General features: G+C 37.9%; 2 protein-coding genes across 5 annotated transcripts; one reads left to right on the top strand and one right to left on the bottom strand.

Annotated features, from left to right (window-relative positions):
- The first annotated feature begins 10659 nt into the window (after positions 1 to 10659).
- On the top strand, positions 10660 to 37020 carry CHMP4C (charged multivesicular body protein 4C). The gene is made up of 5 exons (XM_030304391.1): positions 10660 to 11013; positions 30083 to 30260; positions 33088 to 33202; positions 36111 to 36276; positions 36463 to 37020. The coding sequence occupies exons 1-5, from the start codon at positions 10824 to 10826 to the stop codon at positions 36525 to 36527; spliced, it is 714 nt and encodes a 237-aa protein (XP_030160251.1). The 5' UTR covers positions 10660 to 10823; the 3' UTR covers positions 36528 to 37020.
- An 18655-nt stretch (positions 37021 to 55675) lies between these two features.
- Positions 55676 to 98277, bottom strand: SNX16 (sorting nexin 16). 4 transcript variants are annotated; one of them, XM_032591909.1, is made up of 9 exons: positions 98098 to 98276; positions 96109 to 96356; positions 95882 to 96021; positions 87157 to 87243; positions 83607 to 83755; positions 69261 to 69330; positions 58393 to 58529; positions 57524 to 57643; positions 55676 to 56822 (listed from the first exon to the last, which is right to left on the bottom strand). In XM_032591909.1, exons 2-9 carry the CDS (start codon positions 96254 to 96256, stop codon positions 56726 to 56728), a joined length of 948 nt encoding a protein of 315 aa, XP_032447800.1. In that variant the 5' UTR covers positions 96257 to 96356; positions 98098 to 98276; the 3' UTR covers positions 55676 to 56725. The 4 variants fall into 4 exon arrangements, with proteins under 4 accessions (XP_032447800.1, XP_030159911.1, XP_030159913.1 ...); XM_030304051.1 differs by having other exon boundaries at positions 95882 to 96356; positions 98098 to 98277; XM_030304053.2 differs by lacking the exon at positions 98098 to 98276 and adding an exon at positions 97628 to 98042 and having other exon boundaries at positions 95882 to 96356.
- Positions 98278 to 101915: the final 3638 nt, after the last annotated feature.

The following is a 101915-nucleotide window of genomic DNA, read 5'->3' as shown; positions in this document are numbered from 1 at the left end:
GGATATAAAGTAAATGCCTCTTGCAAGGGAGTCATGAGGCTTTTTAAAGTTTTTTTCCCCCAATCTTTTTTTTTTTAAGTCTGTAGCTCTTGAGGTCCCAAGTGTATACTAAACTGCACTGAGACCCTCAGTTTAGAGAGTCCCATCTCCCAACTCCCTGAAGTAAGCTTGTGATTCCATTGGGGAAAAGGGGAGTTTCAGACTTGATGAGCCACTTTAAAAGGTACCAAGGAAGTAGAGGTTCTTCTAGGTGGGGTACAAATGGATACCATTCCACTGAGGTGACATCAGACACGACTCAGAGTAGGATGAGTGACAATCAAAAATGTACTCATGACAGGAACTAGAAAAGTATTCAATGCTTCGTATATAACTGGGTATATCCAAATCAATATTCATTAAGGATGGGGGAAGGGTGAGATTGGGAAACAATTATCATTACTTCAAGATTTGCTCTTGAATAAATCTGTTTAAGATCTCCATCTCAGATTGGCTTGTGTCTCTGGAAAAACTTCAGATTTTACAGCTGGAAGCAACCTAAGACATCAGTTATCCCAGTGTCTTTGTTTGTTTAAGATGGGGAAATGGATTTATAGCATTTAAGTGATTTGCCCAGGGGCACCTAGGTGGCTCAGTTGATTAAGCATCCAACTCTGGATTTTTGCTCAGGGCATGATCTCAAGGTTTGTGGGATGGAGGCCTGAGTCAGGGTCTGGGCTGACAGCATGGCATCTGCATGGGATGCTCTTTCTCCACCCCTCCCCCTCTCTTTCTCTCTCTCTCCCCCCATTCCCCTACTCATGTGGCCTCTCTCTCAATATAAATAGCCATTTAAAAATAAATGAATGATTTGCCCAAATTAGTGGAAAAGCCAGGACTAAAATTCAAGTATCAATGACTTCTGGTATTCTTGAATCTAAGAATCAGCAACTTAACTTGATTTTGTATGTTTCTTTTAGCTGCTTGGGTCAATCAATAGCAGATTTTCTAGAATTTTACTAAGTGTTTAGAATGTTCTAGATAGGTGGCAAATATTTTATCAGTCCAACCAAAAAATTAAAATATTCTTACTTTTTCAGCTCACTTCCTCTGGAATTGTAGGGAGCATTAGATGATTAGACTAATCAAGATTGCAGTTGCTAGCTTTTTCATCTCTGTTCTCCTTTGTGGATTTCTCCTCTAGGTGTTACTTCAATATGTCAGTTTCCCTTAATTTTGTGTGTAGTCCATTTATCAGTTTACATCCTCATACAAGTGAGATTCTCCTGGTTCGAAATGACTCCCATAACCATATTCTCTATTCTGAGAACTTTTTCCCCAAGCTGAAAGTCTCTATTTCGATCTGTTGGCATATTCACTTGGTGTCATCTGTCATATAAAACTTGAGCCAAAATGGGATGCTTTCTTACCATATCATTCCCTCTCTAACAAAGGCAGTCTATCACATTAGAAACCTTGAGTTGGCTCTTTACCACTCCTTTCTTATTTCTCCCATGGAAGTCGCCATTAAGCTCTATCAATTATGCCTCAGAAGTGTTGCAAACCTGTACTCTTCAATTTCTCAGGTTGCTTCCTCTCAAATGACTCCCTTCCTTACCTAAGATACTCCAATGATTCTCCATTATTCACAAGATTTATTAACTTAATGAGGAATCTCCAGCCTCAGCAATAACTACTTCCCCTCAAGCGCCCCACTCTCCAATAATTTCCTAAATACATCTTCTGTCTCTTTCATAGGCTCATACTTTTACACATGCCTTTCCTTTTCCCTTGAATTTTCTCTATGCCAGGGTTTTCCAAACTTTGAAAATAAGAATCAGGTGGGGTGCTTGTTAGTAAACACCGTTGTCCATATCCCTCCCTGGGTCTAATTTGGAAGGTCTGGAATGGGTCCTGGGAAGCTAGATCTTTAACAAGTCCTCTCACATTCATTCTTGTTGGATCAGTTTAAAACACAGGTTTCTCTTTTACTCCACCTTCAGAATATTATTCGGTTATCCTTTTGACTGAGAAAGCTGAGTACACAGGCAAAATTCAGTCCTCCAGGATATCAGGCACATGCTGTGGTAGCAGCCACTACATACTCTCCTTACTAGCACTAACCAGGCAGTATTATAATTTACCTGATCCAAAAAACACTTTCAGTGGCTTCCAGTAGCTACAAAATAAAATCTGCACCCAAGTCAATTTAACAAACCCATTCTAGATTTGATACAACATTGAGTACGACACAATCTCTGACCTCAAGGAGCTCACAAAGTCTAGGAAGGAATATCCCAACCTCCCTTTCTTATCGCTCAAAGACCTTTCTACAGGCTGTGCTTGCTGTAGCCTCAGACCCTTTCCAGGTGTTGTTCCTTTTACTAGGAATGCTCCTTACCCTCCACCTGGTTTCTGCTTTTTCTTTAGCAGTCACCTCAAATATCTTTTCCTTAGGAAACTCTTCTTTGTTCTCCCGACTAGGACAAGTCCTGCTGTTATTACATTCACTTTGTATCTTCTTCAGAGCATTTTTCCCAGACTTGATTTTGTATTTGTATGATTATTTGATTAATGTTGGTCTCCCCCTCCAAGCTGTAAGCTCCATGAGGACAGGGGCCTGATTTTGTGGTTATATAGACATTCACTGTAGAATTTGGTTAATCTGTCTTCATGTCTATGCACTCGTCTATAGATTTGTTATATCTCCGAAGAAATTTATCTTACATATTCTGCATCAAGTCTTTGAACACCAGAAGTTCAAACGTTAACAGTTATAACAACTAAACTCTCTGATTACTTTATTACATACCAGGCACTTAAATGGATCATTTTATCTTCACAAAAACACTTTTAAGATGGGGTGCCTGGGTGGCTCAGTTAGTTAAGCTTAAGTGCCTGACTCTGGATTTCAGCTCAGGTCATGATCTCTCACCATTCGTAGCCCCATGTTGGGCTCCCAGCTGACAGGACAGAACCTCTTGGGATTCCCTCTCTCTGCCCTTCTTCCATGCATACACACGCTCTTTCTCTCTCAAAATAAATAAACATTAAAAAAAAATGCTTTAAGATCAATATTATTGCTCTCCTTTCATCGAATGGCCTATAAGAATAATTCAACTCCTACCTCCTTGTCCCCAGTATCAGAAACTGCTCTCCCTCTTCATCGCCTGACTTAATTGTACTTACCACCTGTCTTCCTGGTGAACCTCATGAAGTAATCTCTTCGTCTGGAATTCCTTCTCCTTTCCCCAAATTTACCTAGCCATCTCCTCCTCATCTTTCAGCTCTCAAAAAAAGGCTTTTAGGACCTTTTCCCTGGTTTCCTATTGTTACTGTGACAAATTACCACTCATTTAGTAGCTTTAAACAACACAAAATTTTTTACCTTACTGTACTGGAGGTCAGAAGTCATAAAGCCCATGTGTTGGCATGGCTGTGTTCCTTCTCAAGGTTCAAAGGGAGAATCCAACTCCTTGTGTTTTTCACCTTCTAAAGACTACCTGTGTTCCTTGGCTCACGACAACCCCTTCCTCCGTCTTCAAGGACAGCAAAATGGCATCCTCAAATATCTCTTTTCCTGTCCTTCCACCAATCACCTTCTCTTGCTCTGACCCATCTGCCTTCCTCTTTTAAGAAGGCTTGTGGGTACATTGAGCCCACCTGATATTTCAGGATACTCTCCCTATCTCAAGAGCCTTAACTCAATCACACCTGTAAAATCCCTTTTGCCATATAAAGAAACAGTTCCAGGTTTCAGGGATTAGAATGTGGACAATTTTGGGGGATCATTATATTAACTACTCCAATATATGTTCTCATACTTCCCAGAACTGACACATGGTAAGGCCTCAAAAAATACCTATCTACTGAATCAGGGAATGAACAAATAAACATTGACAGACATCCCCTCCAAGAGCATTCTTAATCTTAATCAGCATTAATAAAAATGGAATCTTCACAACAAGGAACATCAACATAATAGCTTGTTTCACTCTGCTTGACAGGTCAAAAAACACCTGGAATATTGTGCTCGGTTCTATACTTCAAGTGTGGAAGAGGTAGATTGGGGCAGGTTTAAAGGAAGGCAACAGGATGGTGGAGAATGAGAAACAGTATTATGTAAAAGAGCACTTATAACGTTTGGGGCTTAATCAGCAGAATTGAAGAAAGGTGTGAAGTGAAGACCCCCCCCCCCCTTCAAGACCTACCATCACACCACTATTATGGCAGCCAGTGTGCACGTGTGTGGGTACAATGCATGTGTGCATTTTGGAAAGCAAGCCTTTTTAGCAACAGTTTGTTCCAGAAGGAGACTTTGTAACATTTTCATAAATAATTACTCTTTAGGAGGTAATTTAGTTGTCCTCATAAGCATACATAAAATTATTTTGAAATGACTTAAATTTTGTTTGGCACAAATTGGATACTCACATGTTATTAATTCACTGTATGTTTGTTTGTTTGTATATTCATGAAGCTTTATTTTCCTCCAAAACAAGTCCAAACTTCCAAGCCTGGCCCACCAGCAGGTCCCTTCAGGTCCCTTCAGACCCAGATGGGGAAGCATTTCTCTCTCTCTTTCTTTCTTTCTTTCTTTCTTTCTTTCTTTCTTTCTTTCTTTCTTTCTTTCTTTCTTTCTTTTTAATGTTTATTTTTGAAAGAGAGAGAAAGAGATGGATAGAGACAGAGGGAGAAAGACAGAGGGAGAGCATGAGAGCACAAGGGGTAGAGAGAGAAGGAGATACAGACTCTGAAGTAGGCTCCAGGCTCTGAGCAGTCAGCACAGAGCCTGACACAGGGCTTGAACTCACGAACTGTGAGATCATGACCTGAGCTGAAGTTGGACACTTAACAGACTGAGCCACCCAGGTGCCCTGGGAATCATTTCTTAATAGACACCCGTACCTCTCAGGCAGAGCTGGAAGGGAAGGGCCCCTCTATGTTGGCTTGCAGGGTGCTAACTATAAGATTTTTTTTTAAGTGTAATAGCAGCTACTATTAACTTTACTCCTTGAAATTCCCACCAACAAAAAAGGAAACAAATATTTTAAAATATGAATTAGTTTCTAGAGTATATTTTTAAAATATGAGAAAGTGGTTACCTCCTTCTCAGACGCTAGATGCAACATCTGTCCAAAGTTTTTCCGTTGCCCTGATTAATATGGGCAGAAATTTTTTTGCATACTGGTCTCAGAGATTTGAAGCTTCAAAGTATACTTTCTCTTCTGTATCAGAATGATGATGACACAGATTAGTGCATGTAGAGAATGTGCTTCCCAATAGTTTCATATTTTATACCACTGTTTGAATATTTTATCACTTATATTTCTTCATTCATTTATTCAGCAAATAATGATATAGAGCCTTTGATGTGCCAGGATCTGTTCTAGGAACTGGGAATACACTGGTAAACAAAACAAATAAAGATCCCTGCCCTCATGGGGAGCATTCTAGTAGGGAGAGGCGTGGAAAATAAACAGAATAACAAAATCAAAACAGCATATGATAGACAGTGGTAAGTGCTATGGAGAAAAGTAAAGCTGGGAAAGTGGATAGGAGTCCTGTAGGAGTAGGAGGGTGAGGATAGGAGTCCTGTAGGAGTAGGAGAGGCCTGCAATTTTAAATCGGGTGGATTGAGTAGGGGAGACTTAAATGGAGAGCTACAGAACGTGAAGGAGTGAACACCAATGTCTGGGCAGGTTTCTGGGCCAGAAGAGCAGTGCCCAGGCTCTGAAGGGAGAGTGCGCCTGGTTAAAGTCCAGCCAGAGGGAGGAGGCCAGTGTGGCTGGAGGCCAGTGGAGGAGGATATGTGGACAGGGAGGTACTGGTGATGTGACGGTGGGGGTAGGTAGCACTCCCTGTAGGGACTTAAAGACATTTGCGAAGGGCTTGGCTTTTTACTGAAGGGAGATGGGAAGTCAGTTTGGGGTGGGGAAGTCTGACCCAGGCTCACTCTGGCTGCAATGTAGGGAAGTAGCAGCAAGGTCAAGATGATCACAGGGAGGTGAGTTAGAAGTCTGTGATAGATAGCTGAGAGGTGAGAGTGGCTCGGAGCAGTGTTGGTGGTGGCGGGTGACCGGGTTTTTGTAGGAGTTAGAGCACATGGGGCTTGCAGATGGATTGCATGGAGGTGAGAGAAAGGGAGGTGTGAAGGATGACCAGGGTTTTTGATCTGAACAAACGGAAGGCTATAGGTATTGTTAATTAAGAAGAGAAGGAAACCATTTGTGTGTTCCTCGATGAAGCACAAAATCTCTTGTGATTGCACTCAGGTATAACCAAATTCTGGAGATAAAGGGAGGTGTAAGAATCACCTTTGGGTAGATTATGTAATAAGGGTGATCTTGAGGCAGAGGGCTGCGTCTCATTTTATATTCATTAAGTGGTTGGTATCGAAAACATTCTATAGCCAAATCTGATAACGCTTAGATTCTTTAACTTCTTTCTGATCAGGGATAGACAGAGATATGGGAAAACATGGGTAAAGAGCTATGCAGGCAAAACTCAACCACAGGCACCATATATCTTCATTATGAATTAGGGGAATAAAAGTTATTTTTGCAAAATTATTATTTTTTCATAAGGGCTAGTTTTGTACTCATTATTGTGATTATTATGTCCAATGAATATTTGGTTCTAAGAAACAAAAAGAACTGCTGATGAAAAGAATGTGTACATGCTTGTTGGGCTGCCTAATAAATAACTATTTGATGATGATTCTGCAGTATGTTTAAAGGGTAATTCTTCTTCTGTTGCTTTAGAGAATTCATTTGGCATTCTAAAAATGGATGTAATTTCAAGCAGTGGCCAAAATGTATCAATTAGCCTGACATGTAGGTCTTTTTAACAGATCTATAAATTTCCAATTTCCTTTGCCATCTTAACCATGGTAAATCATCCTGAACAAGATCATTCTTTTGAACAACAGCCTCCTTATTAACTGAGATCAATTGAGATTAGAAAATGAAAAATACACTAGATGCTGAGAACTCTTTATGAAACCACATTTGTAGGGTGAGGATTGAATGAAGATAAATGGGTTATTTTCAGCTCCCACATCATTGATTTAAAAATTTATTCTCTATATCCCACTGCTGGATTAAACACTAATATATATTTGGACGGTTTACTTGCTTGCAAGAATTATCTTTTCCCCATTGAGGTTCTGTATTAATGGAAGGGAATGCTTTTTAATTTCAGTGTATCTTGCTTTGCATACCACATACATTTCTACACATTAAATTGCATAAAATTGATTTTTTTAATTGAATGATAAATTAATGACTAAGTCCTTTGTTTTAATTTCTGATTGATTTTCGTTTGCTCTTTGCATAAAATACAAGATGCTTAGCACATCATGTGGACCCTTAAGTGATCTGCTTTCTGCCTACCTTTAAAGGTAATCCCCAGCTACCCTGGTCTTCTTTCAAATCCTACTATTTTACATTCAAGATTTTTGCACATATTGTCTAAAATTTTAGTTCTTTAACACTGCCTGCTTTATTTTTCCTGCGTAACACAAATAGTACATTACTTACTTACTCAATTGCCTATCTTCCCCTAACTAGAAAGTAGGCTGCAAAAAATACATGGATTTTCATCTTTCTTTCTTCACTGCTGAATCTCTAGCATCTAGAATTGTGTTGGGTATATAGTATGCACTCAGAAAAAGATGATGAATGAATGAATGATTCCTTATCCTGGTATACCAATTTCCCTTCTCTAAACCTAGGTAACTTGTATTCATCATCCTAATTCCAGCTTAAATATCACCTTTTCAGGCTACCTTTTTTTGACCCTCCTAAGACAAGATCAGCTTTCTCTATTATTTGTTCTTACAATTCTCTATATTTCTAAGTTCTCCATAGAACTTCCTAGGATTTTAGCTTATAAACTCTACTTTTTGTGAGATAATTTGCTTAACTCCTGTCTTCTCCCCTAAACTGTAAAATATCTCCTTTTCTTGTTTTTTAAAAAAAAAATTAAATGTTTATTTATTTTTGAGAGAGAGGGAGAGAGACAGCACGTGCACGTGAGTGGGTGAGGGGCACACAGAGAGAGGGAGACACAGAATCCAAAGCAGGCTCCCGGCTCTGAGCTGTCGGCACAGAGCCGGACATGGGGAGAACCCACGAACCATGAGATGTTGACCTGAGCCAAAGTTGGACACTTAACCAACTGAGCCACCAAGTGTGCTTCTATCTTGTTCTTAATGGTCTCTCCGACATCTAGCATAATGCCTGGGACAAAGGGATGCTCTATAAATATCTGTTAAATGAAACATGGATGGAAGAATGATTAAGCAATACCTCATTATAACTTTCAGTCCTCTGTTCCACTTGTTGAATGCTCTCCCAACAAAAACTAGTTGTTAGTGAACCACAAAGGAATGTTTTGCTATACCGGAACAGATCTTATTTAAATATACCCCTCAATGAATTCATTAATGCTTGTAGGATCCCTTAAAGTTAATGCATCATACCAGCCTCTTCACCCCCCACTTTATTTAATTAAATAAATATTTAATGTGTTTCTCCTCTAGACCAAATCATATAGAGGGAAAGAAGGTCATGTAAATAATGCGAAGACCATAAGCTTTAAAATATAAAGCTCTCGTACCCTCTAACTGCCTGTGTGAGCTTGGCAAAGTTACCAGTTAAGCTTTTGGTTCTCTATCTGTCAAACAGAAATAGCAATACGTATTTTGTGTGGTTTATGTAGTGGTTATTAATGATGCATGTAGTATGCATGTCACATAGTAAGTGCTCAAAAGATAGCAGTTGTTACTACTATCACTAGAAGGTAAGCTCCTAGAGGGCAGATTACACTTGCATTTCTAGTATCTTACATACCGAATACTCTTAATAAAGATTGGTTAAACTGACCAACAATGGGAACTGTGGCAGAATATATGCTCCTTCTCAACTCTCATCGGGCTTAGAGTCTAAGCAAGAAAGTAAGTTCCAAGACATATTCATGAAATATTTACATAATAATGAAATATAATACTTCCTATAGCTTATAATTCATATGAAATTATAGTAACATATGTGTTACAACCATAAGTGCTTTGCATGGCCAGGCAGGAAAAGATAAGGGGTGGCTGGCTGGAGTTATTGGAAAATGATATGTTCACATGTTGGTGTGTGTGAGATCTGTACGAGTGAGCCTCCTGTGAAAATGTATTTCTTTGTCAAAATTTGATGCTGGCTACACCAATGTTGGATAAAATGGATTAACCTGCCGCTTCTGTGTTACTATAATGGCGGGCAAAATTGGGTTATTGATCCTGGGTATCAAGGTGTCTTTGTTATAGTAATGGATGCTTTTTTTCCCCTGCTTTAACAATCAGTGGTTAGCTAACATCACAAATAGGTTCTGATGATGTTGGGTAATGTGTCTCAAATAGGGGTGTATTACATGGGAGTATATACTAGCTCTTAAAAACTAGAGGGGTGCCTGGGTGGCTCAGTGGGTTAAGCGGCCGACTTCGGCTCAGGTCATGATCTCGCGGCCCGTGAGTTCGAGCCCCGCGTCGGGCTCTGTGCTGACAGCTCAGAGCCTGGAGCCTGTTTCGGATTCTGTGTCTCCCTCTCTCTGACCCTCCCCCGTTCATGCTCTGTCTCTCTCTGTCTCAAAAATAAATAAACGTTAAAAAAAAATTAAAAAAAAAAAAACTAGAACAGAGACTCCATTCCATATTCCACTTCTTTGCAGCATGCTCAGCACAGGTGTTGACATCATCCATAATCAATACCTACTGCTGTCCTTTCATCTCACCACTCTCTGCTTATAGCTCTAATGAATGGGACTGAGATCGGTGAGCATGAACAGAAGAGCGTTTCTTTTCTCTAGGACCCTCTCTCCTTTTTGTTACTTGGGTGTCTTCATAAAGATGTTTGACTTAGATCCAAACACAATGGCACTCCATTAAAGGTTTTGATATGCCAGCATCCACACTGAAAGCTTCAGATGCCTGATTACAGAATTGAATGAAACAAACACACTGTGTCCTGACCTTAGATAGGAAAAGAGATGAATACCACCTTTCAGCCACTTCAAGCCATGTGAGGATGATCCAGAACCGACCCATGCCAACCGGCATCCAGGCACATATCAACCTGGCCAGAGTCTACATCTGCAGGGGAAAGCCCAGTCAGCCTCGTGGCTTCTAGAAGAAGCCGCTTGGCCACACACCTGCCTCCGAGTGGCAGAAAAACGTCCTGGAAGCCCGTGCCTCTGCACCCTCACACCCACACGGTATACACTTGGACGAACACATCTGAATAGTCAGAGATCTGAATACAGAAACACTGTGCTCACAGCAGTCACAAACAAAAACACATGCGTGGAATAAAGTACTTTTCAAAAATCTGGGTCGGTAAAGCGCTCTTATCACACACTTCGAGGCCCCGCTGGAGTCCCCTGGAAAAGGGCTTTTCTCGGAGCCATTCACAAACGAGGCAGTCCTTCCCCCCGAGGTGTGTCCTCAGCGTGGATCAAACGGCAACTTTGTTGCAGTCTCGGCAATCTTTTCAACTCTTTGCTCTGCTCTTCCTTAACCCCCAGACGGCCGGGCGGCGCCGGACCGGACAGCCACCTCCTACTCCAGTGGCCTCCCCGCCCTAACCGCGCGGAGGGGCGGGGCCCAGCCGGCTGCCAGGAAATGCCCAGGAGTGTGTGTCACCTGCCCCCGACGGCTTGTTGACTCCTTGGGAGCGCTGCCTTTCAGTTTCTGGGCCCCCGAGACCAGAGGACGATCTCGCTCACCTGTTCCCCGGGCGCGGCCCCGGGCGCTCCCGAGACTCTCCCGGGACCCCTCGCCCCTCAGATCCACAGCCATGAGCAAGTTGGGCAAATTCTTTAAAGGGGGAGGCTCTTCTAAGAGCCGAGCTGCTCCCAGCCCCCAGGAGGCCCTGGCCCGACTTCGGGAGACAGAGGAGATGCTGAGCAAGAAACAAGAGTACCTGGAAAATCGAATCCAGAGAGAACTCGCCCTGGCCAAGAAGCACGGCACGCAGAATAAGCGAGGTAGGCTTGGGATCTGGCCGCAGACGTGAGCTGTCCCCCTTCTGTCCCCAGCCCTTTCCTTGGGGGAAAATCTGCCCACAGCACCTGTATCCCAGGAGGCCAGATTTGCTCCCACAGCCTTTCTAGGAACTGGTATTGACCCCCCCAGGGCCAAAACTGGAGTGAGCTGAGCCAGGCATAATCCTAGATAGCAAAATGTTAGATAGTTCCAATCAAGATGAACAGTATTTTAATGCAATATTTTAAAAGTTCAGAATTAATGCAAAAACCTCATGATGAACAAAATATCAAAAATTTTAAATAAAGACAATTGGTATTGTTGATTTCTTTTTCTTTTTGCCTCTGGCTCTTATGTCGTCCTATAAAGCACTTTTTTATTTAACATTCTTTTTTTAGAAATGTAATGTTTTGTCCATCATGAATTTTTTGTATTGATTTTGATTTTTAAAAACATTGCATTAAAATATTATTTATCTTGATTACTAACTTTTGGTACCCTTTAAATTTTACTCCTGTTCTGACTTACCCTAGTCCAGCCCTGCAGACTTCAAATATCAGGTTTTCTGCTGTGTGTTTATAAATATCAAATCATACATTTTAAGTTGCATGGAAATCTCTAGTGGAGTATTTTCTGGTATGTTCTGGTTTACCTGGCTCCTCAGCCATTGAAAAGTTTAGTTGGCTGCTGTGCAGTTGAGACATTACTTTAAAAAAAAAAAAAGCAGGGAATTAAATATTATATTTCTTATTACTGGTTTTTACCACACAAGGGACTTTGAACCAGTAATGATTCTTGGTGCTCCTGTCACACCTTGAACCCTTGTTATTGTCCAGAGTTAATTGGTTTCTTCAGTGTACTGCTCTCTTTACAGAGAATAGACCTAAACAGCACATATATAAAAGCCCAGGGAGAAGCTGAAGTGATTTGGTGTGGTAACACTAGAAATGGAAGTGGTCTTGTAATGGCCACCTCAGAAACAGAAGCGGTAATACAGAACTGTGTCCACCACCTAACCCTGAACTTGTATCCGCAAGTCAGGCTTCTTTAGTCATAACAAAGCCTTGGGAAGATTTACTTAGCCCTGAATGATGCTGCCATTGTTTAATGCAGGAAAGGAATAATGTCTTCTGGAGTTGACCTTGAAAAACTCTGCTGCTTCCCATAAAAATGTGCCTGATACATTTGTGTCCACTTATTACCAACGATAAAACGGCCAAGTTTCATTTTTCTCTGCTACTGCATATAACTTTCGTCTACATTATAGCCTGTTTTAGAGTTAAATGCTGGTTTCTATTTTTACTTTATGTCTGAAAATACTTTGGGAAGCTATTAAATGGCAATTTCTAAAGAGAATACCATGCCATTATGGCTTGCTAAAAAGTCATTGGTAGTTCTGTTTCTCTGCTCTTCCTCTTCAGTTTGACGTGCACTCTGAAATTTGCATAACGTCTGTCAAGGGATGTCTTTCTGTCTGTCATCCTTTTGGGTCTGTATATCGCTTTATCTACAGTGGTTGCTCAGTAAATACTGGTTTAAAAAATCTTAAAAATCGAACATCTGTTCTTAAGAAGTGGTGAAAATGTAGGTTTTGCTTTCAGAAGATAAAAAATGTAAGATAATATAGGTTTTATTGATTTTTTTTTTTCAGAAATCGTCTCCAATTGGTAATGCACTAAAGTGCGTTACAGGTTGACTATATAAAGACCCGCCCCCAAAATTAAAGACAACATTAATTAAGAGCATCAATCTAACTTTCTTAAATCAGAAAAGTTACAGATGCAAGTATTATGTGCAAATAATCAATTGGGGTTTGAAAATTCACTTATTCTTTGTCATTTATCCTTGGAAACTTCACTGGTGTTAGCCCACACCTGATTTTATAGTGATTCTGAGAGTAGAAACAGGGGAGTTAGCATGAGTTCTTCTGTACTCTAAACTATGGAAAGAATTCACGGGCCTCTGCATCAGAAACCCTGTCAATATCAGCATCTTCCAAATAAACCAGATAGCTTCATATACACAATAGTTTCTGTTTTCCATTAGCTACCAAGAAATATTTTCACACACATAGTGTAATCAGGCCCAATATAATTAGTACAAAATGGACCTTGTGCTATACAAGGCTGTATATAATACAGGGCCGTATATTGTGGTATAAGAGCTGTAGTTTACATTATAACCTGAGTGATATAATGTATGTGCAGTAAAGTTTTACTTCTAGACATGGCTGGTCAGCTAGCATTGTATCAGAAAGAACCACACTCCTAGCGACTACAAATTCTTCAGTAATCTATTTCTCTACAACAGAAACTTTGCCAGCATTCTGAATGTCAAAAGTGGGTTTTATGGGTAAAATGAGTAACTTTTAAATTAGCGCAATGAATGTTAGAAATGAGATCTCATTGGGGAAATTATAGATATCCTAAATATGTGGATTGAATAAAATAGTTTGAGACACTTCCTTGCTTCCCATTGTAAGAACAGGTGATAAGAATCTACTAGAGGTATAACTAACTTAGAATGCTACCTGAGGCTTGATCTCAGATCAGTGCCATGTCAAGTCCTTGGATCACGTGTTGGGGCGCCTGGGTGGCTCAGTCGGTTAAGCGTCCGGCTTCGGCTCAGGTCATGATCTCACAGTCCGTGGGTTCCAGCCCCGCGTGGGGCTCTGTGCTGTGGGGCTCTGTGCTGACAGTGTGGAGCCTGGAGCCTGCTTTGGATTCTGTGCCTCCCTCTCTCTCTGCCCCTCCCCTGCTCATGCTCTGCCTCTCTCTGTCTCAAAAATAAAAATAAATAAATAAATAAAAAACATAAAAAAAAAAAAAGTCCTTGGATCACGTGTATTTCTGCCTGAGCGCACCTCCCACAGGGCACAGCACCTTACTAGGGGATGTTACTGCCTTCAGGGAGCCTTTCATACAAGGTATATTGGAGGCCCTGAAGAGACATACACTTGGGACTTCATTGAACTCATGGAATCCTGAGTTTTTGCCTGCTTGCGGTGTATGTTTGTTTATGCAGCATTTAGTCTGAAACTTGCTCTCACTGTATCTTATGCCAAGGTTGTGCAGGCATAGCTAATTCTTCTCACCTCAAACTTCTTTGGTAGTTACCATAATCTACCAAAAAGAACCTGAATGTGCACCACCAAATTGTTTTCGCAACACCCATGACATTCAAGGCCCTGTTGATCTTTAAGATTAACACTTGGAGCAAGATTTATAATTTGGTTGAAATTTTAGGTCTGAGGGGTGCTTGGGTGGCTCAGATGGTTAAGCATCCAACCCTTTATTTCGACTCAGGTCATGCTCTCACAGTTTGTGAGTTTGAGCCCCACATCGGGCTCTGTGCTATGTCAGTACAGAGCCTGCTTGGAATCCTTTCTACCTCTCTCTCTGCCCCTATCCCTCTCATTCTCTCTCTCCCCCACCCCTCTCTCAAAATAAATAAATAAACTTAAAAAAATAAAAATAAAAATAAATTTTAGGAGGTCTGAGATTACTTGATGTAGCTTATGTAGATTACCCCTGCTTCATAGCTGGTAATCTCCTTTACGGAAAAGCAAACTTTTTACATACCACTAACTTTTATTCTTTTTTATTTTCTTTCTTTAAAGTTTATTTATGTATTTTGAGAGAGAGAGAGAGAGAGAGAGCGAGAGCGCGTGAGAGCTTGAGCAGGGGAGGGGCAGAGCGAGAGGGAGAGAGAGAATCCCAAGCAGTCTCCATGCTATCAGCACAGAGCCCCACTTAGGGCTGGATCCCACCAACCAAAAGATCAAGAGTTGTACGCTCACCCAGCTGAGCCACCCAGGTGCCTCAATTTTTCTGTTTTGAGCCCTATCATCTGGAGCAGTTTTTATTTATTTTTTTTTTTTAATGAAATTTATTGTCAAATTGGTTTCCATACAAAACCCAGTGCTCAACCCCAAAGGTGCCCTCTTCAACGCCCATCACCCACCCTCCCCTCCCTCCCACCCCCCATCAACCCTCAGTTTGTTCTCAGCTTTTAAGAGTCTCTTATGCTTTGGCTCTCTCCCACTCTAACCTCTTTTTTTTTTTTTTTTTTTTTTTTTTTATGAAATTTATTGACAAATTGGTTTCCATACAACACCCAGTGCTCATCCCAAAAGGTGCCCTCCTCAATACCCATCACCCACCCTCCCCTCCCTCCCACCCCCCATCAACCCTCAGTTTGTTCTCAGCTTTTAAGAGTCTCTTATGCTTTGGCTCTCTCCCACTCTAACCTCTTTTTTTTTTTTTTCCCTTCCCCTCCCCCATGGGTTTCTGTTAAGTTTCTCAGGATCCACATAAGAGTGAAAACATATGGTATCTGTCTTTCTCTGTATGGCTTATTTCACTTAGCATCACACTCTCCAGTTGGAGCAGTTTTTAATGTTAAGTCACCCTGATGCCCAGGTCCCACACCCATAGATTCTGATATAATTGAATAGAGCGGGGCTCAGTCATCAATATTTTTAAAAGTGCCTGGCTTAAGGATGAGTAACTTAAATCTATAGTAATGTTAATGAGTTAGAAATACAAGGTCCTTTCGTCTTGAATGCTTCCTGTTTTCACATGATGGCATCTATATGGGCATCTATGACACTGATAGTATTTGTGTGCTTCACTGGGATAACCAGGGGCTAACAGCTTGGGGACTCTTGACGCCCCAGGCTATGGCCTCTGTAGCTGAAGGAATCCGTATCTCAGCATACTGCAACCGCCTTCCTGCCACACTGGTCTGGTGGAACACTTTAGGGGTCGATATTCTTTTTTTTTTTTTTTTTTAATGTTTATTTATTGTTTTTATTTTGGGAGGTACAGAGAGAGAGAATCCCAAGCAGGCTCTGTGCTGTCAGCATAGAGCCTGATGCAGGGCTCCATCCCATGAGGGGTCACTACTCTAACCTCCCTTATGAGGTCTCTTAGAAAATAATATTCCTAAGAGATGGCCATAGTTATAATGTGCTTAAATGTAAGGTCATGATCCATTTTTTACACATTTGATAGAGAGTAACTTAGTGTCTTAGTTAGCAGTTCGGCTTCAAAGCAGACAAACCTGGGTTTGATTCCTAGCTCTGCCTTGCCACTTAGACACTGTGTGACCTTACACCATTTACGAGGCCTGTCTATCGATGGCAAGGATAAGATTGATGTTCACGGTTGTGAGGATAAATGACATTATTGTGTAAAGTCCTTAATTCAATGCTCTATAAGTATCAGTCATTGTGATAACAGTAGCATTTTTTTTTTTTTTTAAAGCTGAAATTGGCTTCCTGCTAAGTTCTACTTACTGCCTCAAATTTTGTCTTCTGGAATAACTTCGAATAAATCTACTCCATCTGCCATGTGAAGACCTTTCATGTATTTGAGGACATTAGCCACTTCTCTGTGTCTCCTGTTCCTCAACTTCACCTTCCTCAGTCACTTCCTCAGTCACCCCTTACTGTGCTGAGGTTTGCTAACCAGGGCCAGGTCTACGGTGACCTTGAGAGTGAGTGCCCCCTTAAATTTGTACCCTAAGTGCCTCTCATTCCTCTCCCCCCAGCCTGGCTCTGTTGCTCACCTTGTCCCAAGCTGAGCAGGAACTTCAAATATATAATTATGTGGAGAGATACGGATCCAGTCTTGGATTATCCCCAGGCCTCAGGCTGTGGGAAGTGGGCAGCTAGAGATGAAAGGTGGAGACTAGGAAGGAGCAAATTTGGCCACAATCCCTCCTCAGTATCATTACACATGATTCCAGGGAAACTTGGCTCTGAGGCCATTCTACCTCTTCATCTGGTATCTGTTTGGTGAATGAGACCCTAGGGCAGAGAGTCTTTTATTTGAGTGAGCCAGCACACTTTGAAGCCTGTACTGTTTTTTGCCAAGGATGAATTTGCTTCCAGAGTCATGACTGAGACTTGGTCTTCCTTGGAGTTGGGGTGCATGCACGATCCCACTGGTTTGGCCCAGTGTATGAACCTCCTGGGGCTCTTGAGTTTGCTTTTTATTATATAGTTGTCATGGAGCTGAATTCTGCAATCTCAGACACGAGGGACTAGAAGGACTTCTGTATGAAAAGAATCACATCTGTGTCAGCTGTGTGTCAGCTTTTTTTTTGCCAAAGTAGTGAGGGCAAGAGCATGCATGGCTCACGTAATACGAGACTGATACAGAATGCAGGGCCCTGATGGATGGGAGCTCCCTTGGGAGATATTACTTACCTTGTGACCTCCTTTCTTAAGAGAGTTTCTCAAAATGTGGCCCTCAGATCAACCATGTGAGGATTCTTTGAGGATGTTTATTAAAATGTAGACTCACAAGGACCCCCTCAAAATTCACATTTAGTACGTCGAGTGTAGTGTCCAGAAAGCTGAACTTTGAACAGATAACTCAATGATTCTGATGCCGACTACAGCTTGGGAACATAGGACGTGTTTATTGTTTGATGAGCTGCTAAGCTGGAAGCCTCTATTCTCTACTCTGTTTTCTTCCCTCACCATTCCTCCTGTTTCTTCCTTCCTCCTCCATCACTGTGAGACCCAGATGAGAAATTTCTCCCCACCTCCCTCCTGTTGACTGCTGAAGAAACATTTCCAAAGCTTTGACAGATCCTCGCCATCTGAATTCGTTTTCTTTAGGGAAGTGCATACTACTCCATAATCCTTTTGAAGGGTCTCAGAGTTCTCTAATATTCAAATTACAACCGAGCATCATCATAAAGTGTTCTGCATTTCTCTGATTATTTGATATTTTGTACCATACCCTGTGTATTCTGGCACCAGAGAAAAGAAAGAGTTTTATTCCTGGGGCATTCAGCACCCACATGGGGGTCAGGTCTTCTTCTCCAGTCACTGCTCTTCTCTCTTCTGGCAAACATAGATCAATGGAAATGTGACCCTTCCTCCATTTTCACCCCCAGTTTCTCTCCCACCTCAGGAGCTCCTCCTGGGCTTTCATTCCATGGTGGAGGAAACTAAAACATCTGAACCAGCCCTGGGAACCTATTCACTGAAGCTGTGGTGTTAAAACTTCTCACTTTCTCGTACTACCTGCCTTCCCCCCTCTGAGCCCTGGCAGGGATCCTAGTGGACCTACACCCTTATTCACACACTTAGGTACCGAGTGGCAGAATGCCCTGGGCTTTTTATCTCCTTTGTTCTGTTAATACTGCCTCAGTTTGCATATGCTTTTTCACAGGTAGATCAGTTGCTTCTCCCCAGTGGATTCGGAGTTAAAAGTCCTAGCCAGATTTACCCTTTCCCCATTTAAATCAATGTGTTAAGCTTGCATTCAGTATTTTACATTTATTTGTTACATATCATCTTATTTTCAATTAAGTCTTAAAATTCTAATTTTATTGTCTTATATGTGAGCTATTTCTTTTAGTTGAACTGGTTGCAAATTTGATCAGTAGGCTTTTTTTTTTTCCTCTCTGACAAAGACTTTGTTAAAATATATTGAATAAGACAGAACCCAAGGACAGAGCCTCATGGCATGTCTCTAAAGATTTCATTCCAGGATACCTCTGCATTACAGTAACAATGTTTCATCTAAGATTGGGCTAAGGCATGATTACCAATTTGACAGATCAACGCTCAATGAATTCGGTTATTTATCTAGCTACAAATATACCTGATCTACATTTTTAGCCCATATCATCTTTTTTCTCCATTTTTTTCTCTTTCCCCTAAGAATGCTTCAGTATACCTTGTGGGTTCTATTCCCAAAACCAAACTATATGCATATACCCTGCTTCACAAATGCCCATTTATGAACTGATAGCTTCATCAGATTTACCTGGAGAGCTTTTTAAAATGCCACATCAGGAGATTCTGTTTCAAGAAATCTGGGATAAGTTTAGGATTGTGATATTCAAGGCTTTCTGGTTGATTTTGATGTGCATAATGTTAGAAGGCTAGTGGGTAGTCTATGGTTTTTCCTTGAGTCAGCATCTAGTCACCCAAAGAAAACAAGCCAATTGAGATTACTTTGGTATTTTTCATCTTTGGGAGCTCATATTGGCTTCTAGTTATCATTGTCTTCTTTTCTAATCTCTCAGAAACTGGAGTGTAGGGTGTTTCTCTTCTAGAATCATTCTTTCAAGGATCCATGGCACAGATGTTGACAGTTTGGTGATGTCAACATCACCAGTTTGTAGCTACTTCTGGTAGGGTAATTGGTACCATTTCTTGTGTTATGTAACTACATCTATTTTTCCCCCTTTGTGAACTTGGAGCAGCATTATATATTATGGAGTAGTCATTTTTATTATTATTCTCCAGGCACAGAGCCTGTTTGGATTCTCTCTCTCTCTCTCTCTCTCTCTCTCTCTCTCTCTCTGCCCTTCCCCCACTGTCAGGTATGCATTCTCTCTCTCTCAAAATAAATAACTAAATAAATAATATTAAAAATAATAAAATAAATAAAAACTTAAAAAAATAAAATTGAATGTTAGCCATCTGGCTTAAATGAAATAAAATTTATACTTTTATGTTTGTCTTTCATATAAATTTAGAGGAATATAATTATGCAACCAAATACTGAACACTTTTGATATTTCATTCTCTATTTAAACATGAATTTCTGTTGAATCTCTTTGATTATTTCATGTAGTGCGATATGCTACATATCTGTTACAGGTGTGTCTTATTTGCTTTAGCAGTTACATTGTTCAAAAGGCCTTTCTCAGTGAGCAGTGCTAATTCCATGACCAATTTCTTTTAATTTGAAGGTCTTTTGTTTTTAAAATTTTTAAGTGTTTATTCATTTTTGAGAGAGAGAAAGAGACAGAGTGTGAGCAGGGGAGGGGCAGAGAGAGGCAGACACAGAATCCGAAGCAGGCTCCAGGCTCTGAGCTGTCAGCACGGGGCTTGAACTAACAAACCACGAGATCGTGACCTGAGTCGAAGGCAGCTGCTTAACTGACTGAGCCACCCAGGCGTGCCCCCCATGACCATTTGTTGCCATATATTTAGTACATGTAAGTGAAAGTGAATATAGCCTTGGAGTTCGAACAAAGATATTATCCTAATTAAAATTTATACTTTGCTCACCGCAGCAAGAAAAAATGCTATTATTATGTTAAACCAATTTATACATATTAAAGATCACATATGTAAGAGCCTTTGGTTTATCTTTTTGTAAGCAATTTGAAAAATTGTATTTATGTAAACTATCTTCCTTTGCTGAGCATCGTTCTCCCACTTACACTTGAAAAGTTAAAGAATAGTGCAGCTCATCACAATTGCAAGGTAAACCTATTCATAAAGAATTTCAAATAGAAATAGTGATCTTAAGGATAGGAGCTATATGTTTTTCAAGATGTGTTGATCTTAGGATCCCAAGGGAATAATCATAGAATCCTAGACAGTGAGAGCTGAAAGGCACTATACAGATATAGTTTGTTGGTCCTCAGGAGCACCTGCAAATCACGGACACAGTAGTAGGAAATACTGGCACATCATGTGAGCAAGGAATATGCTACAAGTAAACTATGTTATACATATACATACACACATATTCATACACAAATACATACATGTAAATATAAACACCTGTGCACACATGTACACATGTATATACAGATATATGCACATCTGTATACATGTATACATATATACACATGCAATATAGAATTTTATCTATCGGTACATGTGCTTATCCTGTAGAATTAATCATAATCAGCTATTTCTGAGTTTTTCTGTTTAATATTTGCTGGTTTCATATTCATACTGTTTTCCCTACATTCAAGGCAATAGCAAGCTCATAGAGGTTACCAGTGTGTGAGGTTACTAATAATACTAGTGGCAGGTAGAAAACTCATCCACTCAATTAGTTATATATTCTGCCTGGTCAAACAGTAACTGGGTTTTTACAAGGAATATCAAGTACATTTTAATTACTACATTGGTATGTTGTTCCAATAGCAGGTTAATTCGACTTGCTTGGCAGTTGACCTCTGAAGCAATTAATTATAAGAAATAAGAATTTCAGTGGATATTCAAAATGAGTCTTCTGCAAGCATTTCTTCCTTTTTTTTGGCAACTCAAGGCTGATAGCACTTTTTGGACATGACCTTTCACTCTCAGATTTAAGAATCTCTTGTGTAACGTCCTGGCGGTAAGAACAGCTTCATCTAAAAGCTGTGAGCTTTTTAGAAAGAGGAGAGTAGCATCATTTCTGTTGGAAAATACCTTTAATATCCTTTGCCCATTTCCTATCTTTCTGGAGATGGAAGAGGGCACTAATTATCCACTTTCTAATCTTTTATACTTTATAATATTAATCACGATTTCTCTTTTTTTTTATATATAAAATTCATTCCAACATTACTGGCTTGCTTACAGCAGTATCCCACTTCCAAGTGTCCTTTCGTCAGCTTATGTCCTGATGACATTTACTATTGGTGAGACCTCTGAAAATATGGAGGTTGCTTATAAGACCCAGCCAATGTGGCAAGCCGGTGTGATTTGCTCTATTTTGGGGTTTATAGATTCTGGCTTCTAATATATCTCTGCCAGAAACTTCACATGGTTTAGTAGGAGATTTGCATCAGGAAGAAGGTTGGGGGCTAGGAGGAATCCTTTGTGTGACACTTTATCATTCATGTGCCTTTCTGACTAGTGTGGGTGATTATAAGTGTAGACTGTTACCCTGGCTTCATCTGCATCGCCTCCTTTCTGATGTCTGACCTCACCCTCCAGGGAGAGTGTGTACATTTCTCTGCGCATCTACTGTACCTTGTACATGTCTCTTGTCATTCTCCCTCTATGTCTCCTCTGCTACTTGAAATGTAACTTACACATGTTAGTATCTGTGGTCACAATTTCTGTAAGATAGTGGGTGTTTAATAAATGCTTGTTCACTGATGAATAGGTGTTTGAATGCCCACTTCATATCTGCATCCTCTGAGATTATAGCCTCATTTCTTTTCCCTGCAGTGTGGTAGATCTACAGTATATACTTGTGGAGCGGCTGAAATGAGTGGACAAAGAATATTTTTTTTAAACTGAAGAAGGCCAGGGAAATTCATAATGGGGCGGTACTGGCCAAACGAACCTTGGAATTTTCTAGTATTCCCCCAGCTACTTTCTATCTAACCTGTGACTTTGAACAGAAACATTTTGCTTTTATTCCATTTGTACTTATCAGGATGCTTATTCAGACTGTGTTTTTCAAGAACTAAAACAAGGTGACATAAATAGAAAGTATTATTTAATTAATGAAATGATTTGTATGTGAGTAAGAACAGGGCTTACTTTAAAGTTTCTCAAATAAAACAACATGATTATGATACTTCCTAGTTAAAAACAAAAGAGGACATGACCAATTATGTGTGACATGTATCTCTTTTTTTTCTTTCCAAGATTTTATTTACATTCAAGTTAGTTAACATATAGTGTGGTATTGGTTGCAGGAGTAGAGTTTAGTGATTCATCACTTACATACAACACCCAGTGCTCATCACAACAAGTGCCCTCCTTAATGCCCATCACCCATTCAGCCCATTCCCCCACCCACCCCACCCCCCAGCAATCCTGTTTGTTCTCTATACTTAAGAGTCTCTTATGGTTTGCTTCCATCTCTGTTATTTTTCCTTCCCTTCCCCTTTGTTCATATACTTTGTTTCTTAAATTCCATATATGAGTGAAATCATATGGTATTTGTCTTCCTCTGATGGAGCCTTTCTCTGATTTGTCTTTCTCTGAGTGCATTGCAACACTCCGCATTGTTGCAAATGGCAAGATTTCATTCTTTTTGATTGCCGAGCAATATTCCATTGTATATATATTCCACATCCTCTTTATCCATTCATCAGTTGATGGATATTTGGGCTTTTCCCATAGTTTGGCTAGTGTCGATAGCACTGCGGTAAACATTGGGGTGTGTGCCCTCTGACACACGCACTATTAGCACAGTTGCTGGTTCTATCTTTAACTTTTGGAGGAACCTCCACACTGTTCTCCAGAGTGGCCGCACCAGTTTGCATTCCTACCAGCAGTGTAAGAAGGTTCCCCTTTCTCTACATCCTCGCCAACACCTGTTGTTTCCTGAGTTATTAATTTTAGGTAGCCATTCTGACAGGTGTGAGGCAGTATTTCTTTGTGGTTTTGATTTCTATTTCCCTGATGATGAGTGATGCTGAGCAGTTTTTCATGTGTCTGTTAGCCATTTTGTATGTTTTCTTTGGAGAAGTGTCTGATCATGTCTTCTGCCCATTTCTTAACTGGATTATTTATTTTTTGGGTGTTGAGTTTGATAAGTTCTTAATAGATTTTGGATATTAGCCTTTCATCTGATAGGACATGTGTATCTTCAGCACTCTCTGGGATTTCTCTTCCAAGCCCCGTCTTTTAGGCCTTCTCTAAAGACCATCCATTCCTGGTAGAGAGAAGAGCTGTCATAATGCAGCTTCATATTTCACAAACAGTTTTGTCTATAGTCACTGGATATGATGGTTTCTATAACGTTCTTCCTTTTTTGCAAACTAGTGGATTAGCGATGCACACATTTGTGCACTCCGAATGAGTGAAGAACAGACTGACCTTTACAACCACGATGCCCTGTACATTATACGAACAATGAAACTGTAACTTTTTTCTGTTTTTAGTTGCTTTTCATAGATGACTGGAAGCCTTCCTCCTCTGGCAAAGTAGTAGTTGAGTAAAGTTGCTTAAGGCTAGTGGAATTTTGGTTCAAGTGAGCAATTCTTAAATTTCAGCCGCAGTCCTGAATGGGCTGTAGTAACTCTTGCTGTGTCTCCTAGCAGCAGAATATACATGTCACGGTTCTGTATTTCCATTGCTGAAGGAATGTCACTGTTAAGTGAAGAGACAAAACTCCTGGCTGTCTCTCCACTGCAAAGGAATATAGTAGATCCCTTTGTTTTAGAAAGAATGTTATACAGGTTTCACCAGCTGCTTAAAAGCACATACAGGAGTTGGAAGATTGAATTGCACCTTCTATACCGGTTAAATTACATGGCTCTAAAAACGTCCTTCTTTGCCAAATCAGGAGCAGAGTTTAATTTGCAGTATTTGTTCCATGTCTTTAAAAATATGCAGCTGTTTTTTCCCCCAAATCATGTGTTAAAAAACAAAATCAAAGCCTGTCTAACTCATGGTGGGTCTGAGGCATCATCATTTCCCGTGCAAGCTCACGGGGAGACTCCTCACATACACTTCTTGACTTTTGGAACATAAGCCTCTGGTCTTAGTGTTTGGGAGAAGCGTACTGTGCCAGGCAGAAGTCACAGCAAGTGTCAGGCGTCCTGGGGCCAGATCCAGCCATGCAGAAATCACTGGGTTTGCTCACACAAGGTGTTTGGAAAAATGTGAATCAGCTTTTAAATTTGGAGGATTTTGCATGCAAATCCAGATTTCTTGCTTCTTTTGAGTTTGTGGAAGGCCGGGCATGGTCACGGTGGACTGGAGCTCAGCAATGTGGCTTCCAGTAAGGTTTATGCTCTGCTGGTCACCAGAGTCCCTGCTTCTTGCTGTTGACTCCCTGATGCAGGGGCCAGGGTCCACTGCCATTTATTATCGCTCTTGTACTATTTCTTATCATATAGACTAATATTCCTCTATCTTTTTCTCTCTCACAGGTGAGAAAACAAAAAAGGCCTTTCTCCCTAACCTCTCTCTGCTTCACTTAACTTTCATTACCTGCTTGGGTCCCTCTGAGATTAGAACACTGGTGTAGGCCAATCTGTAGTGTGTGGTATGGGAATTAAAGTATAGGTTGAGATCTGAACTCTTAGTGAATTTTCAAATTTTTTCCCGAGTATTTTGAAGGTCAGAAGCCATATGTTAACATAGGCATTTAAAATTGTGTCCAAGCCAGAACTCATTATTATTAACAACAACCATTTGCAAAGTTGGGCATTATACCATGTGGCTCCCACCATATGGTTCTGACAATCCTGTGAAGGAGATGACGATTATGAAGCTCCCTTGTATTTAGTAATCACTCATGATGTGTCAGGCACTGCACTAAATACTCTGTATATGTTATTTCATTTAATCCTTCACCACTGAATGAGTTATATCTTCATTTTCCAATAAGCAACTTATGTTGCACATAGGTCACATTGGTATGGATAGATGGAGCCTAGGTTTGAAAGTAGGCAACTTGACTCCAGTGCACAATGTTCTATTGTCATCTACATATTATTGTTGTTACTATTATTATTACCCAAGTAGGGAACATCACTTAAGAGTTAAGTCACACACCAAGGTTATTATGCACAGTTATTAATTGGTAGAGTAGTATTAAAATGTAACTCTAGTGACTCCAAAGTCTCATCCTTTATATCAAATTGCATTTTTTTTTATTTTCAGAAAGTATTCTAAAATTAATTCTAACTAGGAAACACAGTGCATTTTTTAATAGAGAACTTTAAATTTTTTCTTAAAAAAAAAAAAAAAAGGAAAATGCTTTTGGGCCGATGGATACCATTTATATTCCAAATAAGTATAGACAATGAACCAGCCCAACAAGATAGGGAGGAGACATACTTGGAACATTCCATTTCTGGGTATGTTGGGTGGAGATGTGTATTTGAAGTTTAGCTTCCTAAGATTTTCTGATATTTCTAAGATTTTTAAATGTATTCTAGTATTATGTTCTGGTTATGGTGAGTTATGGCAAAAAAGCCAGGGAACTTCTTGCTCACTGGTCTCAGAAATAAGATACACAATTGCATAAATTAATGAATGTTATATATTGCTATTAGTAATGATAATATGTAATTTCTAAGTGTCTACCTTGCATAGGCACTATATGAGGTGTTTTCCATAAATTATCCCTAATTCTTAAGACAATCACCTAGCATCATGGGGATTATATCCCCATTTGCAGAACAGCAAACTGAAGCTCAAAGAAAGCAAGTGTGTTACCCAGACGTATGTATCTATGGAAGAAGAAGTCACACTCTGGCCTTGAAGGCCATACTTTTTCTATTATGCCATGCTGTCATTATACCGTGTGCACAAAATTGTCAAGTTTATTTATTTAATATTCATTCATTTTATCTACTGTAAAGTAGGTCAATAATAGTACCTACTCTTGGAGTTTTTGTGAGTTAATGGCATAATTCACACAAAGCACTTAGCAGCAGTTTGGCATGTAACAAATAGTTAGTTTTTGTTATGTATTTTATTGGCCATGGGCCAGGAACTGGGCCAGGTACTGGGGAAACAGGAGAATAGGATGCTACATCTTTCTTCAAAGGGCTTATGACTGGTGTAATGGAAGTGGGGTAGAAAAGATTTTACAAATAATTATAATGCAGTGTGATAAATGTAGAAGTAGAAATGGATCCACACGCAGTGTTAGTACGGAGCACCAACTGGTAATTCTCCCCATGTTGGGGGGAAAATTTTCACACAGCTCTGGTCATTAATGTGATGAGCCTCTGTACAGGGTGATATTGCGTAATATCATAGAAAGGTCTGTATGCCAGGTAATTTTTTAAAAATTGTTTTAGTTCTTTCCTAAAGGACAGGTTAAACAAATAAAAACTCTTTCATGAATGACGTGTAAGCGCTGTTCAGCAGGGACTTGAATTGTGATGTTGCACCTGGAGAGGGAAGCAGAGCAGAGCCTGATAACCCTGGACCTCCACGGTGGGCAGGGAGGCGTGGGGGAAGAAAATTACCACTTACCAGGGAAATATAGAACAATGTTCCACACCTAAAATAAAGCCTTTCTTTGTCAAGCCTGTCTACTTGCTCCCTCCCGTGGAAGGAAACCTGCCTGATGGCATACCACACCCACTTCTTTTGCAGAGCTTTGGGCAGCCTTGCCTTTCAAGAGAGAGGCCTCACGGGAAAACACACTTATGTAACTCCAAGAGGCCCAGCTATTTATACTAACTATTCTAGTCTTTCATTTATAAATATGAGCTTTTAACACAGACTCAGAAGAAATTCAGTGAAAGATAATTGCAAGAAAGAGAAGGGTTAAGATAAGCAAAGCAAACAACCGAACTCAAGAGAAAAGAGATGATGTAGGAAATAAGATATGTTAACACAAAACTTGTTTTGGTATCTTCAGGGAGATTCAAGAGGCTATTGAATTATAAGGCAAGAATGGGCTGCTATAAAAATGAGTAGCTACAAGAAAAAAATTCTTACAAGTTAAAAAGCATAACTAAAAATAAATAAACAAAAGGGTAAAATGTAGAATAAATCTAGCTGAAGACCAATTGGTAATCCAGAATATAAAGTTAAGTAATTCTCCTAGAACATAGAACAAAAAGAGATAAACTAATAGATTGAAGGATAGAGCCAAGGAATCCCACATCCATCATATAGAGATTTCAAAAGAGAGAAAACAGAGAATGGTTTGGTGAAAGAAGTATTAAAAAAAAATTTAAAGCATATAGTTTCCCCAACTGAAGGAAGACTTAATTCTTCAGAATAAAAAAAACCCCACTGAATGCTTTGTTGGGAGAAGCAAAAAATAAAAGGCACACACCTAGGCTGGTGAAATTTCATAACTCTAAGGTACGAAAGTAAATCTTAAACATTTCCAAAGAGGAAATAAGCTAACAAATTTTCTACAAAGGGATACAAATAATATTGTCATCTAACTTTTCAAATATTGATTACCTAATGACAATGGAATAGTCAGAATTTTTGAAATATTTTGAACTGAGAGTTCTATAAAAAATCCAAACTATTATTCAAGTTTGAAACAAAATGAAGACGGTTTCAAGCCTATAGGTATTTAGAGAATTCATATCTATGCACCTTTCTGGAAAAAAAAACCTTTAAGATTTATTCTAGTAAAGTACAAATACTCCATGAAAGGATGATGTAGGATACAAGAGGCAATAGTAAGGAATTAAACCAGCAAATTCTATAGTTTATTGTAAACTGTTGAAATTGTGTCTGTCAAACTTAATGCAATTGTTAAGAATTAAGTTTCCTTCAAAATTGAAAGGATAGTAAAACAACCAGTAATCATCTGTAACTAATAAAACTGAAGATTATTTCAATCAAACATTGGAAGGTCTGGGGTGAGCAATGAATCTTATTTGGGAACAATAAATTATAAATTTTGATTAATTTTCAACATAGAAAACTTAATTGTATGTGTATAGTTTAATTTTTTAAAATTTTTAAAATTTTATTTATTTTTGAGAGAGAGAGAGAGAGAGAGAGAGAGAGAAAGAATATGAGTGGGGGAGGGGCAGAGAGAGAGGGAGACAGAGGATCTGAAGCAGGCTCCAAGCTGTCAGCACAGAGACAGATGTGGGGCTTGAACCCATGAACCTCGAGATCATGACCTGAGTTGAAGTCAAACAGTCAATTGACTGAGCCACCGAGGTGCCCTGTATGTGTATATTTTAAATATAAGAGCATACTTAGGGGAATACATTTAGTATATATAATGGTCTAACAAATTAAAGGAGGGAAATGAACAAAAAAAATTGATCAATATACATAAAGAAAAGACAGCAAAAAGTAAACAAAAATATAACAGAAAACACAAAAAAGATGATAATAGAAAGACCATATTAGATACCAGTTATCACAATAAATAAACATGAGTTAAAATCTTATATTAAAAGAGACTATATGAATGGTTGAAAACAGTCACACAAACTACGTATCCAAGTATATGCTATTTGTAATAGGTATACCAAAAAAGAGCAAATAGAAAACAATTATGAAATATAGGTCCCCATAAAATTATTACAGGCAAATTGTAACAAAAGGAAAGCTGAAACATTAATATAAAGCAAAATGGAATTTAGAGCAAAGAGGTTTAAATGGGACAGACAGTAATATTTTACACTGATAGCCAGTAAAATCTAGCAAACTATAATGACTATGAGTCTTTGTGTACCAAACAAAAAGCATAGAGTAAGCAAACTAAATCTGTTGGGATTACAAGAATGAATTGACGAAAACAAAGTTAGAAGAGAGCCTTCTCTTAAAAATCTCTGTGGCAATAACTTACATGCTTCACTCTGAAACCATAAAGCTACTTGAGTTCTTTTGTCAATTCCATTTAATTATATTAACATCCTTCTGCTTCTCTTTTCCTGCACGTTCCCTAAATGGCTTATCAAAGCTCATATTTTAGGGTCTTATTTTGGGGAGGGTGCCATAGTCAAAACTTCATTAAGTTTTGTGATTTTGTGATTTTCAAATGAAGTGGGTATTTTGTTTAAGAGCTGATGGGAGGGTGTTTGGATATTTTTCTGAAGGCAACATTTCTTTCTCTCATCAGCTTGCTACTAATTCTTGAATTTGACTCTAGCAGTGTTGATTTCATGGGTGCTCATGGTTAGATGTAACCTTGCTGACAGCTCATAATTATTTTAGACCAAGACATGAAGCTCATCAACCTAGGTTTGGGTTCCAGCTGCCACTCACCATCTACCTTCAAGAAAGTCACATAACTTCTCTGGATCTCAATTAGTTTGTCTTTAAAATAAGGAAATCAGGCTAGAATAGACAGTTATTAAGATTCTTTTCTTCCTCTAAAGTTTTGTTTTTTTATTGCATGATTTTTATTCATTTTTTTCCGTACTAGCAAAATACTTTTATTATTTTATAATGATAAAAGGAAAGTAAAAATTTCTTTTTGGTGTGTGCCAGAGTTAAGGGAAGTAGAAGAATAAGGGAATTAATAGGATTTTTACTTACTTTGATGACAATAAAAAGCTAACAATTCCAACTGTTTGCCATGAAACTTATCATAGCTCCCCAAAACATATAAAGGATCATACTTTCAAAATCCATAAAAGATATTTTTATCCATCTTTTCCCTAAAACTCTATACTGATAGAAACACTGCTGTGATATATTTTATGAAATATGAAAACTGACTTTTCAGCCTCTTACACTTGCCAAATCTTTGGAAGAAAAGAATAACAAGATGTTTGATGAGTAGTTGTTGCAGGTGATTGAAAGGGCAGATGTTAGTGTTTCTCAGCTTTATTTGGCACCCTCATTGTCTGTAGGGATTGACAATGCTGAGTCTATGGTTGGTGTTGGGCAGATGTCTCTTGAGTTTGTGGCTTGGGCTTTCTGCTGATAAACGTGGCTTCTCCCTTATTTAGCTGCATTACAGGCACTAAAGAGAAAGAAGAGGTTTGAGAAGCAGCTCACTCAGATTGATGGCACACTTTCCACCATTGAGTTCCAGAGAGAAGCCCTGGAAAACTCACACACCAACACCGAGGTGTTAAGAAACATGGGCTTTGCGGCAAAAGCGATGAAAGCAGTTCATGAAAACATGTGAGTGAATTTGGTCTCCCTCCAAGTCATAAATTCCCTCAATGTTGGGAAGAGCCTTTGGAATTATGTGATGATTTTGGCAGGAATGGAGTTACTCATTTCAGGCTTTTTGACATGTTGGAATGGAACGCCCCCTTGGAGAAAGATTAGAAGTTAGAGTAGGGGAAAAAAAAAAAAAAAGACCATGAAAAAATGAAGACGTTCACTTTGCTCTTAATGTTTCCCAGTTGCCTCAATATCGTCTGACACTCCACATGTAAATGCTTTCACACAGCAGTTTTTTTTTTGTTTGTTTATTTATTTATTTTGAAAGAGACAGAAAGTGTGTGAGGGAGGGAGAGGCAGAAAGAGAGGGAGACAGAATTCTAAGCAGGCTCCACGCACAGAGCCCGATGGGGAGCTTGGACCCACCAAACCTTAAGATCATGACTTGAGCCAAAACCAAGAGTCAGACGCTTAACCAACTGAGCCACCCAGGCACCCCCATGCTGTTGTTTTAAAAAGGCCTAAATGTCAACACCTGTGAGAGTGTTAGAATTACTGAACAGTGGTTGTCAAACCCAGAAAACTACAAAAGAGAACACAGATGGCCAGGATCCTTGAAGAAGGGTAAGGATTGAGCCTTTTTGTTTTTAACCACATTCTCCAGGTGATTCTGATACTAACCAGTGTTTGAGAAACATTGACCTAGAATAATAGCTTTGAGCATGAATTTGAGGTTAGATTTGCTGACCTCAGTTTCATTGCCAACTGTCCTTGAGTAAATTACTTTGCTTCTCCCTGATTCAATTTCTTTAGCTGTAAATTGGAGATCATAATAGTACTTACCTCATGTAGTTATTGTGAGATTCAATGAGATACTAGATACAATGCACTTAGCATAGTTTCTGGCACAAAGTAAGCACTCAGTACCAATATTCATAGTGGTAGTGGGGCTGGTGATAATTTGCTTTACATTCACGCTGGGAAATCAGTGACTGAGACCTGATTCTTTCCTGAGATTAGATATGACAGTGAGGTCTAGGTCAAAGATGTATAAGAGCAAAAATGCCTGAAGGATGTAGAGAAGTGTCTGTGGATGGGAAAAATGGGAGAGGGGGAGGCTGGGGTCAGTGAAGACATCTTTGCTAACATTTTCTTGCCTTGATAATTCATTGATAATCAGCTGTCATTTTGATAGCTTCAGAAAGATCACTAGAGTCACTGTCAGAGTCAAAAATCTATCATTGCTGTAAACCTGGGTGCTAAACTGTAGTACAGAATCACGGCCTCTCTCTCCAGGTAGCTGAGCAGCAGTATGCCACTGTATTCCTTTGGAGTAAAGTTCAACCTCAGGCCCAAACTTCAGTTGTGCCTTTCTCATACTCCTTTTTATAAATAGGCTCACTGTATATTTGTTATAATGATAATAATTGGAAATGAGAGGTGATAGGAGGATGCTAAAAGAAAACTTTTTAATGTAAAAATACTTGTCTTCCCATATGTAGAGTCTGGAAAACTTGCACAATATTTATTCCACTGGGAGTCAAAATTTCAGTGTTTAGTTTGCTTAATAGTGAGGTAAATTGTCACTTCTCTGGTATTCAATCAGTTTGCCCTAGTTTCAGAGTTGGAGGAATGATTCAGAGACAGAATGGTAGTGAAGCAGTTCAGATCCTGGCCTTCAGACACTGCCTGCTTAGGCTGGTGGTTAGAGGCCGGTGGGGTTCAAGTGCCGGAAGCTGTCTTCAAAGCAGCTGTCCATTGTGGGCCTGTGGCTACCTGGGTTCCTGTGCTGAGATTGAGGATTCTTCTGAGAGCTTCGGAGGCCTCATCCTGCTCTCATTAGTATTCTCCCTGGGCATCAGCAGCCATGGGAAAGCTCTCAGGGAGTCAGGATCTCAGAGCTACTAAGCATTCTAGAAGATCTCTAGTTCCAGAGTTTAGCTTTTCTAAAAGGCTGCTGTCGGATAGTTACTGGTGAGAGTTGCCACAGCTTATCTTGGTCATGGTGGTCCTTGGTGGTCCATGGGACCATTTCCTGCTGAACTGATACATGGCAGCATATATTAAATTCTACATATGTTCTACCAGACAAAATTTCAAAATGCATCGACAAATGTTGTTATAGTCTCTAGTGAGTCCCAAATGTAATGGCCATTTATCAAATATTTAAAATATATGCGTGTATGCAGGTTTATTAATTTTCACGAAATGCAAGTTGTTTTTAAAGTTGATAAATGCTATCACCAGAAATTTTTATTATCTTACTGAATAACTAAGAGTTCACATTAAATTGACTCATTTTTCATATGGGATTATAGCTGAATTCATTTTACTATTATTTTTATTTTAGAGAGAGAGAGAGTGTGTGTGTATAAGTGGGGGAGAGGGGCAGAGAGAGAGAGAGAGAGAGAGAGAGAGAGAGAGAGAACCTTAAGCAGCCTCCACACTCAGTGTGGGCCCAATGCGGAGCTTGATCTCACAAACCTGGGATCACGACCTGAGCCAAAATCAAGAGTCGGATGCTCAACTGACTGAGCCACCCAGGTGCCCCCGAATTCATAATTTTAAAGTAAAATTCTGAAATATTTAGAGGTGCCTGGGTGACTTATTTGGTTAAACATCTGACTCTTGATTTCATCTCAGATCATGATCTTATGGCTCGTGCGTTTGAGGCCCACATCGGCCCCTGCCCTGACAGCAGAGAGCCTGCTTGGGATTCCCTCTCTTCCTCTCTCTCTCTGCCCTTCCCTGGCTCGCATCTTCTCTCTCTCTCTCTCTCTCTCTCAAAATAAACAAACATTTGAAAGAAAAGGAAATATTTCAACAACATATTATTTCCCAGGGATCTGAACAAAATAGATGATTTGATGCAAGAAATCACAGAGCAGCAGGATATTGCCCAAGAAATCTCAGAAGCCTTTTCTCAACGGGCTGGATTTGGTGATGACTTTGATGAGGTAGGTAACACAGTGTAAAGAATGGAGTATTGTGGGTACTAAAAAGGATAGCTTCCTCTCATATATAGCAGGTGGGGTTTCATAAATATTTTCTTAAACATCACTAAAGAATAAGTGATATTTGTTAGTGATGTGCTTCTCACAAGGGGGGAATGAAAGTGTTGGTAGCTCCGATTTAAAAGAAAGATTAATATAGTCTAGCAAACCACCCCCTAATTAAGTTTTCAGCTATTAAGGAAAGGCAGTATGTGATTATGTAAAGTTAGTGACTTTTAATGGTTGAAGCCTAAATAGCACCATTACAAGGAATCAAGTGCTCGCACATGTGGGCAAAGCAAAGCAGACTGTGTCGCTCTGCAAGGAACAGACGTATCGTGCTCTGTAGTTGTTAAATTAGAGGTTAGTCTGCCTCTGTTTATTACTCAGGCCATGAAACAAAATAAGTGTGGAGTGGCATTATTAACACACACATTCCATTTAGATTAATCAGTCCAATAATAGAGACTATAATTATAATGGTGGTGTCTGCACTGTGAATTTCAATTGTTCTACTCAAAGCACACGTAAGTAGGACTAGTATATGTTTTGAAATGTTTCCAGTTGTCTGATTAGTATGAGAAAGAATCTGACTTCCTGACTTTCTACTAAGTAAGATGTGGTTCCATGGAGGCCTAGGAAATGAGAACTGAGTGTTATCAACTTTTAAAAATAGCGTAGACCACCCTATGTGGAATTTATGAAACAAAACAAACAAAATAAAAAAAGAGACCAAAAAAGTCAGGCTCTTAAATATAGAAAACAAACTGGTGGTTGCCATAGGGGAGGTAGATGAGAGGATGCGTGAAACAGTGATGGAGATTGAAGAGTACTCTTATCATGGTGAGCACTGGGTAATGTATAGAATTGTTGAATCACTATATTGTACACCTGATATTAATATAATACTGTGGGTTAATTATACTGGAGTTAAAATAAAAAATATGCCTCCCCCCACCAAAATGGTGTAGATGAGTGGTTAGAAACTTCGGCTTTCAGGCCAAATCGTTCCCATAGTCTTTTTGTATGGCACGTGAGCTAAGGATATCACATGTTTGAAGCACTGCAGAAAATAACAGTAGTAACAATAGAAACAAAGAAGACTATGCAACAGAGACTGTATGTGGCCAGCAAACCTAAAATACTGCTATCTGGCCCGTTAAAGAAAGGTTGCCTACCCCTGGTTAGCCCAATAAGCACCTATTGAGTGCATTATGATATGGTGGAAAGGACTCTGGGCTCATAAGGACATCTGCGTTCTGCCATTTGTTACTAAACTTTGTGTAAGCCCCTTCACTTTTCTGACCCTTAGTTTTTTCATCTATAAAATGAAAATTACTAGATTGCTAGATTATTTCTGAAGTTTCTTAATTCTAAAATTATTTTATCAGTGGATGAGTGTTTGGTATTCAAAGGCTGTAAACGATGGAGGAGATGATTATTCTGTCATCATACTTATTAAAGAAAATATCAATATCTTCTTTGTACTGTTGATAGCTCTCAAGCGCTATTGACAATTCTGGGCACACCTTCAATGTGGAATAGTGTGTTCTGCCATTACTATGTTTACTATATTTGTTCCTAATTGTTTTGTGAGCAAAAATAGGCCTCAGAGTATTCAATCTGTAAGCCCTTTATTCATATAGCTTGTGGGAAACCAGAAAGCTCACAAGTACACTGACCATACTATTTCACATGGCCTGTTGACATACACTTTCATGATTTATTTCCTTTTCATGAGGTAGATTTACCAGTGGTTAATCATTAGGCTTGCTGCATATCTGATATACATTGACTTGGTCAAATGTTGTGGTTGGCTTAAGTACCTCCTGTCTTGGCCCGTAGTATTGTTACTCTCATTTTAATACGAGATGGTGATTTATTTATGTATCTTTCTCCCACATTCAATAATGAACTTCTTAAATGTAGGGACTGTTGATTCAACTTTGCATCCCCAGCATTGAGTTCAATACCTGACCATGAGTGAGCTCTCAATAAATTTGTTCAATGATGAATGAATGAATAAATGAAGACTCTCTTTGGTCAAATAAACATGAGTGTCTTAGGTCATTTCTGATGGTGACAACCTCAGAATTCAAATGATGACAAATTTAGTTTTGACTCTCAAGCTCTCTGAGTGGGGATTGGACTCTACCTGAGTATTCATGGAGCCAGTTACATCTGAACTACCATAGTCATATCTGCTATAAGGTGACTTATGCTGTTAAAGTCTCAAACTAGTCTTGCCTCTCTAAGCTTCTTAGGACAGAGAATAGTTTAGGATTAAGCCAGATTCTCTGAGACTATAGCTAAAAGAAAGAAGTACAGTGTACCTACCTTGAGGGGCAGTTTTCTTTACCCAAACACACAGCATGATTTATATTGGCTTTGGTAATTTAACAAAGACACCATAGTATCTTTGATTCTTTTTACTTTCTGTACATTATGGCTCTGCTATACCTGTTGTTATGTTTTCAAAAGCATTAGCCCAGATGGAAGTACTTATTTGCTCCAATTAAAGTTTTACAGATTCTTACTTTTTTACAATAGGAAAGATACAGTGGAAAAAATGACAGGCAAGGTGCAAATTTCCTAGAAACTGTGGAAGTTATAAATTCAGTTAACACAAATTACTTGAATAACTGTTTACTGAAGTATTATAAGATTAACTACAACAAATTTGCACAAACCAAAATATTCATTTTTTAATCATTGCTCAGTGTTGCAAAAAAAGACTTAGTCTTAAAATAAATATTCCGTTTCACTGGGTTCTCACATATCAATTGGGTAGCAGATGTTCTTATTATTGTGTTTGAGGAAACCCACTTCTTGAAACGTTAACTTCATAATTCTTTCTTTCTCCTATGTTCAGGATGAGTTGATGGCAGAACTTGAAGAACTGGAGCAGGAAGAATTAAATAAGAAGATGACAAATATCCACCTTCCAAATGTGCCTTCTTCCTCCCTCCCTGCACAGCCGGCTAGAATGCCGAGTCGAACGTCAGGCATGTCTTCTGCTGCACATCGATCCCGAGCAGGTCTGTTGCACACCTCAACACCTACAGTCAGATACTTGCCTAAAATAATTACCCAGGTCCATCCCTTTTAACACTTACTTTTTACTTCATAGATGTATAACTTTTAATACCTGTATTCATACCTGTTTTCTCTGGTGAAAGTGGGAATGTCGCCGCTTACTGATTTTTATCTATTTTATGTTCCAGCATCTTCCAGGAGGGCAGAAGAAGAGGACGATGATATCAAACAATTGGCAGCTTGGGCTACTTAAATTACAGTGGAATTTGTTGACATCTAAATTAATGAACTGTACATTAGACACACAAAAAACATGTTTTTGCAATGTTTAGAAGTTAACAAAGATCTTGTTTTATATTTACACTGGATGAGTAATTGTCTTTTAAGGCTTGTAGGTAAAAGTTGCAAAGAATCGCATGTAGACATAGAATGAGGGATGGGAAGAGGCTTCCTGGTAGCATCTCAGAGGATCTTTCCATGCTGATGGGAGGGGGCATTCTATCTTGTTCACTCCTGTATTTCTAGTCCTGGCACATACTTGGTGCCCTCTATACACTTGTTGAAAGAAAACGGAATTCTATGTACGCGTAAAAATGTATAACAGTTTATAGGCCATGTAAGAGTGATGCGTTGAGGATAATAGCTAGAGAAAGTATCTTTCTTTTCTACATGAAGCAAGTTTGCTATGTGTATCCATGTTAGAACGTATCTACCCCATGGTAAATGCAAATACACCATGCCTCTTGTGGGAGAGACTTCACGTAGAGAAGTCTTATGTGAGTCTATACATAGTTTCACTTCAGTTTCACAGTTTAAATCTTAAAAGAGCTTTAATTGACATTTATTATGCCAATTAAGCTTGGAATGGAGCAATGGATGCATTTCCCAAAATGTTTGAAAGCACTAACAGCTTACACTGCTGAGCGAGAATCTCCGGGGTGTAATTTAGCCACTTAGGAAGCCACGTTAACACTCCCAGGCCATTATGACGCTGTTGTGGCTTCTGCGTGCGAAATGTGTGAATGTTCATTCTTTCCTATTTTGTGCTCTCTTGTATGTTTATTTACAATTTATGGCACATTCCTTGTATATACATAAACATAAAGGCAATTAAAAGTATATCATGAATAAAATTTTGGCTATAATTATTTTTAAATGAAAATAAATTACAAAATGATGGATTGCCCATAATATGTCATGGGCCATAAAATGACAAATGTCATTATATAAAATGTTCTAGTATTCCCTCTATTTGCTAGGCTACATAGTGGAATTTGAAGAACACTAAACCTGGAGGTAAGAGTCCTGGATTCTAGCCTCTGCTCTGCCATTAATGTAGTATGACCAGGCATGTCATAAACTCTGAACCTTTGTTTCCTCATTGGGAACTCGAAGGGTTGGACTTGATCTCTAATGGGTCTGTCTTGCCACAGGCCTTTTGCAATGCTGTTCCTCTTAGCAGTCTTCCCACCATCCACACACACAGATACCAAATCTTACTTTTTCCTTAAATCTTAGTTAAAATGTTCTTTGTTTTGGGAAACTTTTCTTGATTGCAAAGACTAAATCAAGTCTCCTTGTTATATGTTTTCATATACTCTCTCTCTAATCACCTACCAGGATTTATATTTCTTGAATTATTACTTAATTATTATTGTTCTTCTCTACTGGGCTGGATAACCATGAAGGCATGGACCGTACGTCTTCCAGTTCCATAGTGTATCCCCAGGACTCTGCACAGTTCCTTACATACAGAAATGTTTGATAAATATTTACTAAATGAATGACTATGAATTTTTTTTAAAAAGTCTATTTATTTTGAGAGAGCAGGGGCAGAGAGAGAGAGAGAGAGAGAGAGAGAGGGAATCCCAGGCAGGTTCCACACTGTCAGCACAGAGCCTGATGCAGGGCTTGAACTCATTAATCATGAGATCATGACTTTAGCCGAAACCAAGAGTTGGACATTTCACCAACGGAGCCACCCAGGCACCCTGACTTTTGTACTTTTTACATCTTTTGGGTCATGATAGAATAACAGGAACTGGATTTACCTTCCATGCTCAAACAACTAGAAAACTGGGCAAAATATGCACAATAGTAGTTTACAGGGCTTGAACAACAGGCAGCACTGGACTGTGATTCTTGAGAGGGAAACAAAGGAAGTGAGTACTTCCAGTGCCCCCACTCACTGCCTTCACAGGGATGGGGAACCCAAACATAGTCTGGTACCTTACTGGTTACAGGAAATGCATGGAGAAGATTCTGGCGTGTTTATGCACACACACACAGAATTTAATAAAATATGGTCTTGTCATCAAGTATATTTCTTGCCATGAGTTCTATCCCAAGCTCCAGTCAAGTAGAAGTTAGAGGTTTCTTTTGGTTTCCCTGCCATCTCTTCAATATCAACATCATTGTCTTAAAGCTTATTTTGTTTGATATTGGTATAGCCACTCCAGCTCTCTTTTGGTTACTATTTACATGGAATATCTTTTTCCATCCTTTTATTCTCAGTCTATATCTGTGCTTGAATCTAAAGTGAGTCTTTTAGGGGCTTCTGGGTGGCACAATTGGTTAAGTGCCTGACTCCTGAATTTGGCTCAGGTCATGATCTCACAGTCATGGGATTAAGCTCCACACTGGACTCCACACTGAGCATGGAGCTTGCTTGGGATTCATTCTCTCTCTCTCTCTCTCTCTCTCTCTCTCTCTCTCGGTCCTTCCCTAGTTCGTGCTCTCTCTAATAAGTAAACATTAAAAAAACAAAATAAAATTAGTCTTTTGTAAACAGCATGTAATTGGATATTGCTTTTAAGAATCCATTTACAAATCTCTGCCTTTTAATTAAAGAGTTTAATCATTTCCTTTGGTACTTTAGAAATTGTTTTAGCTCTTTGAACATATTTATAATAGCCAATGTAAAGTCTTTGTCTAGTAAGTTTAACATATGAGCTTTTTTAAAGAACAGTTTCTATTCAATAGTATTGTGGGGTTTTTCCCCCCGTGTGTGGATCATACTTTTTTGGTTCCTTTTGTGTCTCATATTTTTTGTTGAAAACAGGACATTTTGAATATTATATATTTGAATAGTATAACCCACTTTTAGTGTTTGTTGTTGTTGATTCTTATACCTGTTTGTTTAGTTACTTTATTGAACTAATTTTATGAAATCTGTATTATTTTTGTGTGCCCCCTGAAGTCTCTATTCCATTAGTGGTCAGCTAATAATTGGAAACAGATTTCCTTAAGCACCTGGAACCAAAATATATTGTATAGACCAAAATATTCAGCCTAAAGTAGTATGTAATGCTCTGTACCTTTTATGAATCCATAACAATCTACATGATCTCTTAATATTTCTGTAAGACTTATTTCCTTGAATGTGACATATGCATAGTCTGCACCACATGGAAAATAAGGCTTAGATTTCATTTCTGCAATGCCCAGTCCATTCGTTCATTTGTTCTTCTTTCATTCACCAGACCACTTGATAGATATTGTGAATTTAAACAAGACACAGATCCTGTTCTTACGTAGGTCCCAGTCTAGCAGTGTGACCTTGGGAAAGTTTCTTAATCTTTCTGAGGTTGAAATTCTTTAATTATTTAATGATATAATTGGAATACTATCATTAATCTCATTGGGTTGTCATGAGAATTAAATGGAATATGTTTGTAAAGCTAGTGCAGTACTTGGTGCAAAGTTAATGCTTAATAAATGCTTTCTTCATGCTCTTGTCAATTTTCAGAGCAACTGAGGTACCATAAATAACAATTATCACCATCTGTCATATGCTATTTATATGCCAACCAAGTGCAAAGGGTCTTATTTAATATTTCATTTAGTTTATAAAACATGGCTATGAAATAGGTATTATAGTAGGTATTAATATAAGTAGCCATTAATAGTAAAATTGAAAGTGGCTCAAAGACATTAAGCAACTTCGTGAGGCCACACACAGTTGCTAAATTAAGATTAAGAATTTGAATGCAGGAGGGCACCTCGGTGGCTCAGTCAGTTAAGTGTCCGACTTGGGCTCAGGTCATGATCTCATGGTACGAGAGTTTGAGCTGTGCTTTGGGCTCTGTGCAGACAGCTCAGAGCCTGGAGCCTACTTCATACTCTTTGTCTCCTCTTTTTCCACACCTCCCCTGCTCATGCTCTGTCTCTCAAAAATAAACAAACATGAAATAAATTTAAAAAAATTTTTGAATGCAGGTTTCCTTTAGTTTAATACCTATCTCCTTAACCTCTTTCCTACATCTCTGCTGATAGTAGTGCTTTCCTCACAAGATGACACAGGCATAAAATCTTTACGGAATTAGTTCTAGGCCAGTAGAACTGAAGAAAGGACCATTTCTTGCCTTCCTTGGCTGTAGAGGGCAGCAAAGAGCCAGACTGAAAGGGGGGAGAACTTCATAATATAACATTAGACTCTTCTCTACTGGTATTTCTAAAAGGTTATTTTAATTTAGACAATAAAAAAAAATCACAGAGGTCTAAAACTGTGTAATGACTAGGAAAGTGAGCCAGATAGCTTTCTGAAATTTTATTTATCTATCTAATCTATCTATTTACTTTTCTGATAGTTTTTAAAAAAATAACATTCCTCTTTTTTGCAGAGAAAGAAAGCAAACCTCAGCCAGAAAAAGATAAGCCAATAATAGTTCAAATACTTGTAAAGAGTGCTCCCCTAAGTCCCTATTTGAAACGTTAGCCCTTCTGTAGCTTAGCTCTTAGTCAAGATTGAAGAGTTCAAGATCCTATCTTAAAACTAAAATTTAAAGGAATTTGAGCTGTCTTTACTCTGGTCTCTTTCCTGAAAATGTTGGCAGGATCTAGAGCATTCTGCCATAACCAAAGAGTTCTGATGGCTGCAGTGCTTGAAGTCATCCACTGTAGATTTTAAAGTGCAGGGAAGCTAAATGTATGACATGGACACTGCCTGTAGACCCAGGATGACTTTTTAAGCCCACTTGCTTTTAGTAATCTCTACACTCAACATGGGGCTCGAACTCATGACCCTGAGATCAAGAGTCGCATGCTCTTCCGACTGAGAAGTAGACTTCATGGCAGTAGACTAGATTGTGAAGTTATTGAGGGCAAGAACTACAAACAGATGACCCACACTAACCAACCCTGCCCCCCAGAGTCAGATGAAAAATTGAACTGACAAATATTTATTGAGTACCTACGCTTAGTACCAGGGATATAAAGGTAAGTATCACAGGAGGTGGTATGGCCTAGTGGGTTCAGAGCACAGCTGCTGATTGTCTATCTGTGTGACTGGTACCAGCCAGGTTCCCCGGGAGGCTGACTCTGAGATGGAGAGTAAACTACAAGAGGTTAATTTGGGAATGCTTGTGGCATCAACACCCAAGGAAAGAAGGGAGAGAAAGAAGGAATGAGTAGAAGTTGAGCTGCAGTGCAGTCTCAAAGGAGGCCTTCGCTGACCCCATGAGACAATCTGAAGTGATGCCCGAGTGGAGGCGATCCCCCATGGGGATGGATAAATGCGGTTGCCTTGAAAAGACTGCATAGTCTTGGGTGAGCAGTGCCATAGACAACTCCTTAAGCAATGAGGGAGTAAGTCCTTTCCTAAAGGGGGATTTGGAAGGTACACTGCACCTTCCATACAGTGACCTTAGATAATTTTTTTTTAACTTTGTTGACCCTCATTTTCTTCATTTGTAAAACAAGTATTTAAGAAATATCTTTATGGAGCCAATATGAAGATTAAATACAACAGTACATGTAACATCCACGTCATGCCTGGCCGCACATGGTAAGAAGTCACAAAGTTTCCCCATTATTATCTTGTTCACAATTTTTCCAATATAATGATTATTCTGTAGGGCATTAGGTTTTCAAAAATGGATAACAACTGTTCCTGTCCTCAAGAAGTCTAGCTGGGGAGGGTCAGCACATGAAAAGACAGTGCAATGCAATGTGATAAGTGTTTCAGTGTTGCATGGATGCCTTAGGACATCCTGTTCTGGCCTTCTGGACAACCTGTTCCCTGAATTGAGTACTGAGTACTTCTCTGAGGAGGCAGTGAGCAGTATAGCTAAGGCAGGAAGGTAGGAAAGGGTAAGCTGGCATCTAGGATGGCTGGAGCATTGGGTGTAAGATAGTGAGGCTGCTAGGAACCAAATGATGAAGGTTTTAAGTACCCTTGTGTAGGACTTTGGATTTATGCTGAAAGTATTGGGGAGCAATGGAGGATTCTTATATGTCTATCAATTTTCATATTACAAAGTTTAATCTATCAAAATAACAGAGAACAGACTGGAGAAGGACAAAGCGAACACGGGGACATCTACTGAGAGGCTGGCATGAGCTGAGGGCATGGTGATGGGGTTTTGATGTGGAGGGAAATCAAAGGGGACAAAGGAATCATTGATACTCCCTGATTGCTTGTTTGAGTGACTTGGCACAGAGTTGTGCCATTTTCTATGAGATAAGGGATATCAGGAGCAGGAGCAGATGTGGGATGTGGATTGGGGAAGAAAAGGATCATCTTGGCTTTGGACATCAAGGTTGAGGTGTTGAGAGCCACTTCATCATTATAGTGCAGTAGAACAAAGGATAATGTGTAGAAGAATCAGAGTTTGGAGTAAAAAAATTGCAGCTGTGGAGAGAAGTGGGAGGCTAACTTCCAGTTAGTGGAAATTCAACTGAAGAAGGAGTGGGATAAATAGGAGAAAATCTAGGAGGTTTTCTGGCTTCTGTGATATGTTTTGACAGTATGGAAAAATATCCAATTTCTATCCAGTCAAGCAGCAACTTTCCATCTTTTAATTATTTGAATAAAACCACTTCTCTCAGATTGTCAAACTCCTCAAAAGGAAGATATGGAGTAAGAGAAAAAATTCATTTTTTCAAAATTAGATGGCAAAAAATCAGACATGCCACTTTTAGAAAACTAGCTGAAGTAAAAAAAAAAAAAAGAAAGAAAGAACAAGAAAAAGGTTTTGTGAAGGAATAAAGAGAATGTGAGAAAATGAAAAGGGTAATGTAGAGAGTAGTTCTGGTACAGAACTATTGAGAACTTAAAGAAATAGGAACCTTTCAGTGTTGTATAGCTGGTATACCAGGGATAAATAGGTAAAATAATAGAAATGAATAAATTAAAAAGTTTATTGAAATTCAAAAACAGTTGATAATGCCTTTTTCGAATTTCAGATATAAAAATGGGAAAGGCGAGGGTTAATTTCATGTTCCTGTTTTATGAAGTTAAACAAACACTCATGAAAGAATTCTGCGGTAAATGTGGAGGGAAATGGAATACACTCCTCTTTATGCTAGTTGACATCTAATGGGATGAATACCCTCATTCGGGTAGTACACTTTCTTAGATGACATAGTCAGTTGAGATAAAGCTTCGAACGTATCTACTTTAGGTCTGACAAATCGGTAAAACAGCAGCCAAATACCAAGACCGTTGGTATTTTCAATTAGTTGCCTTCCTGACATCTCCCCTGGTAGTTTTTTCCTCTACAGGAATATTATCAAGTGCTACTTCACATTCTTCTCACTAGGCGACACTCTAAGCTCATGGGAAAGGCAAAGACGAGGCGCCTGCTGAAATCTGCCGCAGGCTGCTCCGTTTGTGGGAAATTGATAGCAGTTTGGATTTTATTAATTGAAACTTTAGAATTGAAAATGGTTTCTTATAAATGAGACAACAGGATAGGCCATATGGTTTAACTGAAAGTAAGCAGTCTTTGGAATCCCTGCTCTTGCCTCCTCTCACACTCCAGTGCGTCTTGCGGACCAGTAAGGCAAAGATTGCCAGGGATAATATTGGGGTTGCAGTGATGCCTGGGGTGGCCCTCAGGAGATGCTTTGGTCTACTCAAGGAATTTAGAGGACCCAACAACCTTGCTCAGCCATATGCACAACAGAGGTAACTTGTCTAACAAGCAGCCTCAGAGGGAAGTGTTTTTACTGCTCACTGGCAGAAAGGAAGACTGCATGATTGTAGCAGTGACTGAGGGGGCTCACATTTCCATTAATTCGAAGAAGCAGTTCTCTCTTTACTTATGAGGTTCCAGGCATTGGAATGGGCAGCGATTTTTGACGACTTTTGGGAGGTTGTTATAATGCATGCAGCTACACTCATGCCAGAAGTCGTTCATCGTGGCTGTTGGTTTTAAAGTGTGACTCGTGAGCCTTCTTCCCTAACCTCCTTTGTCAACCTAAGCCCAAGAGGTACAGCTGGAACCTGGGATCAGGGATAAAAATTGAGAACTCTTCCTTCACTGGCTGTGGAGAAGAAAAATTCACAGACAATGGCTATGATCCATCATTCATGGAGGCTTTGTGGATGTAACCAAACACAGGAAAGAGAAGCACTAGACTGGGAGCCAAAGAGGCTTGTTTTCCATGATGCCCCAACACTTGCTCGGTGTATTCATATAATCTTTCTGGTTTGAGGTTTTGTCTGCAAAATGAGAGGTTTGGAGCAGACGACTTGATGAGCTCACAGGCATAGACATTCTAGGATTTGTATCTAGGTAAGTAGAGGCAGTCTACAAACTGCCACCCAACAACCACTGCAGGAGAGCTTTCCTAATCCCAGTTGCTTCTGTGGGCATGGCAGACTTTCTATGAAGGGGATTTGTGTCTGAGGCTCTTTGGACCAGCTAATTTCTAAAGTACTTCTAGTTAGAATAGATAGATCCCCTGGGTCCATATTACTTGTGAGTAGTTTATAAAGTATTAATTGCCTGGGGGCTAAGAGTTCCAAATACCTTATTTTGAAATGTTATATCCAAAGTTGGTCACAATGCATTCCTGTGCAACAAATACATTGAGCCCTTGATGTGTATATGTCAGCACTATGACATAGACAGTCAAGGGCTGCTTAGGGTCTATGTGGTGGGTGGACTTAAAGTACAACCCAAAGTACTGAGTACTCTGCTAGAGGAATGCACCAGATGCTGTGGGTCTAAATTCCTGGGCACCCCAGGAGGAATGTCACATAAAGAGCTGGGTTATGAGAGCCTAGTTCATTGCAGCATGTCGAGCACATGCCCTACCACGCAGTGGATGGCTGACAATGTTTGCTGATTAATGCCTGAATGTATACACATTACAACGTGTCGGGTAATTGAGTGCAATGCCTGAAATGTTTCTGAGCACCTGACACATGCTTACGCGTGTACTCCTCTCAGCATATCAGATCGGTGAACACTATCATTATCTCCCTTTTAAATGAGCACCAAGGCTCAGAGAGGCAAAGTAATTCTCCCACTTGGTAAGAAGCAGAACCAAAACTAAAACTTAAGTCTGTTCAATTTTAAAGTATATTCTTAACTAGCACTGGAGAAAATTATGAAATGTTTTATAGATGTGGAATGCTCAGAAAAGCAAAACCCAACAGATTTTTAAAAAATATTTTGAGGAAGGCATTGTAAATATATATCCAGGTAAGCTACATCAACTCTTAGTGAGGCATTCATGTATTATCTAGCTTAAAAATGAAAGATGTTTCTAAATGTATTTCTCTTCCAGCACATACGGTAAAAGTCTTATTTTGAACATAAAGTTGCTTGCATATTATAAAACCAATTTCTCTGAGACCCAATTAAATAAATCATTGACTGAGTATTTGAGGGGTAGATGTCTGCAACATACCGGATAATGGAGCTTCCAGACTGCCTGGCTGCTTTCCTGCGGTCCGGCTTCATCCACCACACTCCTCTGGTCACCTTTCTTCACCTTCAGGGGCTTGAGTCCATGTGCTGTTGTCGCTTCATCTTCTTTTACCAGGTAAACTTTAATTAATCCGAATGTGGGCCAACTCTCATTTCTTCCTCTGTCTTCTAATTCCTGTCCAGTTACCACAGGAAAATCATTATACCGTTTTAAGCAAAAACACAGACCTTATTTTGATTCATAAGCATAAGATGACAGCCTAATGTCAAACGAAAAAATCCAGTGCCAGCCACCTTCTTACGAGCTCGTTTGTGGCGGGTCAGGACTTGGCCCATTGCATGCAAGAAGACACTTAAAAAAAATAGAATTGTCAGGTATTTCGGAATGGCAAGGAATTTCTTCATGTGGCATTAGTTAGGCCTTCAGGGCTTGCCATGGTCCCACTCCAGCCTAGCGGCACAGAAGGCCAGGAGGAAGCCAGTGCTTTCTCTGCTCTTGTGACCTGGTGCACTTAATCGTCCCATGTGTGTGCATGAACTACCACATGGGAGACTGGCCTTCCTGAGGAACTGGGGAGGCCTGGGGGGGGGGGCGATCTCCCCGCTCACTTATATCCTAATGGCATACATCTTTTGCACTGCTTTTTGGCCTGTTTAGTTGAGGTGGTCAGAGCTGACATTTTTTAGCACACTTCAAAACTGCATCATCTCTTTGTGTTTGGCCCGGCTCACTTTGAAATCTCTGACTATATTCTTTACAAAAGTCTCCACTTACATCACTGGTTAAATTGCTTCCCTCAAGCCCTGTGTCCAGGTAAATATCTGTTACTATGTTGTTTCATTACAAGCTCAAAACCATTTTGTCCTATTGCAAACATTATACAAATTTCTAGTGTATTATAGATTAAAAAGGAATTTTTAATGTTTTACTTTTAAAAGTTTACTTTTTTTTAAGACAGAGAGAATCCCAGCAGGCCCCACACTTATGTCAGCACAGAGCCTGACAAGGGGCTTGAACCCACAAACCGTGAGATCATGATACGAGCTGAAACCAAGAGTTAGACTCTTAATTGAATGAGCCACCCAGGCACTCCGGATTAAAAAGGAATTTTAAGTTTAGTTTGATAAACCACCATTTATTTGATGCACCACTTGGAAATATAGTTAGAACAAAAACCATTTGTAAATTGGATAAAGCCCATTCAAGCCTTTGAGATTTAAAATAAAGGGTAGTTGGGGCGCCTGGGTGGCGCAGTCGGTTAAGCGTCCGACTTCAGCCAGGTCACGATCTTGCGGTCTGTGAGTTCGAGCCCCGCGTCAGGCTCTGGGCTGATGGCTCGGAGCCTGGAGCCTGTTTCCGATGCTGTGTCTCCCTCTCTCTCTGCCCCTCCCCCGTTCATGCTCTGTTTCTCTCTGTCCCCAAAAAAAATAAATAAAAAAAATAAAATAAAATAAAATAAAATAAAATAAAATAAAGGGTAGATGATGGAATAACGTGGTTAATGAATTCAGTCTGTCCACCAAAGTCATTTTTTAAAAATGTTTGTTTATTTTTGAGACAGCATGAGTGGGGGAGGGGTAGAGAGGGGACAGAGGATCTGAAGCAGGCTCTGCACTGACAGCAGCAAGTCTGATGTGGGGCTCGAACACAGACTGTGAGATCATGATCTGAGCCAAAGTTGTATGATCAACCGAGTTACCAAGGCTCCCCCAAAGTCCATTTTTTTTTAAGTTTATATTTATAGAGAGACCAAGACAGAGCATGCACGGGCATGGGAGCAGTGCAGGGCAGAGAGAGAATCCCAAGCAGGCTTCAGGCTGTAAGCACAGAGCCTGATGTGGGGCGTGATCCCGTGAACTGTGAGATCATGACCTGAGTCGAAATCAAGAGTCAGACACTTAACTGACTGATCCACCTAGATGCCCCCCAAAGTCACTTTTTAATAAAAGATTTCCACTGTATTTTAGGTTAACAGATAGATTTCTGAATGGCCAAGGATGTGGTATTTAGGTCAGGAGACTGGATGTCAGATTCTGCTCATTTATGAATGTCTACTATGTGATAGACTGGGCTTAGCATTTTCATACTCCATTTAGGCCACAAAAATATTGTAGTTTGGAAGGCATTATCTTCCTCTTACAGGAGACAGAGAGGTTGAGGAATTTGCAGTGAGTCAAACAGAGAGCAGATGGTGGGGCAATACACATAGTAGTTATTGTTAGCTTAAAAATAATTTTGGGGCACCTGGGTGGCTTGGTCGGCTAAGCATCTGATTTTAGCTAAGGTCATGATCTCACAGTTCCTGGGCTTGAGCCCCGCACTGAACTCTGTGCTGACAGCTCAGAGCCTAGAGCTTGCTTCAGATTCTGTGTGTGTGTGTCTCTCTCTCAGTCCCTCCCCAACTCACAGTCTGTCTCTCTCTTTTGAAAATAAACATTAAAAAAAAAAAATTAAAAAAATAAAAATAATTTTAAAAGTTAAAGTAATATATGCTTGTGGTAGAAAATTGACAGATTCGTGAAAATAAAATTCCTTGATCATTCCATCAAGTAGACAACCATGGCTATTATTTTACTGTATTTATTCTTTCTGTATACAAATGCATAAATGCATGACTTTTCACTTATAAAAGTGAGATAATACTGTTTTATAAGTTGCTTTCTGCAATTAGTAGTATATCATAAATATCCTCAAGTCTTGTTTGCAACATCACACTTTATTGAATACAAGAGAGTCCACTTCTTAATACACCATTTAATAAATCTCCTTGACACTAGAAACTTTGGTTGAAGTATCTGTGATAAATGTGATGTACATCCTTCGAGTAAATCTTTACACATCACATATGTAGCCACATCAGCTCCAGAAATATTCTTAAACCAGTTCTCATTCCCACCACCAATGCAGGGAGGCTGGGTGGCTCAGTTGGTTGAGTGTCCAACTTTGGCTCAGGTCATGATCTTACCGTTGTGAGTTCGAGCCCCCTGTTGGGCTCTGTGTTGACAGCTCAGAGCCTGGAGCCTGCTTGGGATTCTGTGTCCCCCTCTTTCTCTGTTCCTTCCCTGCTCACAGTCTATCTCTCAAAAATAAACAAACATGAAAAGTTATTTTAAAAAAAGTATATATTGCAACTATATTTCTTTGATTACTAGTGGAATAAAACTTTTCCATTCTTTGTCTACCTGCATTTCTTCTTTTTCTTAAACTTTGCTTTAAATGTGAAATATTAAAATAAATGAAAAAAGACCACCTTTGTGATATTGTGCTATTATTGTATCTCCTCAAAGGAAAAAGAAAAACATGATCTTCTCCAATAACAAATTACTTCTGGAATGAAAAACAAATTAACTGAATGAGACACCTGGGCCCATCAGACATATTTCCATGATGCTTGTCACCATAGTACACACGGGGTCATGCATTACTGGAGTTCCTAACACAGGAGTTCCTAATAGGTTTTAGACCACTGAATTATGGGCAAGGGATATGAAGAACAAGAGATATAATACATCTTAATTAATCTGACTTGAGTTCTATAAAGCAGACCCCTCCCCTCATTTTTGGATGATTGTATACATCTGCCTGCTGGAGATCTCCACTTGGGATTGCCTACAGTATTTCAAATCCAGCATGTCCCAAACTGAATGTACCCCCTGCCTCCCTAAAGCTTCTCACTGTTCTTTTCCTCAGTTAGTAGCATATCAATCTACCCAGAGATTATCAATCTACAAGACTTACTTTTCCTTCAAATACCTCTATTTTCTCTAATATTTCTGTAATTTAGGCCTTTATCTTAATCACTCAATAAATATTTTTGAGTACCTACTATGTGCCAGATCTTCTCCTAAGCTCGGTGGTGGTGGAGAGCAAGGATGAGAGGGAGAAAAACACAACGCCTTGCCTTTCAGGGGAAGCACGGAGGAGGTAGGCAGGTGAAACAGACAATAAAAAAGTAAGAAATCTAAGATGGAGGTGATCGTTTTGGGTACTATTTCAGGTTGCCTATGGAGGTAATGTGTAACCTGTGATTTAAGACAAGAGCCTGATAGGATTCTGGGAGTAACAATCTAGAGAGGAGATACAGCCAGGTTAGAAGGCAGAAGACTCAAGGAAACGAAAGGGGGCCATGCAGGCTGGCATCAGGCAGAGTAACTGGCAGAGTGAAATCATGTTTGTAGGCCATATAGATATCTGAATGTTACAATGTTGGGGGCGCCTGGGTGGCTCAGTCGGTTGAGCGGCCGACTTCGCTCAGGTCATGATCTCGCGGTCCGTGAGTTCGAGCCCCGCGTCGGGCTCTGTGCTGACGGCTCAGAGCCTGGAGCCTGTTTCGGATTCTGTGTCTCCCTCTCTTTGACCCTCCCCCATTCATGCTCTGTCTCTCTGTCTCAAAAATAAATAAAATAAAAAAAAAAAATAAAAAAAAAAGAATGTTACAATGTTGAACATAATGGGAAACCTCTGAAAGTTTTTAAGTGGAGAACAAACATGCAGTGATTTATGTCTCTCAAAAAGAAAACCATGGCTGCCTTGGGAGACTGGATTGTAGGGGTGAAGGTGGAAGCGGGGAGATCCTTGTGATCTGGACCAGGGTGACTGGCAGTGAAGATAAAGAGAATTGGACAGATTCAAAGTATAGGGTAACTCATCCCCTTGCCCTCCACCCCAACTCTAGAATTCATAATTGATCTGCCAAAGTTCTGCATCTTCTGTATAAAATGCGCTCACTGACATCCAGGACACCCTGAATGCTTGTGGCTAGTTGGTTCCTTCTTAGAACATCTGCACACTCCTGTTTCCTCCCAAGAGAATTGTGTGATTACCAAGCATCAATTTGCTTCCAAATTTGTATATAACAGCTGTATTTAAAATTAAATGTAAATAAGGTTATTAATATTATATGAAACAATGAAATATGACAATGATCATTTCTAGGGAAAACTAGGTCAGATGATTTGGAAAGACTTCGTAACAGTATAGGCAAGATAGCAATACAGGACTGCAAACAAAATGGTAAAAATGTGCTTTCTGTCATAGATTCCTTCATACACATCTCATGCCTTCACTCTACAGAAACTAAAGCTAGGTATCAGAAAATGCATCAGGGGTATGGCTTAGCTAGAGGGAAAACCAGAGTGCTCATTAGTAAAAGCATACCAAAGAAAGGCTTTGCACCTCTATTTAAACATTGGCAATGAATATACGTGCATCAAGTTAAAATAAAATGTTTAAGGTATGTAGTGTGGTTTGTGTGTCCCTTTTCGACCTATCACATCAGGTAAGTAAGTGGCTTCGACTTTGGAGGTAGAATTAACGTGCTGGATGGAAAAAGGAATTATGGATAATAATGATCCCTGCCACTTGCACAGCCTGAAGTGGACTCCCTCTTCTGCCTGGCATGCCCTTCTATTCTACTTTTAAGAAGCAGCTAAAGCTATATACTTCTACACTGGCCAATACTTGTCCTCCTTTCCAGCCCTCTCGTCCCTGTAATTCATCACAACTGCAATGTCTATCACCACACTTACCACAATGCCGTACAGAATACAGATCAGCCTGTATAAAAAACTGTATCAGTGAACTACTTGAAGGGATCATGTGCTTCTCAACAATTTTTATAACCCAGAGCTAACACACAGTAGGTGCTCAATGTTTGTCCAATGGACAAATGAAGGAATACACTATGTACTTTAACCTTTTGAACCGCAAAATACCTTTGTAACCATAGAATGATGTTACATCTGTCCTATACTGTTAGGGACTGAATGTCTGTGTCCCCCTCAAATTCCTATGTTGAAGCTCTAACCCCCGAGTGTGGCTGTATTTGGAAATGGGGCCTCCAAGGAAGTGATGAAGGTTAAATGAGACAGGGGTAGTGTCCTGATCCAACAGGACTGATGTCCTAATGAGACACCAGAAAGCGCCCTCAGCAGACACCACCCACTCCGCTGGCACCTTGAGAACACAAATTCCTGTTTCAGCCATCCAGTCTGCAGTTATTTTGTTCTAGCAGTCTGAGAAGACTAGTCCACATGCGTAGAACAACAGGCTGCCTTCTCTTTCGTATTTGGTTTGCCTAAAGGAGCTTCAGAAGTAAGCGATCTTTGGTATGTCTAATAGATGGTTCTCTCCCTTTCAGGTTTCAAGAAAAAAAATTTACTCCTTTAATCTTTTTTCTTTACTAACAAAATATACGGTATCTTCACAGGAAGAAAAGCCTTTTTGTTTGATAAGCTTTTTATCCTCTGTGGTTAAACCTACAGCTCAAATTAAAAAAATAGGTTTTATCATGGTACAACAAAAAACAATTTTTAGTGGTTTAACAAGTGGCTACACTCTGTGATTCCCTTACCCTTCACTCACACGCCACACTGTATTTGCAAGATGGTTTTCATAGCACCTCCAGACATTCCTTGAGATCAAAACAAGGGAGGGGGGGGAAGTGGGGGAGGAGAGGCTGTATCAGCAGCATGCTTACCTTCTTACAGGAAAAGCAAGTGATTTCCAGAAGTGGATTGCCAGCATACTTCTATCCATCTCACTGCCCATAATTGGGTCAGAAGTTCAAACCTAGTTGCAAGGGGAGCTGAGAAAATAAGTATTCAGTTTATCTCATTCCTACTTTGGAAGGGGCAAAGAATCTTTCAGGTTAGTCAATGAATGGTATTTGCTATACAGGGAACTGGAAGACAGGACTGGCATATGACCTAATTCTTTTTTTTTTTAATTAAAAAAAAATTTTTTTTTAGAATTTATTTTTCACACAGAGAGAGAGAGAGAGAGAGAGAGAGACAGAGAGAGAACGTGCGCATGAGCGGGGGAGGGGCAGAGAGAGAGATACAGAATCCCAAGCAGGCTCCAGGCTCTGAGCTGTCAGCACAGAGCCCGACGCGGGGCTCGAACTCACAGACCATGAGATCATGACCTGAACCGAAGTCGGAGGCTCAACCCACTGAGCCACCCAGGCGCCCCTGCATATGACCTAATTCTAAGAAATCTTCAAGATATAAGCTTAATCACTCCAAGGTGTGCTTTTCATTTCACACCTTAGCAAAGCACTTTAGCCAGCATCAAATACTTCTTTGATTACAATTAGCTAGGTTGCAAACATTCCATTAGACGTATACCAGGTCTTACCCTGTATCTATTACAATAAAACACTACCTTTGGCTATTGAGTATATATTACCTGTATTGATTTTTATTATTGTTTTGTGTGGAGCTAATGACACTATTCTAACTTTTCTGTCAATGATAAATAAGAAAGTGGCAAGTGGGTCTTCTAATTTAAGGTTATGGTTAAGACCATAATCTGGGTTAATTAATATTGTGCTTTAGCCACAAACATACCCATAGATTGCCCTTGGCTAGCTTGTCTAAGTTTACATTCCATATTCACATGTTCTACTTCAAGACATCTTTTAAAGGGAAGACTAATTTAGCTTTGTGTAATTACTGCCATCCTTTAAAAAAAAAAGTTTGTTTCAAGAGAGAGTGCATGTGTGTAAGTGGGGGAGGGGCAGAGAGAAAGAGAGAGAGAGAATCCCAAGCAGGCTCTGCACTGTGAGCACAGAGTCTAATGCTCAACGGAGCCACCAGGCACCCTAAGAACTGCCATCCATACTGGTGCAGTAATTTTGTTAGCACAGACTATGACAAGTTCTTATCTAATGTAGCCTAAAATATCATTCAAATCTGAGACTTTATCAGAACAGAAATATACATCTGTCCTAACTGAAGACCTTAAACAGGGAGGAAAACTGGAGTTGAGAAAGTAAGAAAAAAAAAATAAAATCATGTTTACTACACAAAAGCACAACTCCTAAGGTTCTATATGGTAGTTATAGGTGACCTACAATTTGGCTTAAGGCTGCTCCAAAAACAAATAAAAAAAGAGAAACACAGTAACAGAGTCTTTAGGACAAAAACAAACCAATTCTTTAAGAACAGGCTTTACTGCTACTGAGACCTAAGAGAATTTTCTCCCACGAGTCCTCATAAAGGGTACACTGTGTAGTATAGCAGACATCAGCCTTAAAAACACTTGTGTTGTACAAGTTCTAATGATTGTTTTGCTAGTAGAAGCCAACAGCACAGAAGCAAAGTGCAATACAGTAAAGATAATTCTATTATCTTTAGGAAGAAGTAAAATGTGGACAATCTATGTGGCTCTTTGAAAATCTTCCAGAGGATGAAATTTAGATTCTTCTCCTTACTAGTTAGGAATACAGACTTGTTTTTAACATAATCCCCAAACTCCTCTATTCCTGTAAGTAACAAAACTCATTTCAAAACCAGACAAATTATTTGCAGACTGAAGGCCACTGTTCCCTTCTGATATCACAGATGGTTAGAGTAGACTACATACATAATTTATCTGAGGAACATGATTTTCTAAATAAATGTGCTTTAAATGTGTAATCTCAGGATAGTAGACAAATAAAATGCATTTTAAAATGCTAAGTTTTATGGTTTTACTACCTATACATGAACTTAATTTTTAGAAGTTTAAGTTAAAAGATTATCCACAAAAGTATTTTCTGCTTGAATTATGTTCAATTTTTTTTTTATTAATATTGGTTACATATGAAGTGTACTACACCTATTCACAAAGACTTAAAATTATCAGTAATATGAAGTATAAACTTAAAAAAATCATAAACTCATTCCATGTCTGTGAAATGCAGCAGTTAAGTATAATTAAATTTACAATAATTGTAAGGGATAGAGAGAACATTGAAATTGAAGGGGGAAAATGGTATTCAAGATCTAAACAACATAGCTACTGCTGTACTGAAAAAATAATTTATTAAATGAATATAATACTGGGAATAAAATGCATCACAAAAGTAAAAAAAAAAAAGTAAATTCTAAATATAAATAATAGTGGCTTATCAACAAGGGTTTTTTCTTTACTCATCCAAAACTTTACATACAATGTTCTTAAAGGCTAGATTTTGAAAATGTATGGTTCACTTTAAAGCAGACATGAATATAGCACTATAACGTCCAAAATTCAGCAAAGATCATCTTGTTTTATTCGACTAAAAATTATATTAATTTAAATGATTGTTCTTTTTACACCTTTTTAGGCCTAGAATATTTGAAATGAACAGATAGAATAGTTTATTACATTCTTTCTATCTCCCAAGATAGTAAACACATTTCTAGTATACTTTGTGGAATATATTTTGAAACAAAACATACCTGTGCATTTGGACAAAGGTTTTTTTTTTTTTTTTTTTTTTTACAATTTTTGGTCCTTTGGTAAAAAGCAGTCCCTTTTTAGATCAAAAGTTGACAATAGCCAATTGATCTTTTATCTACTTAAGTAGAATTTTAAACAACCACATTTTAATATGTACATCAAGATACCGATAAACTTTCAGATAGTGAAGAAAACAAAACTGGAGATCGTTATTCTATTTCCCTAGTAAGTTTCCCTCAGCTTTTAGAAAGCACATGCAGTTCAAAAAACCAAGTGGAATTTCAGAATGCTAGCATGATCACAGTACTTATTAACAGCAATATGCAAAGCAGTGGAAATAGAAAATAAATGAGTAACTACATATTATAAAAACGAAACAAGGCACTTTGAACAACTATAAGCAAATCTGAAATAAACACTTTTTCATAAAGCTGACTCACAGATTCTAGCAGACTGGTGTATAAAAGTGAAATAGTGAAGGCACTACATAAGTTTTTCCTAACTCCACTTACTAAAGAAATTCACCAATTAAACTTGGCACAAAAGAGTTTAATTATCATAAAGTGCATCACTTGGCTAAATATATTAAAAGGAAAATCAGCCTTAATACATTATAGCAACATATTCACATATGCAGAGATAAAAATGCAATCCCAGGAGTCAACATATTTAGGAACTTTATAGTATATATGGCTTTTTATTTTGTGTTTTTTTTGTATAACTCCCTATTTGCTTAGAATCAATATTTTCAAAAGAGTATATTTTGATTAGCAAAAAGAGGTAGTATTCTGAAAGAGGCAAACTCACTGATTCTACAGGTAGAGATTTAAGATAAAGATTATGTGGAAAATCAGTACAACATATTATAATAAACTAGGACACTTATAATATTCTGATAATGAGTTAGCTTTTAAAATCAAGGCTATTTTATCACTTTAGCTATGTTATTATGTTACTATAGCTCTTTCAAATAGTTTTCCTTTGGTATTAGAAAGTTTTCTTCTTTTTAAATAGCAATAACATTGCAACAGGCAATTTTTATTTACAGATGGCAAACATGTCAATATTTAAAACTTAATTCATCTTTACCACTGATTTAAACCACTAATGAAAATATATCATGTCAGAGATACAAAGAAGTATATATCAACCAGATAGCAACATGCATTTAATGTCCACTTAACTGATATAATTGGCAATTTAAACACAAACAGACACGCATACATACACACACACACACACACACAAGCGTGCATACACACATTAGTTTGGAGCAATATATTGGCAAAAAGCCAAAATAATTTATGCACATTATTTAAGAATTTAGTTTTGATAACAGAATTCTAACTAGATTTTTTTTTTTTGGTGTATTAAATACAAAGGTTGGATAAAAGATAGTTTAAAGCAGCAATGAATACATTTCCTATCCCGATAACTTAAAAAACTTTTCTTTATGTAAACTTTATACATGTGCAATCTTTTTGTTTTCCGTAAATGCTTCAGTCTTTCTTTTATTTTTTAACTATTTCCCACTCTATTCTAAATTTGCCGAAACATAGAAATGGAAGGAACTGCTCGCAGTTAGTCGTCCTCAGCACTGTATGCCACTTCTGCTACTTCTATGTCTGATACAGAATTTTCAGGTTCACTCAAACTTAAGCATGGCTTATCATCAGCTCTGCAAAAAAGAGAAACATGTCAATAAAGGGATTAGATACATGCTGTTTCCCTTCACTATCACCTTTCAAATTTTACCTAAAGAATATTTAAATATTAATGGGAAATATTTCATGGAAAAGAATATTTAAATATTTGATCAGAAATTTAATCATTTTTAAGTTGTTGTTACAACACCTTTGGAGATATATTTTTAATTCTTTCAGCTCTTTCAACTATCATTTATCAATAAAATATAGTGACTTTCACCAATATAAAATTTGTTCTCATAATTACAGCTTACCTGCTACCACTAAAGTATTAATAATGACTTTGGATTTATAAGTAATAAATATTCTATGTGCTTTCAAATATACTATCTTTTTATCATTCCTGTAGGTAGGCAGGCTGGTTGCTATTACAGTATCCCACTTTTTGAATGGAAAAAGACTGAGAGAGATTAATTTGTCAAGCTTTACAAAATTAATAAATTAACTGAGTACTTAATTTAGATATATCTTCAAAGTAAGTAATAACATTTACAGCCTGGATTGTAAACACTCATTTTTAGGCACAGCTTAGAATATCTGTAAGTCTTTCTCTGCTCAGATTTATGATACAATAACATTGGGTTCATAAAAAATACTCTATAGAGTATTAGTGCCTATTTGCCTCTAGTTATTCAGATGATTGGGCTACAATAAACCAAATATTATTATTTACCTAGATTCTTCATGTAAATCATCTCTATCAACCTCAGGTGCAGAGGACTCCACCTTTGGGATGTGTCCACCTTCCGTTCCACACATGAGCAGTGATTCTTCAGGTTCTAAAGACAATGTTCTAAAAGTAAATTATAGCAACAAGTTATTTTCTACAAATAAATACTGGTTTGTTTTTGTAAATACATGTAGCTTTAGCAGTCTTCAGCTATTCTTTTTGTTTTTTTTTTCTTTTTAACATTTATTTTTGAGAGACAGAGAGACAGAGCACAAGCAGGGGAGGGGTAGAGACAGAAGGAGGCACGGAATCTGAAGCAGGCTTCAGGTTGTGAGCTATCAGCATAGATTCTGATGCGAGGCTTGAACCCATGAATTGTGAGATCATGACCTGAGCCAAAGTTGGATGCTCAACTGACTGAGCCACCCAGGTGCCCCCCCAGTCTTCAGCTATTCTTAAAATGGCTAATAAAGTGCTGACTCTGGGAGTCAACAGAGAAATTAGTACTTATGATTAACGTAAAGTGATTTTAACATCAATTCAATAGATGCTGACGGGAACGCAAACTACAACTTTCACATGTGAAAAATTAGTGTAAGTGCCTTGAAACAAAGACGCCACTTAAATAGGGTAAAGCGAATAATGTTTATCTTGTTGAACTAGAGGCTTATTTTTCTGATGTTTCCCATCCTTCAAATGTTCAGCCTCCTAAATAAATTATCAAAAGGCAACTTTTCCAACCTACAAGTATACCAAGAGTCTAAGACTTTTGGAATCAGAAATTTCCTAAATCATATTAAAATACAAAGGGCATTTAGCCCAGAGTATTGAGTTGAATTAGTAAGGCCAAAAATGCAAGTATCACAATATACCTAATTCTGTTCTCTAGAGTATCTATATGAAGTTGCTTTTCATTGAGCAGTTTCTTCAGTGATTCCACCTCTTTTTGTTTTTCAAGTAGTTCTTTTTGAAAACGGTAATTTGTCTCTTCTAAAGTTTCACAGAAAGCCTTGAAAACAAACAAAAAATGAAGAAAAAATTAATTACTTATGCAGTATCTCCCTCAAGAGCATTACTAAAGAGTCAAAGAACATAATCAAAATAATATGTATGCAGCCCAAACAATTTGTTCTCTTCCTGCATTTTTTTTTGGTCTTTGCTATCTTGACACTCAATCCTCACCTACCTTGTGGACTTATAATTACAAGTCCCTTTTCCTGAGAATTGTTAAGTAGTAGTCCTCTACACTACTACACTAGTAGTCCTCTAGTGTAGGACTGGGAAAAAATAACCAGTAACCACTGTTAAAGTTTCTACTCTCCTTCATCTATTTTTGCCTGGTCCTAGATGAATATGTTTTGAAAAATGTGGCTATTCATTTGTATTAGCTCAGCAGGTATATTATTATAACAACCTCCTCAATAGCACCTGTTTATTTTTCCCCAACATTGCTTTCCTCTTGCTTCTCCTTTTACCATATTCATTCAAAACTGACATTCTACCCATCATACCCAGATGCTAAATCCTGCTGAAATAAAGATTAAAACAAATAAACAAAATCATACTACCATAAAAAATGTCATGAAAAAATGTGGGTCACTTATCTTGATGAGGCTTTCAGTGAAACTGATCAATGCTTCTAATTATTCCTAGTTGTCTATATCATTCCCTGTCTTCTCTGTGACTATTTTAAACCTTCACTCTTGGCGAGTCCACTTACGACATGTTACTATTGCTGATTCCAAACCCAGATGATCCTGATTCCTATACCAGGAAAAACCAAATCCCTGACTCCCCGATTCTCAACTACATTAGCATCCTGCGCTTGTCCTCAAGAATGTCCTTGAATGACTCAAGTCATCTCGTGTACCCTACCTCCTCTGGAAACATGCTCTATCTTATGTACCCCTACCTCCTCTGGAAGCATGCTCTATCACATACATTCTCTTAAATTTTCAACTTTTCCCCTTCCTCTGGACCCTGCATTTACTTGATAAAGTTGACTCAAGTTGATGAAGCCTAAAAATTTCTCCATATTAAAAAAAAATTATCTCCACCGCTCACTTGATCAAGAGTCTCTCTAGCTACTGACGCAATCTCCTTCCTTTCAAAACAAAGAAGTTTTCCACAAAAAAAAGTACTTCTCACTCAAATTGAGCCCCCAATTTACCTCTAAAATCACTAAATTAGAGAAGTTTTGCTCTCTTTTTCTCTACTAACCATGCCCAGGCAAAGGCTAACAATGACCTTCTAACTGGAAAATCCAAAGTACTGTTTTTATTAACTACACTGAATGTCACTCACCAGTGAATTAATTAAAAAAAAAAATAACGGAAACCTCTTTCACTGGCCTCCATAAAACTTCCTGGCTGGCCTCTTAACTTTGACAGTTACTTCTTAGTTTTCTATTTGCTCTTTGCATGTGGGCATTCATTAAAGTTTTGCCCTTGGTTACATAATCTCTTGCTCTATATGCCATCCCTAGGCAATTGCACTTACTGTTAACATGTCAGCTCTCATGTTTATTCTATCTAACTTCCAATGTGGTTTGTTGTTGCTGTTGTTAATCTCCAGCCCACACCTTTCCTGAGTGCATGGACATCATTCATATACCTACTGGTCCTCTTCAGAAGAATTAGATGTACCAATGGCAAGTCAAATGGTGTTCACAAAGGAATATCTATTCTACCTCCTCATCTTCCAAGCCACTGGGCAGGCATCTTAGATCACTCCATTTCCCTACCTACTTTCTATGACCCAAGGATAACTCAGTTTTTATAGTCTCCCTTCCCCTCACCCCCCCACTGCCTCATCAACACTGCTTGTATTTTTGTCATTTGTTCTCATTTCTACAGTCTTTAATTGTTAACCAAACTACACCACCAGTAAACTAATTGGTTTACCTATGTTCACTTAGGCACTCTGCTAATCTAAACTGGCTTTCTTTTTTTCTGTTGTTTTTTAAATTTTTTTAAATGTTATTTATTTTTTGAGAGAGACACAGCGTGAGTGGGGGAAGGACAGAGAAAGAGGGAGACACAGAATCTGAAGCAGGCTCCAAGCTCCGAGGAGCCATCAGCACAGAGCCCGACGCGGGGCTCATACTCGGGAATGCAAGATCATGACCTGAGCCAAACAAAGTGAGACACTGAACCGACTGAGCCAGCCACGTGCCCCTAAGCTGGCTTTTTAAAAAACAGATCTGATAATGCTACCTCTGACTCACTACTGCCTAAATAATAAGGTCAAATATCTTACCTTGACAAATGAAGTATTATGTGACATATGCCTTTCACCCCAACTTCATAGCTTTTGCTCTATTTCCTTTTCCTGTCTTCTAATCCTCCTCATACCCCATGTTCCACCTAACTGAATTACTTTCAATTTCTCAAATATTTGTCTTTATATAAGTGAAGTATATAATACCTAACATTCTGTGGCTTGCATTTTTACCTAATGACATAAGATGAACCTTACAAACATTCCCAGATTTAAGACCTTGGGTATATTCACATTATGAAAAAACTGAATACTTTTCAACTATAATGGAAATAGAACCAGGAACACAGACAAGAAGAAAAAAAATGAACCACACATAACTTCCATTGATCACAGCATGGGGGTGACTAAACAAAATAAGGCCTCTGGCTATAAAATACCTAGCTAAAAACCCAACTTTTAAAATAGCTATGTGGGCAAGAAACAGAGGTAAGTCTCAGGGAACAAAAATCAAGAGAAATGAAAACAAGTGCCACGAGCACCGACACTATGTCTTTGCATAGTGGGAGGAGGGTTGAAGAGAGGTTATTTTTTGGTCATTTTGAACCTGAAACACCAAGATGGGACAAGAGATGAGGAGTCAGGCACATTTTAAGGGCTAGTGACCAAAAACTGAGACACTCAGGAATAAAACAAGGACTTTAAAAAGCTAAGTCATTAATAAAAATCACTCATCAAAATAGGAATGCATCAAGGAAGACTGTTTGTCTCATCTTGGCTTTTAGGTGGGAGAGCTAAAGTCTTCTGGAAGAATCTACAACCATGAGCTAATAATGCCTCATGTGGATTTTGCACTGAATTTATAACTATCACAATTAGCCAGAAACACCCAAGCTTAGAAATCAGCATAAAAAATGGTCCAGGATCAACCATACTCAAGGTATCTCAGCAGAAGCAAACAAATTTCCATGGAAGAATATACCCTCAACTTTGGCTGTTAAGGTTTCCTGTAGACAACTTCTAATCAAAGTAAATTTACAACCCAAAATTACAAAACACACTAGGAAATCATCCAACATAAAAGAAAGTGAACAGACCCCAAAAACAGAAAAATTAGAATTCCATAAATTTCAGATAGCATATTACTAAAGAGCATAAAATATGAACAAGTATAATGACTTGAAAATATTTTTTATTTTATTTTTTATTTTTTTTAATGTTAATTATTGAAAGACAGAGAGAGTCAGAGTGTGAGCAGGGTAGGGGCAGAGGGAGAGGGAGACACAGAATCTGAAACAGGCTCCAGGCTCTGAGCTGTCAGCACTGAGCCCGACGCGGGGCTCGAACTCACAAACTGCAAGATCATGACCTGAGCCGAAGTTTGACGCTTAACCAACTGAGCCACCCAGGCACCCTGAAAATATTTTTTTTAAAAAAAATTTTTTTTTTCAACGTTTATTTATTTTTTTTGGGACAGAGAGAGACAGAGCATGAACGGGGTAGGGGCAGAGAGAGAGGGAGACACAGAATCGGAAACAGGCTCCAGGCTCCGAGCCATCAGCCCAGAGCCCGACGTGGGGCTCGAACTCACGGACCGCGAGATCGTGACCTGGCTGAAGTCGGACGCTTAACCGACTGCGCCACCCAGGCGCCCCTGAAAATATTTTTTAAAAGCCACTATCAAAAAAACATCAGGTATAACTGAGACAAAACAAACAGAATGTCAAGACATGAGAAATATAGTCAATATTATTAAAATCTTAATGGAAGTATCAATACTACTATCAAAAGTAGTATAATCCTGTCTGAAGACAATACAATAAACTGGGAGGGAGAACAAAGAAAATTGCAGAATTTATAAATTGAAGAACAAAGAGAGATGGAGATAGAAAACATGAAGGAAAGGTTAAGACAGATGGAAAAGGAAAAAAAAAAGAAACTAACACACACATTTATACATAGAGTTCCTAAAAAAGAGAACAGAGAGAATAAGAAGAAGCAACACTTTGTGGGAAACAGCAGAAAATTTTCACAACTGATTAAATACTAGCACTTTCAGATTTGGGAAGAATAATGCATCCCAAGGAAACCAAAAATAGAAACCACCCACACACAAGATAGTAAAATTGCAAATGCCAAAATCATTTAGATCATTTAGATCTTTAGAGAAGATCTCTAAAATACTAGGAAAGAAAAAGTTTACTCTAAAGGGACAACAATGAACTGAGAATAGATGGTTCACAGCAACGGTCTACAGCAGAGGTAGTGGAAAAGACCTCGAAGCACCAAGAAAAATGATATCAAGGTAGAATTCTAGGCCCAGTTATATCATACTTCAAGAATGAGAGCAAGATTTTAAAAACTTCAGACATTAAATACCTATCCATTACCAACACACATTCACTAAAAGAGAACTATTAAATGACGTATTTCAAGGAGCAGTTAACTGAGCCCCAGTGGAAAGAGTGAGGTGAAAGAACTTGGAATGGTGAGCAAAGAAAGTGGCAGGTAAATCAAAGGAAGCACTGGCTCACTTTGGGAAGGCTGGAAACAACCTGGTTCTAAACTATCTGATGAGAACAACATATGACCATTAAATAAAAGACAGTGAATACAGAGCTTAGAAGCCAAGAATAGAGGAAAAAAGGGAAGAAAGAAAATGCATTATGTATATAAAGGGAAGGGAAGGAGAAGCAGGGTAAATAAAAAGCACAAAATAAAATGAGAGAAATAAATACAAGTATATTGGTAATTGCTGGACACATTATAACATAAATTCACCAGTTAAATAACATATTTTTCTGTTTACATCAAAACCCAAAAATCTACCTCTATGATGCTGACAAGAAACACACTTTAAATACAAAGATAGAAAAATACTTATAAGGCAACAGGCAAATCTGCTCTTTCTTCCCCACAAAAGGTCTAGTTCTATGAATATCAGAGCAATGCATTTCAAGTGGAAAACATCAGGCACAAAAACAGTCACTAATAATAAAAGGAATGATTCACTAGGGATATTTCAAGTACAGAATTCTAAAGAAAAAAATTAACAAATCATAATGAGGGAATTAAGTATACTACTTTTGGTAATTAAGATGTTAAGATATTTTTAAAAATCATGAGAAAACAGCCTTACATCAATGTAGTTTAAAATCTGTACAAATTGGCAATCCTCTAAGAAAATACATCAAACTTGATCCCTAAAGAAACAGTCAAATAAACGCTACTCATTAAAGAAACGTAATCAGTTGTTGAAAATCTATGCATAAAACTATTGAACAAACCAAAGAAAATATCAGACTCAGGTTGTTTAATAGGTGAGTTCTAATGAATACTCAGGGAACCAACAATACTAATCTTACTCAAATGATTCTGGAGAAAAGAAAAAGAGACTATTCCTCAACCTATGTAAGACCTGTATAATCCTGGTGCCAGATCCAACAACAATAACAGGGAGGAAAATTATACTGCAAAAACTCTAAATAAAATCATTACGATCCAAATCCAGCAATTAAAAAAAATGCTGAATGAGTTAATTTCACAAATGAATAATGTTTTAGCATTTAAGAATCTAAGAATGTGATTTACCACACTAACAGATTAAAAAAAAACCCATATGATTATCTTGAAAGATGTAAGCAAAAGCATTAATAATATACACATACCACAACCTTTCAACAAACTAGGAACAGAACTTCCTTAGCCTAAAAACACAGACAAACAAACATAACCCACAATTACCAACAGCTTGTAGGACACACTATATGTAACTAATGGTGAAATACAAAATCATTTCCTTTAAAGTTAGGAAGAGAGGAAAAGGATGCTCACCATAAATGCTCCTACGTAACTCCAAAGTTTCTACTTAGCACACAAAAAATATGAAAATGAAATGAAAGGTATTAAGGATTAAAAAAGAAAAAACATAGCTGTTAATATTTCAGAGGATGTGATTATGTATATAGAAATCTAAAAGGATCTACAAACTAATGAGAGATTTCATCAAAGATGTAACATAAAATATATAGAAAATAATAACAGTAACAAATTAGAAAATACCAATTATGATAAGAAAATCCATAAAGTATTCTACAGCTTTCCCTACAAGTTTAAGGAAAAAAAAAAATCACCTTCATTAAAGACTTTTAAAAAGATCTATTGATAGAAAGATTCAATTCTGTAATGACTCTGATCTTCAAAATTAATCAGTAAATTTATTATAATTCAAAACAAAATGCCACCAGGATCTTTCATAAAACTCACAAGCTGATTTTAAATTTCATATGGGAAAACAAATAGTCAATTTTGAAGAACAAGGAAGGGAAACCTTGCCTTGCCAGATACAAAGATTATAAAGCCATAATAGTTAATTAACACAGTACAGACTTAATAAAGAGATAGAACAATAATAATAGTAATAAAAGAAAATAGAAACTCTGGAATTGGAAAAGCACAATACCCAAAGTGAAAAATTAACAAAAGGGGCTCAACAGCAGATTGGAAATGATACAAAAATGAGTCCGTGAGCTAGAAGATAGACCAATAGAAATTATTTAATCTCAAGAGCTGAGGAAAAATGATTGGGGAAAAAACCAAAAAACGAAAGACATAACAAAAAAAACCAAACCAGCATCCAGAAACATGTAGTACAATATGAAGTATACAAACGTGGGTAATGGTAATGCCAGAAGGAGAAGGGCAAAAGAACAAGACTGAAAAATTATTTGAAGAAATAATGGCCAACAATTTCATAAATGTTACATAAAGCATTAATTTGCCAAATCCAAGAAGCTCAATGAAGCCAAATTAGGATAAACACCTTGACACATCATAATCAAACTGCTGAAAGCCAAGGGGCACCTGAGTGGCTCAGTCGGTTAAGCATCTGACTCTTGATTTTGGTTCAGGTCATGATCTCATGGTTCATGGGATCAAGCCCTACATCGGGCACTGAGCTGACAGCGTGGAGCCTGCTTGAGATTCTCTCTCTCCCTCTCTCTCTCTCTCTCTCTCTCTGCCCCTCCCTCCCAGCTCACATGTGCACGGTCTCTCTCAAAATAAATAAATGTTAATAAAAAAAAGGAAAGTAAAAAAAAAAAAGTCTTGAAAATAGCAAGGGTGGAATAGCTCATCATGTTCACAGGAACAATGTAATTAAAGGTTGACTGTTCATCAGAAATGATGGAGGTCAGAAGACAGGAATGACACAAAGTACCGAAAGAAAAAAACCTGTTAATAAAACCATCCTTCAAAAATGAGCATTCCCAGATAAACAAAGACTGAGAATTTGTTGCCCTCAGACCTGCCTTACAAAAAATATTAAAGGAAGATGTTGAAGCTGAAAGAATGTAATGCCCGATGATAACATCAATTCACAGGAAGGAATCAAGAGGGCTGTTAATAGTAAATAAATAGATAAATATAAGAGTTTATAATATATTTTTCCCATTTCTTAATTTCTTTATAAGAGAAAAGACTGTACATAGAAGTAATTATTACACTGTATTACTGGGGTTATAACATAGATTTAAAATATGTAATAATAGGGTGTCTGGCTGGCTCAGGAACATGAGTTTGAGCCCCAAATCAGGCCTAGAGCTTACTTTAAAAAATATGTAATAACAGCAATACAAAGGAGGGGGGGAAAGATATATGGACATCAAGTTTATAATTTACTGGAATTACGTATTACTCTGAAGTGGACTGTGTTAAGATGCATACTATAATGCATACTAGAGAAACCCCTAAAAAATAAAAAACATAAAAATTTCTACAGAGGAATCAAACTGGCATACTAAAAATACTTCTTTTGCACAAGAGTAAGCGGTAAAGGAGAAAGAGGACCAAAAGAGATGAGACAGATAGAAAATAAATTGCAAAATGGCAGATGTAAAGGGTAAAGATGTCAGACTAAACAAAAGACCAAGACCTAACTACATGCTACATACAAGAAATAGAACCTAAGGCTGAAAGACACAAACTGAAAGCAAAAAGATGGAAAGACATATACTAGGCAAACAGTAACCATAAGAGAGCTGTAATAAATAACACTGTGTGGTACTAGCACAAGGATAGGTACCCAGACCAATGGAAGAGTATGAAGATCCCAGAAACAAACCCATTCTTTTATGTTTACTTGACTTTTGATAAAGGTGCCAACTCAATAAAGGTACAGACACAATTAGATATCGGTAGGAACTTAAGACCTTTACCTCATACCTTGTTAAAAAAATATCAGGTCAGGATGGATTACAGGCCTACGTGTAAGAACTAAAACTATAAAACTCCTAGAAAAAAAGGGAGAAAACTTTTGTGACCCTCTATAAGGCAAAGAATTTTTTATTTTTTTTTGTTTTTTAAGTAGGTCCATACCCAACGTGAGGCTTGAACCACAACCCTGACATCAAGAGTCAGATGCTCTACTGACTGAGCCAGCCAGATGCTACTGGGGAAAGAGTTCTTAATGACACAACACTAAAAGCATGAGCCATTTAAAAAAAGTGATAAAATGGGGGCAGTGATAAACTGGGAGGCTCAGTAGGTTAAGCATCTGACTTCAGCTCAGGTCATGGTCTCATGGTTTGGAGTTTGAGCTCCGTGTCAGACTCTGTGCTGACAGCTCAGAGCCTGGAGCCTGCTTCAGATTCTGTGTCTCCCTCTCTCTCTGCCCCTCCCCTGTTTGCGCTCTGCCTCTCTCTCTCTTTCAAAAATAAACATTAAAAAAAATAAAAAAAAAAATAAAAGTGATAAAATGAACTTCATTAAAATGAAAAACATTAGTACTTTAAAAGGCACCGTTAAGAAGATGAATACAGATCAGGAGAAAATATAGGAAAATCAGATATCTGATAAAGGACTTATATCCAAAATACAGAACACTTATAACTCAATAAGACAAACAACCAAACTTGGAAAAAAATGGGCAAAAGACGTAAATAGACAATTCATCAAAGAAAACATAGGAATGGCTAAAAAACACATGAAGAAGTGATCAACAGATTAAAAAAGTGACCAACATGTCATTATGGAAATGTGAATTAAAACTATAGTGAAATACCACACTACACACTCACAAGAATGGCTACACTCCAAAAGACAGATAAATCAAATATTTATAAGGACATGGATAAACTGGAGTTCTCATATACTAGTGGTGGGAATGTCAAATGGTATAGCTACTTTAGAAAACCGTGAGTTTCTTTAAAAAGTTAAACTTTATTTGCCATATAAGCAAACCTTCCACCTCTAGGGATCAATCCAAGAGAAATGGAAACAAATGTGCACACAAAGCCTCTATGAGATTGTTCACAGCAGCATTATTCAAAATAGCACAAAACTGGAAACTACTTAAATGTCCCATAACTGGTCACTGGATAAACAAATGTGGTATGTGCATACAATGGAAAATCATTCAGCAATAACAAGTAATGAAATATTCACAGAGGTTATATCATAGTTGACCCTCAAAAACATGACACTAGTGAAAGTAGATGTAAAGATTATACTATATGTTATGCATACTGTATTTGTAAAAGATTATGTACATTGAATACTGATCACACACACACACACTATGACTCTATTCACATAAAAAATATCCAGAACAGATAAAGTTGTAGAAACTGAAATCAGATCAATAGTTGTCTGGAGCTGGGAGTATGGACTGATTGCAAAATGGCTTGTAGGGAATTTTTGTCAAAAAGATGGGAATTTCTGAAATTGGATATGGAGATGGTGGCATACTTCTACAAATGTACTAAAAATTATTCAATTGTACATTTACAATGGAATAGCAAATAGCTAATTTTATGCTGAAACTTTTACCTTAATAAAGCTGTTTCCAAAAAGCTATGGCATTCACTATAATATAAAGAACAGACTCAGTTTAACCAAAAAACATTACAAATCTACCAATTAAATCTGTTCCATTTAAGTGCCATTGAACAGTTGGGGAAAAAAACTTGCATAAAATCCTTCCTAATCTATTATTACCAAATCTATTTTGTGCATCTGGCCAATTGCTTCAAGAAATAGGCCGCTATCTAACACATGAATTAAAGTAATTTGAGTAGCATCAAGCTTGAGTTGAATTGACAACAGAGAATAACTTCTACTTCTGAAGGTAAGTTTTAATTGATTTTAGTTGTAGGTTCTTTATTTTTGATATTTAGAAGCTTGGCATACAAATAGTACTTTTAAATGTAGTAAAATAAATTTCTGGATGATTTTCTTTTCTTTTCTTTTGAAATAGTAAAAATAAGGAGAAAAATGCAACGTTTAGTTTTAGAGCTTCATTGATGGCATGGCATGTATGAATTTTTATTTTTTTTCACTGAACTAGTTCATGTATTTCAATGAAAGAAACCTTTGACTCAAACATTAAAAGCTTTCTGTGTTAAAACTACAAAGGTCTGAAATTATAATATTTTGCTATTTGCTATTCCATTCAAGAAACAATGTGGTTATTGTACTGTATTATTTGTTCCTCTTTCCACGTGATATGTAATACACCACTTACCCTGCTTTCTTCTAGGCTGTCAAATGGACCTGGCGGATCATCCAGACAAAGAAATTCTCTCACTGCGAGGCTTTTCAAAGGGGAAAAAAAAATAAGCTGGGGTACAAATAAGTTTACAAAAGAGAGCAAAAAGCAAGTGTTACGTTGAAGCCATTACAGTGTTTTAAACAAATCGGTTTTGCGTATATACTAAAAGCAGCAAGTTGGTTTATGTGTTTTTACATAAACAACCAAATACAAATATAAAATCTATAAAAGATACAAAGACTTTAAGTCATTTTCTAAGATCTCATGAAGATAGAGATTATGAATTCATGCTCTATAAAAACTGCAAGACATAAAATATAAGTCAAAATAATGGTATAAGAGACCAATCTAAATGATGAATAGAAACAGTATTACTTCCAAAACAATATCAATTTAAAGTAGTCTAAAAATGTCATGATCTCGTTATGAAGAAATACCATTTCTAATTTATACTTTGTTTCTTCCTCAGGAGATGCTTCTAAAGCAACTAAAAAGTATTTACTCTAAAACAAGTTAAAGATTTTTGTTGCAATCATGTTTACTACACTAATTTAGTTAAATATTTTCCCTAAAGAGTTTAAGAGAAAAAAATTCTGAACTCATTTTTGAATTACCATAAATTTCAAAATAATGAAATACAGTTGACCCTTCAATCATACAGGGGTTAAGGGTGCTGACTCCCTGTGCAGATGAAAATCTGCACGTATCTTTTGACTCTCCAAAAACTTAACTACTAATAGCCTACTGTTGACTGGAAGCTTTACCAATAACATAAATGGTCAATTGACACATACATTGTATATTATATTATATACTATATTTTTACCATAAAGCTAGAGAAAGGAAAATGTTACTAAGAAAATCATAAGGAAAATACATTTATAGTACTATGCTGTAAAGAATCTGCATATAAGAGGATCTATGCAGTTCAAACCCGTGTTGCTCAAGAGGCAACTGTAATATGGAAAATATGATTTTTTGATGTGCTGCATAAAGGAGATGTCAGGAGATGTCACCCATATACTGAGAAGGGAATGGAATGCTGGGGTTCATGCAGGTGAGACAGGTTGATGACAGGGGATGGTCATGAAGAGCTAAATGGAACAGTGAAAGCTTTCCAAAAGAAAAAGCAATATGAATTAATATAAAGAAGCGGTGTTAAGAAAATGATCCAGAAGACTCCAAAGAGGAGTAAATTTGTGGAGTATAAAATCTTGACAATATAGGTAGTAAAGGACACACATTCAGGGAAACGGAGAAAAAAAGCTGAGTACTCATAATCATGAAATCATACAGATGGAAAGGATCTTAAATGTGATCTAGTTGCTTTCTAAAAGATGTGATCCATAGTATGCTTTCTATCCTTTACATGTGTTCAGCCAGGAGTATACCTAAACACCTCCAGGTTTAGAGAACGTTCCACCTCTTAGAATAAACCATCTTATGCTTGAAAAATACCGAAAATTAGAGAATTATTTTTTTTTTCCCTGAGCTGGGCTTTTACTCCCTGCAGCTTCTATTCAATGAATCTCAGTTGTGCTTTTGAGCCATTCAGGGTAAATCTAAGTCCTCTTTCACATGATAACCCTAGAATGTAAAAAATGTTATCTTTCCTCTAACCTTATATTTTTCCAAAACAATACTAATGCACTAATATCTTCTTTTCTTTTAACCTGTACACAATTTATTGAGTACTTAAAGCCTATATGGTCTCTGCATTCATGGAGGCAACATTTTTTCCTCCATTTTACTGAGGTATAACTGACAACTAACTGTATATATTTAAGGTGGACAACCCGATTTAAGTACACATTGTGAATTGCAAACTACAATCAAGCTAATTAACATACCCATCATGCCACATGGTTATCATTCCTAATACTTTCAAAGTACATTGCACACACAGGGCTCTCTCATACTCTGTTTTAATTTTCACAATAATCATTTGAGGTGAGGACAGGCATTGCATTTCCATTTTATAAATGATACCAAAGTTCAGAGAGTTAAAATGACTCATACAAGGTCACAAGACCTTAAATCTGTCTTCTGAGTGAATATATGTGCCTTTTTCTACATTTAAATTCTTTCCTGTTATGTTTTGGTTCATTTGGATTCTTTCCCCTTGCTGGTCACTTCTCTCAGACCGCATTCAATTTGTCTGTCATCCTTTAACCAAGGCCTCTAGAATATTGCAGTTGGTCTAACAGAAAAGAGAATAGGACCACTATAGATTCTTTTGGTTTAGATATTATACTTCTATCCACCTATTATTTATATTAGAGAACCAACTATTAGGCAAAAATGAGCCACAGGAAATAAGTTGATCTTGGGACTGAGAGGTCAAAAGTCTGGATGAAACCCTGAGAATAGCCTTTAAGGCTGATAAGGAAAGTGCACATAAGTTTATAGAAGGGTCTTTTTTCTTTTTAATGCTTTCAGTATATGATAACCCAATGTGAGACATTGTTTTCTTATAGGCTTATAGCCAGATTTTCTCATTCTTTAGTAACATTACAAATTAATTACTGAAATGCTGCTGCTAGGAAAGAAAAAGTAGGTAAGGGAATATATGTATCTCTTTTTATACCTTTGGTTTGTAGTAGAAATTTAGCCCAAGATCAACAGTGATGTTGACAATGTACCCAGCTGTAGAAATCTTTTTCAGAGAGGCTATTCTATTTCATTCTCCTTCCCTAAACATCTTTATGATCTATAGTACATCCCCATGACTTATTTTATAACTGAAAATTTGTACCTCTTAATCCCCTTCACCTAATGTACAGCATAGGGAATATGGTCAGTAACAATGCAGTAACTTTGTAGTGACAGATGGTAGCCAGACTTATTGTGGGAATCATTTAACAATGTATAAAAATACTGAATCACTATGATATACACCTGAAACTAATGGGATATTGTATGTCCATTTATACAGTTCAGTAAAAAGAGAAAAATCTTTATGATCTCTAGCTCTCTAGAGTTCTACTCAAACGAAATCCAATGGATCCCCTAAGTTATTTTTCAGTGTAGTTCAAGGTTATATTCTATGCCCTACTTTCTTTAATCTGTAGCAGAAAAATGAAATTTAAAACTGGCTTTACGACTCTGATTTATAAAATACTTTTTCAGTTGTTCACTACAATTCTTCTGTTTCAATGGGACTCAGGTGTTGGAGAAGGAGTCAATATGCTCAAACACTATTCCATGGAAGAGGGACACACAAGAATCTCTGGGAGATGGTAGTATTTGGGAAAACAATTTTTCTCAGACATTCAGATACCTTTTTCTTTTCCCTCTGGAAAAGGAAACCCTTACCCCTGCTTGAGAATCACTGACTAGAGACCTTTATTTAGATTTGATAAATAGTTGACTGCCTATGTGTGTCATGGTTCTGCTCAGCGATTTCCTACATGTTATAAACCAAGGTTTGTTTTTTCTATAATTTTTATTTTATTACTTTATTTTTTTAGAGAGAGAGACAGAGAACGCATTCAAGTTGGGGAGAGGGGCAGACAGAAAGACAGAAAGAGAGCAAGAGAGCGAATCACATGAGGCTTGATTCCATGACCCTGGGATCACGACCTAATCCGAAATCAAGAGTTGGGATGCTCAACCGAAATAAGTTGACCTTGGGACTGAGAGGTCAAAAGTCTCAGTGAGCCACCCAGGGAGGCTCTAAGCCACCTGAGCCACCCACTGAGCCACCCAGACACCCCATCAATGTATGATTCGTGAATGAATCAAATGAATTCAAATAGAACATAAATATCCAAGAGTCTATATTATTAAATGCTTATAAATAAAATAGAAGTCAGTTTTCAAGGAAAAAATTTTACTTTCCCCCCCCCCCCTTGTTCACTGACTGATAGGTTCAATACAGCTCCCAATCTGTATTCAATCTTTACTACTTTTGCTTCCATTTGGCCATGATAATAAAGGTAGGACAAACATTAGGATAAAAGAGAAACCTATTTGGGGGTGCCTGGGTGGCTCAGCCAGTTAACTGTCTGATCTCAGATCAGGTCATGATCTCACAGTTAGTGAGTTTGAGCCCCGCATTGGCGCAGTGCAGAGCCTGCTTGCATTTCTCTTTCTCTCCCTCTCTCTCTGCTCCTCTCCCACTTGTGCTCTCTCTCTCTCTCAAATAAATAAACTTAAAGAGAGAGAGAGAGATCTATTTGAGAAAAATGCAACAATCTGGAATTAAAAGGTAAAGAAAGACTCTGTACAGGGGTGCCTGGGTGGCTCAGTGGGTTAAGCGTCCAACTTCAGCTCAGGTAATGATCTCACAGTTTGTGAGTTTGAGCCCTGTGTCGGGCTCTGTGAGGACAGCTCAGAGCCTGGAGCCTGCTTCAGATTCTGTGTCTCCCTCTTTCTCTGCCCCTCCCCTGCTCACTCTCTGTCTCTCAATAATCAATAAACGTTAAAAAAATAAAAATTAAAAAAAAAAGACTCTGTACCTTTCTATTCCCTTTATTATCTAGAATAGCTTTCAGGTATGTTTGGGAAAACTCTATTTTATTTTTTTAAAATATCCATTTATTTATTTTGAGAGAGAGAGCACTCGAGTGGGGGAGAGGCAGAAAAAGAGGAAGAAAGAGAATCCCAAGCAGGTTCCGTGCTGTCAGTGCAGAACTCAATCTCATTTGTGAGATCATGACCTGAGCTGAAATCAAGAGTTGGATGCTTGTGAATGAGCCAACCATGCACCTGGGAAAACTCCATTTTAAAATTGAGACCAGTTGTTGACTTAACATGAAGATACAGAGACCACAGACAGTATGCCTCAGCATTTTTTATTATTAGAGCAAATTTGCCCTATAACTTGATCTCTTCCTCCGATACTCTAAAAAAAGCTTTAAGCGTTTTACTGTATTTTCAAACTTATAAAAAAATTATTTCATTGGCTGACCTTTCATCTTCTATTTACTATTATATTTTACGTTCTTTCATAGTTATGTATCTGTTTACACTTCACAATTTAAAAAAAACTAGTAATTTAATAGCTAAATGTGCCATTTATCTCAAAATGTATATTTTATTTAAAATTTTTTTCAATGTTTATTTTATTTTTTTTTTATTTTTTTTTTCAATGTTTATTTTTAAGAGACAGAGACAGAGCGTGAGTGGGGGGAGGGGCAGAGAGAGAGGGAGACATAGAATCTGAAGCAGGCTCCAGGCTCTCAACTGTCAGCACAGAGCCCGACATGGGGCTGGAACTCCTGAACCATGAGATCATGACCTGAGCTGAAATTGGATGCTTAACTGACTGAGCTACCAGGCCCCCCTCAAAATGTGTATTTTAAAAGGAAAAAAACCCTTAAAACTAATGCCTACAATTCACTAAAAGGTCAATTGAGAACCAAGTGAAAAATGTACCTAAAAATACTAGATACCAATTCTGCCAAAATCAAATTAAGCACATAAAGTCATTGAATGAAAACATTACTGAGGGATTTGGGATAGAAATGTTCAATCAGTTAGTATTTCTCTTCAGTGCTCTCTACCAGCTAAAAGACAGTAACAGAAACTAGATGTTAAATACAACCTGAAGGATAAGGACTCAGGAATCAAGGCTGGTGATGGTGAGGGTCACACTGGAGGAGACAGGCTGACTAGGTGTGAGGTTGAAGGGCTCACGTTTACATCCCTGTGATAGATGTGAAGGCCTGGCAGTGGAGGTCTAGTTTAGACCTTGCTGCTCTCTTGCCTAGTTACTAGCCCGGGTGTGTTCCTATGTTCAGTTTTATACCCTCTAATCTAGAGTGCTTAAGTGTTTTAGGTAAAACCCAGCTTAAAACCCATCTATGCTTCCTCTGGCAAGAGGGAACAAAGCCAAGATCTTAGTGTTGGCATGAAGCATCTGCCTACATTCCAATTCTGTCTTTCCTGACACTTCAAAGATGGTACACCTCATGTCTATTTCATGCCTCCATGCCTTTAGTCATGTTTGCTGCTATTAGCCTGGCCCATCCTTCCCACCTTTCCCTGGCTAACTCATATTTATTCTTCATGACTTGGCTCATCTGTTATCTCCTCATGGAGTCTTCTCTGACTAGACCCTCTTCCCCTACCCTATGTTAGGTTCAGTATTACCACAGCACCTTGAAGAGATCCTTTCATAGGACTTACTATACTGTATTACTAGTATTGTGTTTACTAAGCAGACTGTTTCACCAAAAGGTAGATGACAAATTTCTGGACTATATAGACCATATCCAAACCAATTAGCACAGCACAGAATAAGCATCCCACAAATAATGACTTTATTTGTAAGAGTTATGCAGTTAGAAAAAAAAGTTAATGACTTTTACAAGGATCATAACAAATTTCTATCCACCATTGTAGGTAAACACTATACTACAATTCTCTAATTTGAGAAGGATTTTAGGTTTTAACAGACGTCTTAACAGAGAGAGAGGAAGAAAGAGAATCCCAAGCAGGTTCCGTGCTGTCAGTGCAGAACATGTGAGATCATGACCTGAGCTGAAATCAAGAGTTGGACGCTTAACAGAATGAGCCAGCCATGCAACTGGGAAAACTCTACTTTAAAATTGAGATCAGGGGCGCCTGGGTGGCGCAGTCGGTTAAGCGTCCGACTTCAGCCAGGTCACGATCTCACGGTCCGTGAGTTCGAGCCCCGCGTCGGGCTTTGGGCTGATGGCTCAGAGCCTGGAGCCTGTTTCCGATTCTGTGTCTCCCTCTCTCTCTGCCCCTCCCCCGTTCATGCTCTGTCTCTCTCTGTCCCAAAAATAAATAAACGTTGAAAAAAAAAAATTAAAAAAAAGTACTTTGTAAAAAAAAAAAAAAAAAAAAAAAAAAAAATTGAGATCAGTTGTTGACTTAACATGAAGATAAGGAGACCTCAGACAGTATCCCTCAGCATTTTTTATTATCAGAGCAAATTTGCCCTATAAGTTGATCTTACTTTCATAAGAAGGTAGACTTTGGACAGCAACAAGACCAAAAGTCTTAGTTAAAAGGTCAGAATCTGGTTGTTTCTGATGGTTTGACTTCAAGATTCATGAAGAAGCACAATAAAAAGAATAGGATATAAGAAATTTAGAGTTGAAAGAGAACTTTTAGAGGCCTCTTAGCTCAAATACTTCATTTTCCAAATGAAGATACTGATTAAAATCACATAAGTAACTAAAATTACTTCACTATTAAGCCCAGAAAACTGAATTTTACAGAAGATCTCTGAGACTCAATTTAGTTAGGTAAGAGTTTACACAGATCTGAATACAAAATACTTGGCTTTATTGCATTTTAAAAAAGTGTCCTTAATTGAATGTCTACCAAACCAACATTAGTGATGAAAACCACTTGACCAAACTTAGCAATAATGTGTTGGTTCTCACAAGCTGGCATTATATGAACCATTGAATATGTAACTGAATTCTTTCATTTTATAAAAATACTAAGACTAATCTAGCTTCTCTTGATGATATCTTAATATATAAAAACAACGTTGATACATTAAAAATGTACTGTGAGAAGATAGTTCAGGCTGAAAATGTGTAAAAAATAGTTTTAAGTATCTTGTTCAAGAATTATGGAATTACTGAATTTTACAATTAAAAGAAACCTAAGGAGCTATCTAATCCAATATATTCCACTTAATAATTCCCCTTTCAATACCACTAATGGTTATCTAGCCTTTTCAAATACTTATGTAAAGAGAAACTCACTTTCTCAAAAGGCAGAATATTTTTTGTATTATATATATTTTTAATGTTTATTTTTCAGAGAGAGAGAAAGAGAGAGACTGAGAGCAGAGGAGGGGCAGAAAGAGAGGGAGACACAGAATCCGAAGCAGGCTCCAGGCTCTGAGCTGTCAGCACAGAGCCTGATGCAGGGCTCGAACTCACAAACTGTGAGACTGTGACCTGAGCCTAAGTCAGACACTTAACAGACTGAGCCACCCAGGCACCCCAGAATATTTTTACAGTAGATAGCCTGAAATGATATGTAACTCTTTCTTATCTCAGCTGATGGGGTCTTCCTCTAACTTTTCACTACTATTCCTAGTTTTACATGTTAGTCTTGCTATAAAAAATGAGGTCTTTAGATCAGCAGTATCAGCATCACCTAAAAACTTGTTAGAAATGAAGAATCTTCACTCCAGGAAGATTCAGGATCTGCACTTTAATAAGATACATTACAGTTGAAGAAGCACTGCTTTAAAGTTAAGTATTATTTGATTAATCTTTCTCCCCCTCATAATCTTTCAAATATGTGAAGATGGCTCTGTTATCCCAAGTACTTTTGTGTTTTTCTAAATTAAAAAAAAATTTTTTGTGTATTTATTTTTATTTTTGAAAGAGAGACAGAAGGGTGGGAGAGGGAGGGGGAGAGAGAATCTCAAGCAGGCTCCATGCCCAGCACAGAGCCCGATGTGGGGCTGGATCTCATGACTATGAGATCATGACCTGAGCTGAAATCAAGGGTTAGATGCTCAACCTACTGAGCCAGCCAGGTGTCGCCCCCTCCCCCCCACCAAGGACTTTTGTTTTTTAAAGGGTAAATATTATCATTTTTTCAGCTCCTCCTTTATGTAAATACTTCTATACTTTATTTTGTTTGTTTACTATTAACTGCTGTTAATGCAAATCCATCCTGAATTTTTTTTTTTTTTTTTTTTTTTTTAACACATATAGAATTTAAAACATGATGGGGCACCTGGATGGCTCAGTCAGTTAAGCACCCGACCTCAACTCAGGTCATGATCTCATGGTTCGTGGGTTCGAGACTCGTATCGGGCTCTATGCTAACAGCTCAGAGCCTGGAGCCTGCTTTGAATTCTGGGTCTCCCTCTCTCTTGCCCCTCCCCTGCTCATGTACTGTCTCTCTCTGTCTCTCAAAAATAAATAAATATTTTTTAAAAATGAAAAGAAAAAGAATTTAAAACATGAACTTTGTTATTGAAGTCCTTATAGATGGATGGTAATATGAAAAAAAAAAACCCTATATAATTTAACCCCTCTATTTTAAAGAATTAAAAAAGAGAAAAAATTTGGTAACTTATGATATATGTGTAATGCTTATGAAAAAAGAGAACAGTAAAAAAAATTGCTGTGCTGATTAAATGATGCAACAATTTCAAAGTAGCATAAGATAGTATAAAATATATTTATAATTATATATAATTTATAACATACAATTTATAAATACATTGAATCATTTATAGAAATAATTTATAAATAATATAACTATGTAGTAAATAACTATAACAAATTGTGCAATGTAAGACTTTCCCTCTCCATCCATCTTTAGGTGGCCTTCACCTTGACAGTCACATGCTACTGGTACAGGATCTGCGTCTTGCTTCTGCATTTTGATAGAATACTCCCTCTCATTTGTAAGGTCCTTCTTTACCTTCTCTTGTTGGTCTGAATATCACTAATTCTTTAAAATCCAGCTCAAATGTCACCCTCTAGGAAACTTCCTGCAATTCTCCTAGTCAAAAGTTCCCTCTCTCTTTCTCCTCTGAAAGAGATCTAGCTCTACTCATCATAGTTGTTTTTGGTGAATCTTCCTCCTATTCAGTTTTCTTAAATAAAGGATCAGTATCTAAAGCACCTTTGTGTACTACAATACCTTATATGCAGTAAGACCTACATAAATATTTATGGAACAGAGAAAATCAATAAGAAATCCTTTGATTTTCTGAAATCATGAAAATATTAACTTTTTTTTATGTTTCCTTTGTATTTTCTAAATGCATCTGAAAATATTATCTTAAAGCTTTCAGATCAACTATCCTTAGTGTCCTTTCAGTTCTTACCTTCTTCTACTTCTGCTTTGTTACAGTTACAGAGGTAATAATATTAAAAGCCTCCACCAGCCTGTTATATATATAATGAAAAGCTCTTAGCCAACATGAAGGTTAAGAAGTAACTGTGTTGTGAAGTGCTAAGGATATAAAAAAGGAAAGTAAAAAAAGTGTAATTATAAATCTATAAAGAATATCAAATAATTATTTGGCCATATAAAGACAGCAATTTTTCTATGTTCCCATTACAACTATAAAAGGAGGCTAACAAGTATATCAACAGGTAACATGTATCATACCAAGAAGCATTTCATGAACTCCCATATTTTGTTCATCCTGAAGCCTCATTTCTTCAAATGAATTTTAAGACCAGTGACTACAACCTTAGCTTCCTTCATAACCTTCCTAGCATGACACAGAGCAAATGCTCAAGATAATACAGATAAATAATTTCTTTCCTTCCCTTCACTCATGCTTTAAACAAAAACTTATTAAGAAACTTGTTAAATTGTGAAATAAAGAATGCTACCCATAACCCACAAAAAAGACAGAGTGTACTCTAGAATAAATAAGGCATAAATACTTCATTCTGAGTTCAATTTATCTAACAGTAGTCCCTAAATGATGATTTACATGACAAAATCAAGTAGACAACACCTGATACACTACATTTTTTAATGCAAGACTTCTTAGAACTTCTAGTATTCTAGGAATGTCACGTGAAACCTTTCCCAAATTATTTGGCCAAGAAATCTTTGTTTTCCTGAAATACCTACTTATGAATTGAGCAAGACTACTACCACTGTACTAAAGTACACAGTTTAGAAACAAAAGGATCACAAACGTCCCATGTATGCCTACCTCAGAGACAAAAATCTATCATCAATCAGTTTTTTAAAGTACAGATTTTTATTTTTTTTTTTATTTTTTTTTATTTTTTAAAAATTTTTTTTCAACGTTTTTTATTTATTTTTTTTGGGACAGAGAGAAACAGAGCATGAACAGGGGAGGGGCAGAGAGAGAGGGAGACACAGAATCGGAAACAGGCTCCAGGCTCCGAGCCATCAGCCCAGAGCCTGACGCGGGGCTCAAACTCACGGACCGCGAGATCGTGACCTGGCTGAAGTCGGACGCTTAACCGACTGCGCCACCCAGGCGCCCCTAAAGTACAGATTTTTAAAAAATATTTTTTAGTGTTTATTTTTGAGAGAGAGAAAGCAAGAGCAGTGGAGGGGCAGAAGGGGGGGGGGGGGGCAGAATCCCAAGCAGGCTCTCTGCCGTCAGCACAGAGCCTGATGCACAGCTTGAACTCACCAGCTGTGAGATCATGACTTGAACCCAAACCAAGAGTTGATGCTGAACCAACTGAGCCACCCAAGTGCCCCTAACCTCCTACTTCTTTTAAGAGGAAGGTTATGAGACAATAATCTTGGTCATGGATAACTTCAGGAAGTATGTCTTTTCTCTTTCTATGGTAGAATTATAAATCCTACTGTGAATTTTTCTTTGGTCCAAAGTTAAGCATTCCCCCATGTTGTTCTAGGAATTTTTTTTTTTTAGTTTATTTTTTTTGAGAGAGAGAGTGCACACAAGCAGGGGAGGGGCAGAGATAGAGGGCAAGAGAGAGAATCCCAAGCAGGCTCCGCACCATCGGCACGGAGCCCAATGCGGGGCTTAAACTTACAAACTGTGGGATCGTGACCTGAGCTGAAACCAAGAGTAGGATGCTTAACTGACTGAGCCACCAGGTGCCCCATTTTTTTTTTTTTTTTTTTTTTTTTTGAGAGAGAGACAGAGACAGAGAGAGCATGCACACAAGCAGGGGATGGGCCGAGAGAGAGGGTGACAGAGAATCCGAAGCAGGCTTCATGCTGTCAGCACAAAGCCTGACGCAGGGCTTGAACCCATGAGCTATAAGATCATGACCTGAGCCAAAATAGGACACTGAAACAACTGAGCCAACCCAGTGCCCTATTATTACCAATAATTTTTAAAAAATGCAATAAAACTAAGATACACTTTCACTAAAAAATCAAGATACCACAAAATCAGCTTATTAATATGATTTATGTTATTTAATATTTCATTATATAGAGTATAGTTGTTTATAGAATAAATGTGATTTTAAGTCACCATGATATTTTCAATACTAAGACATAAAGGTTTACTGACTAAAAGAAAAAGGGGATAAGATATGTTGACTTATTTTCTTTTATGGTATATAAAATATAGTTTCTTCAAAAGATTACTTCAAAATCTTTATGATTTGAGAGTTTTTTGGTTTTTATTCTTTCTCTGTGTGTCTGAATTAACACTAACTTCCTTTTTGCTTTTGAGATGTACAAATTTTGAGAATTAGGGAACTCCGTGTTCCTACTACCTAGAGTGCACAATCACTGAGTTATCATATTTACTTCAAACTTTTTTCTTTTTTTTCCTTTCTTTTTTTTTTTTTTGAGAGAGAGAGAACACAAGTGGTAGAGAGGGGCAAAAGGAGAAAGAGGGAAGGAGGGAAGGAGGGAAGGAGGGATGGAGAGAGAGAGAGAGGAGAGAGTGAGCATGAGCAGGAAAGGGCAGAGAGACAGGGAGAGAATCCAAAGCAGGCTCCGCACTGTCAGCACAGAGCCCAATGTGGGACTTGAACTCACGAATTGTGAGATTATGACCTGAGCTGAAATCAAGAGTCAGCTACTTAACAGAGTGAGCCCAGGTTGCCCTGAGAGAGAGAATCTCAAGCAGGCTCCAAGCTCAGCATGGAGCCTGATGTGGGGCTCAAGGCCACAACCCTGGGATCATAACCTGGGTCGAAATCAAGAATTGGACACCTAACCAACTGAGGCACCCAGGCACCCCCAAAATATTTTTCTTGTAATAATAATACAGTAGCAATTATCAACATTTCAGCCATTTGTTTAACAAGTACTTATTGAGCACAGACTTTGTGTTAGCACTGTGTTAAGCACTGCACACTGAATGGTGAGTAAAACAGCCATGTAACCTACTATTACATATTTACCTTACAGCCAGGTGGGCGAAAATCAAATAATCAGATAAATAGTCACAAACTGAAATGCTATGAAATTCAAGTACCAACCAGCCTTTCTTAGCTGGGATTCCAGGAGAGACTTAGATGCTAAAGGCAATGATTTGACTATTTTCTCAGTTCCCTTAAGACTGGCACATAACTAGTACCAGCCTAGAGAAGTTAATTCATAGATACAATGTGTGTCCTACTTAAGGCATTAGGATTTGACTTTCAGAACCAGTTGAGAGGGACTGGTACAGGTACTATGAAATAGAACTAAACTAGTCTTTGTTGTTGGTGGTGGTGGTGGTGCATGAGGGTGGGTCAGGAAAACCAGTTATGTGAGGAAGTGAAGTTTTTAACTGAAATGTGAAGGACATATAGGTGTTATCTAGGCCATGGCTGGGTGGGATAGTAGTGTGAAACATTGTCTTTCCAGGGAATGATATTTGAAGGCCCTAAGGGACCAAGAAGCAATGTGACTTTGGAAAATTAAAAGACCAATATAGCTGAAGAGCACTGTGGCTCCAATGGGCTACAGAAATATGAGTGGATCAAGCAAACCAGAGGGAAAGCTTTTGCAGTAATTCAGGTGAGAGATAACTGCTTAGATCAGGGTGGTGATGGTAGAAATGGAGAAAAGTAGACAGATTTGAGTGGAATTTAAAACATAAAGGAAGGGATAAGGGTAGGAGGATTGTATCAACGATAAGTACCAGGTGCTGGATAAATGATGTTGCTGAACATTGGGAAAAAAGTCTAGAGAATAAGCTTTTACCCAGTTTGAGATCACTTTGAGATATCTGAAAGATATCCTTGTCAAGAGGGAATTGCATATATGATTGCATATATATAATTTATAAATTAACCCAACTTCCCAATCTTCATATTTTTGCACTATTTGGAGAAATATAATTATATAGTGTCATATTAACCAAAATTCTAATATGTGGGCCACTTTGTTTAAATGATTGCTAAAATACTAAATACTAAAATCAAGTTTACAGTTGGGTTGAGTATATGGTACACTGAATTTTTAACTTAGAAAATTTTTTTACATTGAAAAATTTTTAACTTTGCTGACTTTTTACAAGTGTTAATACAAATCAAATGCCAAATAAAATTCTTTTTTTAATTTAATGTTTATTTATTTATTTTGAGAGAGAGAGAGAACGTGTGTGAGTGGGGAAGGGACACAGAAAGAGAGAGAGAATCCCAAGTAGGCTCTGTACTGTCAGCACAGAGCCCAATGCACAGCTTGATCTCACGAACAATCAGATCATGACCTGAGCCAAAATCAAGAGTTGGATGCTTAACCAACTGAGTCCGTCCCACCAGATAAAATTCTTACCAATAAAAAGCAAGAAAATTCCAAATAGTGCTGTATTGGGAGAGGCTAAGTAATTATATTCCTACCCTATTTTTTTGTGCTTCAATTAACTATGGTCTGTGTTTGTTCTTCAGTTTAAACAAGTTGTTGGAATGCACCTATAACCTCTTATTTAAGTTTGTCACATACCAGTTAGCAATGTCCTTGTGAGCCACTAAATTTTGAAGAAACGCTTGCAATCCTAATTGTCTATCTTCTAAAAAGTCGGCATTGTAATTATCTTTGAACCAGCGTTTTGGTGGAAGTGCTAATCGAAAGCCTGGAAACATCTCTTTTAACTGAAAAAGAAAAAAAGAAAACACAGTGTTCAACTCAATCATAGCAATTCTACAAAATCTATCCTGTTAACTACATGAAATAAACTTAAATAAAGAATAAAATCCAGCTAAGTTTTTCTTACTTCAAGTGTTTTACTTATTAATTTCTACCAGTTGTGGGTACATACTCATTACAACTGCTCCACATCCTTGCTAATACTAGGCCTTGTCCATCCTTTTAATGTTAGCCATTCTGGTGAGTACATAGTAGTACTTTACTGTGGCTTTAATATGCATTCCCCTGTTGACAAATCGTGTTAACTATCTTCTCTGTGCTTATTTGGATCTGCATATCTTTGGTGAATTATCTATTTAAATCTTTTAACCCCTCCACTTAAAAAAATTGGATTATTTATCTTTTATTATTAAGTTACAAGAGTTCTTTATATATTCCTGATACAAGTCCTTTGTCAGATACAGGTATGACAAATATTTTCTCCCAGGCTGTGGCTTGACTTTTACACACATTTTTTGATTCTTGCAAGTAAAAGCAGGTGATGGGTAGAGCTATTTTTGGTACCTAGGAACACTGACATAGACACTTATTAATTTTAGGTGCCCAAGTTGGAATATCAAGGAGATATTTACTAATTTAAATTAAATTCTTACTAATCTTTCTTTAAAAACTTAAGAGTTATCTAAATCTCAACTTGCTTAACAAATAACACAGCAATATAAAGATGCACCTAGAGAGATGAAGAGAAATAAACACTAAATAATAGTTGAACCCTGAAAAGAAAAATAGCAAGTCATAAAGGATTATATAGCTCTAAAGAGAAACTGTTAGAAATTAGTCTTCATGAACAAAAATTATAACAATTTCATAAGAAAGCTAAGAATTCCATTTTGGTATCTGGTAACTTCACAAATTACTTTGATCTTCTTGTTTGCTTAATTATTTTAAAAAAATCAACAGAGGTAGAAAATTATAGGTTTTATAATTCTGGGTTTATAATTATAGGTTTTATAATTATAAATTATAATATTATAAATTATATTATTATATATATTATGTATAATATAACAATATATATTATAATTATAAATATATAAATTTAAATTATTTTAAATTATAAAATTATAATTATAGGTTTTATAATTCTTGTATTACAGTAATATAAGAACCCAGGAACAATAAATAAAATTCATATATAATGGCAGGACTACATTACAAATAATACTTTAAATACCACTACCCTCATCTACCTCCTCTAATTTCCCTCTAGCCCTGTGGACACAGCTCAGCTTTTCTTCCTCTATTACATTCTTACTGCCATTTGCTCAATCAATTCCCTACTGGAAATCTAGGTTGGTTCTAATTTTTAAGTATTAAAAACAAATTAAAACACAAAGAAAATAACAATGAACAAAACATGGTGAAAAGTATCCTTTGAACTAAATATTGCCTGCCCATATCCATGATTTCTCATATCCCAGAAATGTGATTAAGCACAACTTTAGGAAGCCATGTACCCTAGGAAGATTCGTATTTCCAACAACGGATAACACCACTTAAATGTCTGTCAACCTGATGGGTACAAAATAGTTCCTTAATTTTCTTTGGAGTACTTTGTGATATTAAATGTTTTCTACCTTTATTGGTCCTTTATATTTCTTCTATGGCTTGCCTTGTTCACACCATTTATAGTATTTTCTACTTTTTGGTTTACTTTGTTTTATTTTTAAGAGTTTTTTTTAATTAAAAAAATTTTTTTAATGTTTATTTATTTTTGACAGAGAGAGAGAGACACAGCATGAGAGGGGGAGGAGTAGAGAGGGAGACACAGAATCCGAAGCAGGCTCCAGGCTCCGAGCTGTCAGCACAGAGCCCGATACGTGGCTGGAACTCACAGAGTGAGTGATCATGACCTGAGCCGAAGTCGGACGCTTAACTGACTGAGCCACCCAGGGCGCCCCTTAATTTTTTATTTTAAATATTTATTCATTTTTTGAGAGACAGAGTGTGAGTGGAGGAGCAGAGAGAGAGAGGGAGACCCAGAATTCGAAGCAGGCTCCAGGCTCTGAGCATGAGATGGTGACCTGAGCCGAAGTCAGATGCTTAACCGACCGGAGCCATCCAGGTGCCCCAAGAGTTTTTAATATATTGAGGGTTTTTATTATTATTCTGTTTCATAAATGCAGTAGGCAGAATTCTAGATGGCCTCATGACCTTTGCTCCTGGTGTTGTGATTTTGTTATGTTACACAAAAGAGATTTGTATGCAGATGTAATTAGGGTTACTCTTTAATTGGTCTTAAAATGGGATTATCTGGGTAAACCTAATCTTATCATACGAGTCCTCTAAAAGTACAGCTTTATTCCTTGCTGACTGCAGAAGAGAAAGTCAGAGATTCAAAGCACAAAAAGGACCTGACCTGGCTATTGCTGACTTTAAAGGTGGAGAGGCCAGGTACAAGGGCTGGACAGCACTCTTTTTTTTTTTTTTCAATTTTTTTTTTCAACGTTTATTTATTTTTGGGACAGAGAGAGACAAAGCATGAACGGGGGAGGGGCAGAGAGAGAGGGAGACACAGAATCGGAAACAGGCTCCAGGCTCTGAGCCATCAGCCCAGAGCCTGACACGGGGCTCGAACTCCCGGACTGTGAGATCGTGACCTGGCTGAAGTCGGATGCTTAACCGACTGCGCCACCCAGGCGCCCCTGGACAGCACTCTTTATGAGCTCAGAACACCTCTGCTTGACAACCGCAAGGAAATAGGGAGCTTGGTCTTACAAGTGTAAGAAACTGAACTCGGCTAACAACCTGAGCCTGGAAGCTGATACTTTCTTAGAGCCTCCATATAAGAGCCCGGTCTAGGCAACAGCTTGATTTTGACATTGTCTGACCCCAAGTGGCAAACCCAGCTGAGCCCACCTAAATCACTACACTTGATCTTAGCCAAAAGGCTGAGAAGCGATCCTACATCACTAGATAATAAAAAGGTATGTTTTAGGTCATAAAGTTTGTGGTATTGGTAAACAGCAATAGAAAACTAATACAATATGGTAGAAATACTTTTTTTGTTCATTCTCTTATTGTCACATGGTTTAGGAGATCTTATATACACATACCTTTTTCAAATTCACAAGGTTATGTAATCGTTTATATTTCTGTTAGCAATTTTAAGGCTTTCACATTTTTATACTAAAAATAATTTTTTTTTCCAAAATAAGGAAGTTGTGTGTAGAGATGGGTCTTTAGGCTATTAAAATTAAGTGAAATAGTTAATTTTCTTAGGAACTAGCAAAGATTTGACTTCACTCAAGTAACTCATGAGGAGGAAAAACCACAAATTTAACTGTCAGTAACAGTTAATAATGCAAAACTGAAAAGTCCATTTTAGATTTATCTAAGGACTTACTTTATCATTAAGCCTAGAGAAGTCAGTGTATCTTCTGAAAACCACCCAGCTTTCTTCTGGGGTTTTCTTTACTAGTATTTTATATACCTGTGCAGAGAAAGAGAGAGAGAGAGACTGAAAAAAAAATGTATATAAGATATTTAAAACTTCAAATCAAATATTTTTAAAACTTTTATTTGAAAACCTGGGTAACAATTAGTATGTAAAAAATATCGGAAGTCACTTGGACCATCAAATATACAAATTATTACAATGCAGGCATCAAAAGCAAGATTCAGGTCTTAAGAAACATGAGTGTGACAAATTTGAGACAAATGCTTTTCTGGCACATGCTAAATAAACTCATCAGTTCCAAAATATGTTTTATGAGAAAATATTCTAAAATTGATGAAAGACTTAATCATGCTTGAAAAATAGCCACTCTTGCCCTATACAATCAATTTAACTTCTAAATTCAATAACTATTAAGCAAAGTTTTCAAATACATTTGATGTTGTTTCAATCTTCAAGGCTGAAATGCAGGTAAAAAAATATCCATATTATATAAAAGTTTACATTTCTATAATTATGCACAATTATCTAGGCTTCAAAAAAAACTTGGTTGAGGCCAGTCAATATTTTAAAAAAGCATATTATAAGCAAACTCAATTCTATTTTTTGTAAATATAATTTTAGAACTTATTATGAGGAAGTACTATGTATAAGAGAATCTCAGAGAACGTCTCCTGATAGTTTTGGTACAGTATTTTGGGCTAAACTAAATACATGACACATGTGAAGTACTAAATACCTATCTGCTGAACCAGTGAAACCCTCTTAATAATGAGTAACTTTTTTTCCTGAAGTCAGCTGTGGAATAACATTCAGCTGGAGCTCTAGAGCTGCACTTTAGCCACAGGTGGCTACTGAACACGTGAAATGTTGACAAGTCCCAAATGACAGGTGATATGAGTGTAAAATAAACACCAAATTTCAAAGACTTAGAATGAAAAAAAAAAGGTTCATAAATGGTTTTAGGTTAAATAAACTATCTTATTAAATATAATTTCATCTGCTTTTTACTTCTGTGGCTCACAGAGTCCTACTGGTTGCTGTAGAGAAGACTCGTTATTTAGGGGCTCGATCATCCTTATCATTTGAATTTTCTCCCTTACCAGACTTCTCTTTCAGCTTTTAAGGGGGGAATGAGGAATCAGCAAGGATTAGGGTTGAACTGTCCCACATCTCAAGGTAACATATAAGGATGACGAAGATTATTCGGACACCCTTTAAGGTCTGCAGAAAGACCTGATCTAAGATAGTTGCAAAGGAGATACTAAAGAAACATTTTTTTAGGAGTTACTAATCAAAACAAAAGGGATAACTTAGCTTCCAAACTTGTGAGTATGAACAACTGATGCATAATAAAAGTCAACCTCATATGGTAATAAGTCTTATCTACACATAATCCATATTGTCTTTATTTTCCTGTTTTAAAAAATGAACACTCCTTTCTAATTTGCTCTCCACAGTGGCCCCTGAGCACTTCTGCTTCTCTAAGAAAGACAAAGTACAGATTTTTGTGCTTTGTCTTCTCTAGAAAGCTCTCCCATGTTTCTATTTGTTTAAGTAGTGCTTTCAATGAAAACTTTATGGACACTACTGATCATTCCCTCCTCTGTTTTAATAGCATTTATGGTTTCTACTCTTTACTGGAAATTTAGTATATACAACTTTGTACATATTTACTTTGTAAGTAAATTATGCAGAAGCATATACTTAATTACAAAATACACATAGAAAAGCACAGAAATTATAAGTATACAACTTGATGAATTTTCACAAAACAAACACACTCAGGTAACTAGTACCAAGTGCAGGAAAGAAAACATTACCAACTGAAGAAGCCCAATCCTTCCCAATCTGACTCATCACTCCTCCTAGTCATTTTTGTTCTTTGTATTTTTAAAATTAAAAAAAAAGGGGCGCCTGGGTGGCGCAGTCGGTTAAGCGTCTGACTTCAGCCAGGTCACGATCTCGCGGTCCGGGAGTTCGAGCCCCGCGTCGGGCTCTGGGCTGATGGCTCAGAGCCTGGAGCCTGTTTCCGATTCTGTGTCTCCCTCTCTCTCTGCCCCTCCCCCGTTCATGCTCTGTCTCTCTCTGTCCCAAAAATAAATAAACGTTGAAAAAAAAAAAATTAAAAAAAAAATAAAATTAAAAAAAAGATTTTCCTATTTGAGAGAGAGAGAGAGAGAGAGCGAGAGAGCACACACACATGAATCGCGTAGGGTCAGAGAGAGGGGGAGAGAGAGAGAATTCCAAGCAGGCTCCGCATTGTCAGTGCACAGCCCAATGCAGGGCTCTAACTCAAGAACTGGGAAATCATGACCTGAGCCTAGATCAGAGTTGGACGCTTAGCTGACTGAGCCACCCAGGCACACCCACTTTTCCTCTTAAACAATTTTCAAAGACTTGATGCTCTCTATTTTACCAGATCTTACCAGTCATTCTTAATACTTGTTTAGTTAAGAGATCAATGAAAAGAAATATATCTAGGAAACATTATCTTACAAACCTAAGATTCCTCCCAAGTTTGTATTTCCAGCTCAGACCTCTCCCCAAAATTCAACTTATATTAATATACATATACATAATACATGCTTGCGTACACACTACGTGTACATACACAGACAGGTACATGACATCTCCATTTTGATGTCTACTAGGTATCCCAAACCTAGCATGTCCAAAACCAAATCCTGATCTTGCCCTCATAATCTGATATCTAATTAAATGGCAACCCTATTCTTCTCATTGTTTACCCAAAAACTTTGGGATCATCTTTGATTTCTTTTTCTCCCACATCTCAAGGTTCTATCTTCAAAATGTATCAGAATCTGATCACTTGTTACAAATTCTCCCACCACCTTGTCCATGCCACCATCAATCTACCGTGGATTACTGCAAGAACCTAATACCTCCCGTTTCCATTATTCCCCCACAAAATCTAGTTTCAACTCAGCAGCCAGATCAATCTTTTTTAAAAATTAAGTCAGATCATGTGACTTTAAAACTTTTTAAATTTAAACATTTAAATCCTTTAAAACATTTTCAAAGATTTTCATCTTGTGCAGAGTAAAATCTAATGGCCTTACAATGGCTACATGCTCTACTTGATCTGTGTGTCACATTCCCTTGTCTTTACTTGTTATTTCAGTTCCTACATCTCTCCCCACGGCTTCTTTGCTATCAGCCACCAGGGTCTCTGTAGTTGTCTCACCTGTCAGGAAAGTTCTTTCCCCACATACTCTCATGGTTCGCTGTCTCTTAGTGCTAACATCTTTTCTATGAGGCCATGATTGACAATGTTATTTAAATTGCAACTCCAGTTGTGGGGGAACTTCCTTCACTCTTTTATTTTCCTCTATAGCACTTATCACCATATGACATACCAGCATTTAAAAAAGCTTACTTTATCTATCATTCACTCATTTGGGTTGCTGTACCTCCAAAATGTTGAATTAATGAATTAATGAATAAAAATAACTTTACAACTGTTAACTTACTTCTTTCCCTCTAGAAAATGAGTTACCACTTTATTTTAATTTCCAAAAAAAGTCAGGTCCATGCAGATTTCCCAACACATCACCAGTCTCATGAAAATTTAACTCTAAAGATTGTCTCTCTTCATAAATTATCTCAACACTCTGGTGAACATAGATGCAAAAATCCTCAACAAAATATTAACAAACTGCATTCAACAATACATTACAAGGATCATTCACCACAATCAAGTGGAACTTATTCTGGGAATGCAAGAATGGTTCAACATCTACAAAGCAATCAACATGATACACCACATCAACAATACAAAGGATAAAAATCATATGATCACTTCAATAGATGCAGAAAAAGCATCTGACAAAATCCAACATCTGTTCATGAAAAAATTCTCAACAAAATACATTTAGAAAAAAGATATCTCAACATAATAAAGGCCATATATGAAAAGCCCACAGTTAACATCATACTTAGTGGGGAAAAGCTGAGAGATTTTCCTCTAAGATCAGGAACAAGACAAGGATGTCCACTCTTGCCACTTTAATTCAACATAGTACTGAAAGTCCTAGCCACAGCAATCAGATAAGAAAAAGAAATAAGAGGTATCCATTTTTGTAAGGAAGAGTTAAACCATCACTATTTGCAGATGATATGATACTGTACACAAAAAATCTTAGACTCCACCAAAAAACTACCAGAATTAATGAGTTATGTAAAGTTGCAGAATATAAAATATATACACAGAAATTGGTTGCATTTCTACATACTAGTAACAAAGTAGCAGAAAGAGAAATTAAGAACACAATTCCATTTACATTTGTGTCAAAAAGAATAAAATACCTAAGAATAAACTTAACCATAGAGGTGAAAGACCTGTACTCTGAAAACTACAAAACAAGGATAAAAGAAATTGAAGACAACACAAACAAATGGAAAGACATTCCATTCTCATGGACTGGAAGAATGGTGTTAAAATGTCCATCCTACCCAAAGCAATCTACAGATTCAATGCAATTCTTATTGAAATACCAATAGCCATTTTCCATAGAACTAGAATAATCCTAAAATTGGAACCGCAAAAAACCCTGCATAGCCAAAGCACTCTTGAGAAACAAGAACAAATCTGTAGGTATCAATATTCCCAGATTTCAAGATATACTACAAAGCTATACTAATCAAAACAGTTAGGTAATGGCACTAAAATAGATACACAAATCAATGGAATAGAATAGACAGCTCAGAAATAAACCCATGCTTACTTATACAGTCAATTAATCTATGACAAAGGAGGCAAGAACATACAATAGGAAAAAGTCTCTTCAATAAATGGTGCTGGGAAAACTGGAAAGTGAACCTGGATCACTTTCTAACACCTTACACAAAAATAGACTCAAAATGGATTGAAGACCTAAATGTGAGACCTGAAACAATAAAAAAAGAGAATACAAGCAACAAATTTTTTGACATCAGCCTTAGCAACATTTTTCTAGATATGTCTCCCAAGGCAAGGGAAACAAAAGCAAAAATAAACTATTGGGACTACATAAAAATAAAAAGCTTTTGCAAAATGAAGGAAACCATCAAAAAAACTAAAAGACAACCTACTGAATGGTAGAAATTATTTGCAAACAATGTATCTGATAAGGGGCCAATATCCAAAATATATAAAGAACTTATACAACTCCACATCAAGAATACCCACAAGTAATCCAATTAAAAATGGGTATTATGGGGCACCTGGATGGCTCAGTCAGTTAAGTGTCTGACTCTGGCTCAGGTCATGATCTCACTGTTTATGGGTTCAAGCCCCGCAATGGGCTCTGTGCTGACACCTCAGAGCCTGGAGCCTGCTTTGGAGTCTGTGTCTCCCTCTCTCTTTGTACCTCCCCCACTTGTAATCTGTCTCTCAAAAATAAATAATAAACATTAAAAAGAAATGGGCAGAAGACCTGAACAGATATTTTTTCAAAGAAGACATACAGCTGACAAATAGACACATGAATAGAAGATGTTCAACTTCATTAACTATAAGGGACATGCAAATCAAAACCAGAATGAGATATCACCTTATATCTATCAGAGTGGCTAAAATAAAAATGGTAAGAAATAGTAAGTGTTGCCAAGGATGTGGAGAAAAAGGAACCCTTGTACATTTGTTGGTGGGTATGTAAATTTGTACAGTCACTGTGGAAAACAGTATGGAGGTTCTTCAAAAATTTAAAAATAGAATTACCATAAATACTGGGTATTTACCCAAAGAATATGAAAGCAATAATTCAAAAAGATATACCCCTTTGTTTACTGCAGCATTACTATTTATAGTAGCCAAGATATGGAAGCAACCTAAGTGTCCACTAATAGATGAATGGATAAAGAAGATGTGGTGTGTATATAAACACATACACACACATATATAGACATACAAATAGACACATATACAAAACTGAATATTACACAGCCATAAAAAAGGATGAGATCTTGCCATATGTGACTACATGGATGAACCCTAGAGGGTATTATGCTAAGTAAAATAAGTCAGACTGAGAAAGACAAATAGCATATGATATCACTATGAATTTAAAAAAACAAAACAAATGAATAAACAAAAAGCAGAATCAGATCTATAAATATAGAGAATTGATGGTTGTTGAAGGAAAGAGGGGTAGGTGAAAGTGCAAAATGGGTAAAGGGAGATACAGGTCTCCAGTTATGGATGAATAAGTCATGGGAAAAAGGTACAGCATAAGGAAAATAGTCAATGACACCGCAACAGTGTTGTGTGGTGACAAAGGGTGGCTACACTTATGGTGAACATAGCATAATGTGTAGAAAAGTTGAATCACTATGTTGTACACCTGAAACAAACATAACACTGTGTGTCAACTATATTGATAAAAAACTTAAAAAAAAATTAAACATATCCCTAACAACAAAAATTATCACAACAACTTTTTTCTTGGATGTCCTACTATACTGTCATAAGTTTATAGCATGAAATGTTGAAGTAAACATAAAAACTTTGTATCAAGAAAATCCAAGAAGAACTATTTCAATTATAAGTATATTCAGCAAGGTCTCCAGATACAGAAACACATTGACATACAAGAGCATAACATATAAACTAGCAATTAACAAAAAGAAAACAAAACAAGGTATCAAGAACATCAAACAACATATTTCTCAGTATTCAGAAATAAAACCAGGGGCACCTGGCTGGCTCAGTTGGTAGAGTATGTGACTCTTGATCTTGGGGTTGTGAGTTTGAGTCCCACGTTGGGTATAGAGATTACTTAAAAAGAAAAAAAAAAAAACTAAAAAATGAAAGACCTCTGCTCTGAAAAGTACAAAACATTAAAAGAAGTTAATGACTTCCGTGTATGGATTAGGCTCATAGATGCAGAGACTCAGTGGTGTACAGATGTCAGTTCTCTCCAGTCTATAGATTCGATACAACTGCAGTGCAAAGAGCCAAGGATAACCAAGACAGTCTTGAAGAACAAAGCTAGACTACTTAAGACAGCAGGTAGCCAGGCCTCTCATACTGCATTAGTAATTAAGGACAATGTGGAATTGGTAAATGAAGGAAAAATGGAACACAGAAACCCGTATGTTCATGATTGCCTGATTTATGACATAAGCAACTGTGCAAATGTAGACAGAGTTGTCTTTTCAATAAAAACTGGATTACTTTATCCCATAAGGAGGGGAAAAAAATGTCTTGACCCTTATCTCACACCACAAAAATCAATTCCAGATGCTTTACAGATCTAAATGTGAAAGGTCCAACAATAAAGTTTTTGAAGAAAACATAGGCCAACATCTTTGTAAGCTGGCAATAGGTAGATTTTAAAAGTGTTAGGATGCCTGGGTGGCTCAGCTGGTTAAGCATTTGACTTCAGCTCAGGTTATGATCTCATGGTTCACAAATTCAAGCCCCATGTGGGGCTCAGAGCCTGGAGCCTACTTCAGATTCTGTGTCTCCCTCTCTCTCTGCCCCTCCCATGCCTGTGCTCTGTCTCTCTCACTCTCAAAAATAAATTAAAAACACATTAAAAAGAAAAGTTAAAAAAAAGTGTTAACCGTAAAAGAACAAGTATTAAGATATTTATATTTGTATAGTATATATAAACCATATTAATTAATAAAGCATATTTATTACTACGAACTTTTGTTTATCTAATGCATCATTAAGAAAGTGAAACGGCAAGCCACAGAGTGAGAGATAACACAATGCGCGCTGTAAGAAAAAACATGTCCAAAATGCAGAGAAAACTATAAATCAAGTGGAAAAAACTTTCCCAAAGAAAAAGGAATAAAGGTCTGGAACAAATACTTCACAACAGGAATGTTTTGGCCATTCATCCAATGGCCAAAAACATCTTCAATTTAACTAGCCATTTAAAAAATGCAAATTAAGAACATAATGTGATATTACTCTATCCACCAGAATAGATAAAATGAAAAAGATGAAAAATACCACACATTGGGAAAATGTAGAGTAATTAGAACCCTCATACCCTGCTTACAGGAGTATAAATTAGTACAACCACTCTGGCATATTGTTCATCAATATCTTCCAAAGCTAGGCATATAATCTAGCAGTTTTACTCCTGGGCAGATACCAAACAGAAATGTGTACATGTGTTTACTGAGTGACAAGTACCAAAAGGTTCATTGCAGTAGCATTTGTAAGAGCCCCAAACTGGAAATTCTACAAATGCTTCAACAGTAGAATGGTTTAATAAATTGTAGTATATTCACAAAAGAGGAATACGATCAGTAACAAAAATGAGCTACCTATAATTACACGCAAGTTTAAGGATAAATCTTACGAACACAATATTGAAAAGACCACACTTCAAAGAGTACATACTCTGCAATTCCATTTACATAAGGTACAAAAATAGGCAAAATTAATGCAGGCTATCAGGAAGAGTGGGTATTGACTGACAGAGCATGGGGGAGGTGCATTTTGGATGCTTGTTCTGTTTCTTGATCTGTGGGCTAATTTCACAGAAATTTCTGGTTTGTGAAAATTCATTCAAATAATACAAAGGTTTACTACAGCATGACAGTATTTAGAGTTGTAAAAACCACTTGAATTTTATGTTCAAGAAATTACAAGTATAGGTAACAAACCCAATTTTTCACTTTCTACTGACGTACAGCAGAAGTTAATACTCACGGTAAATTTAGCTCTTTCTTCCATCACCTCATAACCCAATATAGTAGGTGTAGAAGGTCTATCTTCCAAACACACTGTTTCAGGATTTTGTTCCTCACTTTCTCTTGGTCTAGTAGAATACTCAATGGAAGAATCTGCACCTGTAAATTTAGTCCTAATGAGGGGACTGCTACAGACAGATGAAGTACTATCCATTTGATCAGGTACACTTGTCTGTTTAAAATTACCCATATTTGAGTCCTCTAACTGGCCTTTGGAAGAGTTTGAACTTGTTGAGATACTCCCAAAAGAAGAACTTCTTTGGTTTTTGTTGGTTGTAAAAGTGGAAGCAGAGTTCCCTATGGGCATAGGAACTGGGACATAAGGAGTTGCCATCTTCTTTTAGCTTTTGCAACAAACCTACACGCTGCTGAGTCCAAACATTTAGAGAATAACTAATATGAAATCCATTATTTTCTTCTTGGGAATTCACTATCTAAAAATGAGAAGAACATATTGAAAGGTTAGTCTTTAATTTGGAACGTTATCCCAAAAACCCCCAGAATGTTCACATTCATTTCTTTTGATTTTGTGACACTCGGTTACTTTATGTGGAATGAAAACATGCCCCAAACCTCTTTCTTTAATCCCAAAATATCATCTCTAAGGACTCTCATTTGCAAGGTAAAGAGAGTAAAACTACTCCATAGTCTTTTTCTTGACTTTCATACTACAGGTTATTTTCAATCTCTACTTCATTTCCTTGTGATAGATTTCTGTAATGTTCATTTTAACGTGATTTCACCTACATAGAAGAGTTGGAAACAGGACGAGTGGTAAAGCCCTTTCTGAAACTTTATTGTCTGCTTATGGTCCTGACAGTTCTACATACAAGGAGGGAAGGAGGGAAGAAAAGAAAGGGAGGAGAGTTATTCATATTTCTGTTTGATTTAATTAGCAAAACTCTAAAGAATTACCCTGAGTAATAACAGTGAACCAGAAGCTTAGATGTTACAAAGCAAACATCAACTGCTCTTAAAATTTTAGTTTACTAAATACAGGATGAAATGTACTGGAAAAACTCCTGGTCAATTTAAACTAATCAAATAAAACCCAATGAACATTAAACTTATATCCTAAAATATGAAAAGGTTGAAAGTGAAAATGTTCTTCAGTCTCCAGATCATCAGTAATCCTGCTCTGCTATGAAGTGAGGGTAGTCAACAAATCTTTACAACTCATACTCAATAATCTGTTGTCAAAAGGACCAATTTATCTTGTCTCAGAATAATCTCCTAATTATACAATGAAGAAAAGGTTTACCACTAAGTTGTTAAATAATAAACTAAGAAACTGTAATAACTACAGACCTGTGAAATGGCACATAACAAAGGGTCTGCCTATCTTAACTACATCTATGCAACTCTACTAGTGAGAAAGGTACGAATGGAGCTGCTTGGGCTTGGAAAAGATGCTGATGTAAGATTTTTAATTCAGCACGTGGCTCTGGGCAACCTTCCTCATCATCAAAGGTTCAAGAAACTCGAGTTGCTGATTCACTGTTCCTCGGTTCTGCCTGATGCTCCCCCCACACTCCCAAGAAGTAAATAAAAGTCTGAAATCTTATCCTTTTCAAAGCCCGTGGGGTAGCCCTGCCCCTTGCTACTCAACTACCTGAGGCCACAGGGCTGGGGGAAGGACGCGCGTATCAACACAATCACTGACATGCAAAGAAGTGAGCGCTACCCAAACTTTAAGAAAACGTACTGGGCTCATTAATAGCGTGTTCACTTTTGCCTTGGCATGGAGATGCTCCGAAGCCTGACATCTTAGTCCTACGCTGGAAAAACCTTAGGCAGGTGAGGTGGCCCGAGCCTGAGCAACGAGGTAGGAGAGAGAAGTGGGTGGCGAGAGGAAAAGTGGAGAACCCAGGGGCAGCTCGACCTCAGGAGTGCCTTGTCAGGGTGAGCAGGCCACGGGATTTCGGCTCATTGGGTGGGAAGACCCACCGCTCTCCGGAGCTCCCAGGGGCCCCAAGACGGTCCCAACTCCGCCGCCCCGCGCGAGGCCAGCGCCTCCAGACGCGCGGCAGAATCGGCGGTGGCCTGAGGGTGGCCCGAAGGTTCCTGCGGGGCCCGTCCACCCTCCGGTGAAGTCCGCCAGACGCCAGCCAGCCAAGGGGGCGCAGGTGTCACTCGAAAGAGCGCCCGGGAAAGCGCCCTCCGCCTCGTCCCTACCTCAGCCCCCTCCGCGATCTCGTAGAGCGCGCTTCCCCGTGACGGTTAAATCCGACCCTCCTTAACCGCAGCTTTTCGTCTCCACCCACGGGACCAAGAAGCCTCACGTGACCTTCCGTCCCCCAAAGCAGCCGCTCTCTGCCTCAGCCCGGCTTTACCCGGCTGCCGCGGGGCCCAGGATCCCTGCGAGGTGGAGGGAGGGGCCAATCCGGGCTGCCTCTCCAGGAAGTGACGTCACGCAAAGAGCTTTTTCTCCCTCCTCCTCAGCCCCCTATCCCCGGAGGCACTAATTCGAATAGTGCGGGCGGTTAGGGCTCTTTGGCAGCTGGGTTGGACGTAGTGTTGTGGTAAGAATTCTAGTTTCTCTTCCCTAGCTTTATTTTTATAAACTAACTTTGAGAAATGGAGGCAAAGACGCCTAGTTTGCCGCACACGGGATCAGATTTCAGTTCCGTGGAGGAACTACAGTCAGCATTGGTCCAGGCTCCTGCTTTGCATCCTGGGACTCGTAGTCATCACTAGCTTGGGCTGGTTCTAATAGATTATAAATTGTTTTCTGAAGTTAGTGGAGCTAAGATCATCCCTTGATTTCTAAGGTTTTGGAACATTCCCAAGACTGGGAGAAATTGATAGTTGTAATTTCAAAATGACCATAGGAAGATAATATAGTTTGTGGTGTAATAAAGGGTTTTGGGTTGATATTTCCCTTCTTGTGTGAGTGTGACATAAAAAGAGAATTGTATGGAAACAGTAGACTAAAACATGAAGTAGTTTTCAGGATAGAGTTGGCAGTCTTGGCCCTGAAGTGCCAGTTATATTCATGGGTTCTGTAAGTGAATAGGGGTATAGAGAGAAAAGAAAAAAATGAACCTTGGAGTAATTCCTTACCTGTGGATAGGTCTGCAGGTGGTAGCAAAAGTTACTTATGATGAGAAAAACCTGACAGTCCAATATCAGGGAAGCCAAGGCAAATTAAACTTTCAAGAAGCAAAGGTGTACAAATACCACAGTTAAGAGGAGGAAGGATCTAGAAAAGTTTGTTGAAACTGTCCAGGAAGAACTTCCTTCACGGATTATTGAAAGGAACATACAGGATAGAGATACCATGTGTTCTTTATCTATTTGGTATTGATAAATGTCTACATTTTACTTACAGAAAACAATCTGAACATCTTTTTTTAACATAAAATAATTTATTTTTATTATTTTTTTAATGTTTATTTTTGAGAGAAGAGCAAGCACGTGAGCAGGGGAGGGGCAGAGAGAGAGAGATTGAGAGAGAGAGAGAGAGAGAGAATCTGAAGCATGCTCCATGCTGTTAGGTCAGAGCCCGATGCAGGGCTAGAACTCACAAGCCGTGAGATCATGACCTGAACTGAAATTGGATGCTTAAACGACTGAGGCACCCAGGCACCCCTAAAATGAAATAATTTTTTAAATTGAAGGTATAATTTACATATTATATCAGCTTCACGTGTGCAACATAATTAATTGACATTTGTATATATTGAGAAAATGATCGCTACAATCATCTCCATACATAGATCCAAGTTTTTTTTTCATGTAATGAGGATTTTTAAGATTTACTTTCTTGGCAACTTTCTTTTTTTTTTTTTTTTAATTTTTTTAATGTTTATTTATTCTTGAGAGACAGAGACAGACACAGCATGAATGGGGGAGGGACAGAGAGAGAGACACACAGAAAGAGACGCAGAGTCCAAAGCAGGTTCCAGGCCCTGAGCTGTCAGCACCGAGCCTGACGTGGGGTTGGAACTCATGAACCGTGAGATCATGACCTGAGCTGAAGTTGGATGCTTAACTGACTGAGCCACCCAGGTGCCCCTTAGTAACTTTCAAATGTGCAATACAGTATTAGTTGTCATAGTTACCATACTGTACATTATATTATCATGACTTACTTTATAACTAGAAATTTATACCTTACCTTTTGACTTCCTTTACTCATTTTGCTCATCTCCCCTCCCACCTTTGGCAACCACCAGTCTGTTCTCTGTATCTATGAGCATTTTGTTTGTTTTGTTTTTTAAATTCCATGTGTATTCTGTATGTGAGTGAGATCATATGGTATTTGTCTTTCTCTGACTTATTTCACTTAGCATAATGCCTCCTAGGTCCATCCATGTTGTCACAAATGGCAAGATTTCATTCTTTTTTTTATGGCTGCATACTATCCTGTGCATCTTCTTTATCCATTTATTTGTTGATGGACATTTTAGTTGTTTCCAAATCTTGGCTATTGTAAATAATGCTGCAGTGAACATGGGAGTCCATACTTACTGAGTTAGTATCTTCATTTTCTTTGGATAAATATCCAGAAGTGGATTTGCTGGATTGTATGGTAATTCTATTTTTAATTTTTTTGAGGAAACTCCATATTGTTTTTTTTTCATTTTTTTAAAAAAATGTTTATTTAAAGACACTTTCTTTTTTTAAAGTTTATTTATTTATTGAGAGAGAGAGAGAGAGAGAGAGAGAGAGAGAGAGACGGGGAAAGACAGGGGCAGAGAGAAGTAGAGAGAGAATCCCAAGCAGGCTTCGCACTGTCAGTGCAGAGCCCAATGCGGGCCTGAACTTACAAACCGTGAGATCATGACCTGAACCAAAATCAAAAGTCGGCTGCTTAATTGACTGAGCCACCCAGGTGCCCCTATTTATTTATTTTTGAGAGAGTATGCACACGTGAGCTAGCACAGGAGTAGGGGAGGGGCAGAGAGAGAAGGGAGAGAAGATCCAAAGTGGGCTCTGTGCTGACAGTAGAGGGCCTGATGTGGGAGTTGAACTCACATACCATGAGATTGTGACCTGAGCTGAAGTTGGATGCTCAACCAACTGAGCCTCCTAGGTGCCCTTATCCTTTTTTTTTTTTTTTTTTTTTTTTTTTTTTTTTTTTTAAGAGAGAGCATGAGTGGGAGAGAAGGGCAGACGGAAAGAGAGAGAATCTCAAGCAGGCCCCATGCTCAACACGGAGTTTGACATGGGCCTCAATCCCACAATCCTGGGATCATGACGGAGCTGAAATCAAGAGTCAGATGCTCAGGACACTTGGGTGGCTCAGTTGGTTAAGTGTAGGATTCTTGTTTTTGGCTCAAGTCATGATCTTATGGTTTTATGAGTTTGAGCCCCACATCAGGCTCTGTGCTGTCAGTGTGCAGCTTGCTTGGGATTTTCTCCCTCTTCCTTCCCCTCCCCCAGTCACACTGTCTCTGGCTTTCTCAAATATAAATAAATAAACTAAAAAAAAAAAAAAGAAAAAAGACGCTCAACCAACTGAGCTACCCAGGGGAACCTCCATACTGTTTTCCACAGTGCCTGCACCAATTTACATTCCCACCAACAGGGCATGAGAGTTCCCTTTTCTCCACATCCTCACTGACATTTGCCATTTCTTGTCTTTTTTGGTTTTTTTTTTCAGTAATGCATGAGTATAGTTTAATTTTTTAAAGTAATTTTTATACCCAGTGTAGGACTTGAACTCAGAGCCTCGAGATTAAGAGTTTCATGCTCTACTGACTGAACCAGCCAGGCGCCCTTATTTCTTGTGTTTTTGATAATAGCCATTCTGGCAAGTGTGAGGTGATATCTCACTGTGGTTTTTCTTTAATTTTTTTTAATTTTTATTTTTAGGTCTTAATCTAAATTCCAGTTAGCATGCAGTGTAATATTAATTTCAGATATACAATATAGTGATTCAATACTTCCATACATAATTTCTATGAGGATTAGTGACAACTGAGTATTTCTGCATATGCCTGTTGGCCATCTGTATGCCTTATTTGGAAAAATGTCTATTCAGATCC

Source organism: Lynx canadensis, chromosome F2 (assembly GCF_007474595.2).
Source record: "Lynx canadensis isolate LIC74 chromosome F2, mLynCan4.pri.v2, whole genome shotgun sequence".
Classification (NCBI taxonomy): domain Eukaryota; kingdom Metazoa; phylum Chordata; class Mammalia; order Carnivora; family Felidae; genus Lynx; species Lynx canadensis.
This window is presented reverse-complemented; position numbering and strand designations above follow the sequence as displayed.

Excerpts from the sequence above, each read along its gene's own strand:
- CHMP4C (XM_030304391.1), top strand. The coding sequence starts at position 10,824 with ATGAGCAAGTTGGGCAAATTCTTTAAAGGGGGAGGCTCTTCTAAGAGC. Across the intron at positions 33,203-36,110 it reads TTGGTGATGACTTTGATGAG|GATGAGTTGATGGCAGAACT; the intron begins GTAGGTAACACA and ends TCCTATGTTCAG. Across the intron at positions 36,277-36,462 it reads TGCACATCGATCCCGAGCAG|CATCTTCCAGGAGGGCAGAA; the intron begins GTCTGTTGCACA and ends TTTATGTTCCAG.
- SNX16 (XM_030304051.1), bottom strand. The coding sequence starts at position 96,256 with ATGGCAACTCCTTATGTCCCAGTTCCTATGCCCATAGGGAACTCTGCT. Across the intron at positions 87,244-95,881 it reads AAGAAAGAGCTAAATTTACC|GTATATAAAATACTAGTAAA; the intron begins GTGAGTATTAAC and ends TTCTCTGCACAG. Across the intron at positions 58,530-69,260 it reads ACAGCCTAGAAGAAAGCAGG|GCTTTCTGTGAAACTTTAGA; the intron begins GTAAGTGGTGTA and ends TTTGTTTTCAAG.